Below are 117,035 nucleotides of genomic sequence, written 5' to 3'. Positions count from 1 at the left end.
TTCGTCATTTTATATAATCCCCAAAACACACATACTACCAAAATCCTACCCTTTTGAGTCCGTCGGACGAGATCATCTGATGCATCTGAAATGCATTATAAAAACCCTAAAATGTAATCGATGTTCCATTATCGTACAAGGAAACCTAGAAATGTTAAGTACCGACCAACATAGCGACGCATAAAACCTTGATCAGTTGGGATATTACTTCACTTCTGACTAATAATTGACGATTTTTTTATTCAGTTGTAAGCAACGGTTTCCGAACTGCAATAACGTAATCTCCAGAATAACACGTAGTGGGATGGGGATTTCCGAATCAACTAAATGCCGTCACATTGTCGGCTCCGTGTACCACAACTATACAAAACCGATCGCAAGTGGGCAAGTGCGCACAGCCCCTAGTTCTTGGTCGGTTCCCCAAAAAGCGATCCGCAATGTAGGCGAAACGGAATGGGGCCACCGTCGCTAGGACCACCGTCTCGCCTTGGGGCCATTACCTTCCGGGGCGGCATGCTTCCGTTCCAACCTTAACCACCGTCGGTCGGTCCTGACCATTTAATGGACTCATTATTCATTGTTCTTCAATCTAATGTATCGGCCATTGTGGAGCGCGGATTTTCGGCTTGGAGCAGCCACCAAGTTCAGGGGAATCGACATCTGGCAGAGAACACGGGCGCTCTGCATGGTGGAGAGTTTCATCCTCTCCAGGTGTCCGGCTGCTCCGATGGCCGGAGCGCACATTTGAACCTGACCGCCGAAAGACCGGTCGAAACGCTTACCCCGCTTACACATTTGGCATCGAGGGCGTGTACGATGGGAATTGTCCAGAGCTGAGGTAACTTGTAAACTGTCGCCTTCGGCAGTTCATGTACCACAACCACCAGCCCGCCCTCCGCCTGCAGCCGCCGCCTTCGGTTCACGGTTGGTGTGCATTATTCAAAACCTACTCCTTCCGCCGGAGCCCTGAGATCCAGCGACAACCTATGACCGGGTGGTAGTGTATCCGACTCCGATGACGTTTGTGTCGCCTAACGCGGATCTACGGCAGGCAGGCGAGCGTCGTTGGTGTGATCTTGCCGTTGTCCCGAATCCGTCGTGTTGGCCCCCGGGTCTCGGGTGGGCAGCAGTTTGGCGTGGGCAGATGAGAATCGACAGATTAGCGGTTGGCCCCGTACACGCGATCGCGCCAGCGACAGCCTTTGCCGTGGTCGCCACGCTTCACTTCACAGTACCTTCGCGATCGCGCTCGGTGGTAAGGTAATTCGGAACGCTAGAGACGGGCCAGTGACTTGAAAGCATGTTCATTTCTAATCGCCGACCGCCATCAGCGAATGTGGATCCGTTTCCTTCCGTCCGCTAGTGACAGCTAATGGCAAAAGAATTTTCGGCAGCCAGTCTGGAGTGATCTTTCACCAAACAAGTGCAGCCTGTGCGGAGCAGCTTCCGTGGGTTTCCATTAACAGGAGCAGAAGCTCCGAACCGAACGAAACTCGAATTTCGCAGAATTTGCACCGCACACTCAGTTCGTCGCAGAGTTGCCTTTTTATTCGCGTTTTGGGCGGTGGGCATCGTGACGGGTGGTGGGCAAAAGGCAGAAAGAAAGAGACACGGTTTGCCCGGAATAAGTAAGTTACCAAAAACGTGGAAAACCACATTCAGCCATGGCGAATCCAGGTCTGGTCCTGGACTCGCGCGGATGGGCTGACCAACGGTGAGTGAGTGTCCGAACGCGAAGTGCACCAGTTTTCGACCGACTGCTGAACAGTTACGACCCCAGCCCTCGTTTACGATTCCGTGCACCAAAAGTGGCTCGAAGCTGTGCGAAGTTTTGGTTTCTTTTGGCTCTCTGTTGGTGGTAAGCTTCCCTTTGCGTTCCCTCTCTTCCGGCTGCACCGGACCGAACTTTAAACGATCATGTGATCTCGAACGAACGCCAGAATCGTGCACGGCAGTTGAACGAGAAGAAACAGCAAAAAAAACTCCATCAAGACTCCGATGCTCGATATCATCCTCGATTTGATTCGATTAGTTCGGACTCGCTGTGTGGCCTCCCCGGTTGGTGGTCGAAAATTCGTTCCGTCGATCCGGATCTCGTTGATGAAACGCGCTATCGCGATTTAATGCCATTTTGCTACATCATTAGCATACCGTGTCGCGCAGCCTCATCGCGGTGGTCACCTCGGTGCGGCACTAAAGTGTAACAGGATTAAGGCGAAGGACCGGATCAAAAGCTCAAAACGAGAACAAAAACACGACGAGGCAAACGGCCAATCACACGACACCTGATAAAACTTGAAACAACCGTCATTCGGGGCGCCCGGCGTGGCGCTGGGTTGGCGCTTTTACGATCATCAGTTCGCACCGTTCGGAGGATTTAGGAGTCACGAGTCACGAGAGGATCAATCGACAGGTAAGCTAATGGCCGAGGCGAGAGAGATAGCCCAGAACACGTATTTGCGTACACCGAAGCCTGGGTTGCGGTTGCGATAGGTAACGATCTGAGGTGTCGTTCGGCTGACGGCCCCGCCAGAGCCCGGAGCGACCTAGAATCGAATCCCTTAGCGGGCTGCACCACACCAGCCCCCTTTTCTCTGCTGCAGGTGGCTGCGGTGAGGTGTGCGTTCCGTCCACCGTTCCGCCACCGATCGTTGGGCTGTGGCGTTGGTTGGCGTAAAAGTTGCATAAATTTTGACACCCACCCAATCGTGGTCGTGGCCGTGGCTTAGCGGCTGAACGATCGTGATCGTACCCTGCGTATGCAGTGGTTTCATCTGTGGCCACCCGGAGCCGTTTGGTGGTGGCTGATGGCGTTTATTGCTTCCCGCTGCACTCCCACAGCCTTCCGTCTTCCCCCGGAGGGGTTGGACGAATTAGCGCACGCCGCTGCACTTGCACGGCATATGGCGAACCTAGACGATCGCTCTGGGATGAACAACGATTCGCTATCGCGACCGCTAGATCTTCGCTTCACTGTGGCCGCGGGCCGGGCCGGGCCATATTTGGGCGAATGAGCTTGAATGTCTTTTCAATATTGCTTTTGGTTGTATTTCGTCCATTTCGGGGCCTGCGGCTGCGGCTACGTACTACGCACCTCGCTGCGCCAGGGACAAGCTGTCTCGAGGGACCCCACTGGTGGACATGTGCCCACCGGTAGACCTTCGGTCAAACCCACTCGCACTTTTTTTTCGGTCAGTAAGTTCTTTTGCTCCTTTTTGGCCGTACACTACACTTCTGGTGGTGAGATTGATTTTCTGTTTCGACGCGACGCGGACTTTTGGGAAGGGTGTGGTTGCCGCCACCTTACGGTGTCAGGGTTAGGAGCTGTTTTGAGTGTTGCGGTATTGCATACTTTTCGGAATTAGCGATGACGCGACCAGGCGAACGGTCATCCGTAGGCCCTTACCGGAGGTGTGTCGATTCGGAAGCTTGATCCGTCTCGTGTTGACCTGTAGAAAGTCTGCCGTAACCTTGAAAGGCGTTGCTTATGTCACGTTTCAACTTCTGAACGCACGAACAAGTTACTTCAGCAATATTCGTTGACCTTTTTATTTCCAACCAAAAGCGTTACTGCAAAGACGATTCGTATCATTGGATCAGACCATTAGGCTAATGTGTAAGACGTTTTCAAGATCATTTTTCAGAAGCAGATTCCATAACGTCTTCCACTCCAAAATTTCAACCACTTTCGACCGTATCGGCCAAGATAAACACCCTTGGCCGGGGCCACAAGAAGAGGTGTATAATCTTTATATTACGACAGATTAGCACCGTTCAGAAGTGGGATTTCATCAGCGGCACGGTGCCCGCGACTAATGATGTTGTCCATTTCTGGATCGGACGAGAAGCAAATCAGCATAAACCGCAAGCCAAGCAAAGGCACGGAAGATCGTTCAGTAGCCAACCGGACTGATCAGGTTCAATCGATCTCATAACTCACTGCCAAATCCGAGGGCGTCCCGTTCCCGGTGCAGCAGAAGGATTAGGTGTCATATATTGTACGAGTTTATGCTTCTCGAAGAGCTTACCGCGAACACACCTGCGCGATTAGATAGTTTTCCGGGTTGCTGCCCGAGGAACGAGCCTAGGAAAAGTGTGACCAAAACGGTCCAAAGTCTATTGTTTAGTGTGCGGTAATTTATTGAAATTGGCCAGATCGAAACAATGGCGGGTTATAAAACGAAGATTCCTTTCGCCGGCGATTCGATGTGACCTCCGCCGTACGAAAAGCAGACAGATCACGTCTATAGCTCTCCCGGGGGATGACGGCGGTACCCCGTGAAGGATCGCAGCGCAGCGCGCCAGACAGCGTCCAGAAGGTAGGCGTAATGATGTCGCCTCCAGTCTGTGACTCCAGTGGCCCCATTCGCCGGCGGCCCGGACGCCCAGACGCCCGGAGAAAGAGAGACACAGCCTTGCCGATGATTCGCCGTGAAGGGTTGCTTCGGCGGGTGGCTCGAAGGTACCGTTAAAGAAGGCTCCTCTCCTGCTCGCATCTGCTCGTGCATCGTGCCGGCCAGCCCGGCCCGGTGGTCGTGTTCCAATTTCGCGGAACTGTGCACTAAAAACTACTGCTGCCGCTCATTATCATGCCGTTTTGGAGCGCATCTCCGACGGAGCACGACACTCGAGTACCGGGGACGGAGGTACCTTGGCCGAGCTAACGGTGCCGGCGGTGGTTTCGGGTGAGCAACGGGAGAAACTGTCCCAAACTGTTCAAGGACAGCTGCCCGCGAGGTCCGGGAATCGAGAAATCATACATGAAATAAATAAATATGTTTTAACTCATGGCGTCATGTGGTGAAAACCGTGGCGGCGCTCGGAGCAACGTCTCGCTCCACTTTGCGAAATGTATTCATTTGTACGGTAAAGTTAATTTCCAAACTTCATACGGGACTTGATACGGGAAAGAGCACACGTGCAGTATGAAAACAGGATTAAAACATATCACGAACGAACCGTACAAGGTTGCCCGATTCGTATCGATCCAATTTGGGTCACATTCACTCTCGCTACGGAATGTGTTCTCCACACCTTGTTGCTACTGTAATGAGTGTAAAATTGAATCGAATTTTCAGCATTCAACATCGGATGAATCGGATCGGTGGGAATGTTGATTACCTTTCAGGTTCTGCCCGCGCTGCCCGATAACGATGATGGAGAGGTGAATAAATGCCATTGACGGGATGGTGACTACTGAACCGTCATCCGTCATTCAGTATTTCTTAAGGGACGGCATGCCGCCTTTGCTTTCAATAAAGCTGGGCCATACTTGGGGCATCTTTTCAGCGCATCGGCCACATCAGCAAATCGTTGAATGACGACCGGCACAACGACTCGAACTCGATGTGAATAGAAATAACTGCGTTAATTCTCGTAGACGCAGATCTCATCTTAATATTGTAGTTCTGTGCAAAGAATTGAGATGTGAGCCCCTCGCGGCTAATCTGAAAGCCATCTGGCCATAGCCGACCCGGTGTCCTGGGCACCGGGCAGGACACAAAGCAGAATTTATTGCACATCTTAGTCGCCGGCAATCACACGGCTTTTCAGCGTACCCATTTATTTAGTGGCTCTTTTGTGCTTTCGATGGTCACCGGGTATGCAAACGGTCGGCGATATAATACCCCCCGTTTTTCGTTTCGTCTGTCCCCGAAGTGCGCCACTCGAAAGGGGGGCGTCAGTCGAAAACTTCTATCGCACGGAACGGATCGCGGATTGAATGCTTGGTCAGTTCGCCCGGTTCGCCGGCAAGAAAGGGCCTTCGCAAGTACGCTTTGATAGCAGCAGCCGGTAAAATTTCGGAGGAAGAAGTAGAATGCCGCACGTGCAGCTTTGTCCATACGGGTCCTAACCCAGCATAAAGAGGCCGGTCCGTGAGGCCGCCCGCGGACCGTGGTTTGGCTGCATGTCGTTAGCATTGAATAGCAACGTTCCGCTTGGGTGTTTTGTCCTGCTGCCCGGTGCCTAGCCAGGCCGCCAGTGTCACACAGATTGGTTGTAAAAAATGATAAATATGCCCACAAAATGCAGCATCACGATAACGCCCGTCGGCTGTGGTGGCCTATCCCGTAGGGTGGGTCGACTGTCCGAGCAATAAAATTTATCGATTGCGCAACAATCGTAACGATCTCGGCGTGAGCCTGGTCTGGCCGGTGACTGATCGGGACAGAGAGACGGGCCCCAACTGGGTCACTTCTCGTCACACAGTATTTATCGCATTTTCATCGGCCATCGGATTCACCCGATCGGAATGAAAGTGACGACAAGCGAGCGGAGCTGATGCACCGGAACGGAGATCATAAATCGCGTGCGTGAAAACCTCAGAAGAAACCTCGGGCCCCAGTCTTCGGAGGGGCCGGTACGATGGGTTGAACCATAAAAACGGCTGCGCTTAACCGTGCCAAGTGCCAAAACGGTTATAGAATAATCGATTTTCAGTTTTCGAAACCCAACAAACACTCCGTTTATGGCGTTTGCAGTTCGCTGGCCCAGTGCCGATGCTGAATGGAGGGTGGAAAATCAGTGTTGAGTACCGTTGGAGGGCTCGTCGAGTGAAAGTCTACCATTAAGTGACGCTCCGGCGCTCTGAACTCTCCCCAACACACCCAACAGGTGAGTGGAAAATTGAATTTTACTGCAACACATTCAAGCGTCACTGGCACGGTTGGCGGGAAAACGCGAGGCACGTAACAAGCCCATCCAGCGATAGGGACCCATACAACCGACCTTAACGACAATCGGCTACGCTACACTTGCTCCGAGGCGATCGAGCCCGGCCACTCCGCCCGGGGGGAAGGGTTACAGAGATCCTAGCGGCACAGATAGGTGTAAATGAAAAGTGGTTTGTAATGGAGAAAAGGGGGAAAGACGGCAGCAAGAGTATGGCCACCGCAGCGGGAAAGAGAGCCGAAATGGAAAACAAATCAAGGAAAAGGTTGAAACGAGCCAAAACTAGATACGGTGCGGGAGGCAAACAATTGAACCGCAACCGCAACACAACGCCAAGCAGCAAACGGCACAAGGGCTCTACATAACTGCCCGGCGACGCCGAGCTCGGGCTGATTGTTTTGCCAGTGGCCGGTAAATGAAGGGAAAAAAGCGCTGATAAAAATCGCGCACCACCAGAGGTTATGAGCCACCGCCAGGAGGAAGGAAAGACCATGGGACAGACATGGAGAATGGAAAACCGGACAGTAAGCGAGCAAAACAGAAAACCAAACAAAAGAAAGCCAAACTCCGGAACTGGTGGTCCCCCCGAAAATAATGACGCGTATAAAAGAAGCACACGTAAACACAAAGTAAATGAATAAAAGATACAACTAAAGTGGGGCTCAGAAAAATGCAGTGGAAAAATAAATAAAGTAGACAAAAAACGGGTAAAGTGTTGCCATTAAAAGTTGGGCTTTGGACACAAATAAATTATGCAACTCGTTAGTGATAGCGCACCGAGCCCGGGAGCTCAGGTTGTTGCTTTTATATGCCGGCCCCGGCGGCCCATTGGCTCGAAGCCACGGCGCGGATACTATCAATCAGCCCGACCAGGCCCGGGGAAAAGGGCACTACAGGGCAGAGAAAGGTGCAACATTGTTAGGGCAAGAAAAACATGGTGTAACGATAAAAATCGTTTGCCTCGGTGCGTTCAGATTGATTGTTGGCCGAACGGTGGGTGGGTGGAAGCAATGGGCGCACATTCAAACGAAAGATTTGCCTTCGGTCAGCTTGACGTTGGGAGGAAATAGTTTTAAGACAGACAGTGAGCGAGAAAGAAAGAGGGCGAATGGACAAAAGGAAAAACGGGGAACCAAATTAAACGGCGGGCACTGGAATGCGCCTGTGCAACAACAACCAAAAAAAATGGAAAGGAAAAACCAATTCTCGTCCGGGGGCCACAAATAACTGGCCATCATTCATGCGCCCGCGTCGTCTGTGACAAGGGAAGCAAAAAAGGAAAACAGGAAATTTGCATGCAGCGGACGCCGAAGGGGGAAAGAACTGGCCGGACAGTAACATAGCGCGAGAGAGAGAGAGAAACATCATTTAAATATTTTACGCATATTATGTCGATGGCGGGTAGGAAAGAAAATGCTACAATCCGGACATGCCGCTTGTTGTTGGCCGGCAGCAAATACCAACTCCTTGCACCGGCCAACCACTGGCTGGCCGCTTGGGTTTCGCTTGGTTAGATGATCCACTTTCGATTGTTGCTATGAATATTCAAAACTCAACCACAAACCGCCGGCACCAGCACCAGCTCCATGTAGGGAAGTGGGAAACCGGGAAGTACCACCCGAAAGGAAGCAGATGCCGATGCCTGTAGACAATGCCTGTTTGGGGGTTTTTTTTTTTGTTTCGTTACCGAGCCGACCCTCAAGTGATCGCTCATATCGGGGGCTGATCTTGCGTCGAGAGTCGATGTTTGAAATGCGGTTTGATTGATTTCAGCTTCAAGATCATGCGTCACTTTTATGCGTCGAACAAAATAGCAAGCGGGACCAAGGGGTTCATCAGCCCCAACTTTGGGTAAACAAATCATTAGACGCAACGCGTGCGTCACCCCAGTGCGCGACCAATCAATCATCAACAGTTGGGACACCGGAATGCGTTTCCGGAACGCGTAGAATCCTTCGGTCCAAAAGTCACCCTCGGTGATCATCGTCACGGATGGGTTATCAACAGCACCGCCGCCCAGAGAGAGGTCATCGCTGGGGAATTCGGAATTTGCTTCCTTGCCCGGACGGCCGCGGTTCCGTTAAGATAATGATGAACCATAACTCATCTAATGATTGCGTCACGACCATCGAGCGTCGCAGCGCAGCGTGTGGTCGGCCGACGCCGGTGCGCCTCCTTCGGTCCGTTCACGAGATGGGTTGCAACAGTGGTGAGTGGTTTCCGGTGCGCAGAAACATTATGCCCATCTAGGGAATCCCGGGCGAGCACGATCGGCCGGCCGACCGGCCCGCAACCCGGAAGCAAAAGTTCTTCGGTCCCGGGCGCAGAGACAGAAGCAGGCGCAAAGGGCGAGGATTTCAAGTTCAAGTCCAATCACGATCGCCATGTACTCGGGGCCGTCGGTGCCGAGGTGATAAACATGTCGCACGAATGTCGAACGTCGGACGGAAATCGAACGGTTGTCGTTCGATTGCACGGCAGGACTCTGTTTTTGGCGTGGACTCTCGTCTGGCGTACACGAGATGTGCATTAGAGCGGAGGCGTGTTTTGCACCTTAGTTTCCCGATAATTAAAGCCCCCAGGTGCACCCCGGGTTCCTGTGGCCTTGAGCATTATCGTATTGTCATGTTCAACTCAGAAAAGGGATTTGGTCGTAATCGCTCACTTCGGAATCCGATCTAACGGCGGAACGGCTTATTTAGCCGGGATGATTGTGCGAAAAACCAGGCACCACGTGTGGTTCGCAAAACGGTGGCGCCACCACCACCACAACAATCCGGAAATGCGTTGTGAATGGTCACCAAACTCCAGCCATCCAATCACCATAAATTCCCGAGTAAAATGCCCGATATTAAGATCAAAAGCCAATCGAGCGCCGACCAAACTGTCGATCGCTGGACGTCACGGACCCGAAACTCCGGCAGCTGTGTCTGGGGAGGGAGTGAATAAAGAATCGGTCGAAAACGGTTCAGGACAAAAACGCGGCCCCGTGCGGCCACCGCTGGAACCGTCCGAAGTCTCGACCGACCGGTCGGCCAAGGCTCGGGCGAACGCACGGCCGAATGGTAATCAGTGATGGTGATCGTGCATAACGATCAATTTCGAGCTTTTTAATGACCTAACGTTTGCCTTTTTGGGCATACGCTTACGATTTGATTAATAAGTCGTTCCGTGCGTCGTTGTGCCGGCCCTCGGAGTGGTGGCAACACTTGGATATGATAGAACTTTTTCTAAGCCCCTCAGCCACGAAGAAGATAAACATGCAATTGGTGCCTGTAAATCACACCCGCCCGGTTCTCGCTCGATCGACCGACGGACGACGTGGATCTTGGACGTTCCCGTCCGTCCGGTACAGCACCGGCAGCGATCGGCTAGCCGTAACTCAGCTCAAGTAGTCCGCAGATTGTGCCCATTGTGTCGGTTGGCCCTTGTTTATCTTCCGGTCCGCCGTCCGGTCGGTGCGTTTTCAGGGTTAAACTACGGTTATGGTCAGGCCGGCGCGACAACAGCTGAACCGTTGTTCTCGATGTTACTAGTACGAGGTGTGTGGTTTTGGGAAGTCGGTGCGGTTAGCACATGCCGACGATACAGTGCGCAGCAAGTTGAACAATTGGCACGCACAGCCACGATCTGCTTCCTGGAACCCAGATGCCCATTTTCGGAACCCGCTCATTAGGGGTTTATTTATTTTTCTCCCCAAAAAGTGCTCCTCTCGAAACTTTACGCGCCGCCCCGATCGGGGTTCGGGCGTGTTCTTACGTCAGCGCGCGCGCCCCACGGTTCGATGTGAAAATCAAAAGACTTCGCAGCGCAAGTGACGAACCTCGCACCGCCAGCCCGTTGTTGTTGTTTTTTGTCTCGCTTTCGCACGCCAATCAGCCCGCCGGTGACCGTAAGAAATTCCTAATTGTGGCAAAGAGCAGCACTAGGAAGTGGGTCTAAGTAATTACCGGCGGTGCCATTTCGCACGAAGACGACGACGATGGCGGCGGCGCCAGCCAGCCAGCCCGCCAGTAGGAGGGCTTTCGCTGTTGGGCGAAAGGAAAGTTGCGCCAAGCTTGCGGAAGCGGTGAAAGAAAAGTTCGACACGGTGACTGGTGGACTAGTTGGAAAACCCTGCTCCGCTCCGCCCCGGTCCGCCTGGGGCCCGTATGAGGAAACGGAAACGAATTTTGGGAGACGTTCGACGCGACAGCGGGGCAGAACTTCGTTCCACGGGCAATCACTGGCGCACGGCGTTTCTACGCCGGCATCACAGTGATTGGCGAAGCCATCATTAATTCTGCACACTCGGGGCGGTGACGGCATTTCCCCGGGAGGCATTCACGATACGCCGATTGTCGGAAAATAGTTTGAAATCTCACCTCAGTTTTACGGATACCGGAGCGGAGCCGGTTCAGGTTTCGCGCCGGCAAAACGCCGGAAAGTAGCACGGAGTTGAGCGCGAGAAGAAAAACTCACACGTGAACGCTCTGCACGCGCTGGGGCAGTTTTGTCGATCGGCCGGCCCAGGGCTGAGTGATGGCGCGCCGGTTCGGTGGAGTTTATTTGAAAAATTTAGCCAAGATAGTGGGATAGAGAAAAGTGAAGGTACACTTACGCCGATCCAAGGTGCTGCTGGCGGCGTAACCGCTTCAAATAAATGGGAAACCAAACGGTGCACCATACGGCCGTACTTTATGGGGTGCATCCAGTGTGCGGTGGTTGTTATAGTAACATTCAAAATCAGGCCATCAGGCCACAGGGAAAGCGCTGTTTAGTGGTGGGAAGTCGAAAAAAAAGGACGGGAGAAATTAGAAAGGAGTCTCGAAAGTGTGACGAGTTCGCATTCAGTTATGAACGGTTCTAGGTTATGTGATTTTTTTAAAGCAAGCTTCCTGCTAGTAAACCATTTCAATCTGACAGCAAACACTCATCGCTTACTACGATGGCAGAATGACATCAACAAATGCGCACGTACTTTGTGCAAAGCTGCTTAAGCGCCTGACATTCTTTGTAAATGCAAAACACCAAACCCTGTGTCGAACCGGGGCTTGGGAAGTTATTTATCGAGCGATAAAGTAGAATCGCGGACTGGTGCAGGATACCCTCCTAGCTCAAGGTGCGCGCCGGAGAAATCGCAGCCGCAGCCATTCCTCGCGGTCGTCAACGGCAACGAGTAGCAATAATATTTTGAGTAATCGTTTCAGATTTCAATATTGAATGCATTGAAACGATGATGGCGTACTTCCCGGTTTCCTGTTTTGGTCCGCTGAAATCGTCCTTTCGAACCGGGGTGCCGAATCGAGCACCCCGTACCGATTGTCCTAAATGGCGTGCAAATAGTAAGACATCATTTTATTGGACCGTACCTTGCTAATAGATGACATCCCTTATTACCCGGCACGGCAACGGCGCTGCAAAAGGTCCACTCTCTGGCCCGTACGGCTGGCCCAGTTCTGTGACCGAGGGCGGCCCCGAGGCCATTAGCATTGAATTGATCGTTTGGTCGTTTGTGGTCGCTGCGGGAAGGCTTCACAACATACGAGACCTGCCTTGCGTACTTTCAGAAGCCATCATAGCCAGAAAGCTTCGTAGACCCTTGAGCAATCTCAACCCCCCCCCAAAGCAATCTGATCCATTATCTGATTTTAACAACAGTAAAGCTCCCGGTCCCGGTCAAGCTTTACGGCATAATCCACTCCCAAGATGGTGGTGTCCAGTCTGCTCCTTAGGTTCTACGCTCCGGCCAGCTCGTGTGTGCACCTTTCCGTTGCACTTTTGCCATCGGTTTCTCTACTCCAGAAGAGCCGGCCGGCCCACATCCTCCGCCATTTCTATTTTTACTTCCTCACCCCCTCCCACCCGGGGGGGTGCGGTCGGGGCGAGCGGGGCATTAACTAGCCTGCTTCGCGTTTCCCTGGGGCCGGCCCATATCGGTGCGTTAATATTTTTATAACGACAAACGGTCGTTTCCTGCTGCTGCTGCTGCTGCGCCACACGTCTTCACGGCTTCCAGTGGTGCGCTGGTGGTTATTGGGAGCGCAATGAATATGGATGCCGGTATCCCTGCCCCCCCCCTGGCTTCCAACCCTCGGACGGTCAGCAAATGGCCATATTTGTTAGGACGCGAGCGGCGAGTGATCGGGGTTTTTTTTCCTATAGCCACCGTTATTGGCCGCAGGCTGCTCGTCGACCGCCGTCTCTAAGCCGGAGATCATCATCAGCATCCGGTGGCGGTGGTGACGATGGCGGTGCGAAGACTAGGCTATAACAAGTTAATAAAACTGTAACGGATACCGTCGGTATAATGCGCTGAAATGAAGTCACCGCCGATCGTTCGGGCGATGCGGTGAATAATCGATCCGATTCGCTCGATCAGCTCGATCCCGAGCGAGTGGAACGGATCGTGGAACGGGTCGACCGCGGCTTAAGACACCACCTCGGTCGGGCTGATGGATGGGCCGAAAAAAGGGGGACCGTACCGTACCGCGTGTGGCTTCCGTACATACGCACGGGGCGGGCGCGATCGCGAAGAGATCGCGGGACGATCGCAGCACCGTGGATCGTGGAGTTCAATTTCATGGCCATCGCGCGGCCACCCCGACTCCTTCGGGGACGCCTTGATTTATGAAGCATTGTTCGGAACCCCGTCCGTTCGTTCGGGGCTGGCGGAACTGGCGGCCATTTAATGCTTCTCCGGGCCAGCGACAACCCGTCGGTGGCGATGCGTCAAGGCGGCCGTCTCGATTTTATTTTAATGGGTGCATCGCCGGATTACGGGACGGGACGTCGAGAGTGCGTCGTTTGTTCAGTTTGATTGCTTTCCACCGCAGGACGGCTGTGGCCACAGTCAGACAGCCGGACAGACGGACAGGCAGACAGGCCGGAGCTACTTTATTACCGTTGCGCATTCGATCGGCGCAAATCTGACAACAGTGTCCGGCCCAACCGGCTCACAATGTGCGCAAGGATAAATATTTAGACACCACGCTACGTGTGCGCTACGCGTCGCTCCGAAGGACCCCCGGGCTTCTGAGTTCGTTACTTCCTCCGGTAACGTTTCTTTTACTAGCTGTTTAGTGGCTTTTAAAACGAATAATCGTCGGCCGATCGGTTAATGCGTCTCGTCGTTGGATTAACGTTGGCCGCCCGACGGACGATAAACGATATGTCGGCGGTACCGATCGAAAGTGCGGCTTACCGAGGCGCACTCGATTCGATCACCATCTCGCGCCATGTTGGGCCGATCGTCGCCCACGCGCCTCCAGAACACCCTCAGAACCCGCCTGCGCTGCGCTTTTCCGCGGGGGCCTAAGGGGTGGGGGTCTGCATAAACTTCGAGGCGGGCGCGATCAGGCACGATCACCATCAAGGATCGTCTCGCGACCCCCGCGAAAAGCCCCTGAGAGGAAGAGATGATTTATGAGCTGGCGAATCGAAAGGACCGCACTGGGCCCCTTGGGTCAGGATGGAACGCTCGCCACAGGAAAACTGTCGGCGCTCGAGCCCCGGTCCCCGGGGGGTTTAATGGTCGGGTTCGCCGTGGTCTGGCCGTGGCCTCGGCCTCCAGAGGATCGCTCTGCCGAGCATCATGGGCGTCCACGTCAATCCGGCTCGGGCCGGAAGACGGCTAAAGGTGTTAACCCCGCCATCGAGCCATCGAGCATCGTCGTGCGCGAACGATAAACGCATTGTTGTGGACGGGCCCATTAAGCCGTCGCGGGCTGGCTGCGATCGGTGGGCGAACGCGCCCGTTTCCTGTTTCCGTGCCCGGCCAAGCTTAATTCGTCGTCCCTTCTTTTAAGCGACCGATCCCACCCTAATGGGGACGTCTTCTTCGGCGCAGATGTTTTCCGTGGCCGGGCACTTTATCATCTTCGCGCGGCTTAGGCTTTTGGTGGGCTCGCAAAAAAGGCCACGACGCTCCGGAGGCACCATAAGTGGCTCGCCGGAGCGTAGGATTTGCTTGCAATCTTGCCCGGTACGCTCGGTGTCTTTCGAAAAGGAGGGAGCCCACAGACAGCCCCCGGAGCCTGGCTAGGGTAGAACGGGTGTCCCCGTTCGCTGAGCGGATGGAGCGTTGCCTATGAGGGAACCTTGTTGCGCTCGAAGAACGAAACACTTCTCTCGGGGGGGACCGTCAAGCCGGGTCGGGTCCGTGCGGATGAAATGAGGTGTTATGGTATTTTAAGTGGGCTTTTCGGGAATTCGGGCTTCCCGACGACGGGCCGGCCAATTTATGTACCGCAGCGACCGTGGCGAAGAGTGCAACTTTAATTGAACCCGGTTTTGGAATGGCGCAAATCGGCGCGGCGAGACGGTCCGGTTCCTGTTTTCTGACGCGTACTCTGAATGGACCAATTATCGACCAGCGCGCGCTGCGGTGCGAAGGCTGACCGAATCCTGCCGCGCGAAACGAGCACAGGATAATAAAGAAAATAAAGCGCCACTTTATGGAGTTGCCCTTTCGGTGGCCTTAATGAGGAGCCAACCTTGGTGCTCGAGCTCTTCGAATGGGGATTTTCTAAAGTTCTAAAACTCTTCCAGCGACCGATAGGTTGTCGTCGATCTTCCGGTCGATCTTCCTTGCAGCTGCAGCCTTTCTAGACGCAACGTACTGCGTAAAGTACTGCGTCGCATCTGTCGTCTGCGTGGCCTTTCATCAACGATTTACAGCCCGGGGAGCGTCTCGTAGGCGCTGGTTCGCCGGCTGGGTTCATGGCTCTCGCCGTTGACCCTAGCGACGCGAAGAGATTACCCCGACTTTTGCTTTCCGTTCCGTGCTGATCCACGTTGGTTCAGGGTTCCGATGGTTGTTTTTATTTATTTTCGACTGGGCCGCGGGTATCGATTCCTTCTTTTTTTCTTTTCGATCTGTTCCCAGCCTTGCTCGTTGTTCGTTCTGTTCTGCCCAGCCGTTTCGGAGTTTGCACATCGACGGGCACAACGACGACGACGACGACGACGACGACGGTGCAACCGGTTCCGGGCCAAGAGCCAAGCCAAGAGAACGGTGTGTATGGAGCAAAAGAAAACCCAGAGTTTCGCGGAGCGCAATCGCGAAGAAAGCCATCGAGTCGAGCCGATTTCCCCCCCGTTTAGTCGAATTGATCCTTAACCAGAGTACCGCAGAGATTGCGAGCCGCGAGGGGAGAAAGATCGGGCACTCCCTAGAGGTGGTGCCTTCTGTTACTTTAAATGATCATTGTTACAATTATTTCTTTTTATGAACCGAACTTATCGGTGAGTCTTTCGACGTTCTGTTCGGGATGCAAACGCCAAGACTTATCCGGCAGCACCGTGGCCACGACAGTAAAGCGAACTCGGAGCGAGCCGGCCCACACGATGCCGTTGGGACGAAAATCACAATCGACACAAGCGGCTCGAAGGAGCGCGAAGAGTGGTCGGGCCATTGCCGCCGTCGGTCGTCGAACGCATACGCCGCTCTCTCGTTTGCCGGCCGCGCACCTGGGTGCGTTCCGTCCACCATCCCTTCCGCCCGCCAGCCCCACTCAACTCTGGCCGCGCTCGCGCGCGCAAAAAAAGCGAAACGCGCGAGTTCACGCAAAGCTCTGCCGCGCGTTGGCTCAGTATCGCGTTGGCGGGCAATCCGAACGGACGTGAAACCAGGTTTCAGGGTTTGACGTCAGGTTAGGTTGCGGCCGCCACTGGGCCATTCGTGTTTTGGTGCATCGTGCGTGTTAGCGAAGAGGCAAGATCGCAACGAATTATTGCTCCAACGCCGGCGTTGGATAGAAAATTCTGTTCCACTTCCGATCTTTCTGCACAGCCCTTTGGGCTCTTTGGCCCGTTGCCAGCTCGCGTTGCAAACACTTTTCCTTCGAATTGCACACCCGCTACTGCACGGACTTTCTCCGCCTTCGAAGTGCACCGAATAGCTAGAGTTTTTTGAACTGAGCTGTACTGGAGTCTGACCCGGCCCTCGCGTCCACTGAAGAAACGTATCGAGAGGTCCTTTTGAAGAATTAGTTCCGGGCACGAAAGATCATCCCGTTCATCCCGGCAAAGCAGAGCCATCGCCAGCTGGCCACCCAGTCGACCGATACTACAACTTAGACCGGGACTTTGGCGGCACCCTCAGGGTCTCGATTATCCCTAAGTATCTGCGTGCATGTGTTAGTGCCCCTGTGTATGTGTGTTGTGGCGTAGAAGCATTCCCCCTCGGTGTGGCCCGGCACAGAAGCCGGTGACCATCAAACGGATCCGAAAAGTTAAGGTTGAAGTAGGGGCCCCAGTTAAAATTGGCCGCAATTCGTAGGTCCGGTCAAAGAACGGTACCCCACCGTGTGTGCTTGTGTGCGTCGTGGTTGGCTAGCGTTCCGTGACAGTGTTCCATTGGCACTCTCTCGGGGGGCGAGAGGCCACGAGAAAACTCGACCGAAAACCGGAGCAAAGGAAAGAAAACTAACCTTCAAACCACCGCCAGGGGAAAGCCTCCACCGGCAGCCGTTCCGATCAGCGATCACGGGCTGGCCGCCGGTTCTGTGCGTCATCCGGCCCGCAAACAGTGGCCCCGAAAGGTAAATATACTTATCGATACTGGCGAGAACGGTCACGGCGAGAACGGAATCAAACCGAACCCAGCGGGTGCGTGGTAAATTCTTCGGCCTCTCGGCCGACCATTAGAACCGCCGATGCCGATGCCGATCCCAGCCCACCGACGGGATCCGGTTTGGGTGGGAGTCTCGGTGGCCAAATCGGGAAACTTGGCCAGAGCGTTACCACCGGCAAACGAAGCGACGAAGCGCCGATCGGGGCCCCGGGCTTCGTAATTAATGGTGCGGCCCCGGCAAAGTATGGAAATCGGGAGTGTTTGTGTTTCGTACCAATGGGGTAGTGGCCTTCCAATGTTTCAACATCTTGTTTCTGGCTGCCGTTCGACACACTTTGTGGCCAAAGTTATGATTTATCGTAGGGCGGACGCACCGAAAAACACGGCCCCCCTTTCTGGTACTTTGGATCCTTCTCTATTTATCTGCAACTCCACTCGGAGTTCCAATTTCGGTATGTGGGTTTTGGAGGGGAGGGGGGTATGGGACAAAACATTGCGGGCTTTGTTTATCTGGTTCGTTGCACTAAATTGTTGTCAAGAGCTTCATCACCCCCTCCCGGGGGTGTCGCTTGGCCGTGGACGGCAAGTTGGAGTAACAAAAACATACGGAAGGAAGCAAAACAAAACGCCATTCGCCAACCGCTCCCGTCACGTACCCTCGATGCCCGCTGGGGCCTGGACGTGCCAGTTGGCCCGAGCTGCGCCGGCGATAGCTCTCCAGGCCGTTCCGCAACATTGTCCGCAAAGCCCGCCCGAATCTGGCCCCAATAAGGGCAGCATCAATTATGACACCTGAAGAAGCGTTTGCTGAATTCAAATCGCCATGGCCGCGGGCTGTTTTGTTAGCGGCGCAACTATTGACACGGCTACTACCGGTGCGCCGCCGTGGCTTCTGTGGCTGGCAGCCAGCGAGTCCTTCACCGAACAACCAAGCCGTGCTGGCGCTCCGGGGATCCGGGTTCTGTTTTGCAAATTAGGCACACACAAAAAAAAACAAACCAACGCAGAACCGAGGACGGTTTGACATTAAATGTGACAAATGTTTATCGATTAATCAAATCGCTTTCTTTTGAGCCAGCCTTCGGGCAGCAGGCAGAATGGAACTCTTCCGTGGTTGGGCTTGGGCGCCCAATTCAACGTTTGCTTTTTGCTTGAACTTTGCATAGCATCAGCAAAAGAGCAGAGATCCGGGCGCCATTAGGTGCGCAAACCCACATCCCGTGCCGACATCCGGAACCGCAGCCCTGGGCCCGCCGTGACCTAGTTCGTTGGGCAAATAAATCACAGCCTAGCGGAGCGCTCTGCTTTCCCGCACTCGGGGTCCATTTTCTTAACAGCAGCTGCTACCGATCAGCGTGTATTGACAAATATTGAAACTCTTGGATCTCCCCATCTTGGATTAACCGACGAAGTACCGAAAGTGAAATCGTGCATACGCGGGACGCGATTAAACAATAACCGAGTGGGAAGAGTGCAGTGCAAATGGATTTTGCCGTCCTTTGGACCATCGTTCCAATCGTGCTGGGTTGGTGCACGAAATTACACGCTTGATGGGGCCAGGAAATGACTAATTCTTCGGCGGTGGAGTTTGTTTATTCGGTTCGAACGTTCGAACGTGTGCGTGCGGAGAGACCATATGGGGCGGTTTGCTTTTGTTTCGAAATGTTGGTGTGGCCCCAAATGTTTACCCTAACAAGCGTCTAATAGCGACCAAAACGCGGAATGCATCCTTTGCCCAATCTGAAAATGGGTTGAAATATGAGTCAAACGCATATTTTACCGAAATTATGGCACAGCCTTTCGCTACCATTATGCACAAGGCGATCATAACGACGCGTGGTGGCCGGTGTCGGATTACCCGGGGCGGGGTTGCGGTGCCGAACGGCCGAACGCTGATTTGCATGCCCTTGAACTCCGTTCAAATTCAAAACTTGGCGCCTGACATCGACGCGCGGCGAGGGATTCGGAGTCGGAGATTAGTCGTTTTCTCCCGTCCGTCGTTCGCGAGATTCGGTTGGTGAGTTTCTTTTACGAGTTGGCCACTTATCGGCCGGCCAAATGCGGAATGGTTTATCAACGTCAAACATCGTGGCAAAATATTGGCCGCCATCATGATTTATAGGTGTAGCCAGTGTGCCGATAAAAACCAAAAGCATGTCTTCATTAGTCAGCCCCGGTGAGTTGCCCCGGGTTGAAGAGCCGAGCCGTGTGAGTGGTTCGTTTCGCAGCCTGATCGTTCGTCCTTCTCCGATCCGATCGTGGCCAGCCATTGGCCCCGAGCGACAGTGACGAGAGGGCAAAAACAAAAGACTTTTAAGCGACGAACCTCGTCGCGGCTCGGCTTGCGGTGAGGTGAATTTTTTTGCGGCCAACTTTCTGCGTCAAGTTTCTGTACTTCAACCACAAATCCTTGACGTTTGATCCTCCTCGGGACTCCTTTCTTCTTCAGCTTGCCAGCAGTCAGTCTTTTGACATTCTTTCGAAGTGACTGTGAATGGCACGAAGCTCATGTCTGGGCCGTTAATGCATCGCGCCGTCATCGGAGTCTTTGGGCCGGCAGCTGAAACCAGAGTGTGACCGTCGTCCGCACACGGCCCCAAAATGTATTCACTTTCGATTATATTGCATTTCACTTCACGCCACGCTCGGTCGCCACCCACCTCGCTTCCGTTGGACGTTGCATGATGAGCCGCAACTGGTTTCTTTTCCTTTCGGTCAACAGAAAACGAACCAAATCGAAGACCCAGCAGCATTCGGGAACCATTAGCATACCGTGACGCTCGCGTTACGATCTGTGTGTCTTCCGTTCCGCTGAGCGGCCAGCGCCCGATGAGGCTTAATTGAGCTTGAAAATGATCGATGAGACGGCGATCTGTTTCACGAAGCGCGAAGCAGCAGCATCGCGCAGAAGAAAGACTTTAAATGAACCGGAAATTTGAGCTTTCACGACGCTGAGTCGCAAACGAGTTTCTGTCTTAGTTTTCGATGAGCCTTCAATCCCTGCTGCCCAGCCGTGCGGATTCGCGATGGCTCCACTTTAACGGGATGACTTCTGTGTGGTGCGTTTCGGAGTTGAAATATGATGGCGCCAACCGATGAACGTTTGCGGAGACTGCGCATATTGAGTTACGACTTCGATCAATGTCCCCGAATCCACAGCCTATCGAATGACAAATCTATACTCGATACGGAAACTATGTGTCACGCTTCTACCGCCGCTGGTTGTGGCTTTATAGTGCGGAAATATAATTTTAAAACATAAGCAAGATGCCATCGGGACGGGACAGCCATCGGGTTTGGAGCTGACGAAAAGATCGACCTTCATTACTGATGTTAAACAAGCTGCCAGAACAGCCTGGTGTTGATAGGCGTGCGCCTGCCGATGACGAATCGCCGATCACGATCTTGTCGGAAACGGCGACCCGAAACCGTCAAACTCCACCGAAATCCATCTCCAAAAGCGTCAGTCCCGCCAGCCTTTTGGAGCGTACAATTTCGGTTATGACAATCAATCAACAATTTCAAGCCCAGCGCTCGTTCGTGATTAGCCATATTTAGCTAGTTGTCTTGAGCGGTGCCCCACAGGCCGATAGCGGGGGTTTCAGGTGTTTATGCGGACAAGAACCATAAGAAGAAACATCGGGTGGTGCCAGAGTAGCACTTTACATTACTCACCCGAGCACTTGAGCCGCTGGAGGAGAAGCTGAGAGGACGGCTCATCGACTGATGCGCGGACGGACGACGCAACCAGCTTGTGGTGGTCACCGTCGGGTTCACGTACGATGATTCAATATAGGACGTTTTCGACCTCGTTATGACTTCGATCATTCAACGGAAATTCCACCAATCAGGAGTTGATGAGGGAAATTTCGGTACCAAACACCAACTGAACGTCGGTGCGATACGATCACAGGGTTAAGAAACTTGTCCCACGTCGACGGCGGAATGATGGCAACATGGTTTTAGCGCACCAGTTGTTTAAACAAGTTCAGCGTATCAACACGGTAGACTACTAGGCCAAGGTATTTGACCGAAGAAAATGGGGCAGCTACTCAGCGAGTTGCAGCGTCTTCTTAGCTGGGAAAACATTCTTTCAATGGTTGCTTGGATGGAACGATTGCAAATTGTTGCCACAGTATCGGGGTCATGGCCAACACAAATATACGTTTCTCGGGCACCATTCCAGCAACAAAAAAGCATTGCGTACATTAGCGAACCATATTTTTGAGGCTTACTTTTAGAGAGAACCATATTTTTGAGACTGTATGCTGACTCTGCAGTCAGAGAACACCATTCTACTCTAGTAATAGCCTCGCAACTCGCAATCGTATACCGTATCGGTCAGATCGTGAGCATCGGCTATCAGCTTAAACTTACTAAAGGCTACGCAGGACCTTAATCGCTGCAGGCTGGCACCAGCTTCGTAAGGGACGATTTGCAGGATCAAGTCGAACTTTTCATCCGCCAACCGTGATAAAGTTGCGTAGAATGTACCGAGCTATAACCCGAAGAAAGTAGTTAGTCCATCGACAAAAGGCCATTCCATGGGCTTCACTTACCGTGCTGATGCAACTATCACAGCTACCAGGGCATGGCGTAGATTCTAAGCACGTGGATAAATTGAGAAAGAGCTCGGCAACGTTGAAAAGGACCAGCTCGACGATATCGCCTATCAGTCGTTCGACGGCGTACAGTCGATTCAGTTCCTGCTCGTAGCAAAGGGTAACGTCGAAAACGTTGTCGACTGCCAAATCGATTACCTTCGAGGAGTACTTGGCGTAGCAATAGCGTGCGTGGGGACCACCGGAAACGAGCACAAGCACCACACTTTGCAGGGCTGGACAGATACGTTGACCGTACACCGTCTCCAGATCGTCGTCGAACGTGGCAGCCTGCAGGATGTAGTTGGCCAGCGTTTGCTCCAGGAGCAGTACCTTTTCGGCGATCGAAACCGCCGACAGGCTGGAGTTGAACGACGCCAGGGCCCTCTGGAGGTTTTTAGTAAACGTTGGGACTGCCTGTAACTGTGATAGTAAACCGTTCACATCCTGCTGCTGCGTGTAATACGCTGGTGCAACACTTTCAATGCGCTGCGTTGCTTCCGTTTTCAGTTCACGAAGACTGGCGTTAAAGTTAACAACTTCCTGATGAGCACCGAGCACAGTAGTTCCGATGTCGCTCTTGGCCGTTAGGATGTAAGTGTCCGCCTGATCGATGTTTGCTAGTGTGCTGTGCACCGAGTACAGGAACGGTGCAAGAGCGGCCGCCAGATTCACGATGCCGTGCAAAACGTCATTAACGAGCCGCGGGGAAATCAGGTGACGAGCCAGGGAAGGCGATATGGGAGTTCCGTCTTCGAGGCCATTTTTTTGCGCCAGATCAACTAGCGTGCTGTGCATTGTGGTGAGGCTTTCTTCGAGCGAGGATATCACTTCCAACATGTAGTTAAAATTATCACTGATCATACTGGTGATATACGACGCTCCGCTACTTTCAAACGTGCTAAATTCTTCCGCAAATCTCGTGCTGAGCAGAGTCTTCAGCTGGCCTAAGGCTTGAATCACGTTCACAAAGGGTGGTGTCACAATACCGGTACTATCGTCGGCCAGAGCGATGAGAAAGTCCGCCATTGCCACACCGGCACCGACGAAGTTTCGTGCAATGTAATACAGCGCGTCGCGCATCTCGTACAGCAGTTGGTAGCCTGAGCCGAGTGGGATTGTGTAATCGTCCAGGAGGTCCATAAGATCCGCGGCAAGCGACGACCTTTGCGCTGTCTCAACGCTGCCCGAAATGTTACCATTTAATCCAAAGTCAGGACTGGTGGATACACTCTAATGAAGACAAAAACCGCGATAACGGATAAAGCGATTTAAATTCGTCGCAAATGATTTGTCTCACCTGTAGAATGTAACAGACGATCAGCATCAGTGTGCCTGCTAAGCTAATGCTGTTCATCAGATTACTTTTGTACCTCATTAACGTCAAGAGAAGGTTTGGAATGAATTAAGCTTGGAACCGAGCTCAACTCCACAGACCGATCGTTGAATTGGAACTGTAATTGACAACCAAAAACCACGGTTAACCCCATCGTTTTAGCTAGCGCTATGCGAATTCATCTGGGTAAATATTGTTGCTCAATTTTCTGGGACACACGTGATAGAGAAAATAGAAAAGCAAACATTTAATCAACATATTTTCGACACCCACAATCACGCGAATCGCAAAAGGCAATGTTTTTTTTTTGTATATTTGCCATAGATACGCACGAGTTCGTCTCATCTTATCCGAGGGTAGTTTTAATCGTGTACATTACACTGGGCACCCCGGATCCGATACCATCCAGGGCCGCCAGCACATTGTACACCAGAGCAGCTGGGACGAATTTCCGGACAAGGCTCGATGTTACGGGGCCATTACCGGCTGCGAGCTGTGCTTGAGCGATGCCGTTCTGAAGATCACCAAGTGCCACGGACAACGCTTGCAAAGCCTTGCTGATACCCTTAAATCCGTCCACAAATTGGTTGCTCATCGAAGGGCCAAGTTTGCTGGTTAAAGTATTAAGCTCCATACCGAGCCCCCCGTTGAGTAGGATGTTCAGTGATATGATCGCTTGATTGACTTGTCCAAATGAGGCCTTCACCGGACCGGTATCATTGTTGGCGAGCGTTACAATCGAATCCATCAGTAACGTTCCGCTGGAGCTCAGCTGCGTAGCGATCGACAGGACAATGTCACGAATCAGGATGAGTAACGCATATCCCGATTTGATGGTGACGGAGAAATTGTCCAGCTCATCGAACGACCCACGCAGTGCCGTGGCACGATCGGCTACTTTGGCACTGTTTCCTACATCCTGTGGCAAGCCGAAGTCTGCTCGAGGCATGGAGAACACTGTCTGAAAATTAAAAATATCCATGCGCTAATTTATCACGTTGAATTATAGATCGTGGTTGTGGGAAATTAATTACCTGAAAAACTACAGCCACACACAATGCGGAAAGCGTTCTTAAACACATAATGGTGCGATGTGAACCGATCACCATATAAAACGAATAATCTTGCAGCAGCTCCAGTGACAGCGAATTTACGGGGCCAAAGACGGTACATCTGATCAAACAACAGTAAATTTGTCTTAATACTGGTATTCTATCTGAATGAAGTATACACGACGCTAACGGACAGATAACGGGAACTAAAACATTGACCGAGAAACCAGCAGCCGCATTATTGGTTTTCGGGTTCGATATTCGAATTTTCAAATTACGCCTAAAGTTATGTAAAATTTTTATTTTTATGCTGTCATTTTTAATAAATCTTTTTAGAGATTATCTGAATAGTTAATAACTGCTAAAACCAATCCAATTGTTGTGGCTTGTTCGGCAGTTTAACCAAACAATTGACACATCGAAGGAATGGTCCCCAACGAGTGGCATTCGGTGACATCAGAATGCGGTATGTTCTTCTGCGCTCCGAATCTGGTGTAGATGTTTGCTACATTCGCTCGCATCTAAATCGGGGTCACCGAAATGGTCTCCGGTCGTGTTCTGGCGGAAGGTTTCTGTTCCTCTGATCCGCCGACGTCCGGTTTTCACATTCGTTAGGCGTCCGACTCCGTCCGTCTCGGCTCTCTTTTTTGAGGGCTAGAACCTCGGTGAAAGTCGGTCGCCGACGGATTGCGAGCACGATCTGCGGTCAGATTTCCTGTTTTGATTCTTCGCATCTTCAGCACGCACCTCGAACGCCCGGGCATGGGCTGCTGTAAAAAGTACCGTTCGAATCGGCCACGTTTCCAGTCTTCAGCGAGCGAACGGGAGAGAAGTAAGAGATCGAGAGGCGAGAGAATATTTAAACAAGATTGGGGCTTTCGGGATGATTTCAACATCCGTGGCCAACCAGTTGGGTGTGTTTTACCGTGTGTGATAGACCGACGACGACCGAAGTGCGTTCCTTAAGATGGCCAGCGGCAGAGGTCTAGTGGCGGCTTTGGTGCTGCTGACGACCGCTATCATTCCCGACAGTTCCACCGGAGCGGGAGACTTTGGCTTGCCGTACACTGTGCCCGGATTCGATGCAACCTTCCGTAGCAGCATCGGATCGGGCGTTGTGAGCGTGGTGAAGGCCAACGCCACTCTCGTCAAGTATGACGCCTCGCTGGATCGCAGCGGTGCCACCGGGGTACTGTTCGGATTGGCCAACAATCTTACTACCCCACTGAACCGGGTGCTTGGCCATGTGGCTGCCGCTTTCGGTGGCAACAGCACCGATACCGTGCAAACGCTGCTGCAAGAGCTCCAGTCCTTGGAGGATCCGACATCCGCTGCGCTGGAGGCGGTATCGGAAGCTGTAGGCTCGCTGGATGGTGTCGTTGCTCCAAGGCGCGTGGAAAGTCTGACGGCCAACGTGTCGACGATCGCGACGCAAGTCAGCACGCTGGTACGCAACGTGGCCACTTTCAGTGGAGCATTGCGCAAGGTAGAAGATCCCGAGTCGAGCTACAATGCCTCCAGCATCGCGTCACTCATCGACTCGGATATGGTCCAGTCGCTGACCTCGCCGGTGCGTGCAATTAACGTCGCCCTCGGGGACATCTCGAAAGTGTTCGTTGCCATCGGGAAAGATCGCACCGATGCCATAGCGCACGAAGTGGCCACGAACACGAGCGTGCGCAACGCACAGCAAGATCTGTCCAACCATTTCGCCACCGTCGAACGCTCCGTTTCCGAAACGATTCGCCAAATGGAGCTGCAGACTAACGGTACCGTGCGACAGGTCGGCGAAGAGTACAACCGGACGAAGACTCGTCTGGCCGACGCAGCCGACGAGGAACTGGTGCAGACGTTCGCCGAAATGGTCGCTTCGCAAGGGCTTGAACATAACCGACTCGCGGGCGAACTGTTCCGCGAACTGTCCGCCAACTACTCCCGAACGCTCCAGGGCGCGGCGGACGAGGTGGCCGCGCAGCTTTCCGCTGCCACTGCCGCACTGATCGATGAGGCTACGGTGAGTGACGGGCCTACGGCGGATCGATGCCTGCAGCGCCACGTGACCGACTTCCGCCAGGGACCGTACTCGGTATCACGTCTCTCCGGCTGCTACCAGGCCGATGTTCGCACGTTGCCCTACCTGCAAGCGGCGAGCGGAAACTTCCTCGATCAGCTCCGAGGCGGGGCCGCCTATGCCGCCCAGACTCAGTCAATCTGCGGATCAGGAGCCTCGAACTGCACGACGAAGGTACGCTTCTTCAACCGTGTCGTTTAGTGCACCGAAGATTCAGTACTTCTCTCTCTTTTTCTAGTACATCGAAGCACTGCCGACACTTGGCCCACAGCTTCAGGATCGTTTGAAGAGTTTTGAATCCTTCTTGCGGACGGAAACGGCGGCACTGAGCGAGCGATACGCCATCTGCGCTGCGGCCATCCGTGTCGATATAGACTCCCACGTGAAGTCGACCGAGGAGAAGTTCAAAAAATGCCTCACCGGCGGGAACTAATTATGCGTGCACTTGGCTATTAATGGAAAATTATAAAATCAAAATAAAGTATTTTTACCTATCGCGCAAAATGTCTACCAACCATCTGTCAGTCTAAAGAAACGTTTCTTTCTTCGAAAAATCGCAGCAACCATTGGCCCGACTGACGGTGCGAATGCAATGTCAAGGCAGAAACGTTCTCCAGCCTAAGTAAGCCATTAACTGCCGCCATTTGGATCACCATTTCCTTAATGGTGCGCATTTTTCTACTTTAATAAACAACAAGTGCCCTCCGTAACCGGCGGCATTGAACTTGCACCGGTTGCGCTTCGTCGTTCTTTATGGACCCGTCGAAGCACCGTCGATCGAAAGACACCGTCGGATGCGATGAAGCGAGGAACCCGTTTACAGTGGCACCGATGCCAGTTCGCCGATACGCCGGCCCTTTTACGGGCGGCAGCAGACGAACCATTTCGAACGCTTTCGAACCGTATCGATCGAGTTCGTTGGCTTCTTCATCGTTCCTGGATCATCGTCGGTTAGGACTCGCTCTGGTGGCAGGGATCGGCGGGGATGTGTGCCTGAACATGGTTGACCCCATTTCGTCTTCGGGTTTGCGCGCCGCACATTTCCAATGGGCACATTTCAAATAAATCTTCTTTCTCGCCTGAAATGAATGTACTTAATCGCCATTTTCGACCTCTCCCGCTGCCTTTTACAGAGCGACGCCTGGTGTCGGCATTGTGGAAACCGGACAGAAACATCATTGGATTGGACGTACCGTAAATTGGAACACAAAAGCCCCGCCGGTCCGAGAATTCGTTGGGAAAATCTGACAACAATCGCCCGATATGGAGGTGGCCGCCCTGACAAGTGGTGGCGGCACGACGACGGTTGGTAACCCGCGCGGACCATTCCAGCGCGAGGTGCGCGAGTGGCAACATGTCGATCCAAATACGGGCGCGCTGCTGACGGGACGCCTCGAGGCGGACCGCTGGGTGAACGGACCGCTCAACAGCTACGGCAAGGTAAGGAACACGCCATTCCACGGAATGTCTCCTCTGGTGGCTCTTCTTTTCTCGCCACAATTAACGGGGTTTTCCCAACGGGGAATGGGTGCAGGGAAAACGGAGGCCCCGCGGCTAAAAGAGGCCTCGTCCACTGTCGCAAAACATCACTTCCACATGCCACGGTGACACCTATGTTTGGCCTGTTGCTTCCTCTCCGTTCTTGTCTGGATAATGAATTGTCGGCCAAAGAACTCCAAACCCTGTGTCGATGGCTGTGCCACAAATTTTAAGACCTCTAGAAAAGTCTGCTCCGGGAAATAACATAATCATAATCAAAAAGCAAGATTGCATATTAAAACATATTTTTAAACGTTTATAAAATCTTATATTATTCCACATTTAAGTGGACATCGACCTTAACAGGAAACCTGCGGCCAAACGAAGGTGCAAAAACGACACGTCGAGGAAGCGAAGAGGTCATTTACACCAATTGCGCCTTAAAGTAAACCTCAAAGTTTGGTGGCCGAAAGAGAAAGTCTGTGGCAGTGGAAGCAAGAAGTGTTCAGTCTTGCAGTAATCGCATGTTTTTCGCGCTCTACAACGTCCTTAAACCACTCTGACACGGGGGGCACTAAACCAAAGCGAACCCGTCCGGTCCGACTCCCCTGGGAAGTTGTCGTCGTCGCAACAATCGAGCCCGGCGCGTCTTCCATGGCCCGGCCGTTCGTTCGTGGTGAGAGAATTTGTAATGAACTTGCCCTTTTTGCACGAAACAATGGACCATCGGAGTTGACAGCTCCGCTCCACCCTGGGGCCGACCGATCCACTTCACCGTCTGATCTTGATACCGATATTGGCCGCTCCTGGTTTCGCGCTAGATGGCGTCCCCGCTGACCTCTACCCACTGGCAGCCCGTCCCCCGACCCCCGATCTATTGTGGCCCTGTGCACATGGGTCGCGCCGGGTGTTCAAAATGGCCTATCGGCTTCGAAATCGATCGTGGCGCTCATTTGCGTACAATTGAGCAGTCTGTCGAATGTCTGGCCGTGGCTCCGTTTTGCCACGAAGACGAACACAGAAATGTGGCGGAGTGGCAAAATTATTGATTGTAAGATTCCCATTTTTGGCGGGCGACACAATGGCAACAGTGAAGCTGCTGGGGCCCGTGGTTGGCACTTAATAATAACAATGATCGCGGTCCACCAGAAGCCCTGACCGGCTGATGAACCGGCCAGCCGGCCGGCAATCCGGGTTGCCCTCTCATCAGCCGACGACGACGGGTACGGCCTCGAACTGCAGCGATTGAACGTCAAGTACCTCGCGGTAGTCGCCCGGAAACGACCGCGGACGGGGTGTCTCGGTCGACGGTCGGGAATTTATGGATCAGCGCGCATCGGATCCTCCGCGCAGACCAAACGGCAAACGAACCATCGAGGTCACACCGTCTCGCTGTGCAGGTCATCGAGATGCAATAAAGTACAATCACAATGCACACTCCGCGAAGAAAGGACTGTTTTACGATGTCACCGATCGACCCACGGATCGGTGAGAACCTCAATGCAAAGGGAGTTATTTTCAATGCTTGAACTTTTGAATGCTTAACTCTTAACATTTTTTTATGGAAAACAATTATGGTCAAAGTACATTTTCGATTGTATGTGGACCTATCTCGTCAATAGCAATTTGAATTTCGGTCGTGAGGTCGTCAATAGTTGCCGGTTTGTTCGCTTACAATAAATATCGATTGTGACTGTCGCTGTATGGCACGTAGCGCTGTCCAAGTTCTTAGCTTCAATTTTGCCGAAAAACTAATCAGTTAAAATCCGCACCAGTCACTCGTGGATTTTCCGAACCACCATACTGCTTGTTAGCATAGCCACCGAGGGGGAAATAAGCTTCAATAAAATGTGCTTTTGACGAACGATTTGACGACCTACCACTTTGGAAATAAATTTTTCATATTTACCAATTTTCTGCATCCAAAATTATATTTTATACATAAATTTCACGAATGAACCTTTCAAACAAATGTTCAAGCATTGAAAAATATTCACCCTTTTTTATAACCAAATGAAAAAATGTGTCGATAATGAAGCGCCCTGTTTAAGATAAATGCGGTAGTCTAATATTTACATACATTAGTTAATCTGGTCTTTAATAAGTACCGAGAATTTGACAAAAACGGTGCACCGATCCGGTAACGGTGCACTCCGGAAGCAGCGAATGGCGTGAATGGGCGCATAATGAGTGGTTATGTTCACTTTCGCGAACCACATTTGCACTCATGTAAGCGCACGGATGGATGATGGATTTTTGCACCGTGTTCCGTGCGCCATCCTACCGTAGCTTAGCTGGGCGGTGATGTAAACTGCTGCTCATGAGGAAGTAATCATCACCACAAACCCCCTTCAGCTGGGTTCACTACGCTTTGCGCAAAAAGTGCTGCGCTGCACATGTAATTGGCAGAATTTCTGTTACAACTTACAACACTTCGAAGCCCTTCGAAGGGTCTATTGTTTGCCACATCTACCTCCAAAACATACCAAACATACCCTGGGGATTATTTGGCTGCATTGAAAGGCTGCTAAACCCGTTAAGGATAAGGCCGCGGCATTCGAAGGAGGGTTTTCGTTCCCAAAAGGAATAGATCGAACCGCTAACTAATATTTCCCACATCGCGGACATTGTTGTGTGGTACTTTAAGACCGTTTTGCAGTTGAAGGACGGGCCACGGGCCACGGCTATTAATAGCCTGCCACCTGCTACCGTGCCTGAGATTGGTTCGATCCTCCCCGCCGATCGGCGCGAGTGTCTGGTAATGAATATGTAATTGATCGTCGCCGAGAGAGGTGTCGTGGCTCCTAACAAGGGTCTGCACTGACCGCACGCACGCACGCACGGCCGATGGGTGGGCAATTAATTAAAACCAACGTGCGCAGCTACCAATTACGGTAAATCACCGGGATCGACGCGGACTGGCGCGAGATTGGCGAGCGATAAATTCGTCACGCCAACCTCACCGGACAGATTAGCAGGTCGCCCAGATTAGCGGTCACCGCGTGGTAGGGTGACACTTTGGCCGTACCCAAACGGCCGATGGTCACTTTTCTTTGCCCACGCCCTTGAAAGGCCCTCGGAAGGCGCCAGTGCCAACCGTGTAATGGCGTGGCGACATCGACATTGGTTCTGCGTAATTTGCACAGAAGCGTATCCCGTTGGCCCCATTCCGCTGGCTGGCTGGCTGGCAGCTTTCGTTTCGTTCTCTCTCGCCAACTCGCCAATTAGCTACGCTAACTATCGACCACCGTTTTAGCGACGGATTGGCGACGGTTAGCTCGCCCGCCCCGTGATAGAGCCGCTCTCTGTGTGTCTTGTGTCTTTTGGCACCTCCTTCGGAATGAGGCGAAATTCAATCAAAGCCAGGAACTCCGTCAATCAACGTTTGGCAACGCTGAAACGCGGGCCGAATCGAGGCAACAAAGTTCCATTGCAACATACGATGGCGCCGGTCTATGTGTCACTATGCTCCGGTGCGCGCAGCATAATGTAATCGTCCGGTCCAATTCCCGGGTGTCGGTTTACGGCGGGCCGTAGAAAAAACGAGTCGCCTCGCTGCCGTGGCGTTTCCCCTTTCCGAGGGCGATGACAGATCCGTTCGAAACTTGTCTGGGGCCGGGGGGCGGGGGGTGGCGCGCAGCCACGATGACCGGGTGACCTTGGAACGAGCGTTTAAGATGCGGGTTTCCACCCGTCCGGAGTTCGGTTGATCGATCGATTTGCCGGTTTACTTTTCCCCAGTGTGCATGTGTCCCACCACCCGGAGACCCTGGTCTCCTTCTCTCCATCTCTCTCTCACTCTCTCTCTCTCTGTCGTTCCCCGGCACAGATGGTCGCCCAAAACCTGTCGACACCGGACGGCACGCAGCACACGCAGCGGAAGCAGATGGAGATCCTTCAGGCCCGCACGTCCAGCGGCTCGCTGCAAGTGGTCCGGGCGCAAACCGTGCAAACCACCTCGTCCCGCTGGTCCACGTCGACCCTACACCAGCACCAGGAAATCTCGAGCAGCACTGGCGCCGGCCAGTCCGGCGTTCCTGTAGCGCACCTGGGCGGCGCATCCAGTGCACTGGTCAGCTCACTCACGGCTAATGGCTTCCCCAGTCACCACCAGCCCCGTCTGGCACACGGTTCCCCGTTCCACCGATCGCTGGCCGGTTCCAGTAGACTGCTGGTAAGTGAGAGAGAGAGAGAGGACGTAGGCGCTTGGTTGGTCCATTGTGCATGCGATCATGCGCGAGACTCTGAGTTTCGCATCGCCCCAAGGACTAGAGATCGAGTAAATATTTTCACTAATCAAGATGCCCGACGATATCGTTGCTGGTCGCTGTCACCCCGTGAGGTGTTGTTGTGCATTCCTGCGTCGAGTGGCGCGGAAAAGCTCAGGCGCTCGATCTCAAATACTGTCCTCCGATCACAGCATTAGTGCACCGCCGCATCGGCCCCTTTAAGTCTCACGTTGTTTAGATGAAGCAGTGCCGCTGTTTCTGCATGCCTTATTTATTTATTACCCTCAATGCCCACACCGAAACGCCCAAATCGAAACAAAATAAAATACCAACTCACGCGGCTCGCGGCATGGCTTTGACATTTGGCCCCTAGATGGGCAGACTGGCTGCCAAATTTAGACCGGGCGCTCCGCATGTGCCATCTGTAGGCCAAACATCGGCCTGGAACCTTCGAGGCTTGGCACGCGCGCGTGTAGGCGGTCGACCCGCGAGCGCAAATAATTTCACCCGCAGTCCAATTACTGCCGTTCGGTTTGCCCGAGTTGGTCCACTAGAAGCATCATCATCGGCGTGATGTGTCTTGAGGCTTTTGTGAGTTTTTTGAAGCAGATCGTAATGAATTTACATTGCCCCCTTTATCGCCGACAGGGCTCCAGCTTTACCCGATCGGGTCCCGCGGACGACATGCCGTCCGCTGCTGCCGTCACCCAGAACTCTCCATCAACGCTGTCACTCGCCAGCCCGGCCAAGTCGTTCTCGGCCCGGTTCACTGGCATCTCCACCGCCGCCAACCACGAATCACTGTTCTCGAACCCGCCGGCCACAGCAACCTCCAGCCTCATCACCGGTAGCCCGCTGCGGTATGGCAGGTTCAGCCAGGCCGGATCGGAAGCGAACGATCGATCTTACGCTCCAGCGCAAACCGTTGCAGTCGAATCAGAACGGTAAGTGTTTAGAAGTTAGACAAGTCGGTCTCGCCACCGACATTAGCATCCTCTCGGTGCCGCAGGTAGGTGGCGCATTATCCCTGAAACTGGTCACTGGAATGCTGATCCCACCTTGCACCGCCGGCCATTGCCTTCGGTCAAGTGGGCCAAGTGGTCCACACTCGAAAGACAAAGACCCTCGGTTAGCCAGGCGTGTAGCATCAGCTGTAGGAACAGTGGAAATATCTCTTACCTCATACCGGTACCGGTCGATCGGTCGGGCCTACGTTTGCGGGAAGGAATCCCGTCCCCGTCAGTTCGCTCCATAAATCAGATTAACCGGCTCCCGCTCCCGCGCCAGTAATCGACAGCAATTCTTCTGCAAACGAAAAGAACGTACCCTCCCTGTCCCGGGGGCACGAGGGGGGCGAAGTCGAAAGAATGTAGGCGATAGGATATGCGTCGACCATTTTGGTAAAAATGCCATCACCGGCAGTGCCGAAAGGGGGCGCGCGCGAGCACGCGTTGATACAGTTCGTTATGTCATCGGTACACCTACGGAATTTCTTCGTACAGCCAACGGGTTTTCATCGCCAATCGCGTGGCACGGTGTACCTCACGAACACACGCAGCACCCGCGGTCCTGTGAGTTCATTTACTGCAGTAATTGCTTCACAAACGCCTAGCGAAAAGAAACCGAAAAACGAAAAACTTCGAAAGCGACGAACCCGGTTCGGGTTCATTACGCGCTGGGGATCGAAGCATGGTGTTTCGGGAGCATCGCACAGTTCATCAAAATGCAATCAATGTTACACCACATCGAGCGGCACATCGGGTGACAGGTTCGTGGAGACACCTCACCGATTTGCCACCGATTCTACAGGGTGGCAACGTGAAAGTGATACACTTAAATTATGTCATAAAAATCAGAATACTTTTTTTCTCTCCTCTAGCTGTTTTAATAACATGTAACAGTAGTAAACTTACAATGTATTTAGTTCAATTCAAATTTTTCACCTTTGTGTTTGATTACGACCCGAAGTCGCTTTTCGGAAGCATCACAGATTTTGACTTAACGATTCTGAAAAGTGTCCAAACTCATATGCTTTAGGTCGCCTAACTTTCCTAGCATGTATCCCCAGATACTGAAGTCGAGTGGGTTCAAATCGGAAGACGATGAGGACCATTCAGACATGGCAAATTTTGCTTACACTATTTCTGAACAACCAATGCTTTATGTAAAAGTGCTGAATCTTGTTAAAAGCAAAAATCTTCATCTCACAAAAGTTCCTTGGCACAAAAAAGCAAATGGCTTCTGATAACGTTTTGCATGTTGTACTGCTTGTTGATTTTCACGACCCGATCGATGAATAACAGTGGTAGTTTGCCTTTTGCTGATATTGCTCCCCAAAACCATCACAGCTGATGCATTTTGGTACCGGTAGACCCCAATTTTATCATACCTCTACCTCTCTTTTATCGGCCGGTATATCACGAAGACTTCCACCATAGACACGATCTTTTTGCTTGTTGAAAGTTGCCTCCAAAGTGAACAGTTTTTGATTCGAAAAAATTATGTTGTGAGCTGCGTGCGTCTTCAGGAGCATCCGAGATTTGACAACCCTGTCGGCAATATTTTAGAGAGATAATCCATGAATCGCCTGCTTCTTAAAAGGACTATACCGAAGATCTTTTTCGACTAAGTTTTGCATGGAGGTGTGACTCATTTTCATATCACGTGCCATTTTTTTCCCGAGCGGACCGTCAAATTTCGTCGAATACCGCTTCACCGCTTTGATTACCGCTGAAGTCCGTACAGTCCGTTTTTTCCCCGGTTTCTTTCTGCGGACAACTGTACCAGTTTCCTTGAAACGTTTGATGGTCCTGTACACGAATGATCTGATCAAGTTCAGATTTGACAGCTTGCTCTTCATCTGAATGTTTATGAGGTTTTGAAGATGCAAGATCTGGATTTGTTATTTATAAGAAACCATTACAATTTTCTGGTGAACGAAACGCAAGCACTAACTTTATCACGTATAAATAAACGATAAACATAGTACTTCTTCAAACAGTAAACAAAGATCGGACCTATAGGTCTAAAAATTAAAACTTTCTCGTTGCCACCCTGTAGAGCTTCTACCCGTATGGCGTTTCGGCCTTCTCGGCCGCCGAGTTCGGTTCCAAATTTGGGCGTCAAGTCAAGTTTATGAGACCACCTACAAGAGTGCGGGAGCGGCGCAGATCGGTCTGTCGCCCGCCCCAGACAGTGTGGCGTGCCCAATTGTGCGAGAATTGTTCGAGCCGCGCCAACGGCAGTCAATACTTTAGCACCATGTTCAATCATGTTGCCGGTACATATGGCGAAAGAAATAATGACATCCGGCCACCCCGGTTGGCAATTGTTTGAGGTATCATAAGCCCCCGGTGCGTCCAATCGGTTGTTTGGGCATGTTTCCTCCTTTGTTTGGGCAAAGTATGAAGAAAAGAAACAGCTCCGCACACGCCATGATTCACCACGCGCCACCACCGTCATCGCAGCCTGTGAGAGAGTGACGCTCCGGTGCCGGTTTCTGGTACGTGGGATTTCGGCACCGAGTGTGACATCGCCACAAACACATACACACGGGGGAGGCATACTCCTGGGGGTCCGCCCGTCGGTGGAGTAGTCTGGTGCCCGCGACTGCTTCATTCTTCGCGCAACGATCGGTCGATCAACAACCGGTGTCGGAGATCGAACGGGTTTTCGGTGCGGAACAGTGTGTTTGGTGGTTCGTCTCATTAGCCAATTGGATAATTAGATTAAGTGCAGCCCGTGTAGCCCGTCGGTGGCTTTCGGTGAGTCTTGCAATCGGTACGCAATAAGATAATGAGCAGAAAGCTTGAATTATCGCGCTGTGGATCGCTGGCGGGTGTGGCAAAATATTGCACGGGTCTTGCGTAGGGGTCTCGAGCTCCCTGCCGCCCACAAACCGGAGACAGCCCGCTCTGAGAGGCCCGAGTGAGACTGTGGCGTGATCCGACGCTGAGTCCCAGCGATTGATTCGTCAGCGAAGACCGCAGACAGCCTTGCAGACACAGATCTAATCCGTTTCTCTCCCATTTCGTTTCGTTACACGCGCGTTCCGGGATTTCCGGTCGGTCGGCCCGCAGTCCAAGCGGCGGCAACATTCCGCTGGCCCGCGGTAAGAGCATTTCGATCGAGGACCTTTCGACCGAGCGCGACGAAGCCAACTTCGATGACGACGTCGAGCCCACGCAGTGGAAGCGAGTGAGCAAAATACGGCGATCATTACAGTTTCCAAGGAAAACCACCCCGAGGTAAGTAGGCAGTGGGACCCGTCACGTGATTTACTCCCCTTTCGTGGTGGCATTCGATTTTTCGCTCCGACCGCAGCCATTCTGGAGCCCCTGCCGGGGCGTGTAATTATGTTGTGCCATTTGTTAAATTTCTTTTTTCGCGCGTGTTGCTGCGATTCGATTGTTTTGCCTACCCGTGCGCCTGTTGCCAGCAACAAAATGCTGCATCGCGTGATCGCGACGGGGCGATGATGAATAATCCACTTGAAATTCAAATCAGTCAGAACGGAACTGAACTGAAGGCCCCGGGGGGTGCAGCCGCGATGCATGATCCAATCGGGGGCCGCTCGTGTGCGTGGTCCGGGCCCGCAAACATTCACACATCGTTAACCGAACTGCGTAGGAAGTTCGTGCGCCATGTTGAAATCTCTGAGGGGGGCCAGACTTGTCGAGTGGTTTAACATTTTCGCTACAGACACCACCATTGGGTAGTCGCGTCATAAATAGCGACTGCTCGCCTAGCAGTTAAAGCTGCTGTCCACTACTGATCGCCCTTCCCTTTCTTCGCCCCAGGACCAGCAGCCGGCCGATCGATCTGCCCGAGAACTCCGTCAGTGTGTCCCGCATCTGCCAGGAGTTGGAAAACGGGCGCCGCCTCAACACGGCCATGAGGAACAATCACATCGACTTTGTGGCCCTCGACAACATTCTCAAGAGCGTAACGGAGCCAACGGGCAGTGCCAAGCCGTCGGAAGTGTCACCACCCCCGAAGTCACCCCCGAAGACGTCCTTCCTGACGGCGGAATCCCTGCGCGAGATCCGGGGACGTTTGCGGCGGCTCAGCAACGAGTGTCTGTACCGGGACGACATGAGCCCGGGCGAGGAGCCATCGAACCGCAGGCCGAGTGATTCCGGTGATGATACGGGAGTCACGATCACCGAGGTCGAGACTCGATTCGGGCAGCTCGAGACGAGCAGCTCGTCCGATTCGAACTACAAAAGCAACAGTCTGCAGTCGGCCACCAAGAAGCCACCGGACGCGTCCGCCGTGCTGGCGCCCGACGATTGGCATTCGCGCCGCAAATCGTACGGCTTCGAGCGCATGACCCAGCAACCGCTCGGTGGAAGCTTTGGGAAGATGGACTCGTCCACCGATAGTGGAATCGGCCGCTCATCCGAGCTCAGCTCGAGCTGGTCCAGCGGAGGAGCTCCTACGGAGAGCGCCTACCAGCGGGCCACCATCGTGACGCTGGGTGAACAGAGGCCAACGGCCACCCCGAAGCCTAACCCGGCGATGGTGATCAAGATCAAGGCCGAAGCCGGAGGATCGGCCGACGCGGATGGACAGGACGAAGAACCGAAGCGACACTCGATCGCCGTCGACGAGACGAGCTACGTGCGGGACAGTCTGCGGAGCATGTTCGAACGCAAATCGTCCGTCAACGTGAACGGGTTCAGCCACACGTTCATCGACGAGATGAGCCGCAACAAGAAGCGGGTCGAGTTTTGTAAAACCGAGGTCCACTTCACGGCCGACTCGGGCCGGGTGAACATCGTCGAAACGGACGAGAAGCCACCACCGACCAACAACTTCCGGCGCCGCCGACGGCCATCGGGTTCGTCGCCTGCCGGCGGATACATGCTGATCGAGGATGGTGTGGCGGGTGAAAGCAGTGCCCTGGAAGCACCCCAACAGGAAGCGGAAGTGCCGGTGGTAGTCACCACAACGATCGGCGTTAGTCGACCGGTGCCGGAACCGACACCGCGAAAGTTTGTACCACCCAGTGCACCGTCCAGCGCTCCGGGAACGTCAGTTTCGGATGACAGTGATGGCCACTCGGCGGACGAGATATCGCTCCGGGGAATTCTGAAAAACAAACCGGTCAAACCGAAACCGTACGTGCTGGGTGAACACCTGGAGAGCAGCGAGAGCCTGTGGGGCGTGAAGCTGAGGCCGGTCAGTGGGACAGTGGCGGGCGAGACGGCCACCAACCGGCTGAGCGTCGATCTTGGAGGTGAACCGAAGAGCGTATCGCCACTGGCCGGGAGCTACTCGACGAAGATCAACCTCACGCCGACTGCGGCCAGCTCCTGGAACACCACCACAGGTAAGCACTTCTCGGGGCGTCGTGTGATCGCGTGTGGCTTTCTCGGCTTACCATTAACACCTGTGCAAGGAGACACGCACCCACACACCCACATAGGCTTCAAGCGACATAACCTCCATCTTCGGCAGTCTGTTCAAACGAACGTACGAGGGGCGTTCAAAAATGTTTGCGATATTTGAATTTTTTCGGGCTACGTACATCCGATTTTCGGTTTTTTTTGTTTCGTTAGATTGCTACACATGTCAGTGGCTTGTGGTGAAAAGTTTGGCCAGTTTAAATAATCAGTCAATTTTTGCCAGCTGTTTTGCTTGGGCGTGTTTTGGGCCATCGTCGAGGTTTGTGTACTCTAAAACTAATTGACCACGAAGAGGTAATTTAAGTTTTGAAAACAGGAAAATTCAAAAACAAACAGCAAACAGGAATTTTGGTTTTCCCACAACTCCGGGCATTTGTGACAGATTTTTTCGGGCGAACTGCGCATAACTTGCAGGTAATATTCATTATTGATCGTTCTCTCTACCGGTAACAACTCATGAAGCACCACAACCCTGCAATCGAAGAAAATTGTAAGCAAAACTGTTCACATTCCACCAAACATGGCTTTTCGACGTTCACGGCTTCTAGGGCCTCTGAAAAAAATTTGAACCACCGATAAGCGCTAGTTATGGTCATAATAGCATAATAGCTATGGTCATAATAGCCACAGCCAACATTCCGATAGCGTCCGAGCTCTTAATTTCGTTTTTCACACAAAATTTGACGAAGATTCTTTCCCATCCTTTTTCGGAGTGGAGAAAAGTCGACGATGACCCAAGACGATGACCAAGACAGCTGTAAAACATTGACCGATTACTCGAAATGGCCAAATTTTTCATCGTAACCTACTGAGATGTGTAGCAACCTAACGCCTAAATCTAAAATTGGATGTACGCAGCCCGAGAAAATTCAAATGTCGCAAAAATTTTTGAACGCCCCTCGTATTGTGCTCTGGCTGGAGGCCGATCCCAATGAACTTAGAACTATCTCCCGTTTTTCTCTCTTTTTTCCCTTTCTCGCTCTCTCGCTCTCCGGTGGAAACTCCCCCCCTACCTCCGTGTAACGCCCTTTCCCCACACCTGTACATTCACCTAACACGGCTTGCGCCACGCCATCGCACCCAATGCCATTGCCTTGCACATCACTCAACATTGCGGTACGGATTGTTCGAAACCCACCGAAAAACGCTCCAGCGGACGCGAAGTCGACCACGAAGATCCTGATCGATATGACGTCGGTGGCGGCAGCGGCGGCTGCGACAACGACAACCGGGCCGGTGGACGCCCTCAAGTCCACTTCGCTGATCATGCGCACGATGCGCTCGGCAACGCAGTTCGATGAAGCGCTGAAAAGCCTACAGGCCGTCCGGCGTGACTCCCTGGAGGACCCAGTGAGTGGGATGCCCCTGTACCACCAGCAGCTCAGTCTGTCCGCGGACATTACGAAACCACGGCGCCATTCGGCGTTTCAGCTGATCGGGACCGGCAGCCAATCGATCGCCAAGTCAAGCAGCGCCAGCAGCATCTACGTCGAGTACCCGAAGCTAAAGGTGGGCAAGTATGCGTCCTCGCTCGATGGAGATCCACTGGACCGGGTGGCCGACTCCGCTGGCCACTCCTCACGGTATGGTGGGATGCCGACGAGCATGATCAGCACCCGGCGCTCGCTGACCAACGAGTCACGCCTGTCGGACCTGGAGGCGTACGTGAGCAAAAACATGGCCGTACGCCGATCGAGCACGGCCGACGATATCGTGCAGGCGGATCGGTTGGCCAGCAAACCGATCGCGGCGCCACGCCTCAAGAAGCTCGGCTCGAGTGTGCTGAGTCAGCAGCTGTCCCAGTTGAGACGACTGTACGATGCGGCCGAGCAGTACGACAGCGACAGCGACAGTGCCAAGGCGGACGAGGAAGTCAACCGGTATCTGGGTAGCTTGGCCGATGGATCACTGGCGGCTGCTGCCGGGACCGAGGAGAAGCTGACCACCGAGGTGTCGGGTAGCTGGAGCCGGATCAAGGCGAAGCGCAACATTCAGAAGAACTACACGGCCCGGGATGCGTCGGTGAACTCGTCCGCAGGTGAGTCCGCACTGTTCCGACGTCTGTAGCGCAGCTTGCCGCATTCCACCCCCATCTGCACCGAGTGAACTAACAGAACGGGAGCCTTGGTCTTGCAAATCCTCTGACTCGTTTCCTTTTCGTTACTGTCCCATTCGCAGAATTCGAGATCGTGAAGCCCTCGGCCGCCCGGATCAGTCGCCAGGCAGTCAAGCCGTCGAACGTGATGTCGATCGAGTTGAAAAGTCCGACTCCCGCCAAGAAACTGCCCTCGCCCCGTAGCTCTAGTCCAGGTGCGGTTCCCAACACACTTTTCTCGCCACTCGGAGACCATAATCGGAACTTCTTGTTCTTCTTCGTTCAAATCCTTCTTCCAGATCCGCTCACGCTGCCCACAAAGTCCCAATCGAACGACGAATCGACGGCTCCGCAGCAGTCAACGAACTTTCGAAGACACATTCCGACCAAGACGACAACGACGACGGCGGCGGCGGCCACGGCGGGCGGGTCTCGCCCACCGTCCGGCGCCGCCAACGAGGAGCGGGCCTCGCTCCGGCTTTCGTCCGGGGCGCGGCAACTGCGCGATCATGAACTGTCATTCTTCGGCGTAAACCCGAACAAGCAGCAGTCGTCCGGATCGGTCCGAACCGGTAAACCACAAACGACCCCATCGATCGCCACGGCTTCGGCGTTCCAACGCTCGGCCACCCTAACCTCGTCCTTTATGCGGCGGTCCGGTGTACCGACTGGCCCGGCGACGGCCACCAGCTGGCAGCTAACGAACGACAAACCGGATCTACTACGCCACGAGGTGGACGATGTCAAGCTGCCGGCTGCCGCCAGCAAGGGTCCGACCAGCACCACCGGTGGACACAACTCGAGCGTAAGCGTGAACAGCAGCAGCAGCAGCGTGACCACGTCCACGCTTTCGTCCGCCGCCGAAGGACCGCACTACGAAAATCTGGCCCATTTTGCTCAGCCCAAACCGAAAGCAGCCCAACGAACGGCAGCGACGGCGGCCAGTGGGCTGAGTGACTATGCATCGCCACCGGCCACCACCAGCAAGGATGCGGCCCCGTACGATCGCAAGAAGGATCTCGAGCGCGATGAGCGCATCCTGGAGGAGCTCACCCGGGCTGCGGATGAAATTTTGAATGTAAGACACACGGGCGCGCCCGTTCCTTGTGTACCCTTAACTTACCGTTCACCCCACCGTTTGCAGGTTGTCAACAACATGTCCAACGGGGAGAGCGTCGAGAGTATCCTGAGCGAGCTGAACGATGGCGGTGACCACCATCGGCGGCTGTCAAACGGAGGCTGTACGCTCGGCACGATCCGTGAGTGCTCCACCACGAACAAGATCATGAAGTCGCGGGGTGTGCAGGTGTCCAAGAATCTGGACGATAGTCTTAAGCGCCACCACTACCGTCAGTGTGGAAGAGGTGGGTACCGCCGTACCGGGCGCCAGTGATCCGGGGATCCTAATTCACCACCTAATCCTGTCCGTTTCCGTCCACAGTGTCATCGGCATCGTCGAACGAAAGTATTGGGCACCGGGCGGAGGGTGTCTTCACGAGAAGCCACTCGATGCGCGGATCGTCCTCGGTACAGTCGGCAGGTTCCACGGCCGACGGGTTGTCGTCCCGCTCCGGCTCTAGCCGACGGAGCCGCCTACAGTTGTCCACGTCCGGCGGTGAATCGAGCCGGCGCTTGGTGCGCATGTGCAGCAAGGAGAAGCTACAATCGAACCCCAGCTCCTCGGAGGACCTCCCGAACGGTGGGGTCGTGGAGCCGCCACGTAGACCGCGCCGCACACGCTACGTCTCGAAGGACCAGCCGGTGGTGGCACGATCGGCGGAGCGCGTGTCCGGATCCTCGTCGCATCGATCGCATCGCAGTGAGCGATCGAATGGCTCGATCCGTAGTTCCAGCTCCAGAAACGGTAACTTCCGGTGGGGTTAAAGAGTGCTGCTGGACGCCTTAACACCTGAACTCCTTGCAGGACACGGTGCGGCTAACGGGCACAGCCCCAGCATCGGATCGCGTTCCGTGAAGACGGTGGCCGGCATCGGACAAGCGGGGCAGCCCGGACAGGCCGGAAGCGGGCTGTCGAGCACAACGACGTACGTATTGCAATCGTTTCTCGTACCGCCACCGCGGCGCAAGCGGCGCCAGCCGGTCCAGCAGCACCCAACGAAGGTGGCCAAGGTCGTACGGCGCCACTCGTCCCGGCGCAAGCTGCACCCGCCCAAGCGGCACCGCCGACGTGCACTGGAGCGGTGCATCTGCTCCTAGCCCACCTCCCCCCTTCGCTTCTGAGCGCTGACCGCTTTTGCCTGCCGCGCTAGGGCTGGGGGTGCCAGTGGGGGTGCGCAGAGCTACGCCCAACGCCCCACCACACCTCTCGTCGGGCTTCGGCTCCGCTACGCTAATCCCACTTCCTCCCAACCCCCCGCCCTCCCGGGTGGCCATGGCTGTGGATGCTGCTGTGCGTCGCTTTTATGTTTTGCCTGTGGCCTGCTTCCTTGTTGTCTGTCTGTGTGGCTGGGTGTGTGTGGGTGTGTGTTTGTGCGTTGGTGCAATAACATCGGGGAGCTCCTATACACTCCCTCCCCAATAGGTGAATTTTGTCATATATTATGTTCTCCCATCTACTACGCCATCATAACACACGATGCTAAAAACCTGATAACCGGAGCTCGCGCGGGGGGATAGAGCCAAGAGTGGTCATTTCCATTGCCAATCGTAGTCCAAAGTCGGCTACGTTCGTTAAAAAGCAATTAAAGACAACAAAGTTGACCATCAGCAACCATGGCGATAGCCTTCACTAGTCGAATCGGGCACAAGGCAGCAAGTAAGAGATTTGTTTTAGATTGATCATACGAAAATGATTATCACTTAATACTAATTTGTACAAAAAGTTCCCGAAATTCGATGAATTGTACGATATCTGTTTATGGTTAAAAATCGATATTGTCTCCATCAAAGTAGTCGCTATCGATTGCAACGAACTTATGGCAACGCTTGATCCAGACCTCAAAACACTTCTTAAAATCAATGTTGGTATCTCCATTAGGACCAAGTGCGATATTTCCTTTGTTTTTAGACCAGATGGATCAGATCCATCCTTAAAAATCATGTCTTTGGTGATGTCATCTTCGTTCACCAAAATGTTACTTACAGATCCAATAGCAAAGTTTAAGGCCTCTGCTATCTTTCTGATGGTTGGCTTGCGGTTGTTCGCCAATTTTCGTTCATTTTGCCAACGTTTTCTCCGGTTTTCGGTGCCGACGGCCTGCTGTTTTCCTTGAAGCATCTCTGCTGAAAAACTTACCCAACATTTTCAAGCTTTGCACACCATTGAAATCGTTTTTAGCACACAATTTAAGTCACGTTGTTGCTGGCCATTCAAATCCATTCTTCAATTTCTCAAAAATCACTAGCATGCTCAGAAACACATGTAACTTTCCCAGCTGATGATAAAACGCCGCCAAATTTGAATATCGTGACAATTGACAGCTGATTGCTCCGAGCGCCACACGGCGGTCATTCCGGGAACTTTTTGCACAAAGTGGATATCAACATTGAATTTCTTCCATCAGATCCTTGAACTGAAACAATATTTAAAAATCTCTTCTTAATATAACCGGATCGCGTCCGATCGGTGAGTTGTCGTTGTGCCTGATAGTTGTCCTTAATCGCTAAACGAAGGTAGATTTCGAACGACATCGGAAAAATGAAAAGTGCCAAACAAAGTAACTTCCAAAGACCACTCTTATTTCTATCTTCTTCAAGCCGAGCGGCTCTCCAATGGGTGCTACGATCGAACCGAAGTAATCCATCATTGCAGCCACTGACTAAACACCTCATAAAATGTGCCGAATAACTTCCGGGTGTGTACTCTTAACCTCGCAACCGTTCTAACGTGGGGACATTGCCTAATCGTCCATGCCATCTGACGGCCAGGGGTCCGATTGTTTGGTTTCCCTTTGCCCGCCGTGCAGCCATCTGCCGATCAAGATCTTCCCGATGGGCCCCCCAGATAGCCGTTCACTTTCTTGCATCAAGTGGGGCACGCGAAGTCGATCGTGTCCGGGGCTTATCTGGCCCGCTTGGCAGGGCGCCTGACCCAGTGTTCTCGGAAAGCCTCCCGTGCAAAGTGCACTGGCTACGCCGCGGGAGCCATCCGTTCCGGACTTAGCGGTGTCGCCCTATCGCCCTGTGGTGCGGCACAATGTTACAATGTTATTACAGCTGCCTGCCCGCCGGCTGTCCGATCGACACTTGTGGCTGTGCCGCGCGGGATTAACTCCGGGCGATTGCGGCGGCCTCGTCCGGTTCTCCCATATCTCGTCTCGGCAGAGAAGGTCAATTGTGCGGAACGGAACGCATCGCTGAGCACGCGTTTTCCAAGTGATCTCGTGATCCGCATCCCGGCGGGATCGTTATCTACACGCAACTTTTGCGGTCACCGAACGGATCGGGCCACCGAGGGTGGTGCATTTCTAACGGCGGCTTCCATGCTATCAGCATAACCTCTCGGCGGTGCATTGACATGCACCTAAGCACGTCCGGAGCCGGCGTTTTATTTGCAGCGAGTGTTCCTTAGGCCCGGTACGTAGCAATGGCCCTGGAACACCAGGAGATGGGGCTTCGGTGCTCAGTTGGCCGCGGGTTGAAACCAGCCGTGCAGACACTTGGGTACCGGGCCCGGTGTCGTGAACTCACTGCGGCCCAGCTCGGTAAAGGTTTTGGCGTCCAGCACCAGCAACCCAACGCGGTTTTCTTCCTCACGACCCCAAACCATGGCCGCCAGCACGACGCCATCGTCCTCGGTCTGTGGGTCGGCGGCCGGCACAAAGATCGGTTCGCTCGGATACACGTTCGGTTCGCACCACGTGAGCCGGCTCTTGCCCACCACATCCACCTTGATCAGCGTGCCCGGGTTGCTGGCGTCCACGTCGGAGCTGATGGCGTAAAAGTACCGATACGGGCGGCCAAGGTGCCGTTCGTAGTGGATGCGCGGTGTCTCGCAGCCCAGATCGCACAGCAGTTCGGGTTTGCAGAAGATCGTACGGTTCGGCATGATGTAGGCCGTCGCTTTGGCACCGGCGAGTCGCACCAGGTTCTGTAGCACCAGTTCCTGGGCCGCGCAGGACTCGCGGCACTGTTGACCTGGGTCCGCGCCCCCTATGGTCTGCCACATATCGGCCCACGAAGCGTCATCCACGCTGGCCGTCTTGGTGAGGTGGCTGTTGCGCTTCTTCAGCTTCCCGGCGCAGTGCAGTGGCAACACGAAACGCAGTGGCCGCCCGCGGAACATTCGGGCATAGTCCGGATTGCTCTGCATGTTGCGCATCGTATCAACGTACATACAATTTAGCATGGCCGGGTCCTTGTAGCAGCAGACGTCCAGCACCAGATGATCATCCTGCTCGTACTGGTTGATGATGTGAAGGTAGAAGAACGGATCGCTGTGGAACGTGTGCCTCAGTTCACCCGTGTCGCGATCGAGCAGGTAAATGTGGGTCTGCTGGTTGGCGAACCACTTGAGCGAGGCCGCCATCGGTTTGTTCCGCAGCTGGCTGACCACCATCGACGGGACCGACACGCTCAGTGGCTGCTCGACAATCACGAAGTAATTATCCGTGATGCCGAACGTGTGCATGTACCCCGGATGAAACCTCCAGCGGGCCGGAACCGAGGCGACAATCCGCGCGTTCTCGAACATTCTCTCCCCGTGCGGGAAGCAGATGATGGTGTAAGCCGGCCCGGTTCGCGTCACCGAGCACCCCAGATTGTAGACCGTCCCGTCGGACATGACGTGCGGATGCGACGTGTGGTTCACAATACCCACGTAGTCAGACACATTCAGTTTCGCCTCCGTGTCGAGCGTTTCCGGATCGATCCGGTGAATGATGGGACTCTCGGTGAACGCAAAGAACTCATCACCAAACGGGTAGATCGAGATCATCGCATTGTCCGAGTTGTTCTCACCCGGCTTGTTGAAGATCGCCGCAATCCTGTCGAAAGTGAACGGAACTTTGAGGAACGGCTCGCTCCGAGCACTGGCTGGGCACTTACTTGTGGAATATGGTGTGGCACGGATCGGGAACGGCGCTGGTACCGAACTCGCTTACCACGATTCGCCGTGCGGCGTTGTTCTTCTTGTAGGCGTCCGACTTAAGAAACCGACACTGGTACGTGATCTTCCCGTTGGCGATGTTGAACCTACAGAAACGCCGGTCAGGAAGCGGTCAGGATCAATCAGCAACATCCGATTACACAACTCACCGGTGCAGCAGAGCCGAACTGTCGAACAGGTGATTGAACATCATGTCGCCAACCTTCAGACTGCCCGGACCGTTGCGAAGCAGACTTCCATTCAGCCACGCAGGCACACTGCCCTTGACGGTCCCCTCGATGGGTTCGATAATCTCCTGTTCACAGGAGCGCAACCACACGCTCACGTCACAGTTGGGATAGATGCCCTTGGCAGGCATTCCTCCGTCGGACTGCTCTACGTCCGCCGGTCCGTGTCCCGGCCGGTCCTCCGATTCCTCACCCTCCGAGGCCGAGGCGGACAGGTCTGAAACGCTCGTCTCCGTTTCCACCTCCTGCTCGAGCTAGCGATCGTGGGACACAAAAAAAGAAAAACCGTCAACACGGGCCACCCCAACAACACTGGGGACAAGTGATGCAGACTCCCCGCGGAGGATGCACCTGCGAAAACACAATCTGTTGGTTTTGCTCGGTTCGCGCATAGACCACGTTCCGACACGTCGGCATCGGGTTCCAGGTGAAGACGGGCGTTGCACGGCCACCGCTCTCGAACTGGTGCGCCGCCGGCAGGGAGCATCGACGGGGCGGCCTTGGGCTGTCCGGGACGACCTCGCCATCCGAGTGAACCTCATCCGGTGGGACCGGAGTCGCTGCCAAACTACAACTTCTGGTCGAGCAGGACGACGGCGGATGGGCCGCCGTAAAGTGTCCGTTGATCTGAAGAAAGTCCATGTTCAGCAGACTGATCGTCTCGAACGGTTCACTGAAGCTGGTTTCTTCACAAAAGTCCTTCGCCCTGTAGTCCATGTTCGGTACCGGGTGGAAAATGGCACGCCACTCACAAACGCAGCCGTTTTATCTATATCCTATCCACAGGCCCGGTTTCTTCGAGACTGAGCGATTGGAACAGACGACGTGGTCACCGGACATGCGCCCTCGGTCGGCAAAGAAGCCCCCGTCGGGCTGACCTAATATTGGCGAGCTTTTGTGGCTTCCGCTTTGTGGTTCAGTGTCACCTGCACTCACCTGTACTGGCTCCCGAATTGCAATTAGCTTAATCGAATGAATCAATCCATCGATCGGATTGCATCACTCCAACGGGCCAAATCTCTGCGGAGTACCTATGCCGTGGCAAACACGATATGCGTCTCTGACCTTTGGGGCACAGCGAGCGAATGGAAGTGACTCCATATTACCGTTATCCATCGCGGTCCATCGCTCCCTGCGAGGGGTTACTTCACGCCAGCCGAGGATTCGTTTGCACTTGACCTTCCGTGTGACAGTTGCGGCGATTTAAATTAAGCCTAAAGTGGTGCCGCGCCATTAGCTGGCGTCAGCTGTGTGCGCCGTTCCTTGTTTCGCCACATTGCGCAACATCAAAGGCGATCCACACTCGTATTGATTTAGTTGTTCCAAATTACCGGAATGGGACGGAACACGTGATAAGCCGTCACAGGGTGGCTCACGTTGCCCGTACTGCGTTTAAATCTAGGAAGCGTTGCGGGGTTTGTCGGGTTGCTTTGATTCACCGCTTAATATATTTGCTTCTTATCAAACCTAACCTACAGTTCGCAATGCTTGGCTCTCGCAGTCGTAACGCATAATGTGTTACTTAACAATCCAAAACTGTATGCCGTCCAAAAAATCCGTCGCACATTCATCAAATCTCAATCTTCGGTTTCATTGCGCCACAATAGCGCTTTCGGCATCCGCCGGCTGGCCGCTCCGTTATCAGTGTGACTTTCACTCGTTAATCAAACCGTCGCTGGGCTCACTGCGCAGTAGCGATCTTGGAGCGATTAGAAGCGATTGTCCTGCGCAGATTAGGCGCCGGAACCGGTCTTAGCTGGTTGAATCGAGAGTCGCGCATCGCGCATTTACGCAAATCGGTGCGTCACTCGAGTAGGATCACCTTTTCCGTGGTCCGGTCGGTCGATCGGACAACCGGCAAACCGGCGTGAATGAAAGGTCCCGGTCCCGAAGATGATGCGCCAGATTACGATTACAATTACTGTACGCGCCGATAGCAGCGCTAACCGGTACCGGGCGGTTCATTTCATCGGATCCATCTAACCGTGTCCCGTAGACAATCATAACAATCGCCTGCATGCTACGCTATATGGCCTCACATCCGCTGATCCGGTTCTTCGCTTGTGTCTCTTTGCAGGTCGTCCAGAAAACACTACCGATGAACGATCGCAACACATTTGTAGCGCCTCCCGAGAAACCGCCCGGGGGCGAGATGTTGCGTCAGATGATAAGAGGACATGCGGCCGCTACATGCCACTCGCGGTGAATCTAGAACAAGTGGTCCCCTCAGGGGGCAGCAACGATAATCCTGGGCGGAGAAGCTGCGGCCTGGCCGGCGAACTGGGCCTGGGATGGAGTTTTCTAGAAGCCACTCCGGGCCCGGGACCCGAAATCGAAACGAATTCACGAACCGTGCCCACGGGGCCGACATTCGGATGTGGAAAAAAATACTAGAATGTGTTATTATTATTATTATCATTATTATTACTACTATTTTGTGTGAACCGAATTTCTCGTAAGCCGACGGACAGGTGACGACCGGCTGGTAGCCGCTAACCTTGTGATCACTTTATAGCCTTTTCTCACCTCTCTCCCTCCCTCTCTCTCTCTCCCTCTCTCTCTCTCGGTACTTACGGATACGTTTCGCTTCACTACCGATAATATTACAGTTCTACGGCTAAGCTCTAAGCGCTAAGTTAGTTAGACTCTAAGGAACAGCACGGACGCACGGGACATCGTGATGTCCACCAGCGCAACACACACTCATTGTAACAGTAACACATTGGAAAGGCACCGTCGAGCAGACGCGAATGAACGTATGTAATAAATTGTTCTAAAACTAGCAAACCCACACGTGTTCCGCGTGGGGGTCTTGTTGGGCCGTACGCACACCTTCTTCAGCGGCTGAACCGTGCGTCAACAAACGTTCGCAGAACGCGTATCTGCTCCTGTACCGACAGTCGCGAGGTACCCCCGACGACGGTGTACTGCTCGACGCTGTTCTCGTAGTTCCAGATGCGGCTGATCGTTTCGTCAAAGTACGGGCTGATCTCCTGGAGGTCCTCGAGCGACAGCTTGTTGATCGGGATCTTGACCTTCTCCGAGTGGGCGACCACCTCGCCCGAGATGTGGTGAGCTTCCCGGAACGGGATCCCACGGCGCACCAGGTAGTAGGCCTGCGGAGCAAAAGTCGATTCGTGGTGAGCTATGGACCGACGGAACGAAAGACCGACAACCGGGAACTTACCATATCGGTGGCGAGCATTTCGTAGCCAAGCGCACTCAGGCAGCGGTCCTCGTCGACGCGCATCGTCCGGATGATGCCGGCCATCAGCGACAGGCAGAGTTGCATCTGATCGTACACCCCGAACATGCCGCTCTTGTCGCACTGCAGGTCCTTGTTGTACGTGGACGGTAGGCCCTTGAGCGTCATCAGAATGGCACAGTGCTGGCCAAACACGGGCCCCGTGATACCGCGGATCAGCTCCAGACTGTCCGGGTTGCGCTTCTGCGGCATCAGGCTACTACCCGTTGTGTATTCTTCCGACAGCTCGACAAAGTTGTACTCCTTCGTGGCGTACAGGATCACGTCCTCGGCCAACCGGCTCATGTGCACGGCCACGAGCGTGGCGAGGAAGTTAAACTCCACCACGAAGTCGCGATCGCTGACCACGTTCATGCTGTTGTGCGAAACACCGTCGAACCCGAGATCGACCGCCAGCTGGTGGCGGTTGATGTTGAACGGGTTGCCGGCCAGTGCCCCGCTCCCCAGTGGCAGCACGTTCATCCGCTTGCCGAACTCGGTGAAGCGATCGTAGTCCTCCTTGAAGTAGAACGCATAGCTCAGCAGCCAGTGGCTGAAGCGCACCGGCTGGGCCCGCTGCATATGCGTGTAGCCCGGCATCACCACTTCGATGTAGCGCTCCGCCACGTCGTTGATGCTCTGCACCAGATCGAGCAGCAGCTGCTGCAGGTCGGCGATCGCATCCCGCATCCACAGCTTCATGTCCACCACGACCTGCTCGTTGCGGCTCCGGCCGGTGTGCAGCTTGCCGGCGATCTGCGGCCCGATGATCTCGAACAGTCGCCTCTCGTTCACCGTGTGCACGTCCTCGTCCCGGGGCAACAGCTTGATCGTACCCTTGCTCCACTCGCTCCGGCACGTCTCGAGCCCGTACACGATCACCTTGTACTCGCTCTGCGTCAGCAGGCCCGCCTCGGCCAGGCTCTTGGCGTACGCGATACTCCCGTCGATGTCCTGCGAGTACAGCCGCTTGTCCACCGCCAGCGAGTTGTTCACCTTCGCCAGGACATGGTCCGTCGTCTTCGAGTACCGGCCACCCCACAACTTGAACGGTGCCGCCTGCGTTTGGTCGGCCCCGGTCGCCTGCGCTTTTGGTTTGTTGCTCATCCTGCTCGCTGACTCCGCACTAAACTGACCAGACACTCAGAACACTTGGCACTTTCGATTGGTACGATCGTACGTTCTTCTCGCGGAACTGTGGCTCGATCACACTACACTCGGTAGAACTGGGCTGCGCACCATGCGCGATTCGAAAACTGTGATGACCATCGGCACGCCCTTAAATAGTCCTGCGCGCATCGTCCGCCCAGTGGTTTGTGCTCTTTCACGCTTGTGCCAGATTATCGGGCAGCGATCGTAAGCACTTTTCCCGCTGCAGCAAACGGAGGATGCCGGTTGGGTCACGCCGGAGGTTATCAGTCCGGCGTCTGACGTGATCGCGGGAGAGATCGTCTCGGACGTAACCCCGGCGATGGCCGGCGTAATCGGTTGGCCAGGTTTGACCCATCCACCGAACAGCTGGTCACGGTGTGGTCACCGAACAGCCGCCCGTCGGCTTTGAACTTGAACCAGCGGATCGGGCCAGAATTTGAACTGCAGGCCACTAACGCACCCGGCCACCCGGACAGTCCGACCCCTGGAAATTACGGTGTTGTTGCTGCTGCCGATGTGAAACTGACCTCCCTGTGTGGGTAGGTGTGTCAAATTCAGTTCGTACTTCAAAAATAACCACTCTCTTACGTGTACCGTCGGCTAGAATCATGCGCCATTCGCCAGCGCGATTCGCTTATCGCGCCGTGTTAAGGTCGTGTAAATACCCGAAAATAAATTCGCTTCCTCTTTGCGCAGTTTCAGACTTTGTTCTAGAAGAAACGTTACTCGAGACGGTGGCGATAAGGCCATTTGGATGGGCTGATGGTTTGGTTTTTGGGGGCTGGTGGCCCACTGCAATTGCGTTGAAACTGTGCAATCGGCTTGCGTGTGGAAGGAAAGCCATTTCTGAGCCGAATGTGCAGGTCGTCAACGGGGATCTTTGATATTGCTTGGTTTTGTAATACGGTAGCCATGGCGACACAACTGAAAGAGGTTCGTTTTCAAAGCAGCATACCCAAACCACATTCAAACGCTACCAGAAGTTGTTGGGCGCGGAAAATTCTTCGCGTCCTTGGCCTGTACACGACAGGCCTTTATCGCTTTATTCGCACAGTGCTGTGTACGATTTGTCATTTAGTGTCATTCGTATCAGCCTGTCTGTAGGAAAATGTGGAAAACAGCTGTGTCACGTTCCTGTCGGTTTCTAGTCACCTCACCAATAATCCATTCAAGCAATAAGCTTTTTCAGCTGGCATGTCTCCTAGGTTGACTATGATGCCACGTCAGCGCTGATTGCTGCGGTGATGATCTGTTCTCGGCCAACAACCATTTGTCGGTGAAACGGTTCCATTTTTTGGTCCAAGACGCAGGTACGCATGAAAATCTGAACCAGCTGTGTCCGTGATTAGGGGAGCCCATTTGTCTCGCAGCCAGTGGCCATAGCAAATATTACGATCCACGATGACAACTTTCCAGCATCACGGGAAGTAACGGTGTAACGCTTCCGACGTAACGTGCGCTTCTTCGTGCAGTCAAGCGATGGAATACTCCGTGAGCAGATATCCCAGTGAATAACAATGATAAATTGCCATCGCACAGTTCGGCAGCAAGGTTTATTTGCGCAACTGATCAACCATGGACGCCGCTGTGGACGTGAAATGGAACACCGTGGCGTGTCAAGTGATCGATTGGCTGCCACAATATGAGCGAAAGTTCGGAAGAACTTCATACCATGAAGGTGCCTCCGAGAGCTAGAATAATACAGTGATTTTCGTTAAAGTATAATCGGTTCACATATCTAAAATTCGATGATCTTGAGTGTTCTGTGCTGCCTCGAAGATTCGAAGAGGCGAACTTTTCCAAACAAAACGACAAACGCAGAGACGGTGGGACGTAAGAAAACCAGCTATTTATACACAGATACACAGGAACACGAGTGTTTGCACAATTGCAGCCCGTTTTATGCGAATCCCCAAAAATGGCTCAACCAACACCCCACAACTTGATACAGACGACAACGAAAACATTTCGCAGGCATCACGGGACTATAAAGCGGACCAGCAAAAGCCGAAGCCGACCATCCATCTGCAGCGGCCATCTACAATATGAAGGCATTCTGCTTCACTCTCGCCATTTTGAGTGCCGTGCTGGTAGGTGGTTTGTGATACCTTTTCCCCTTTAGACCTCTCTGCTGCACTTTCTTCCTCCGTTTGCTATACTTCATTTCGGTTTCGGACCCTTTCCAGCCGGCATGGGCCATCCCGCGTCCCGACTTCGGCATTAATGGAGTAGTGACTGGGTACGACCTAGTGGACCAGGCCGCCCTTGCGCTGAAGGCCGCAATCGACACGGTGAACGCAGAGACTATTACCCTCTCATCGGGTTATTCGGTGCTTGAGAATTTAAGTGCAATAATAGGTGATGTCGCAGGGAAAATCGTCACTGCTGGTGACGCCTTGGCAACCCAGGTCTCACTCCTCGCCAACGATGATACTGGACCGATCGACACTGCGTTCAATGCAGTGTACACTAAGATCACCAACTTGCGAACTTTGCTGACCACCGGTCTGAGTAACGATTACTCATCGATCAACAGTTACACGAGTCCCGATACTTCCATCGTTAATCAGTTCAAAGATGCCCTCGGCTACGTGAACAGCTCCCTGAACGGCCTCACGCCCGTGCTCCAGACGCTTCAAACGAAAATCACACAAGCCAGGCTAGCAGCAGGAAGCTCTTCTTCCGTGTCGGCCGCCATCATAAAGAAGTATGTTTCTGCCAAGGCGGTCACCGACGTGCAGGTGCAACTTCGCAATCTTCGTAGCACCATTCCCGTGGTGGCGTACGTCGTCACCAGCACGCTAGACAACCTGCAGGCTGCGGATGAGTTCATCGCCGACCTCCAAGGGGAAGCCGTTAGTGGCACCGCAGACTACGGGTCATCTATGACGGCCTTCCAGACGAACTTGGGCGATTTACAATCCTCGTATGTCGTCAGTTTCATTGAAGGATTCGGTGATTTACCGTCGACGCTGATTGCGAACATAGTGTCTACACTGGAAGGAATTCCTGCATTCACATCACTTCTGCAATCGTCACTGAGTTCTATCGAAGCCTTAATCGGCAACTTGACCACTAATAATCCGCTAGTGTCCGGTATTAGCGGCTATGTGTCCAACGTGCCCAGTTTCATCCCAGATATGGATGTGTACCTCGGAGAGGCACTCTGCAGTTCGTTGTTGCAGGTGATCTATGTCTATATCATCAACGGAGCATATTCCAACTTTTGCTTCAGCAAGTACTCCCCGCGAACCTACGCCCTGGTAGAGGACGTCACCGATATGCTGGATGTGTGCTTTGAGCAGGAACTGGAGCGTCTGATGGTGGTCGAAGATATCGCTACTGCTGTCGGTACACAGATCTCCTACGACCTGGTGGACTTATTTGATGACTTATCCGATTGTCTAGGTATTCCCAACGCGACAGGCGTAAGCTCCTGTTTATCCATGGTATGTAACGTGGGTATGAGCACCCATTGCCGAGGTTGTGAGTTCTGTGCCTAATACTAATATGTGTCTGTTTCGGTCCCCGCAGCTTGCAGGATACTACACAACGCTGGTTGCTCAGATGACTACACACGTGGTAACACTGTTCGCTTTAGTGGGTGCCGAACTGATTGCTAGCTATAACCGACTGGGAGCATGCATTAGCGTCACGTTACACACTACCACCGACATCTCGATTGGTATCGGTAACGACGCCCTGACGTGCATTGCCAACGGTCCTAACGCTGGTGGGTCTTAAATCGATCGATTACCTACAAATATTTCGTTTGTCAAAATGGGCACAGGCTGTCCGTTAGTTCCAAAGCGTGAAAATATAGTTGAAAGATATCGTGCCAAAGATCGTTTGAATTGTTTGTCCTAACGCCGGTGAGAAGGAGCAACCTACATAAAATCACGTATTCACATACACGAGCACGTGTGTTTGCACAGTTGGGACCCGTTTGCACAATTTGAACCCTTGTTGTGCGAAATCCCAAAATTTGCTCAACCCACACCTAACACCTTGATACAGACCACAACGAAAACGCTTCGCAGGCACCAAGGGACTATAAAACGGACCAGCAAAAGCAAATGCCGGCCACAAGTAACAGTGATCTGCAACATGAAGGTATTCTGCTTCACTTTCGCCATTTTGTGTGCCGTCCTGGTAGGTGGTTTGTGATACTCTTTAGACCTCTTTCCTGCACTTTCTTCCTCCGTTTGCTATACTTCATTTCGGTTTCGGACCCTTTCCAGCCGGCATGGGCCATCCCGCGTCCCGACTTCGGCATTAATGGAGTAGTGACTGGGTACGACCTAGTGGATCAGGCCGCCGTTTCGTTGAAGGCCGCAATCGACTCAGTGAACGCAACCACTATTACCCTCTCTTCCGGTTTTACGGTGCTTGGTGCATTACAATCAGCGATAGCTGATATCGGTGGGAAATTTGTCGCTGCTGGCGACGACTTGACGACGCAGATCTCACTCCTGGCCAACGATGATGTTGGACCAATCGATACAGTGTTCAATGCAGTGTACACTAAGATCAACAACTTGCGTACTTTGCTAACCACCGGTCTAGCTACCGATTTGAATGGCATCAACTACCTAACGAATCCTGATACTTCCATCACGAAACAGTTCAAAGACGCCTTCGGCTACGTAGTAAGTTCCCTGAACGGCCTCACGCCCGTGCTCCAGACGCTGCAAACGAAAATCACACAAGCCAAAAAGGCAGCAGGAAACGCCGCATCTGTGTCGGCCGCCATTATAAAGAAGTATGTTTCTGCCAAGGCGGTCACCGACGTGCAGGTGCAAGTTGGCAGTCTTCGTAGCACCATTCCGGTGGTGGCTTATGTCGTCACCAGCACGCTGGGCAACCTGCAGGCTGCGGATGAGTTCATCGTCGACCTCCAAGCGGAAGCCGTTAGTGGAACCGCAGATTATGGATCATCTGTGACGGCCTTCCAGACGAACTTGGGAGGTTTTCTGTCCGACTATCTCTCCAGTTTCGCTGAGGGATTCGGTGATTTACCATCGACGCTAATTGCGAATATATTGCCTGCTCTGGAAGAAAATCTAGCATTCACAGCTTTGCAACCGGCAATTGATGGAATCGACTCCTTAATCAGCAATTTACTCGCTAATAATCCGCTAACGACAGGTTTTAACGGCTATCTGTCCAACGTGCCCAATTTGATCCCAAATATGGATGCGTACCTCGGGCAGGCACTCTGCAGTTCGTTGTTGCAGGTGATCTATGTCTATATCGTCAACGGAGCATATTCCAACTTTTGCTTCAGCAAGTACTCCCCGCGAACCTACGCCCTGGTAGAGGACGTCACCGATATGCTGAATGTGTGCTTTGAGCAAGAACTGGAGCGTCTGATGGTGGCCGAAGAGATCGCTTTTGCTGTCGGTACACAGATTTCCTACAACGTGGAAGACTTATTTGATAATTTATCCATTTGCCTCAGTATGCCCAACTTGGCAGACGTAGGCTCGTGTTTCACCATGGTAAGCAGCACCGCGAGGAGCATCTGTTGCCGAGGTTGTGAGTTCTTTGCCTACTTTCTGGTACTAATATGTGTCTGTTTTGGTCCCCGCAGATTGCAGGATACTACGGAGCGCTGGTTGGTCAGTCGAGTGCTCACGTGGAAACACTAGTAGATTTAGTGGGTGCCGAACTGATTGCTAGCTATAACCGACTGGGAGCTTGTGTTACCGTGACGTTACACACTACCACCGACATCTCCATCGGTTTCGGTAACGAAGCCATGACGTGTCTTGCAAACGGTCCTAACGCTGGTGGATCTTAAATCGATCGATTAGTAAGAAATATTTCTCTTTCCGAAATGGTTCGTCGGTTCTGTGGAAATATAGTTGAAAAGTATTGTACCAAAAAGCGTTTGAATTTTCTTTTCCTAACGCCGGTGAGGGGAGAGAACCTAGAAACCATTACGTATTTACGTGTTTGCACAATTGGAACCCGTGTGGTGCGAATTCCCTAAACAGGACCAACTCACACCTAACACCTTGATACAGACCACAAGGAAAACATTTCGCAGGCATCGCAGTATTCTAAATTGGACCAGAAAAAGCAGGCAGAAAACGCACATCAGGCGCCATTGATTGAATGGATCGAAAACTCGTTGATTACCAACGGCATGTTTAGAAGTATTGTCCACTAACGAACCAGAGCCAGAGAAGTCGTTTTGGCGATCAGTATACAGGAACCATGGAAGATGTACTGGAATATCTCTCTGAGGTGGAACAGTCACTGGTTTCAATCTGGTAAGTAACAGGTCCAAAACCATACATATAACTGAAAACTATTCGTTATACAACTAAAGCAAATATAGCGTACTGGGCACCTGCTAGTTCAAAATACTTAAAATTCTGGGGACCATAGCTGCGAATAGCCACAGATGCCTGTCCTGCAACAATGGCAGTGTCTTGGGCGACTGGCGATATCAAACCTTGCTATGCTATGATTGATTGAAAATGATGAAAGTCTGTCACTCATGGAAATCCCATGTAAAACGCGCAGACAGACGTATCACAATTTCCTCAATAACTTTTATTTCGGATTTTTATCCAAAAATGGTTAAACTTACTTCAACCGACTACGAATGCCGCGGCCTTCTCGATGGGTCGGTAAGAATGGAACCATTCTCACCACTCAACTGATGAATGATAACTGCCGTCAAGTAGTTTGCTCTACTCGAGAGTTTCCACATCCAGTATCCATATTTGGTTTCGATGGCGATCGCCCTATTGCTCAACGTTATTTACGAAACCGTTCGCCCCGATTCATCCCATCAACCGTGATTGCGCCACACCTATTTGTTAGTGTTCCAACCGTATTGTGCATTCCTATTGTTTATATAGTTGGGAGAGCCCACAGTACGCAACCATCACTAGTGAATGCAACCTGCTGCAACTGGCGGGTTTTATGCTTAAAAACGCCTGCTGCGTTTCGTTCACCGCTGACAAGTAGTTTTTGGGCTTGGTCTTAGGTCCGCACGGTTATGAGGAACTTCTGCGGTAGCATCGTTTTTGTGTGGCCCCTTGTCTTCTGCTTGCTGCAGGTAACTACCACACGGAGTGTCCGCTTTCGCGTAAGGACCTAAACGAATTTAACCCGAATATAAATTTAGGGCAGTTTCGCGAAGCCAAACCCAGACTTTGGTATCGATGGAAGCATCACCAGTACACGGAACGATGTAACGAGCGCGGCGAGCACAATAACGTCTTATCTAGATACACTGGACGACCTGTTCGATCTGAATCTGGACTCGGGCTACGCACTGCTGAGCAATGTAAAGGACGCCATTGTGACGATTGGATCTGGCGTTCAAACGGCCGGCAACAGTCTGATGGACAGTTTGCGTGCTCTGGCGGCGGATTCGGGCCCGGTGGTGGGATCCGCTTTCACCCCGGTCTACGACGCTATCGATGCGTTTCGGCAGTTGACGAAGACCGGCCTCCGGCAGCAGCTACGCCAACTGTTCCGTCTGACGGGCGCCGTGTACATATCGCGCCAATTCCGGGACACGTTTCGGCTACTGCGCGATACGTTGGACAAGTTGCAAGTCGATCTGCAGGATCTGCAGCACCAGGTGGAGCTAGCGAGAGCGGTCTACACCGGCACCGGTGCCATCCCTGCGTCTGTCGTGCGCATTAACGTGCTGAGTAAAACGCAGAACAACATCCGTATCGGGCTAACCACCATGCGGGTGTCTGTGCAGACCGTGCTGTACGTCGTCCAGAACACCCTGAACGGGCTCTCGGAGGCCAACGATTTCTTGAACGCAGTCGCTGCGGAAGCACAGAGCAACGCCGCCGACTATCGGGCGGGGGAGCTGCACGAGTTTCAGCAACGCGTCCGAAGACGCTTCCGACGGACGGTCCGCTCGGTCAAAGGCACTTTCGTTTCCGTCGTCGAGAGTGAGCTCTCGGCATTGACGCCCATCTTGGAGCAACTTACGCAGCTCGACATACTCCCGGCCGTGCTCGAGGGAGCGCTGACCGCCCTGTTGGAGGTGTTCAGCTCTAGCTATGCGGAAAATCGGGTGCTGGCCTACGAAACACATTTCTCGCAATACGTTGCAGCAGCCCTCGCACTAGAGGAGGACGAGGAGACGTTCCTTCAGACGACCAGTTGCCAGGCAGTGCAAGGCAGCATCCAGGGACGGGTCGCATCCGGGCCGTACAACGAGTACTGCTTCATCAAGTACAGCTCCTGGGTGTTCACCGTTTACGGCCAGTACCGCGTCACAGCGTCCCAGTGCTACGATACCGAGGCCGGCCGTTTGCGTTCTCTGTTCGAGGTGTTTGTCACTCTCGTCGATATGCTGCTGTTCAACGTCGAAGATTTGGTGCCTACTCTGGGCGCTTGCGTTGCCATGAGCAACGGTGCCAGTGATTGCATAACAACGGTAAGACCATCGACTACGCAGCAGATCTGTGTGCTGTGACTGCACTAGAATGGGGTTCACTCTCATCCTTCGCTTTCGTTGCAGGTCGGCGAATTCTACGCGCAGCTCTCATTGAATGTGCTGGGGCAGATCGAAAATATGCAACAGTTGGTCACAGTTGAGCTGCAAAGCAGCGTTAATCGGCTAGGAGCTTGCGTTACGTCTACACGGCAGCTCACCGTCAGCGAACTCGAGTCGCTCGTGAGCCAGCAGCAAAGATGCTTCGAGCTGGGTCTGAACAGAAACGACCCGAAGGAATCGTCCGGGAACGATTCGTCGGTATGATTTGCTGGCTCGAGTATGCGGTTTCAAATAAACCTGCCTTTGGCTACAATCGGTTCGGTGTGATATTTAATGCGATCGATCGATCAATTCGGTTCGCCACACCGAAGTTCGTTCGTCCGACTAGACTACGACTATATTTCATCGGTCCCTGAGCAAAATGTGAACGACGGGAAGTGTTTCCTAAAAGTGGTCCAAAGTGTTGATTTTGACAGAGGAAGCGAATGGATTCGCTGGTATTTGCCCACAGATGATATTTCCGCAGGTGGTGGCCCCACATTCGCCCAATGCAATGCAAGAAAACTGCAGGCCGATCTCTGAGCAAAGCGCCCGGTTTGAAATCCAAATTTGGCTACGAAGGAGTTCTGCGGAACTTTTGTGCCCCGCGATTATTGCGACGCATTCGGGCTCTCCATGGCGGGGAATAACTGTGCTGCGGGGTCACTGATGTCTGGCAGCCCGAGGACGCTCGGAACGTATTTGGACAGCTGGGGGTTTCGTGGTACGTCTGACATAGCGTTTCGGTTGTGCTAGAAAATAGCTCATTTCATTACCACCGCTACCAGTACGGCGGTGCACCAAGGAATACACGATGAAAGCATCTTTCGGCTGGCTAATCTTGGGTCTCTGGTGCCAGGTGAGTAGCCAGTTGGAGCAGCACTAGGTTCGCTTTTTCGCACAACATTCGCTTTTTCTCTTTGCAGCATGCGTTCGGTTCACCGAGACCAGACTTCGGCCTGCATGGGTCCGTAGCCGGCAGCGCTAGCGTGGTGACGGTTGCCGGTGAAGCGGCCACCTTGTTCGATTTGATCGACCGCAAAACAATAACACTGAACTCACAATACAACACACTGTACACACTAAAAGATGCGCTGACCGAGATCGGCTCCGAAATTGCGATCGCCGGCCAGACGTTGACGAGCCAGCTGGAGACGCTCGCCAACAGCACTGGGCCGTTACTGGATGCGTTCAACAATGTCACTTCCGCGCTAGGGAATCTCTCCACAGTGCTCACCGGGAACCTGACGTCACAGCAATCCGCCATCGAGCAAGCGGTCGGTCCCGCCATCGGCCTTATGCTCAGCGATGCACTCAATCGGCTGACTGCCACACTGCATCGCCTAGAAGAGTCACTGAACAAGGCCAAGCTCGGGGCAATCGATGCTCAGCACGCTTACGGCTCGGCACCGATCCCGGCCACCGATATCCGACGCTACATCACACCGAAGATAATCGACACCCTGCAGCGTGCCGAGCAGGACATGAAGTCGGACCTGCCGCTCGTGACCTACATCATAGAGCTCACCCTCGGCCACCTTGAGGCTGCCGACATCTACCTGTCCGGGTTCATGTCCGGTGCGGACGACGCTGTGCAGGATGCGGTCAGCTACTTCTCACCGTTCTATGTTGAAGCATCCGAGGACGCAGTGGCTACGGGGGAGATGGTATTCACGGACATTCAGACCGCCTACAAGAATCAAACCACCCAACTCAACTTCATCATGGCCGACCTGGCCGCGATGGACTCTTACGCGACCGCCATGCAGCTGGTGTTCGCCAAGTACGCCAACGCGATAGACGACGCCCGGCTGCAGCTTCTGTACGACTCGATCGGCACCATGTTTACCACCTACTTCGGGCTGGCGGCGCAGCTCGATGACTTTCTCGACCAGTTCCTCGACGTGATGCTGTGCGAGCCGGTGCGTGCGGTTCTAGACGTTCTGATCGCTTCCGGCCCGTGGGCCGACTACTGTTTCAGCAAGTACTCGCCGCGCCTCAGCGCACTGGCCATCGTGCTCTCGTACGACTTCCAGGAGTGCTACCAGATCGAGGCGACACGCTTGCAGCGACTGTTCACGCTGACCGAACGAATGGTCACACAAATGCTCTTCGACGTCGCGGACCTGGCCGACAACGTGCTCGATTGCTTCTACCAGATCGCCGGAGCCTCGGACTGCTACGCACAGGTGTGGCCTCAAAACACAATCCTCCGCTGAATCCATCCTTGCCCTTTTGCTTATTCTTTGCCGTTTTGTAGATTGGACCATACTATATCGAGCTCGCTGATACACTGGCACTGAAGAAGGGCGATCTGGAGCAGCTGATTGATTTCGAAACCAACGCCAACGCCGCCCGAATGGGCTCGTGCGTGTCCACGGCCAAATACAACATGGTGCTGTCTGCCGAAGCGATCGTTTCCGCTATAGGCCAGTGTGAAACATCTGGCCCTTCGCATTAGTCTCGTGAAAGGACCTTGAACGAGAGCTGTGTTTTACGATACAAAAAATTAAATATAATCAACAGAGCGGTGACGAAATTAATTGTATATTCTTTCAATAAAACACGGTTTGCAGAAAATTAAGTCTTTTTCTCTGCACATTATTGCCATTACTGCCGCCGCCAGCAGACATCGTACAGCTATTCCTCCCAAAGAACTTGTCACTGACGCCGCAAGACTTTGCTGGCAAAGAATTGATGGCCGAAAGCGTAGATCGAAAAAATGGCGAATCTCTGTTTTCTGTCGACAAAGCTGTTAGCAAAGTCTGGCGGTTGACACAGCTGCAGCCTTAATCCAACAGTGGAGCCTAGGAACGGAACGGGGCGGGAACGGGCCACGGTGCCCCGTCCGTTTGCCAAAGTGGTGAAAACACTCGACCCAAACGCCACGGATTACTTGTCAGTCGATTCTGTTGAGTGAAAAAGGATCCATCTCTCGGCTCTTGAAATCAAGCAACGATGAGACCAACCGTTGGCCTAGGGGCAGTGCTGCTCCTTTGCGTTTCGCTCCAGGTAAACCAGTACCAGTGGAGACCGTACTTCTAGGGGTCTAATTGTCCGTTCCGTTTAGAGTGTGGCTGCCGAACCAAAGCCGGACCTGGGCATCAAGGCCACGATCAGTGGTGCCTCGCGAATAACCACTCTGGCGACGCAAATGTCAGCCAACTTTGATAAGATTGACAATACGAATGTGCCACTGTCGAGCGGATACTCGCTGCTGGTAAACATGAAAGCCGCCCTGCTCAACATTGGATCCCGAATGGCCAGCGCGGGAATGACTCTGGCATCCGCCATCAATACGCTGGTGGCGAACAAGACAAACGACGTGAACGGAGCATTTGCCCCGGTCTACGCGGCCATCAGCGCGCTGCAGACGCTGATGTCGAGTGGCTACAGTGCACAGTTGACCGCCCTACAGGCCCAGGGACAGTTCATAACGAAGCAGTTTAACGATGCATTCCGCTCGGTCGCCCAGGGCCTGACGTCGCTCTCCGGAGCACTGGACCGGCTGAAGGCAGGCTTGATAGCGGCTCGCGATGCTCCGGGCAACACGGCTTCGGCCGTTTCGACCGTGAACGTGAACAAGTACGTGAAATCGGTCATGGTCTCGGACGTACAGGACGCACTGTCGTCCATCAGTGCGAGTCTGCCGCTGGTACAGTACATCATCGATTCGGAGCAGGGCCGCCTCGGCACGTCGGATGCCTTCGTCATCGAGGTGACAAACGAGGCAGACACGATGCTCGGCGAGGTGGACGACGATCAGCAGACGTTTGCGGATGAAACAGCAACCATCGCAACCGATATTGGCACGGCGTTCAATGAAACCATAACTCCGGTGTACGCGGCGCAGCTGGCAGCCATTGCCGACGTACAGGGGGCACTGAGCAACATCACCACGTACCAGCAAGATCTGGCGCCGGCCATTGGCCAGCTGGCTACGCTGCTTGACGCCGACGGCATTAGTGCCCTGCAGAGCGACATCGCGGATGCGTTAGCAAACTTCGTCACCCAGGTGGACGAATCGATAGCCGGCACGGACGCCATCACAACGCTCTTCCAGACTGAAGGGTGCGGTGCGATTAAGGCCAACATCGACGCCCTGGTCGCAGCCGGGCCGTACGCTAGCTTTTGCTTCAGCAAGTTCTCTCCCCGATCCTTCAACCAGTTCGCGCTAACCTTCTACGACGTGTCGGAGTGCAAGGTCATCGAGGTGATCCGCTTGGGCTCACTGCAGGCGCTAATGCAGGTGATCGTCGACATGATCGTGTACGATGTGGAGGATCTCGGGGAAGCGATCACCTCGTGCACACCCCTGTCCAACGGTGCCGCCTGCGTGACTTTGGTACACCTTTTCAGTGCAACTACTCTCTCTCTCTCCAACGCACAATCTAACGATCTCCCTGTTTGACTCCCCATGATTACAGATCGGATCGTACTACGAAAATCTGGCCACCACGATCGATGAAAAACAGCAATATATGGTGGATCTTGTGGTGCAGGAGGCCAACTTTAGTTTGCAGCGCTTGAACGCATGCGTTACGGTGGCCAAATATTCGATGGTCATCTCTCTCGCGGCCCTCATCACAGACCTCACGGAGTGCACCGTCAGCGGTCCCAATGCGGCGCCTTAGAAAACCGTAAGAATAATTGCCAATAAAACAGTACGTGGCGTGCGTTAACTTTTTTTATCGACGAATTTTTGAACAAGAACGGAACGAACCGGCAAACCACCTGTGTCAACAGTAGTTGAGCGAAACACACACTTTGTTCGGTCTTGTCTGGCCATAAGGGCCTCGGTTGGATGTAGCTCTAGTGTAAAGTCTTCACTATTTATCAATGCACCATTGGCATTCATTAGTCGATTAAGTTAACTAGAAGAACTAAAAATGGTGGCCACTACCATGCGCCTCCATCACCGAGCACCATGCGTCTCCACGATGAGTCGATTCAAAAGGGAAAGAAATTCACTAATTTAGACACATTTGGTTGGGCCGCTTGTTATTGCATTATTCGGATTACAAAGACAACAGAAAACCGACTACATTTCCATTATTTATTCATAAACCTCGTGTTTGTTTCATTTGTCCTATTAGTTCACATTTTCACCCCGATCCCGGTTTAGAATGTCCAGCTTTCCATCTGTTCGTTTTCTTCCTAAACAAAACATTGTAACCACTCCCGAAAAGGAAAGCGTCGGCCGCTTTGGAAAAGTATAAGTGCCCCATGGCGGTGCGAAGCGATCAACCTTGCCGCAATTTTTAACAACCGTAATGTTCCGATTCACGATGGGGGCAAAGCAAATGTAATACAAGTTTGGTTTTTAATGCGAATGTAGCGGCACAGCTCGGAAAAAAACAACCTCGAGCCGGGTACACAACAAGTGCAGGGAACCGGCTATTGCCACACGTGGCCGGTGGAGGGCGGCTTCCGCAGCCCACAGTAAAATCATTTTCCTACAAAAACCATTCCTTCGTTATCTAGCAATCTGCAATAAATTCTAGCTACACATCGTTTCCATCGGCGGCGGACCATTTTTTACACTACACGACTGCACGGCTCGGTTCAACTTCCTTCAAGAGCTGTGTCCTCGTCTCGCTTGAGTTTTTGCCATAAGACCTAGTTAGCGGGGTTTGCTATAAGGACGATAATCACAATAATAATTACTAAACCTAACGATAAAAATATGAGACGTACTAGCGGCGCACTCCTAGCAACAACCGCTCGTTACCATGGTAACGGCAGCGTAGAGAATACAGCTAACGAAGGGATAGAATACTCAAAACATACCCGCGCCCAATGGAATCGAAGATAAAACGCAGACTCTTTCGGTGCTTTAACCCATAGCTAATCCCATCGCACACGTTTCTATCAATAAAGTCGCAACGAATAATGGATCCGAGGGCTCTCACACATTACTTGCTGCATTAACGCATTTCTATCTATCGACGGGTGGGCTGAAAACCTGGCCGCGCTAGAGAATACTTTTAGTTAGTTTTCAATGGAATCACAAGAAGCTACCGGACCTTAACCGAATGCTGCGTGCGAGTGCAACTGTTGAGCAGCATCGTGCAACTGTTAAATTCGAAACGAAAACGAACAACACCAGCGTGTCTCCGATTGGAGTGGCGCCCTTTTTATGCAATTCTTTCCTCCGTGGCGAACGTTTCTTAACTATAGCTCCGTACCGTGGTGTAGGAAGTGCTGCTTCAGCATGCAAGGCACCGCAAAAGTACTTCACTTTCGGGCTAGGAAAGATAGTAACACCAGCGTGTTTGGAGCGCTCGTAGGGAGTGAACGCATCAAACAACAGTTTGCATGGATGGGGATGATGTCGATGAGCGAAACGATGACCTAAACGTATTTAAACGGGACAAAAAGACCTACAAAAGTCCTCCCGAGCACTGCCATCACTTATCACGCCTCGCTACATTTGGTATGAAGTGTTTTTTGTTTGTTTTTGCAAATCGAGAATTGCAACATCCGTTTCACCTGTACTCCACCCGGTCGGTCGCTGTTTGATACAAAACTTCCTTTACTTCCTTTACTTCTATACATTGCACTCCGTTTGTTCTGCTTCCACGTTGCATCGCTTCCTGCTTACGATTTACGATGGTGTAGAAATATTGTTAGCCGTATATTTATTTGTACCGAAAGTACGCACACGCAATCTATGTTTCTCGTTTGGTTTTGCTCGTTCCTTGTCAGTTACTCGCGCACAAGATCCGATCGTTCCGCCGTTTTTGTCCCCGCGAAGAAGCTCGCCCCTCTACTAGCGTATAGTGTCAAAATCAACAACCAACAACTTCAGCAACCACTCAACGATCTGTAATACATTTCCTACATAATATCGGCCCTGTATCTGTCTGTCGTTTCTTCATTGTCTAGAGAACTTTTGATTTCGTTGACTTCAGCGGTTCTTCTATCGCTCACTCTGCGGCCTTCGGTAGCTAAAACAAACAACACAACAATACTTGCGATTGGTTGGAGCCATCTCGCGTTGCTATCCCTTAATTTCTATTCACCTTTCCTTACGATCATCATTTGTCTCCTAAGTTTACCCTTTTCTATTTTGCTTTACTTCAACACTTTCCATCATTACAGTGGCCACAGTTCACGAACGGCGATATTATGTACGATTATTAGGAATATTCATCTGGACACATATGTATACATTCATGCACACAATAAACCCGCGCGCGCAGTTCTACTGGACCACGCCATACCTTCTCGGACAATAGTTGTACTCATCTCATCGCCGTTCCGAAGCCTTTGCCGAGTATAGGAATTTGGCTTCCGCGAGAGAACCCTCTCCCGTGTATGTGATCTTGTTGAACAGAAAGTCTTAAATGTATTTTTACAATGTCAACCTGCTGCCGTCCCCAGAGGCACACACAACAGGTTGGGAGCGATTGCGGCTTCTTGATCGCATCCATCTGTTCTCCGGTCCTTACTTTCAGTCGACTGACGATCTTTCCTGCAACTATCGATTATGGGGCCCCATTCCCGAAGCTCATAGAGTGGGACAGGCAAAAACAGATTTTCGAAAAATAGTTTCATTTTCCTCTCGAATGGCAACAGTGTACGTGCCGAGTGGAAAGCGCGCGCGTCCGTGTGTATAATTTAACGCTCGTTACGTGACACTCACGAGCCACAGAACTAGTATATAGGCCTCACCATAGATTGGAGCACAGCACTTGCCGCTCCAGCATCCCCTTTTCATCCCTCTCCCTCAGCCACTGATTTGTCATCACATCACAAACACATCACACGCTGTGCGCACAGTACGCCTTTCGCGTGGCGCTTTCCCCTACCGCCGACGATTGACGATCGTCGATCGGGAGGACGAAGAGTGCAGAGTACGTTGGTCCTCCGTTTCGCCACCACGGCTCGGCCACCCTTCCGCGGCATCATCGGCAGTGGTAGATTCGTGTGACGGTATATGGCTACCGCTGTGACTTCTTCTTTGTTGCTTCACCTTCACCTCACGCTCATCTTGACCACCTTCGTCAACATCGTCATCGTCATCGTCGTCGAGATCTTCGGAATCTTCCGCCACCACCAGCGGTGCCTTCGGATGTTCTATCTCCGTTTGGGCATCTTTCGAGCGGCTCTTGCGTAGCCGGTGCCGATTGGAAGTTTTGGACGCTTTAGAGGCCTTCGATGACAACGACGAGGACGATATGGATGAGGTAGGCGATAGTTTCAATGGTCCACCAGTTGGTGTTGGCGTCGGCTTCGTTTCTTGCTGTGCCGGCGGTGGTGATGGCTTCGCCGTGGTGCGATCGACGTTTGCTTGGTGCGGTGGTGAGCCATTCGATGGCCGCCTTAGAGATCCGCCCGTGGGGCACTGCTTGCTGGTGGATGCTTGCTGCAAAAGAGGCTCGGTAAGTTCCTCTCTATCCTCGCCCGGAGGAACGTGCCGGACGTGGACGTCGAGAATGGTTCGGTGCGGCTGCTGCTGTTGGCTTTGGGGGGAACGTGTTCCGGAGTAGTTTGCTCCGTTAGCCGCTGCTGGCGGCCAGTGGTCTCGTTCGTGCTCCTGCTGAATCGAAGAATAACGCGATTGATGCTGCTGCGGTTGCTGTTGGTCCTGCTGTTGTCGGTAGGCGGTATGGTTTCTGTAGTCGTGGTCGTCGTCGTCGTCATCATCATCTTCGGCGGATTGTCGGTTATGGTACGGTGTTTTTTGCTCCGGATTCTGCTCCTCATCGATCGCATCAACACTGGTGTGGTGTGACGGGTTGGTGACACCGTTACTGAAACGTCTTCGGCGATGCATCACGCCTGTTTGCATGAATCGCGAGCATGCGATAAAAGTGATTGGAAAATGACAAAAAAAAATACACATGAATAATCGGGACAGACAACAGAACCAAGCAAGAGTAGGACAAGGAAAGAGAGCACACAATTATAGTACAAGCAGCTCGACAAGCTGTACACAACAGGAAAAGATACGAAAGCATACTACGAAGATAGCGGTCTACAGAAGTAATTGTGTTAAATATGCCCCGAATCCTTAGGTGTTCAACAACGCAAAACATGGTTTTCGGCCAGCACCACCCCCAAGCATATTCAAAAGGAGCGCAAGGAGAAAAAACAATGACTGACTAGAAGCCGTATTTAGTTGTACTTGCGGCAAGGTGAAAGATGTAAAAATTATAAACGCTTTCGGAGCGCTGCTGCTTCTCTAAGCGCAACCGTGCGTGGCGCATTGCGCGCTGTGTTTGCCAGGGCGGCGGGGCTCTCGGCTCTTGGTCGATTCTAAGGGTACCCCACAGAAGCATTGAAAGCTACAGAAGCAACCCAAACAATGCTCTAATAGTCACTAGTTTGTACTGCTAAACCAAAACACAAGGTGGGTACCAACCTTCGGCATCCAACAATGGGCCACCGTCAACGGAAAGGCACAAATTGGCTTCGAAATGTAAACCCCTACGCACGGTGACGATTCTCTAGTGCACTAGCAGTAGCCGATTGTTGTTTAAACAAAAAAGTGTCAAAAGATCAACATTTTTATTGGAATTCCCACATGCTAACGTTGAGCTCATTGTTACCAAAAAAGAAAATAAATGATAAATAAACGAAAATTAAAAACAAAATAGTAATCTGTGGCCGTGCGGCAATGAAAAATATGTGTACCTAGGTACACAGTTAAAACAGCCGGTGCCGATTCCAGCTGAGACGATACAAACAACTGGTCAAACGGGGTAACGATGCCACATACACTTACGGTGGATGCGAATGGTGCAGATTTACATGACCAACACAAGCTATTAGCAAACACACTGACGAGAAACGTGGAAACAAAACGTTTGAGAGACACAGATAGCTTAACGAAAGTAGCCAATTCTCAAACACTCAATGGTCATTGTAAATATCTCCGGACAAGGCCTCACAGGAGCCAGGGGCAAACAAAAGAGCCGCGGGGGGTCCACTAGTCTCTAACTGTTCACAACGTTAGAAGCAACCAGTCAAACAAACCAACAAACAAACACAGAAATGTACAAACGAACAAACAGAAGCATCACAACGATCGTCGAACGTCGGAAAAAGAAATACTTAATAACCGTGTATATCGGCCTCTATTCGTTCAAACATAAATATTCTTTCATCCCGGTGCAGCTGCAACGATACAGGAAGGCGGAAGGAACACGGAAAAGAAACGAGAGAACATAGAGAGATAGATGAAAGAAAAAACGAAACGAAACAATGGTAGAGATTAGTTTTCTTCTCGTTCGCCGGCACAACAATGAACAACACTGGCTACTCGTGCACTGGCTGGGGGGAGGTGTTTAGTGCTTTACTGCTTGCTCTCAAGCGTTGACCGGAAGGTCACCGGCGGGAGCCACAAGCTGACTACTATTTGCGTATCCGGTTAATGAACTAGAGAGTGGAGCCACCTTTCATTACGCTCAATCAAGATTAGAGAGAAAAGGCATTCAAATCGGTAAGCGCGATCGTTCGCTTCATGGCGCTCGTGATAACGAAGTGCAACAGCCGGTAAAACAAAACATGCTACTAAACAAGAAAATCCAATGTTAATCATTGCAAATCATAAAACAAAACAAACAAAACGGTGCAAATGAAGCATTGATTCCCATGAAACCATCACCAAAAGTACGACATGCGCAAATCATTAAAATAAACCGAACATACTTAAGAAAGCGCACCCCCGAAATGAAAACCGGAACCGGAAAGCGATGAGGCGATTAAAATGGGCTACTGTTTATGCAATCTACGGCACCGTCAGCGGCGCTGGCAGCCACCATGCAGCCGGCACCGGTTCGTGCCGTGTCGCCCATTGGCAAGGTCACATTGTAACAGTATTCCCGGTCGGAATAATAGGTACTTTCACCCGACAAATGGTATGCGCTCCTGGTGCCACCGTACCACCACCGCGGACGTGCGAGGCAACCACAGAGCTCATTGCCATCGCCATCGCCAGCAGCACCTCCTTCGAGTGCCGTAGACGGGTGGTCGCCTGGGATCGTGCCCGATCGTTCAAACGAACCACGATCTCCTTCGGTCGACCGCGGCCGGGATGTGGTTGGAAAAGTGGTAATCTTAAAGCTACTGGAGCGCAAGCAATGCATTGTGTGTGGTGCTGATGAAGATGACGGTACGTGGTGCAATGGTTGTGCATAAGATGATGATAATGATGGTGATGGTGGCGTCGTGTTAGATGATGGTGCCACTACACAACAACAACAGCAGCTACAATGGCCACCAGCAACGTAGCAATAGTCGTCGGCAGTAGTATAGCTATGTTCGGTTCGAGGGTTCGGTTTGCTTACGGTTGTCGAAAGGGACGTTTCCTGGGTTTCCTGCATCGCTTGCCGACGGTGGTTGGCCAGTTTGACCTTGTTGATAGGGGCGCCTGTGGATGTGGATGTATGTGGGGTTCGGTTGCGTTTTCGATGCGGTTCGATAGTGAGAATTGAGCGGTTTGACGAATTTTGAGGCCCACCATACGCGGGTATCGCGGTCGACACGCGGTCATGTTATTTCGAGTGGCACCGGATTTCGGTGGGAAGAGAAGAAAATACGATTCGAGGATTAATAATAATTTTTACGCCCAGTTCGTATTTACAGACTACGCACGGGTAGGCATGAACGATCCCCGGGGCGCATGGCATGCACTACGGGACAGGATCAACTACGCGATACGCTACACGGGACTGTGACACTGTTATTACGAGTGTTAGCGCAAACTAATTATTCCGAACGGTACTAGATTCGTGCGTGTGATTAACACGGAAAAATGGAACGATCATCAAAAACATGAATGAAGGTGGAGCGCTCCAATCTGCAGACTGATCTTGCCTGATCGATTATTAAGATGATTCTTCCAACTCCAAAGCTAATGAGGGAGTGAGAGAGGATGGCTTGATAACACACTTCTTCAGCTCCGTCGTGATGGCATGATCACACATGGCATGACAGCGGCAAAGGCGCAAAGGAAACATACAAAACTGCAGCTCAAAAATAGAGGCGGCGGAGATAGAGTTGATCAAATGCGAACTGGGTTTTTTGTCATTGAAAAAGTATGACGCAAATGGAAGCTGAACTAAAACTTTGTTTATCATGACTGACGAACAAAAACAGGAACCAGAAAAAAGAGGAAAAAGTGAATCAGACACAAAATGGTTAGCACTCAGTGTCTCCGAGCATTTGACATTAGCTGCACAACAGTCCTTTGAAGTAAGCATTCCGCCGTCCGGTGAATGAACAGATTAAAAAGAAAGCTTCAACACTATCGCAAGAGAGACCTAGCGCTGCGATCGAGCGTCGGTGCTGAACAATTACTCACCGATATAGCTAAGCAGGACGGGCAGGAACACGAGCCCGTGGGCGGCTCCGTACAGTACGATTCCAAGATACATGCGGAAGTAGAACACCTGGAAGATTTGGCTGTGCGCGAACCCTAGCACAAGGATCCCGCCAAACTTCGTGAGCGTGATGCCGGAGAATACCGAGCTGCCCATCTTGGTGAGCGCATCGGCTGCCCGCTGCTCGCGCGTCTCTTCCACCGACATCGAGAAACTGTGTACCAGATGGGAACAAAACTCGACACTGATACCGACCGCCATCACCAGGTTCACCAGCGAGACCGCGTTCAGCGAGATGCTCCAGTGGTACATCAGTCCACCGATGTTGATCACAATCATCGTGATCGTAATGACGACCACCAGCGACGAGTGAATGTCGAAGCCCATCAGCAAAAAGGTAACGATAAAGATGGCCAACACCGAGATGCCCATGCTCCGCAGCGTGTCCGGCCACATCGTTAGGTACTGCTCGTAGAACACGTAAAACACCGAGTACGGAAACACTTCGATCTGTTGGATCTCGGGTTCGCTGCGGCCCTGCAGGCGCAGATTGGCGTGGATCGTACTGGTAATGTTTGCCGATATCTTGCGAGCCGATCGCAGTGCCTCGTAGTAATCCGACGACGATTTTAGGATCGTGTGGTAAGCCATAAAGTACGAGTCGCCAACGTCGCTGTAGATCGGTGAGCCGGCATCGGGTCGGTACTTCACACCACTACCGTACGCTGCGTGTCCAGCCTTGGCACACGCCTCATCGGGGTTATCCTCGAGGAAAAAGGAAACGTACCGACGGAAACTAGCCTCGGCTGGCCGTTTCTGCGGAGTCAGTGATATAGCACAAGATGAACAGGCGCTCTCTGTGGACAGAGGGAGATAATTAGACATGCAACACGTGATAGCACCGATGACACCGAGTTACTCACTCTGATGAGGACAGAAGCTTCCGTTCGCATACTGTTTACAGCAGGTAGGAGCGGCCGACCAGTCGATGTAGTCATCCAACCAAGACGATGGTGGACGGGCCAAATACGTGGACTGCGGTTGCTTGCTGGCAATGTAGAGTTGTGTCGACATGCTGTCCAGATTACAGTACTGTCCACCGCATATTAGGTTCTGGTCGTGCGGTGTGGAGTAGTTCAGTCCATGCTTCACCACAAAGTACACCGGCGGACCGATGCTCAGGTACTGTTGCAGATAGCGGAAGTACTTTAGCACGAAACTGTCGCCCGGCATCGACAGTTCCTGATCGAGCCCGATGTCAATGTGCGGTGCGACCGCAATGCTCGAACAGAGCCAGCCGAAGAAAATGATCATTACCGCCACGCGGACCGATTTGCGCATCACGAACGGCACGTAGATGCTCTTGAAAAACTTGTACAACAGCCCTTCACTGATGTTTCCGGGTGCGTCCTTCTTGGATCCCCGCATAAAGCACAGCACATCGAGCCGATTGTCTGCCTGACGGATCGTGTCGAGTGCAAGCAGACTGACGAAGCACGTGATCTGCAGGAAGAAGTCGATCAACAGTGCCATACCGGCATACAAAGCAAACGCCCGTACGGCCGGCATATCGGAGAGGCCACCGAGGAAGAAGCAGCAACTTTCGCTCACCGACGTCAGCAGAATCGAAGGGCCGACACGGCCCAGAATGCGTCCAATGTGCTCGGCGTGCGTTTCAGTCGGTTTCTTCGTGTCCCGCTGGTGCGTTTGCACCAAAATGAAAATGTTATCGACACCGACGGCCAGCACCAGGAACGGGATCACCTCCACGATGATGAGCGTGGCCGGCACGCCTATGTAGCCGAAAAATCCAACCGAGCAGACGACGGACGCCAAAACGATAGCCACACCGCCGAGGCCGAGCGTGACCTTCGAGTCGATCATCGCCCGGCTCCACTGATTGACGTGGCCCAACGAGATGGCAATGTAAGCGAACATGATGATGTACGACACCAGGATGGTCGACACGTCCGATTGCGACTCGCGCGCCAGCTCATCCTCGATCGATCGCTCCGAAGTGAACGCGATGCTCATGTTCGGCCGCGTCCAGTTTTTCATGAACGCTACGTACTCCATTTCCCAGGCAAGGGCCGACTGTAGCTTTCCCTTGTCATGATAGTTGCGCACCAGGAACGTAAGAATAACGGCCCCAGCTTGGGCGTACTTGGGCTTCTCGTCCGGCGAGCTCGGCTGCGGTATGCCACCGAGTGCGATGGCGGGATCAATCGGACCCCCGTACGGCGCAAGGCAGGCAGGGTTGTAGTAGTTTCCGAAGCATTGCACCAACTTGTCCAAATAGTTCACCACGAAGCCCTGGGCATCCTCTTCCTCTTCTTCAAAGTTGTCCATATCATCCGAGAAGTAACCCCACAGCGACTGCACCACGCAGTCCTCCGTCTTGACCGGACCCGAAAAGGCCGAGTTAAGCGGCGCGAAGCAGATGTCCTTCAGGCCAATCGTGGTAGCGTTATCGGTGAGTCCCGGAGCCTGTATCTTCTTGATCTGCTCCTGCAGCTCGAAGACATCGAGCAGGAACTGACGGTTGAACACGGGCCCGAATTCGATCACACCGTTCGAGGTGTTGTGCATGACGTTGCTGATGTTTTCCGCCTTGATGATGATTTGCTCGATGCGGTAGAACGGTTCGAAGGCGGAGTCAAAGTATTCCCGCTCGACACGCGATCGCGAGTACGGTGATGCCCACAGTTCCACCGGATTGGTTGTGACGCGCAGAAAGTGTATACCCATGCCCATGGTCACGATGAAAACCAGTCCTACGGAAAAGACAAACGACGGACGTTAGGGATGAAAAGAGGATGAGACAAAATATGTACACTTACCTCCTAGTAGCACTAGCCACGGGTGCTTGGCGCAGGTCGTACCCCACGCGGTAAAGAACTGCTCCAGTGCCGTTTCGGTTTTCGCTCCAAGCCGCTCGAAGTAACCAGACTCGTCCTCATCATCGTCGGCTCCCGGGCCGGAAGGATGGGGTCGAAGCTCTTGTTCACCGTCCCACGTGGCACCTATTGCGCGCGTTCAGATTGCGGCGTGATGGAATGGAGCGAAACAAAAGCAATTCAGTATCTGGATCCTGGACGAAACACGCTCACAGATCCACAGGTGATGGGGGGTATACACAGTGTACATGCTTCTTTTACACAGACGGTGAGGGAAAGTTAGGCGCGAGAGCGTGCCAGAGACAGCTGATAGGAGCAATAGGTGCCAAACGACAAGTGTGTGTTTCTTTTGATAGGTCGCGTTCCAAAGGGTGAATTGTATAGAATAAATTCGGCGCATCTGGTGAACATCACACAAAACGGTAAGCTTTACACTATAAAATGATGAAGATGCTCCAAGAGGACAGGTTAGGATAATATGATGAAGGACTCTTAGTGTTCTTTCGTGTGGGTGCTGTACCGGCTTAGAAGCTGGCTTCTTGCCGATGGTGATTATTATGTAGTTGAACACAGGTACACGAACACATACACCAATATTGTTAGAATAAATGTGGTTTGCGCGATGAAATCGGGTGACGAATGAGAGAAAGCGGTGCAAACATAAAAGTGGTATCCGAACAAACCCGAAGGGAACCTACTCGATCGCTTGGACTGTAGGGGTGAGTCTTCCCGATCCGTGCCCAGATCGCCACTGTTAGAGGAGATGCCACCGGCCAACCTGCGGCCCACGTGGGCCCGCAGGTCCGACGGCAGAGTGTCACCACCATCAACCAATAGTTCTACGCGGTGGCCCGCATGTTGGAATTGGATGGACGTGTTTGGTTTTGTAGACAGGTTTTGCAGGTTGTTGGATGAGGAGTTGTGTTGGGATGATATTTGGTTGTTGTTGTAGATTTGGTTGTTGTTTGCGGATTGAGAAATGCATGATGGGTTGTCGCGATTGTTTACATAATAGCCAGTCAGTGTCCGCGAGAGGTTTTTTTTGTTTGTTTAGCAAAACCGAAGAGAAAAAGAGAAAAAGAAAAAATGGAAACATGGTGCGATCAGTCAAAGTGTTATCTAGTTCAGCCGGAACTTGTGTCGTTGTATCAGCACCAAAACCACCAGGCTTTTGTCCGAGCTGCCCAATAATTTGTCCATTGGCGGTGGGTATTAGTTACACTTGCATTAGCGTTAGGGTAATGGCATATTTAATCGACGCTGTTTGGTAATTCTTACAACGAAGAACGTCCAAATATATTTTAAGCTCATTGAATCCACGAAATTTTCGAATCCATTCACGAAAATGAACAGACAGCGGAAGCAATCCGGATGGCACAGCAACACTGGCCACGAGTGCCTAGATATAAACGACAACCTGATCCATTCGTTCTTTAACGCTCAGTTAATGCAATAAAAATCGCTCCATTTCTTAATGGTACCAAGTAAATGAACCGTTCAAATAATCATTATCTACCTTCGCACGTTGAACATTTTGGCCACCGCTGACGCACAGCAAACACCTCGTCGTACACCATCGAAGAAGTTTTCATTTTGTCCCTATCAAAGCGGTGACACGCAACGGTAACATCCTTTTGCCGCAATACGGCAGACCGGTATCGACGGATGGTTGGCACGCAACCCGGAGAGCCGGCTGCGTCCATCGGAAAATATTTTTCACCCCATTCAACGCAACCGTTCGTGAATCGATATTTTATCTACTTGAACATTCATTACTGTATTTAATTCAATCGCGTATGGCGACTGAAAATTATTCTGACCGACAAACATGAAGATGATGTTAGCAAAATGTAAAATAAATTTTCTCGACTCTGTCCGTGGTCTCGGTCAGTGTGGTGTGCAGTCAAAAATGCTAATGCATCCATACTGATCGCCAATAATATCATCTGCACCGTTACACAGCGGGGCCCGTTCGACGACGGATCGAGGACAACCAATGTCACCTTTCTGTGAAATGATGCTCAAACGGAACGATCGCTGTATGTTTTATTTACGATCACTTCCGTTACGCTCTTGAATTCGATTGAGAGACCATTACTCATACATTTATTCATCGCCGAATGTTGAAAGTAACGATCGGCACTTTCGACAGAGAAGTGGGGTGCTAAATGTGTGCCCCCCCCCGGTCGAGGGCCCACGAACGTTCCGAGAGCAATTATCATATCCCCCAGGATCACCCAAGGATACGTAGTAATGCCCACTGAGACAACGTCGTAAAGCTGATAAACAATCTGAATATGCAAAGCGGTGCTGAAAACCGAAAAAAAATTATATTTGCACTTCGCCAATCCCGAATATATGTGTTATTAATTGTTCTTTTTTGCCCCATTAACCAAAATCACGCCATTAGTAACTCGAATTGGATTGGTTAAGAAAACGGATGATGAAAATTATCTTGATAATCTGCCCCGGGAATATAGGGTGACCATGGAACACCGAACACTTACTTGCTCCAGCGCTGCCAGTGGCACTCGAGTGGCAGAAACAGGCACCGATTAGGAAGAGCCCACTGCAGACGACAAACACCACAAACATGACCACTGCGTAGCCGTCCAGGTTGTAGATCACGAACGGCTGTGGTGGGGCTGGTGGTGCCGGTGGCTTCGGACAGGACGCTTCGCAGTCCACACACGAACAGGCCGGAGTATCATCCTACGAGAGAGTGAAAAGAGGTTGATCAGACAAAAAAATCCTCAAACACCCCAGACCCAGTTGAGTTACACACATTTAATTTCTCACGGCAAGGAACGACACGTGGGTTCCACGGGAGGTAACCGTCGATGGTTTCGTTGGTCGAGCTGTGCGCCACGTAGTCAATCTGGAAAGGGACGTACAGATTGTTTTGGGCGTCCCCCATGTAATGGAACCACTTCGTGGGGCTGCAGCGCGATGCTCCCCAGTCACCGCACATCAGATCGAGCGCCAGCTGACCGGTCGACGGTACCGACACCTGGCTGCAGGAACTGAAGGTTCCGTTTAGGTACTGCTGCGTGATGTGAATATCGATCTTCGTGATGTACTCCTTGGGCGCCGGGGCGCTAGTGGTAGTGCTGGTGGACCCGTCGCTTTCCTCGTCGCCACCGGCCGGTTCATCCTTCGGTTCGACCTCCTCGGTCGAGACCACCTTCATGAAGCTCGCCTGCTGTGGACTGCAGGTAAAGTCGCACATGTGCCGCACCAGATTGGCCATGCACGAAGGACACCGGGCGAGGAAGTTTGCGGCAAGACCAACATTTTTGTTCAACACGGCAACCTGTGGAAGAAACGGGTGACAAAACAAAGCAAAACACAACGTGAAAATCTAACATTGACGTCTGTCGGTTTCGGAAACCTCAAATTGCGCCGCAGACGAACCAACGATGTATCCATCGATTTACCTACGAAACTAATAATGGCCTGGAACCGATTGGACATCATGCCGTATACGTGAGACTCAAGGGGCGCTTGAAACTTCCGTAACAGTGTCGAAAGCATTCGATAGCCGTTCCCTAAGGGACCACTTGTAAAATAACGCAGATCCACTTCCAGGATGTCCGCTGTGTTTATAAGAAGCGTTGCATGAATGGGCAAAAGAAGGAAACTCGCCAAAGCATTACGAAGCGAAATGCGTCCATCCATCCGTCAAGTGAGGGCGTAGTAGTGTTGTAAAAATAGTTTATTGCCAAAACCTCTCCTCGGACAGATGGAAAGAAAAGCAAACGCCGCATTAACGGGTTGAGCTGCCGGAAGGATAGAGTGACTGTGTTTACTGGCGCACGTTCTTAGAGCAACGCGGAACCGTCGGGCATCGTGGCTGGATTCGAAGCGTGAATAAATAAACCCACCCCGAACGGAGTTCATTCGCATCCTCTCTGGGTCAGTATCAGGTTACGCAAGGCGTGAGTCCTTGATTCGTCGCTATGATTCCCCGTGGTTCAGCCTTCGCCCGTGTCAGTGCTCTCTCATCGCGAACTCGTGGTTTAGTAGTTTTCCTCCAACTTGGTGGCCATCTTACTATCGTGATACTACCGCACGGGTAGACCCGATTGCGGGTTCATCTATGAAGACGCATAGTGTGCGCAAAACTGCGCAGAAACGTAGAACATTGCGCAGAATTGTGTCTCAGGGCGGACACGCGGTGCTGCTACGCATCAAGAATTCGACACGGTCGGTTGCCTGAGATCGGACGACAGTAAGACAAGGAAGCCGACACGCGCGGGGTACCTATTTCGTCATTGTCAAGGCCAAATGACCTCTGCCGGGGCGCGTTATTACAGGCCACCCGTCGGACGAGTTTTACCAGCATGAGATCACTGAAATGTGGTTGTGATCCGTGGAAGCCATAGGGCCAAACGACATGAGAGTGTTGGTAAAAACTAAAATGTTTCACCAAGTTACTTAATCGGCGGTAGCTCTTCTTCTTCGCCAACGCGCGCCGTAGTGCTGCGAAGACCTGTTCGTGGTGAAACTAACCTGTTTCGAGTCACAGCACGTGTTTACGTTGCCCGAAGCATCCTCGGTCAGCAGATGGGAGCACCAGACCTTCAGCAGGTCCTTCGCCTGGTTGTCCGCGGGTTTCGCCGTCCCATTGTACGGACAGTACTGGGATCGTCCCAGGTAGTCCACGTTACAGATGCCGTACCACACGCACTGACCGCCTCCTCCCTCAGCAGTAGTTTGACCCAGTGTCTGTAATGAAGGTTAAAGAAAATGGAAAAAATGAGTAAATAAATCGGTAATCGGCCATATCAATCAACGACGGCCAAATGGGAACATAATTGTCCACAGAGATTAATTTCCCCTTGCAGTGGTTTAACAACAAACACATCACCCATTTGTTTCGCTCATTTGTGTGGGCCTCACTAAGCACAGCGCAATTTAGCCGAATGTCGCTACGCTAAGCTGCTGTTGCATGGTTAATGGCATTTGCCCACATCGTACGCGGACCCGTGGGGCGGGATGCTGGTAGGTACATTGCACTTTTCAATGTCAGCACGAAAATTGCCAAAAATAATTTCCCGACGGCGCGACGACCGCGTACTTCACGTTGACATTTGTGTAATCGCCAGCAGCCAAGAGGAACGCAGGAAGTAAATTGGCCTCTCTAGAAGGGCACAGGGATGCCAGGAAAACAAATCTAATGCGCATGGACATGCAGTGATAAGATGAAATTTTAGCTAAAACAGCCACCGACTAAGATAAAAAGGAAACTTTGGGGTCAAAGTGCACCAAGTTCAACACTAATTAGAAGAATTTCATTATTATTGGTATCGCATCATTGTATTTCTGATTGGATGGAAGTGATAATTAAATGTCCGCGCAATGACTGCGAGTTCCAGGCGGTCGATTAAATGTAGGTGTGTTCAAGGTTAGCTCGTCGTTTCCCATCCAAAGCGAGCACCGTCGGAATCACGGAAACTTCCCGCCGTATTGCATTTTCTATTCCAAGACTGCGCCTTGTGGAATATTTTCTCATAACTCCAGTCTGACCCTACGCTACGGCCAGTTTCGTGTTTTCGCACGTCCATGATTATCATCGTACTCAATTAACCTCTGCTGTCTGGAGTGATAAAATCAGTTTCCGACCGGTCCGGACGGGTCACTTGCTGATGTGTATGAGAAATGGAGTAAGTTCTGATTAGTTGTGTGCCCCATTGTGCTCACTAATATCGACAAGTATTTTCTCAGTTTTTTTTTGTAATATAGAAGAATAAACTATTGCTTGACGTAGAGCTGCACTTTATTTACACTCTGCCTGAATGCTTAATTCAATCAAACAAGTTCTTCGTTCGACCAAATCAATAAGTACCGGCGGTGACGAACGGCACAGCAAGTTGAACCCGGACCCGGATCATTGCCACGCTCCCTTCGATCCGAGCGCGACCATTCACAACGAGACACAGGAACCAACCCGAAAGAGGGACGCATTCATCAAACAAGTCATCCACCAGAAATGGGGGCACCACGGCATATCTGCCATGAACATCACCCGGCATTCGTTGGCCGAGGAATCGCCGACAGAGAAAATTATTTGTCTAATTGAATCAACGTCAGGGGGACCAATTGGCCCAACACACTTGACTCAAGTTTAGTGCTGGTTCGTCGCGACTCCGCCGGGGACTCTCCAACGGGTTATCAACGCTATCAGATGAGAAGGGACAAGGTTCAGATTACAAGTTGATGTTTCTGATTTACAAGACAACGAGGCCGAGGCTACTTTTGAAAGATAATTTCCCTCCGATTCGCTAAACATTAACTCTTTCTTAGACACGATCGAAGTAGCCATGCCATTGCCAAACGTCAAATATTATGTAATTGGAGTAATAAAAGTCAACAAACATCTGACGTTTACCATGAGTCATATTGTTTCCCATTTTTCGGAGTCTAAATAATGTACCGAACCCAAGCTCTTCATTCAACCCCAGCGCGTTGTAGAAACTATTTTAAAAACCACCCAAAACGGTAACATCGCCAATTGTTTGGATGACAAGTAAAAATATCGAAACGCGTGTGCCTTTGCTGTGGCGGTTTAATTGCTTTCTTCAAAGTTCGGTGTTATTTTTACTCCGTCTGCCTTCGCCAACCAGATTGCTGCTGAATGGTGGTTGCGTTGCGATGGTTACACATATGGTGGCCGTAGCCGTTCTCGGAACAGCCGAACATGGCCGGGCAGGACAGGCAAGCGAAAAGTTACACGAGAAGTAAATAGAGCTGGGGATCAAAGGGCCAACGAACAAGTGGGAAACATCGGAAGCTGAGCGCAGATGCATTCGATTAACGACTGCAGGGACCACACGGTGCAGTTAAATTTCACTCGATAGGAAAATGGGTACACCGGAACCTTTACTCATCACTCCCATAACTAGAGTTACTTTATACTCTTCACGTGTTCTACACAAGGTGTGCCACGTGCCTGGTTGGGGCCATATTTGTGCGTCTCTGCCGTTGCACGCTCAGCTTCTCCCCGACTGTATTCTCCATGAAGGGTTGTTATTAAGGATGCTGTTACACGGCTCGTGTTTCTCGTAAAATTAGGTAGCAATCATGATGATGGTTTAATACTCCATGCAAATTGAGAAGCTTGCAAATTTGTTCGAAAAATTTTGCTCACGTACACGTCAATTTCCACTCGTTTATGACAAAAAGCTAGATATTATTAGTTGAAAAACGCTTCGTTTCGATCGACTGTAGCAAAAGTGTTGAAACACAAAGCATAACCGGTTCGTGAGAAACCCACACGCGCAACACAGGTTGCTATGATTGCACAGCAAAGGCCTAGAGAGGTTAAGTCACCGGCGCGCTCCTTGATCAGTTCGTCGGAAAAGCGCCTAACCTGTTAAGGCTTCATATTACACTTGTTCAACCCTCGATTTGCCCCACTCGTTTATACCGTACCCGGTTGCAGCGCTGACTAATCCCATAGCTGCGGCTGTACATAACAAGTATTGACGTGGATTACTCATGCCTCGTACGATGTATCTGTCACACCTGTAAGCATTAGTCGGAGCCTTATCTTTGGGTTTTAAAACAGTATCAACCTCGGCACAAAGCAACCCTTGCATACGTCATCACCAAAAGTTTTCCTTCGCAGTAGATATTATATTAAGCCGTGACCTTATCCGATATTCTTTAAGCCATTGGATCCTCAAGTACATACACTTTTGGTTCGTCCACATATTTATACCATTTTATAGGTATTACTCAATCGATGTGTTCTCGATTGTTCCGGGTGTTGTAGCGATGTAATCTTTAGCGGCTTTACATCGAGCGACACATTCCATTCCGCTAACGCCTTGACCGGACGACCTTGGCCGCAACGATCGATCGCTTCCATCTCAATATTAACCTGAGGTTCCTTTCGTCGGTCGAAGGAACTAGTTTTCTTTAGATGGAAGTAATATATTAAAATATCTCTACTCCTGCACTTATTGATGGTCAAATTTCGCACACATCTACAGGAACCAAACTGACCAATTAGTGTGTGCCAAAAACTCTTTTCTTCCCCAAGCGTATGCGCCCACAATCAATTACGGGAAGAAAGCGGAATTGGAGCGTTACAATGGAGAAGTGATTCCGAAGTAGCGCATTCGTTCCGGATCGTTCCAAACGTTTCAACTCATGAGCATATCCGTCCGCGCTCTTCTCGCACTAACAGTCGAACATTGACCGAAAAAAGGGTCCAGTAACCTCCATCCCGTAAAATATTAATCTATATTTTCAACAAAACCAAAAACTGCGCAACAGAAAGGAAACAAATCAAATTGTTTATCGATGTCCTTGTTGTACTCTGGAAAACGTGGAACACGTGATCTGGCACACGTGTTTTGATTGGAAATTAACTTTTGTTTCCACCATACTTTATTCGACCTGCACAGACATTAAATCCGGTACAAATAGATGCAGAAAAATCTTCATCTGCATTGTTAAATAAGTGCCACTTTACATGGGAATAAGTGTCATCCTTTTCGAGGTCGAGTAGCAATTGCGGAAGCAGCGCACCGATTGCAAAGCAATGCAAATGGAGATGCAGGAGTTTAGCAACGATGATCGGTTGTCCGCTGTTGCTGACCATCGATGTACATGCATTGGAGAACCAATGTAAAATAAGGACATCTACAAACTACGGAACACGGTGACTTAACGAGTAATTTGTGAGAGTTCCCGCCGGCAATGGTGTTGGGGGTCGTATATAAAATTGCTTCCCAACAATCTCGTTCTCTCCTTGAACTCTTGTCCCCGATTTTCTCCCGATTGGCAAAGGTCCAAAGCTCCAGTAGTGTAGTGGCGGCGTACACACTGTGGCCATGACCGGATCCTGGCCAGTCCACGTCATTGAGGTCGGAGCAGGGAAATTTAGAACACGCATATTCGTGATTCCACGAGGATAGTAATTTTTCTCCCGCAAAATCTGTTCCCCGGAGAATTTAGGTCGAGGACAGCGCGTCCCGTTAAAACGGGCCAAGTGTGTCATAACAATGTTTGTAAAAACCATCCATTTATCGCGAAATGGAGCAATTTCCAACCCACAACAATACAAAAGGTAATGAAGCAAAGTGTTACTAGAGCACCGATGGCGACATAATGTGATGTAAAACATTCATATTAACATTTTGTTCTAACGACAAGCAGAACACGTAGAGCCTTTAGAACAGGATCGGCACCGTTGACGGTCAGAAATAATTGGTCTCCTCACACACGAGAGGTCATAAACAGGGGTACCTACCTCTACGCGTGTCTTTTTTGCATGCACAACTCAAGAAACGGGGCATAGTTAGCCATCAAAATCTTAGTCACGACAGTGCCACCGCTCAGAGCGACCTTCAAAAAGGCTATGCAAATGTATGTGACGGTGTCTCGTTATTGTTTCTACACAAATTTGTTTTGCTGTGGTCAACAAAAGCCCCCTCGCCGGGAGGCTCTCTTTTGCAAAACGTTACCATTTAGTTCCGACAGGTCGCTTGAAGAAAATGACATTGAACTTAGTTTGAGGGGCACATCGCACACATTTTGGTATTCTACAAGCCTAGTCGCCCGCGTTGTTGAAGAAAGTTTGGTCCTGGTACGCTACACTCTGCGACCTTCGCTATCAATCAAGACCCCGTTGAAGGCTGCACAGTGAACATGCAAACCGGAGCCGTGTAAGCATCACGTGCTGTGAACGTATTAAAACTGTAGGACCCTCTACAAGCACGAGAGCATGCACTTTTTCAATCTCTTGAGCACACTTACGGCGCGAATAAATTTGCTGGTCTCAAGGTCCGATTTACATAATACAAGCGGCAATGTTTGGTGGTAAAATTTATCAAAATCACGATCAGTAAAACTTGGTAAAACGAAGGAACAGCAAGGAAAGTGCATCGGGAGCGTTTAACACATACGGGCTCGTCGATGGCGGCATTATCATTGAGGAGTTTTTTCTACGTCGAACCAGTAAGAAAAGGCAAGTAAGTGGAATCACATACACCAGCCGCTCGGTTATCACGCACCGCCACCATCATAAAACCCCGGAGTTCTCCGTCGAACTGCCTGACTGAAGCTGAGTCATCAGCGAAGTTATGGGCGTTCTGCGAGGCCGCCTTCGAGACAAAGACGATACTTCGACGGAACGAATGACATTTTAAAACTCCCGTCGCACGTAAACGCAGTTGCTGGCCGTTTGAATGCTGAACGGAAATACCGACGAAACGGCTGTTCAACCACAGCTAATGCTAATGCAGGGATGCATCGCATTCCACTGCGAAGAATTATGATAGTATTATACATCACTATATTTATAGACCGTACCACTAACGGAGCTAAAAGGAACAGCGTTGATGGACGAAGAACGCTCCCTTCTACAGAAAAGAGAGTAAAAACGGAACACAAAATTGAACATTCCTCTTATCGATACGATGATTTCGAGATGTTGTGTTGCTTCGAACCGGTTTGACCACTTTTAATTTCGACTATCTCCAGGGCTAATATTCTGGTGCGTATCAGGCAGCTACGATGTAACATTACTTCCCTTTACTACTACAACAAGTTCAGAGAGAAAACGAGGAAGATCTTTCCAAATCGGAAGACACGATCACGCCACGTAGAGAAGGGCTCTGAACAGAAGCAACGTTGTTTGCTTGCCGGCTCACGGTGACAACGTCGTGTTCTTATCGTGAGACACTTCACGTGTGAACGAGCATTCTTTCGCTCATTTACTAGACCAGGCCGATCGTATACGGAGTGTGTCTTTCTTTGTCTTTCGCGATCTCAAGTAGATCGTCAACAACACCGGAACGTCGCCGCGACTTTTGGGCGCGTGACGTCATTCCACAATCCAGTCCCCGTGGCCGTGCGTGGCAGCAGTAAAGCCGTACATGGTGCGGTATAATAATACGGCTGTTGACCAAGATGACTGTCGAAGAAACGGGTTGCATTCGGCCAAACCAGACTTCAAACGACAGAGAGTGTCACGCCAGATACGGCATAGAACTGTGGCTATTGCGGAAATGCCATCGCATTTATGATTAGGTTGTACAATTGAAACCATTCCATACGACTGCAGTGATGAGGCTATTTTACGGTCATCATGAAACCCCGGCCACAACTGATAAAAAATGTCCCTGAATCGCTAAATTTGGTTTCAATTAGTAAATGTTTTGGTCAATTAAATCTTCGCTGATTGCACAACGTGTCCTGCGCCATCGCTAAGCTAGCTGTTCCTTCACGTATCGATTTCTCGTCAGTCGATCATGAAGAAAGAAAACACCAGTGTCTCCTTTCCGGTACGGCCGTGGCTTCTCTCCGTCTCTCTCTGTGTTTGACAAAACTTATGGCTCAATTATGGACGTCAAGCAAATGTCGTAAGCAAACATGTACGACACATCATCACCGTTCGCTTGTTCGGGGACACTTTCATTCGCGAACTGCCGCGGCACGCGGCACCTCATATGGCGCATCGAGGAAAACACAGCATACTAATGAAAATTAAACATTAACCGTTACCGGTGAAAACGTGGAAACAAAACGCAAATGGTTGTAAAACGGGGAAAATTTGGCGCGACCACCAGCTCACACGATCTTGGCAAATCGACAACAAGGTCTAAATAAAGTTGGCTGTTAAGGCCAATGTCAAGGAAAACAAGCGTTTGGCGTGGGAATAAAATATATCAAAACCATCAACCACAAACACAAACTAACCCGTCCATGTTTTGATGCTTGCTAACTGTTGGCCATTTCTAACGTGACACTTTGTTTTGGTTTATTTTATTCCTAGTGAGCTTTCATGACCCATTTAATGTGCGAATTCAATTAATTCACACTTTTCTTTGAATCAGTCATCGTCCAGAGGTGTCACCCTCCGCCAGTCGCAAAACTTTCATGAGAACGCAGGAATCCTTCAGAAAAATCAACCGTCCATCAGCTTGACGGACCTCCTTTGTTGCTGGACGCTACTGCGTTAGTTTTGTTCTGGCCGGCGATGAACGCAAGTAGGACAAACGGTTCAGTTATGAATTGTTTTTTCGCCGAAGTTACGAACCACGATGGCGGCTAAAGAAGACTGGCAGATGTCATGTTTGAGCTGGCATGTTGTGTGTTACTTGGATGAGTCACAGCATCTTTCTCCTAATCGGGATCGTTCCCGTTTGTTTTCAAAATACACGGCACAAGTACGTTTCAATGCAGCAGGCTACTTTGCTCCCTCGGCCGAGGCAAACGGGTCAATCACCAGTCTACGGTCCCACCGGGGGTCACGTCGGCTCAGGAGGAAGCTCCTCCAACGATGACGTCATCACGATGGCCACCAGATGGCCTTCCATTCCAGGAAACAGTGCGCGGCTTTACCGAGATTTGCACGGAGCGACCAAAATGTGTCAAAAATACAAAGACGGAGAACGAAAAAGAACAGTGGTTCTTGAGCCTGACGGACTTATTGTATGTGAGGAAATAAACATTTTCTAAAATCTTTGAACGAAAAACGAAGAAATGACGAGCTGCGCTGCTACGCGCAGCCGTCGTGAAAAAGCCGTGGAAAACCCGTTGCAATCTGTGTGTTAGTCTGGATTGGGGATTGGTTTGCCTCATACGCGCGTTATGTATTGGTGTAGCGTAATGTATCCTTGTTATGCGCTTCAACTAACACTGTCAACGAAGATGTAACAGCTGACAGCAAAATGAGTGGTCTGTGGCCTCTTACTCCCGAAGCCCTGTGGTAGGCGTTTCACGAGGAGAGTTCGTGCCACCAAACGTGATGCCTGCGCAACAGGGACAACGGAGACATGAGGCTTCATAAGACTAGACCAAAGGTTGTTTGCTTAGGTTCCTATGCCACGTGATCGTGGGCTTAACTAGATGTATCGACCTTTTTCAATTTTTCTGTTACAGAAAACCACAAAATCCTAGGTATGATCCATGAGCGAATCAAAGGCCAATGAAAAGTTCACCAAGTCCATTCGAAAGCCGCACGAGATGAAACTGAAATCGTAATCATAAAGCAGCAGAGTGTTGATTTCTCCAAACTGCTGATTATACTTTGGGATCGTACAATGCACCGCTTAGTATGCAACACTGCTTTGTAAATATCACTCTCGCTCGCTTCATTTTGTTTACAAACAACAACCGACGCTTTGATACTCAATCGAATTTCATTTTTGCGCAGAAGAAGGAAAATGAAACGAAAGTAACATTGTCCGCCGCTTGCAGCCGAGAGAGGCAGAGTAGCCTACTTGACGGCAACCACCTACCGTTTTGATAATTTCGGCAAAACTTTTCGTTTCTATCGTTGGCCTACTCGATGCAAATTTGTTTACCTACGGCAGTGGTACGCACTAATGAGCAACAGCGCCTAATGCAATACCAAGAGCTACCCATTTCGGTGTGCTGCTGCTCGACCACAACCACGAACCGCAAGGAAAATGTCTGCTCCGCAATCGTGCGATTTTCGTGAACAATTTCGAACACGAGCAGCGCGGCGCTTAGTGCCATACTTTCCTTTGTCGGCCGCAGCCCGCAAGAAGAGAGTGAAATTGCCACCATCCAAGCATGCAAGACTACTTGGCGGGTTTCAATTATCGAACGGTGGCCACCGTGTGTTCCAGAGTGTTCCATTCGAGTGTGCGGTTCACCGCACCACCAACCGCACTCGAGGCCGTGCCTTTGTTGATCGATGGCTACTTGATGCTCACATTCCGAAGCCGCACAGCCAAGGGCAACATGTCCGCGGACACGTAAACATACACAGCGAACTCCGCAAGGAGCAGCACGATCGCTGTACACGTTCAAATCTTCGTCCGTTTGGTGGTAACCTTCGAAATCGACCACACCAAATGTGGCCGAAATGTTGGCAGTAAAAACAGTGGCCGTAGAGTCCTCGTCACCACGTCCTGCAGCCGTGCAGATTGGGTGGCAGATTGATTGACTATTTCGACGATGTTCCCCACCACAAGCAAAAGCAACGAAATTGCTGTGCCGTCGTCCGTCACTTCCATGTTACGGACTGCGGCGATGTCCTCCTGCCAGGGGGACACGGTTGACATAATTAATTTGAACGAAACGCCAACTGGTTCGAAGTTACATGGTCCGACCTTTCGGGGTGCCGTTTTTAGTTTAACCTAGTTCGAGGGTGGCTTTCTAATTGCATTTACGACGGCGACTAATCCCATGCGGTATTCAGAAATCGTGCAATGAAAATCCAATTACCAATCGCTTCCTGGCCGAACCCCTGGACGGTGTCCGCCAACTCTCGCCGATGATGGAGATCCTTCTGTTTTGTCATCAACACGACAACTGCAACACTACGCGGTGCCTCGATAATTTGGCCCCGTTCTGCACTCCATCATTGCTTTTTCCTCCGTGGCGGTGGGGACAGCGTGAGTGAGGCCTCCTTCTCGAAGCACGTGCGACAAGCGGACATGTGACCACCACCGTCGCATACCAATGATTGCAGCCATTTTGAAGGCGCAATACCGTCGGCACTTGCTTCTCGAACTGTCTCGAGCTAGCACCGTAGTTGCATAAAAGTTCCACCGGCAACGGCAGTGGGTCTTGCGTACGGTTTCCAGATCATCGATCACTGGTGGCCGTCACGGTTTTGGCGGAGGTGAAGCAACGTGAATGGTTCACCAACGTCTGGTCCTAGTTACGCCAGTCGCCAAATCTGGTCGTCCCAAATGGATAGATTAGTTAGTTGTTGCGGAACACACCTTGCCATTGGTGTTTGCCATCTTACCAGTTGAGAGCAATATGAGACATTATGAACGATAGCAAAAAAATGGCAATGAAACGAAGGTAAAGTGGATCGATTCATAATCAAACCGGATCTCTGTGGTCCGGATATGGCGAAACACCTCAAACCATCTACAACCACCGGAGTCGTTGGACCATCCAACAAAAACGATTATGACATTGATGGCTAACCTTGAACGTAGCCATCTGGCGTATCAAATATTCACAACATAAGTACGGAGCGCTTCCGGGTGTGATAACCAAATCTAAAAATAATACTCGAAACGCCATCGACACCGTTTTCCCTAAAATATACCTGGAACCTGACCTGTTTCTTATCACATAGATAGCGGCATGAATTAATTAAAGCACATCGCTGCATACACTAAGAAGACATCGATAGCGTCCAAAGCAAACGGATACCTATAGCGGGTCATTTTGAGAGATAAAGAAAATTGATGGTGACCATTCTATAGGTAGTTCCGTCGTTTGCTCTGACAAACAAACCAATTATCGGGTCACTTGCGAGTTGCAACTTTCCGTGGCCAGTGAAATCTTGATAATGGACATCATATGTACCTTCTAATTGACCACTGGATAGCTCTGAGGTACATGAGAAATGCCAATCCTGCGCTAGTTGCGTAAATCATTCACACCGTGATGTCGGACGATATCGTTTTGCACCTTTAACAGTGTTGCAACATCATGTGGTGAAGCTTTATATTGTGTAATTTGATCGATGATTTATAGTTGATCATAGTTTCACAAGTGGAACGGATGTTACTATCAATTTCTAACGTTTGTCTGATAAAAAATCGGCAAGTTGTAGCGCAGTTCGTTTCGAAACTAATCGAATTAGTCCGCATAGGTTTCTTTGGCATTAGCATCTGGTTCCAAGAACCTCGTCCTCCTCCAGACGCTCTGGCATTTTCTTTCTTCTAGGGCCGTGGCGACACAGTAAAAGTCTGGCCACTTTATTGACCACCATCACGCGATCACGCGACTAGACCAGAGGGTGTGCCGGACCTTATCACGTTCCACGGCCCACAGTAACGCTAGGGTGGTCCAAGGATGTTTCATCGATTTTGGATCCCGTCGCACGTTGGTCCTCCGTAGTGACTGGCGCATAATGTTACGGTTGGTCAATGGATTGCACACCGTCAGAGCCGTAATCGGTTCTGAAACCGTGAAAAATGCATATCAACGTACGTGAAATTCTATTCGTCACTCGTCGTCTATTCGTCGTGGCAGGAAAAGTAAATGGCAACCACCGGCTCACAGCACATGGTTCACCCTGAGCTTAATGATGGAACGGCTGGATGACATTTGCAGTGAATCCATAAGTCATCACTTATCGCCTCACCGACTGCAGGAAGGGAAGGTTAATCGATGCCATACAATATCAGGAAGTGAGGACACTTGAAAACCGATATGCACACGCAGAGCTGTGACGCTCGCAAATGGTGTGCCCTACCTATCGATGGCCAAGGGAACGCGAGGAATGATCTTCCGGATATATTTCCCTGACCCAGTTAGTTTCCCGGACGATATATCACCATAAACCTGTCCTAATGGCCCGGGATGGGCATAGTCCACCGTGCAACCCACCGAGTGTACTCGAGACCTTGCCCTGGAAAATTGCCAGCATAGCGGGCACAAAATTGGTACCCAGCTGAACTATTCTCCCTTTTTACGGGAAGAGGATCAACAATAATGCTGTTACATTCTTAAGATTTTCCACTTCCATTCCAACTTCTATCGTATTTTGGCGTTTCGCGAACACAACTTTGGCCAGTTGCAACAACGAATCACAACCTTTGGCCAGTGAACTGTGTCAGCAGAAACAATAAAACAGAACTGGGACACCTGCATACCAACCGCAAGCTCATCGTCGTATACGGCTTCAGCGTAAGGTGTGATTAATCACGTATGAGTAGGAAGTTGATAGCGGCCATCGGCTGATAAAACACCAATCGTGCCGACCATAGTCCGTTGAAGGCGATGAAGGTTTTTCTTGGTAGGGCGACAAATAGCATAGAATGCAGAACGTATCACCAACAGGTGTACGAAGCAAGGTTTACCTCAGACCTGATTCAGCCCCTGCTACGCGGAAAACCGACACTGGCGAAGTGACAATGCTGGGGCAATTTTTTGATAAGCGCGATACGGAATCGGTAAATTGAACAAATCAACTACTAACAATGGTAATGACGAAAGAAGGGCCCAATCGAAACCAAGATGAACACGCAAGTAACCCTGATCTTGTTAAAAGTATGGTTCACGTGCGGCGTCGTGATCATGCCAATAAATTTTACTACACGAATCGTGGATCAGGAATAAATGCAATACCTGAGCCACGTTACTTTGCGTGACTCGCACACCCTTTTGGGGTGACCTTTAGATTTTTCGATCAATCGATTCGTCCACAATTTTATCAGTTAATCGGCCTTTTACTACAAAGTGGTTTCTTATCATAAAAATCAATTCAATGCGTTTCTACCCCACCTGCGATCGGGGATAATCTTGAAAGTAGCTCTATCGCTTGATACTTTGGGCCACATTTCGTTGACGATCGAACGTCGTCGAAAGAGCCAACATGACTCACCCCGTTAACGATCGGCGAATATTGACTAATGATGATGATAATCTTCCGAAATGCATATTTTGTTTACCGACGATTTTGGAAGTAGAAACCTTGTTCCGCGTTTCGTTGCTGCCTCTCGCCTCTCGCCTTCAAACGCTGGTGTTTGATTTACTACTTGGCATTTTTAGTGCCTTTCAACGCTTTTCGCGCCCTCTCCTCGAACCCCCGCCGGTTTCTATCGTGTGAAAATTGTGGGCAAAACCATGGAGGCCGCCACCGTTCGCGGAACATTTTTCCAGCCATGACTATAGAAGTCAGCGAATTGTGAAACGCACACCCTTCGATGAGCTAAAAAGGGAGAGCGCCATTAGACTGTATTGTTGCTTTGGCCTCACGTAACACGCACACCCAGCCAGAGGCCATAGAGAGGTGCACGCACACCAACCACCAAGAGATGCATCCGCGAGTCATGAAATATTTGCGCTACTTGAAACGTGCGGAAGGCTGGACGAAGGTAAGCATCACCGAACCGCTAATTATCGCTGACTCGCGACACCTCCCGCGGCCGCGGCGAGAACGTCGGATCGCTTCGTGCGGGGCGAAAAGAGATGGCACGGTATCAGTTCGCGGTGTAGCAACAAATCTAATGTTCCTTGGACTGTGACGTCAAACGGCTCGCTGTCGTTGTATTGCGACACTTTACGCATACTGGCAGAGAACAGTTGTTTACAAACAACCCACACAAGCGCAAGCGGTGCTGTGTTAGAATTCCATCCCCCCCAGCTGGTCGATGATGAGAATGCTATTCCTGAACACAAAAGCGACCGAAATTTTGACCTCCATTAAGAGCTGGGCAGATACTACGATGCGTCTAAGCAAGCACCTGAAAATTCGTTTTTAATCGGTAGGACATGCTTACCTGATCGATCAAACAGCTGCCGATAAGCAGCGGCACCAGGAACCATGCCAGCTGTCCGAGGGCGGTGAACCTAGAGGACCAAGCTCCTGCTGCGACGGACGGGCGGCAGGTTTGACTACTGCCACGAATCATTTTCATGTTTTGCACACGATTGCATCGACCACGGCCAATCTGATGCTGCTTGCCGATAGTACTCTTGTTGCTCTTTGCCTGCCTTTCACCCGCGGCTTTTGCTTTCAGTGCCAGCACTGAATATTTTCACCAAAAACCCCGTTAACTACGATGTGGTCGCGAATTGCCTCGGCTCACTTTTTGGACACGGCGTTGCGTGCGCACTAACAATAAACACAAATGCACCAGCAGATACACGGCGGTAGCGGCGTTTCGAAAACGCTCTCTGCACTAAAACCGACGACGAAAGTGGCCGGACGCTGGCATTGATTTCTCAATCGATAATGACACCCGACGGAGCGCCAACGGGAAAGCCAACACAGCACGGACGGGCGGACGGGCGAAGCCGGGGCCGCAGGAAATTATCTTTCGCCTCTTGCACCGACTTCCGAAAAGGGTCACGCACCGAAGGCGACACACGGGCGCGCGGTATTTCTATTGTTGTTGGCCAGCGAATCACCACCGCTCCGCCATTTGCCGTGAACCGAACGGAGCGTACCTATGGCGCCACACCTTCGCAAGGCCGGAGTAACTTTTCTGCTTTCACGTTCGGACACAGTAACTTTCGCAGGCACTGGGGAAGGCTACCACCGGATAGAGGAACTGAACAATGTTAAACGTGATTTAACTAGGCATATTGACAGTAAATCGACTTGCGCGGAAATCAAAAACACAAAACCGCACTTCGACGGGAAATTCCCTTTACACGAGCGCAAACGTTGGAAATGCTAAAGCACTCTAATTTTCAGCTTGAACGTTATTATTGTTTTTTATTGTAGCGAGCGACGAGAAGTTTCAAAAATATTCCTTCTTGCTCGAATCTTAATTTTTTACTCTGCACTTTCTGACCAACTAAAGATTTGGAAATTCTCTAGCGTTCCCGGTCCCTGGTTTTCGCTTGCAGGTTTGCAAACTGACATTTTGCGTTCCCGGCCTCTAGACCTGACTTTTATTTGACAGATGTGAAATTACGATTGCTTTAAACCAAGGTGCAATGGACGGTTTTAACGGTCTCTTTTAAAAATGGTGGTCATAATACTTTTTTAAAAGTGAGGATTTTAGTTACATTTTCCCAAAATATATAAGTTATCTATGTCCAATCCGAATGTTTGCCCTTCCACGGCTCACGCATACCAACGAATCCAATAACTGCCCTAATTTTGTTTCCCTCAAGGATTTTGGTTTTAGATACACATTACTCGTCCCTCGCTTGCTTCGTCCTTCTTTCATCTTTCATCTGCAGGGTAATGATTAAAACGTTCGATGATTAATGATTAATTAACGTTTCGTTCTTCCAAGATTAAATAAAAACTGTAGGGTACCGCATAACGCGCCCGGCGCTGGGCTCTGGCGCTGCACACACTGGTTCAACAAAATGCAATGATTGCAGCAAAATCCTTTAATAACCGAAAAATGTGGACAGATTACTTTAAATGAGTAAATGCAGCACGCGTTGGGTTCCTTACGTTTTATTGGCATTTAGTGACACACGTAAACATTACAGTAAATTCCATTACATCAATTTCTAATCCAGCATTCGTTTAAAAGGTGACCACCCTCGCGAGAGGCGGTTTAATGTTTCTTTTTCTTCTTCTTACTCTTGGACTTCTTTTTACGTGCTTTTCCGTCGTCGGACGAAACCGAACCCTTGCGCTTGCGGGACTTGCTTTTCGACTTCTTTTTGGAGCCCTTTTTCTTCCGCTTGGCCGTCCGCTCGTCCGACTGGTCCGACGACGCGGACGAACTGCCCGAGGAGGACGACGAGGTCGAGGACGAAGAGTCGGTGCTGTGCGAGCGGCGCTTCGCGACAGCAGATCGCGAGTTTTTTTCCCACTGGGCGGATGGTTTTGGTGCTGGCTCTGGTTCCGACTTCTGGGCAGCCCTGGCAATACTCCGGTGCTGAGTAGAGCGCGATGGACTGGGTCCACCATCCGAGTGCTGACGGTTGCGGCCATTTCTGTCCCTCGAGCTCGAACGAGGTCTGCGGTCACGCGAGGAGCTTCTGCGTCCGTGTGGCGAGCGTGAACGACTGCGGGAGCGCCGCGTGCGCCGATCGCGGGATCGCGACCGCGAACGGCGCCGTGGTGGTGGATCCGGCCATTTGCCGCCAGGGCCTCCACCCGCCCTGGAACCACGGGCCGCCTTATCCTTCGGGGTGTTGCGTTGAATGAAACTGCTTGGATAGGGGCGATTTTTGTAGTCCACTTTCCCTTGGTTAATGCGAATGTCCCGCCCATTCCGTTGCTCCAAGTAGGCAGAGTTCCGGTTCGTCAAATTAGCCTTCCGGCTCCGACTGTTCGACGCAAGCCGTCGGGGCGACTCGTTACGCTTTCGCTCCCGGTTGCGATCCCAATCACGGCTGCGTACCGGTGACCGGTCCCTGGTGCGCAACGGAGTCCGGCTACGCTGCTTCCGCTGAGAACGCTTCGCGGATCGTGATCGCGAGCGAGTACGCGACCGTGAACGTGAACGTGACCGCGATTGTGATCTGGAATCGGACTGTGATTTCGATCGAGTATGGCGCGAACGTCTTGGAGATTCAGTTCGCTGCGGCTTCGGAGAAACATGGCGCTTGCCACCGTTGTTGCTGTGTGACTGCTTGGAACGGTCGTGGTCTTTGAATGACCGCCTGTCGGCTCCGTCGGAAAACTCGATGCCACGGCCCTTGCCACGCCACTTGACTTTGGAAACTGACTGCGAAAAGTCCACGTGTATACGCCGATCGTCGATGAGCACGTTGTCCATCTTGAAGTACGCAATCTCGCAAGACTTTTGATCCTCGAACTCGATGAACGCGTACTGCAACGAATCGCCCGTCGTCTTGTCGCGAATCACTTCGCATCCAACGATCTTTCCGAAGCGGCCGAAAATAATCTGCAAATCGTCATCCGTCGTCACTGGGTTCAGCTTGCACACGAAGAGCACATTTTCGGGCGGGGCAATGTCAGCGTCCGGAATGTCACCCACGATCTCCAGGATCGTTGCCCGTGCCTTCGCCTCTCGATCGGCGATCAGCTCCGCAATCTCTTGCTCCGTTTTGCCGTCCAGGTCGTCAATCTCTTCGTCGGCCGCAATCCGACCGCCCTGCAACCGCTCCGCGGAAGGCGACGGCGAGCGGCTCGGTTCCCGGAAACCACTCGGATCATCGAACGGATCATCCAGCACGACCGTGTGCGTTATGCGCACATCCTTGTACGGCCGATGCCGGTCGTCGCAAATGGCTTCGTTCAGCTTACGCAGTACTTCGTGCCCTTCCATCACCTCGCCGATAACGATGTGCTGTCCGTCTAGGGACGTGAGGTCGCCACCGAGCGTGAAGAAAAATTGCGATCCGATCAAATGCTCACCGGCGCTCACCATCGACAATAGTCCCGGTTCGGAATGTTTGATCTTGGGCACGCTCTCGCCGGTGAAGTAGCGCTTGTGGGCGCCATCGGTAAGCCCCCACACGGAAGTGCCCCCGTCCCCGCTGCCGGTGGGGTCACCGGTTTGGGCGATGAAATTGGGCTGGATCGTGTGGAACAGGCTGTAATTGTAGTACTTCATTTTGCACAACTTCAGGAAGTTCAGCGACGCCTGCGGACGCTCCTTCAGGAACAGATCCACGGTGATATCACCGATAGTGGTCTCGATGACGACCGACATCTTTCTCGGCCACCCGGAACTCTCCACCGAAACGATGAGCAGGAAAACCACTTCAGCCCGAAGAACTGCAAACTGGCAACACCACCAGCGCCAGTCGCCAATTGATCTTTGGCGCGCTGATTTGTGCCCCTTTTTCTCACCAATTAACAATTTGTTTACCGTGCGAAAATTGTGGGAAAACGCGGCTGTAAAAATTGGTCGGTTTTCCTAGTTTTGACAGCTCATGACGCGTCCATTACCAACTGCATTGGTGTTTGTGCAAGCATAAAAGTGAACTTTGTCGCTAAAAGATGCGAACTCGAAGTCGACATAGCCAAAAGTCGCTATAACAGTGAAACATTTGACAGTTGTTTGTTTTCCCTGCGAGTTCATCATCACAATTGCAATTTTCACGTTTTTGTGGTACTTTTCTTGGCACATTTTCAGGATCTCCGCTAGCAGCGTTAAACAGATGAGTTCGGCCAGACTGCCGCCACCCGCGTACTACTATCTCCAAGCATCGAAAAATGAGGACGGCGAAGATGATGAGGATTTATACGATTCCAACGGCACTCTTATTACTTCCGACTACCTAAACGATGTGGTTGCCCAATCCATGTCCAACTTGTACAGAGTTCTCTACGATTCTAAAGACAATCCGCTGTACAAGTGCAATGAGTGCGACACGATCCTTCGCAACACCGGGCACTTGGTAGGCCACATTGCCGTGCACACGGGCGAGAACCCTTACGTTTGTCACCTGTGCCAGCGTCCGTTCTCCAATTCCACGCGTCTGAAACTCCATCTTAAGGTCCACTGCATCATGAAACCGCAACCCGGATTGACGGTGACACGCGTATCCAGGTTATCTCCGCACGGCCCACCGACTGCGACGACAAGTATCCCGAATCTCGAGATATCGGTTAAGAACGACGATTCTACGGCCAAATGGCGGTGCATTGAGTGTGGCGATAACTTCCCGAAAATCAAACTCTACCAACACATGAAGCAGCACCTGATGGAGAAAAACATTTTCGTAGAGAAAACGCACAGTTGCGTGCGCTGTGGAGTAACTTTTGATAAAACCCAGGCACTTCAGCGGCATTCGGATGAGTGCACCGGTGAAGTATCGGAAATTACCAAGGGAAGACACTATATCAACTCGGAGGTGGAGTTGGTGCCTCTCCGAAAACCCGACTCGGATTCGGATGTGAATCCCATCGAAGCTAATCCAATTCTATCCGGATTGTTGATGAGAGAGCGTTCCGAACTACCGGCTGCTGGAATGATGGCATCATCGGACCACGAGGAGCAGCGACCTATGTCCGAGTCATGGCGATCACCGGAAGGTTTGCCCGGGGACGCCACTCCCGACGCAGGTTTCGTGATCAGCTCCGTGGCTACCGTAGATGAAAAGTTTCTTGAAAGTCTCGCACAAATGGAGCTTCAAGCGCGCACACCGGAGCCCGACGAGGTACCAGAAACAGAAACAGAGCCCGAGAAATTGCTCAGTTCGTCAGACGATAACATTCCCACCTGCGGTATCTGCGGCAAGGCATTCAACGAGCCGTTCGGTTTGCGACAGCACATGCGCATTAAGCACGCCAATACGAAGCCGTACAAGTGTCCGGAGTGTAAGAAAAGTTTCTCCCAGGAACGCTACATGCTGATCCATTTGCGCATTCACATCAGCGCTCGACCCTTCATCTGCATCGTCTGCTACAAAACGTTCACACGCGCCGCGGGCCTTCACGGGCACATGGCCTCGCATGCGCACGATACGATCCAGTGCATCGAGTGCTCGCAGGTTACATTTAGCGTACAAAACTACGCCCGCCACATCGATAGTTGCCATCCAAACTTTTGCCACCGTCTCGACCAGATCAAGCTGGACAAGCCGGAGCACGAGCGGTTCAGGTTTTTGCGCCAGCTGCTGGCCCAAAGCCTTGTGGCCATTGCCGACTCACAGGCACCACCGGATACCGGAGCTTCCGGTCAGACGTAGGGAAACGATGCTCTCAAGAAAACGCTACATCGGCTGAATGCGTTGTAAACAAATTTCATTTCCCATTTATGTTCGATAAGAAATATAGATTAATATAATGGCGTAACAAACAGTACGCTTCCCTTTCGGTACACTAAATCGTTTTCAAACGCTCGATGAAAACGCTTTGACGAACAGAAAGAACCAAACGATTGTCTTAAATAAAAACAAACTCTCCAATAAACGCCATCCTTTCACGCCTTTCCAATTCTGCAAATCGGCAATGTTATCATCATCGAATAAGGTTCAAAACTATTACTAAATTCTCGCGTCTATATACGTATGTATGATAAAAGAAAATCCTTTGTTGACCGTCCGAAGTGTTGTCCACTAACGCCACTGCAGCGTATCAACAGCGTGTCGCATTCTAAAACCACATTAAAGCTCCTTTGACGAAGGGGCGATACGTTTCCCTAGAACCGGGTTCTATTCGTTACCGATTTTCTAAAATGTTCATTATGTATCATGTGATCGATGCTCTAGCTACTGGAAAGTTCTCGCTGGCCCGAGTCACGTTCTACTACGTGTGATATTGTTGCTGGTGCAATTGTTGCGTACTGTGCAGCTGCTGCTGGAACTGCTGTTGCTGCTGTTGCTGTTGCTGCTGTTGCTGTTGCTGTTGCTGTTGGTGCTGTTGCTGTTGGTGCTGCTGGTGCTGCTGTACCGTGACTGCATCGACTTGCTTCAGATAGCTGGGATCGATCGATGCGATCGAGTTGATAACGTAGCTTCCGCCTCCGCCGGCCGTCTGTAAATGCTGCGGTGCAATGCAAACCGCGCTCACTGGGGTCCCCGCCTGTGTCACCGGAGCTGGGCCGTGTAGGGGAATTATCTCGATCTGATTATGAACCGGCGGCAAAACCTGTTGGGCCTGTGGGTGATGGTTCGACGTGATCGGCGTGGCGGTGATAGGCCAGGCGATCTGGTTCTGGCCAATCTGCGTTATGCTTGTCTGCGGAAACGAATTAACTGCCGCCAGCTGGGAGCTGTCGATCGTCTGCACGGGGATTAGCATACCGTTTTGCATTACCAGCATCGTGGTGATTGCGCCAGGGTTTTGATTCGGTATGAACTGGGCCGTCGGAGCGATATGGTGCACCTGCTGCTGCGGGTGTTGCTGGTGTTGAAGCTGCAGCTGGTGGTGGTGCTGGTGCTGTTGCATTTGGTGCGGCTGAGACTGAACTTGCAGCTGAGATGACGGATGTGTGCTCGTGATGACGAATTGTGTGGCGCTACCCACCATTTGATGTTTGCTCTGATAGTGCTCGCGAATCTCTTCCAGCTCCAGAAACTCCGTCTCGCAGAAGCTGCACTCGAACGGTGACGTGTGAGTGCTTTCGTGCAGTGCCAGCTGCTGTTCGTTGCCAAATATTGCGCCACAGACGCAACACTGCATCTGGTCGCTGACCGTGCACTCATCCGCAATTATTTCGCCATCACTACTCGCCGGCATGCAGTCTTCTGGCTCAGCGGGCTCTGGTCGCTGCTCCGGCTCTGCCTGTTCGACAGCGACCTCTTCCAGTGATTCCTGCGACTCTTCGTCGTTTATTTTGAGCTGGCCCCTTCGACTGCGCTTGCGTTTCGGCTGGCTATTGACCAGCTCCGTCATCACCGTTCCACCGCTGCGTATTGCTTCGTCCATCTTACGCATCTCTCGCATGCGTATCTTCACGAAATGGTAGCGCTCGTAGTGCAGTTGTAAACATTTAAACGTGGTCGTTGTGAACTTGGTGCACCCGAGTTGGCATTTTACCATGCTAACGGTATGCTTGGCTCTGAAATGAATGAAAAAGAGCTGGATATTGGCCTGGAATGTGTAATCGCCCGGAGCACTGTGCTCTTACTTGATGTGCGTCGACAGCTTGTTCGGATCGAAAAAGTATTTACCGCACTCGCGGCACGTATGTTCGTCCTCAAAGTGCATCCGTATGTGACCGAGCAGTTGCATCGTCTTGTTAAACGTATGCCCGCACGTTTTACACTTAAACCCGAGCCGCAAACGCTGATCCGAGCCGTCAGTGATGACGCGGAAGTGTTTGACCATCTTTACGATTTGGAAGCTGCGGAAGTTTGGAAAATCTTCCTCCATCGACGGTCGTGTGTGGTCCGATTCAGTGTACTCTTCCTCTTCGGTTGGCTCTTCCAGCGGCCCATTTAGCTCCATACTCCAACCTGCGTGTATGTCGTGTTTTCTGTGATGTCGGAACGCCTAGCCGTGGGTGGTGTGCTCGTGTTGAATTCTGCGGTGTTGAGACTGGCCAACAGGTTTAAACTCCGCACAGCATCTTAATGCAAACGATGCTTAATGCAAATGAAAAGCGTTTCAAGCCACCAGATGAAAATCTGTTTTCTTAATCAGATTCTCAGAATTTATCTTTTTATTGCTGACGTCTGGTGATGTAAACAAAGGATGCTTCGATTGCCAAACAAAGTTTTTTTGGGACAATCTGGCGCCCCGGTGAAAACGGTACTGCTTATAGGGAGGGATGCCACATTTGGAACGTTTGGGCCACAACGTATTTAAAATATTAAAGCCATTTGGCCCGTTACAGTGGAATTAGCAAAAAAACTGCACTATCTGCTCGGCTGAGATCATATTTCCTCAACAGTAAACACTTAAAATAGAACAAAAATGAGCGCAAATAATTCTATGAAACTGCTGCGGCAGTCGAATTTCCGTTGTGTTCCAATTGCTAAAAACTGTGCTGCAATCAAAATGCGTTAAATTGCAGATGTTTTTCGTTCTACTTTAAGCAACTGACACGCCTAAAACAAAGCCAATAAACAATGTTTTAGCGAAATGTTGCAAACACCCTTTTGCGTCTCTAACAATACCTATTAAGGCAATGAATCGCGTGCTAGACGTGCTCTTGGCAATTCGAGCCGCCTCAAGGATGAAATTTATTAATCTGCGTATGCAAAAAAGGTTTGCTTCTGTGTTCACCGATCTTTGCGTTTGCATGCTGGGCGAAGAAACTACTGGCCGTTACTTTCCGTCCCTCTAAAGCAGCAGATGCGAACAGGTTCGTGCTTGTCGCCCGTTCACAATCTCCAATCCCGACCCAATCATGGTCAGCGCCATCGGGTCGTGATGAGTAACAAACTGGTTCGATCGTAATTTGGTGCATTTGGCTTGCAGCAAGCAACTTACAACTGAAACTCAATATTATTTTCTGTGATGTCCAGTGACGGCCACACCAGTAGTATTTGTTACCCAAAAAGGCAAAGGCGCTAGGTTAAGATGAAGGCCACTAAAAAAACCTGGTGGACCAGGTGTGTCAATCTTTCATTACTTCGTCGCTATGAGGAATTTGGAATTTCCTCTCTTCTACATTTTATTTTAATATTACTTTAAACTCGCGAAACATAAGGTGAACCCTAAAGGTCTTTGTCCTGCAGGGGTGAAGTTCAGTTTTTGCCCGTACCCGAGACCTGAAGTTGTTGAAACCTATAATTATTCTTTGTTTATATCCATCATCGGAGTAAATGCGACGTCGTCGATCACGCTTATTTTGCCATTTGCTGACCAAGGCTGGCCATTCGGGCTGGCCATTCGAATACGGCGGCCAACTCTCCTTCTCTCCTTTGATGTGCGGTCCAATCAGAAAGAATCAGCGCCGGGAATACGAGCGAGCATGATGAACGTACCGAAGCTCCGAAGCTCTTATTAAGTGATCGCAGACAAACATTTCCCCTTTTCGCTTCGATCAACCGCCGCTAAATCGAACACCATCCGAAAAGGATCCAGAGGGCCACCTGAGGAGCGGGCCCATGTGGACAATATTTTCATGCTATAAATTACAGTAACCCCAGCAGGATACGGGCGATTGATTATTATGCACGAACTGAACGAACTGATCCGCGCTGATCGATGGACGGCCTTTTTTTTGTATTGGTGCACCAAGTGAGCAAAGAGGACGAAGGCAAAAGCAAACCTAATTACGTACACGGAACTTCAGATCGGCCTTTTAACGACGTGCTCCACTGTCTCCTCCGTAACTTCTGCGAGTAAGAGGAGATCCCTGAAGTATGGAATTTATAAACTAAGAGCAGTCGATACTTTGTTGCAAACTATCATCATGCGACGCCATGTGAGGCCACGACGAGCTTAATGAGTTAATTTTTTTCACAATAACAAGTGGCAAGTGAACCACAGTCTTGAATGCAAATTTTTGTGCATAAAATTATGGTTTTCGCGTTGCTTTTTACGTTCTCTGTTCCATTTCAATCCTTCATTTTTAGTTTGGTCCGTAGTTTAAAATCATACACAGCATTCAGACGGAGCGGAAGAAAGGATTGTTCCAAGAGCGTTTAATAACCCCAAGTCTGCTCTTTCGTGTCAGTAGTCTTTCCGTCCATATACCATAAAGTTCCTGAGTTCGTTCCGACCTAGTGATTCGATGATGGGGGATAGAAAAAAAAGACTTACAGGAACCGGCTCCCCTATACTCACTGCTGGACTTGGCCGCGGGGTCGCGACGGTCATTATAAACGCGCTCACGTAGTCAGTTTGTGTCTACGGGGCACACGCCCCGTTGCATAGGTTTTGTATCTTTTTGCCCACGGCCTTCTTCCCGCCTTCTTCCCGCGTGTACCGTATCGCACCGGATCGCGCGTTCCGACCGGGACCGGAAGCTGTTTGGACCGTCTCGTTACCGGTTTCGGAAGTTATTATTCATTTCTTTTGGAAGTTGCTCGCCGAGGTGGCGGAACAATACGATCGCGCTACCGCGGCGAAAGAGAGGGGGAGGAGAACGGGAATGGCTAATGACCAAATGGTGGCCATAGTCTGCAAGGGTTGCAGGAATGAAGCAGAACGCAATAACTGGCAAGACTTGCCGCCGGAGTATCCAAGCTCGAAGCGCGTCCAGAGTTGGGTGCGCTACCGTAACGCTCCGGTGAGTTTCTGGCCAGCTGTCCGGGTTGTGCGGTTGGCCAAGCATCGGCGCAGAGCAAACGCGAGCGTTCCGTTACGCGGGCGTTATGGGCCAGTTCATCTGCGTCTCAGGAACATCTGGCTTACCTTCTGCCGGGTTTATTGGGAGTGCTACTAAAAGTGAAATCATTCTCGAAATTTTGCAGCTATCTAGAAACCTCAACAGTGGCCACCGTTAAATATTCTGGTGACGGAAACGATTTACCGTGCCACGCCACGCATGCAGATGGGGTTTCACGCCAAGACCGGACACGGCAGAAGAGTCGCCGCGTTGCGTGTTGTTGACCCTGTTGTGATGAGGTGCTGCTGGCCGTGAACCCCCACAGGCGATGCCTCTAGAACCGGCTTGATTAGGCGATTAGAACTCTGCGCCTCAGGCTCTGGATAGACCGGTGTTTGCGTTGGACGGCTCAACAAACGGAAACACAATACCCTGCCATATGTGGCGCTTCCGGTTTATGCTCGCGGAATACTTAATAAGCATTAATTTGTCGATGTGCTTCTGTGCGTCTGTTCTACATTAAATCACATTAAAAAAGGAAAGGATTTAAAAAGTTTCGAACAAGTAAAATTTTTGATGAATTTTGCTTAAATCTTCTCCATTACCGGAATGTGTGCACCATGACTGCTCTCTGCTCCGTTGGCAACATTCCCCGTTTGGACTCGATCGCGGTAATAAAGCCATGGCCAACGGCTTCGGACAGCAACGGGCCCTGATGTGACGCTGTGTGACGTTTGTTGTCCGGCGTTAATTAGCATCAATTAGCATGTTTTTTTTCTTACCTTTTTTCTCCGTCAAGTGCACGAAGCGCAGGAATTCAGTTCCATCCGCAGGCTCCGTTGCAAAGGAAATGAAGCGAGTGACGCGAGTGGAACACACAAAAAACAATTTCCGCCCCGAAGCGGTTCTGACGATGGATTCTTTTGAGGCCCGGTGGATGTGTCCCCTGGTGGATCATATGTTTTCCGTGGATGCAGTGATTGAAAGGAGGCATTTGAATCCTATGACGGCGGATACCGCATTTCAGTAAGGGTCACCAAAATGTGTGCTCAATGTAATGAGCGAAAAAATCAAATGGCCTACGACAATGAGGCGATGGGGAGAAGCTCCTTCCTATACGCTGCGATCGTGACGTTAGTGGGGCCGGCAATGTTCTCCTTATGTTCGTTGCGCAAGTAAAGACGTCATAAGGTACAGTTTATGAAAACACAAAAACGACGAACCACGTAACGACTTCAATCGCGCGAAGAGCGCCTCTCTTGACCGAACCCTTCCGCTAGTGTTACGTGGGTCTCGAGGTGAGGTGAGGCATTTTTATGTTTGCTTACCATCAACGAAGGGCTTTCTTTCGCTTTGTTTCAGCCCACTGTAAACTTCGCTGGTTCCTCTCTCGTTGTGCGCCACTTCCTTCTTCGGATGGCTTTTAAAGTGAAGCTCAGCACCGAGCTCCCCCCTTAGAGGCCGTGCTTTTTGGACGCTTTGCAAAAGCGACAGATGGTGGTAGCCTTAAATCGCGCATCGAGTTCAATGTGGCAAAAACTAAAATGCTGCAAAACAGCGAACGATCAGCGCGCCGGCCGCAGGGTGATCGTTGCGAAAGGCGAATGCGACGCCCGGGCTCAATGGCAGCGAAGAGCACCGCGAAACGAACAGGAAAAAAGGGAAAACTCTTGCGAGGTGGAAAACAGGTCAGCACGGTACTTTCGGGCCCAGGCGCATGATGATGATCGTCCGCTTCCTTGCCGAGTCCAGTCCAGTCGCGTTCTCAGATGGGCGGCGCGTAGGTTGATTGGCCGTGGCCCGTCCTTCAAGGATACTCGCGAAAAGAAAAGATCGCAGAAACAAAAAATGGCTACACAAGAGTTATGACCAGCGAAGCCGAGCGGTGGGAAAGTGGAGAAGAAAGAAGCCACGATGAAGTGAAAGGCCACGGTTCTGGAACCGGATATCGGTCCGACTGCACATGGCGTGCACGGTTGCGATCTGGAGCGCCCGTTAATGGGCCACACGATCGCACGATCCCCATTGAACCGTCGGGTTGATTGAGCCGGCCGGAGAAGGTGAGAAAACACATTGCTTGAGCCACGGCAACCTTGTCCCCCCCGGCCCGGCCCGGCTTGAATTAAGAATCGGAACTAACTCAGGGTTCGTCGCTTCCCATCGGTCGCGGTCTTTCGTGTTTCGCCATTGTTAACGGGCGACCATCGGAGTGATCACTAGAAAAGCCCTTCACGCTCGCGAAGCCCGTGTTCCGAAATGAGCTTTCCATTTAGAAGAAGGTTTTCCGCGCTGCGAAAGAATTTCCCACCGATCGGAGAGGGAAAACAAACCATAAACCACAGCATCGTTTGCCGAAAAACGTTTAGCACGCTGGCCTCGCTGGCTGCTACGGACGGCCAACATCCTCCGACCGTTCGCCGTACCGTTTGTGTGTAATTTAATTGAATTTTCATTTCGCAACCCTCTGACGCACGAACCGCACCGTTCCGGGCTCTGACCCGCGAGCCGGACGCGTGGAGAAAACACATTAAAAATGGCAATATTTTGCTTTCGTTGGCTTGTTTTCAGGAGCGATGCAGCGACGTTCCGGCCGATAAACGGGTGAGCTGATGAGTCAGCCAGCCGAAGCCAACCGAGTGTCTCCGTCTTGGCAGCGTCCCCGATCTGGGGTGCATCGGTGAATTATTGCACCGCCGTTGCAACGAAATGTCCATAAAGAGAGGGCTTTCGTGAAGTACCTCTCGCGGGAACACCTACGGGAACCGAGCTGACGGTTCTGATTGCACCGAAACATGAATCGATGAATCACCGGGGGCGACCTACACCCGGTTCGTGGGGTAGCCTGCGAAAACCAGAAGACGTTCGGATTACCGTTAGCTGATGAATAAAACACGAAACTTCCCTGTTTCTGGTGTGGTATTTGTATTGGCGCACAGTTTGTTACGTAGAGCTGCATTTATTTTTAAGTACGAAATATTTTACAAATGCAATCCGAAAGAGGGGTCCCTCTGCTTTTTCACTTCGATTTCGACGCCCAGCTGCAAACCATTCAAGTGTTTTAATTTATACAACCCACTTTTTTTCGCTGGGAAATTCCACAAAATCCGCAAATGGAAAATGGCCAAAAAGGAACCACCTTCCGGTAGGCCGAGTCCGGTTGCTACCCTTTTGCTTTGGCAGAACCGAATGTCTCGAAGGGAGGGACCTACTCCTATAATATCATCACTACATTTAGTAACCATATCTAAACGCTAGCCGTCTTATCAGTACGCTGGGAAATCTACTACTTTTCGCGCGCGCGCGCGAATCCTCTTGATCCCGCTTAAGGCAACTCTCTCATTCCTCATGCCAAGGCTTTAGTTATCAAGTCTGATCGTGTTAACGTTTTCGTTCCGTTGCAACCTGCCGCCGATGCGATGCTCGCGCGGTTCTCCGGGGAGCACTAAAATAGTACTTCGACGCTGCAAAGCTTCACCAGTCGCCTCTTGTGCGTTAATAAATCGTCATGCAAGCGTGTTATCATCATGGTACCGCAAGTTTAGCAGAGATGCAGCATTACTTTCTATACCGTTTCGAGCCGTTTTTTTTCTTTCCTATTTCCATGTATCGGATCAGTCTTGGTCTGGAAAAGGAGGCAACTAAAAGCAGATCAGCAGTGTGAATGGTGGTGATTCGATGTTCGTCTTTATGAATTAGATTCTATCTGTGGCCGTTGATGAATTATGTATTTCATGTTCCGTTTATGTTGCCCCATAAGGATGGCTTCGTGGGTCGCGATAGTAATAAATCAACGTTCTACAGAGACACAGACAAACATTGGCCAGAGTTACTCTTCCGGAACGCCTTTGTTTCGAACTCAAAGAAGCGGATAAACATCGTCGGAACGTCTGGCGCGTAATTTCTGCTCGTTCATTATACCGATTGATTTTAGAAACGCGTCGCCGAACAAACACCGTCTCCGGGGGTTCCGTCCGTGGGTTTCCTGCAACCGATCGGCCTACGCACTACAAAGTAGTAAATTGAGGCTCCCACCAACGGAATCTTTTATGCACTCCGTTCTCGGGGCGTTGTGCAAAAAAAAGTGTCACATCGACCCTCCTCCGAGCGGGTCCTGGCCACCGTTGAGGCGACCCGTTTGCCTGGAGCGTCCGTAATGGCAATAATTATCGTTGCCTGCGGTGCAATTAAATGCAAAATCGTGCACGGGTGCGTCACGGGTAAGTTTATGTAGGTGCGCGAGCCAAGAGGAGCCATTTCGCGGGGCCGGGCCAAATGGACCCGCCACTGAATGTGGCGACAAAGAAGATTAAAGCTGTAGCTCTTATATTTCTCTCAACCGGCACTGTGCGTCTCTCTGCGGGACCCGGGTGCACCGGAAGGCTTAGCGAAACCCTGCGTAAACACCGGCGGCCATAGGGACGATAAATCAGGGACACATTGGCGTCACCGGCGTCGTCGTCGCCATCGCTGGCTGCAGGGAGGAAATTAATTTCCACAACCTTCGCACGCCGCGAGGGGGACCGTTTGCTGTTTGCGTTTTTTTTCGTTCCACCTTTTTAACTCGTCCGACAGGATTCGGAGACAAGCGACGATCGATTACGGCGAGCCGGAGGGTCGCCGGTAAAAAGGTAACGCGGATGGTTCCGTTAGTGTGCGCACACACTGCGAATGGCGCCACCTGACGCAGGGAAAATACATGCACCGCACGCAAATCGGTGCGGCGAGCGACGGGACATGAACCCGGTGAGGCCCGCGGGGCAAACATTAAAATATGTATGAACACCGAACACCGAGCGCAAGGAGGGCGGCCTCACGCGGCTCGAAAGTAATCGAAGAAGCCGAGGGCGTGCACCAGGAAGGAATTAATATTTTACTCCGACTTCATTAGTGGTACATTAAATGGTTATCAAGTTCACTCTCTGATTAGACACAGTCTGAGAGGAGGGACTTGCCACTGCTAAACGGATGTCAGCGCTCGAGGGACATTCCTTCTGGTTTCTCACAACCCCGATCGCTGCGACTCGGTTTACCCACTAAACGTGTTCCCTTGTGTCCGCGAAGACGGCAGGCAAAACTATGCGCCCCTCGGTGCCTTTCTCCCCAAAAAGGGGTGTACCCCCGGTACACCAAATATGGCCCACAACGTGCCCTGATGCATTACTGACCGCAATGGCGCGTCTGTCAGCGAGGCGTGCGTGCGGCCACTACTAAAAGAAACCTAACCGGAACACATTCGCACCGACGCTGTTCCAAATATTTCGCATCCCGGGGAAGGACACCAGCCACTCCCCGGCTTCTGCATAAAAGGATGTTTGGACTCTTCGTATCCCCGCCAGCGTTCCGTAGAAGGCAAACTGGACCGGGCATGGCGTTGCCAGATCCGGCCGTTGTTTAACCTTGATCGTCGATTTGCCTCGCTGGAGAATCAAGACAACAGCAACTCGGAACTGACAACGTGGCCGTGACAAACAAAACCTGCGGTGTACGCCCGAAAACGCAAGTAAACACGCGTTGGACATGCAAAATCACGTGGGTCCTAAATTTGGACGTTGCCCGATGGTCGATTCCACTGTCACGCTTGCGTGACTCCGCGGTTTCATCGCTTCCTTCCAGCGACAAACAAAGCAGGCCGTGCTTTACTTCTTATTCGCTGCGCACGAAGCGAGTAAACAAAATCACAGTTGGCTTCGCCGGCAAAATGTGTTAATGGGATGTGTTTGTGTGGGGGATATGAATTTTCCTGCTTTAGTTCCCGACTTTTCCAGACCAACGTTCTGTCGTGCCTCCCTCGTCACGGCTTGTGCTTCCGAACGCGATCGCTACCACCAGGAGTGCTGCTGTACCTGATATGAGATCATCATCGCGCAGCGGTGGCCCCCGCTGGCCACGGAAACGATCCAGTCTTTTGGTGGCGGGGCCCCGCCCCTACCGTGTGCAACCGTCTTGCGTGGCCACCAGCGTCACAAGTCGCACCCGCCGGCCCCGGCCGTCACGCCGAGCAGCGTGTTCGTCGCCGGATCGTTGGCCTTCGCCGTGAGCACTCCGATCTTGACGGCCGCCGCCTTGGTGGCCGCTTTCAGGAACTCGGTGCCGTGAGACGATGACAGCGAGGCAGGTGGCGATGGCGTAGGCGAGCGGCTCGACGAATGGTCGGTGCCCTTCCGGTGCTCCCCCGGGACGAACTGTGCCGGCGATTTGGTGTAGATTTGCGTTTGACTCAAACAGTACGACGGGGCCGGCTTGGTGACGGTTTGGCTCGACTCGAGCAGCTCGTGGTACCAGTTGAGCGGATTGAACGTGGGACCTTCGCCTCCGAGCTCGGTCGGAAGGATGTCCCGGGCGACACAATCGTGCAGCGTGGACAGGTTGCTACCGTGCAGTTTTATTCGGTCGCGAGTTTTCTCCTTCAGGAACGGCCGAATGACGGCGAGCGCTGCCTCCACGTACCACGGCTGACCGATGAAGTGGATCGCCTTGAACCGGACCGGGAAGCAATCCTGGTGAAGGAGGTTAGCAAAAGACGATGGTTTACAACGCATTTACAGCAACTTAATGTCGGTGGAAGGGTGGAAACGTGTTGGTTCCTGCTTGCAAGCTCACCTGCAATCCTTCGATCATCAGCTTCAGCACTTTCGGGTTGAGGTTGGACGACTGGCGGAAGGTGAAGTTGGTCCAGTCGACGATGGCCACGAACCCGTTGGCCTGGTTCTGTTTGTCCTCCAGCAGCTTCTCGATCGTCAGCAGCATCGCCCGGTACACGGTGACTAGTGAGTAGGACGAGTAGTCCCAGTTGGCCGTGAAGAACACCAGAACTTTCCGGCCGCGTCGGTCCCGGTTCGGCAGCACACCCGGAAACCCATCCCGCAGCGCGATCTGTATCGTTTCGTCCAGAACCGACAGCCGTTGCAGCAGCACCGCATTGCGCTGCCGATACGCATGATAGTTGATGATCAGCTGGAACGCTTCGTTCACGTTAAACTTCCGTGCGTACAGGAACCGAAACAGAAACTCATCGTCCTGGAAGCAGGACTTGTCTTTCAGTGCATAATCCCGACTCGCACCGATCAGCTCCTTCAGCGCGATCAGTGCCCGGCTACGATCGGTCGGTTCGTTGCGATTGAAGCCGAGCTTTAGCTCCGAGATGGTCAGATTGTGTCGGTACCGATTGTTGGACCACTCGAAGTCACAGATGTCGGACATTGTGTTTATGTTGACGCAGTGGTCGTGTCTTGACTCAGAACAAACTTATATTAACACCAGCCACTCGGCTCGCCACCCAAATCGGTTCGTCCAATGTCCGACCAATGGTTAGTACTGGGGCAAATCCATCGTGAGCCACCGTTTACGACGAACGTCTGAAATGTGCAGATAAAAAAGCAAGATTAGCACAGGCATATCCAGCGTGGGGGGACCCCGAATTCGATCTGTTTTGCCAACTTTGAATTGTATCCACGCTTTATCACACGGCCCAAAAAGCTTAACGTCGTCGCGACGCCATGTTACTAAATTCCCCAAAAAGAGACAGAAAGAATGGCGTTCTTCATCGTAAGCAGCGACCGTGTTGGGTTTATCTACACGCTACTACGAGTTTCTCCGGAACTGAGCGATAACACCAACGACGTGAGGTGAAATGACAAATATTGAAAAGGAAAAACTTGAGACCGTCTTTCCTAGGAAAAGGAGCGCGAACAGAAAGCTTAGGAAATGCTGCAGACAGCGCATCCGGCACACGCAATCTCCGCCAGAGATTGGCATTGTTTCGAGTGGACCAAGTTCGTAGCAGGTGCCCCCCGGTGGCCAGCAAGCGAAAGAAACGATCTCGTTCCGTTGCACCATCGCACCGTTATTGTCACATTCCTCGGGGCGCATAAAATTGCGTGTACTGCACACCACGATGATATAATTCGAATGAAGTAAGGGCACGATCAGCACGATCGAAGGAGAAACTATGCTGGGCCGGTTGCAATGGGTTGCGCAGTTTTGCGACCGAACCCACATCAGGCTGCCGTAACGCCAAGGCTTTCCCTACACTGGGAAGAAAAAACTGTGCGATGCCTGACACTGGCATTATGTTGTGGCGCTAAGTAGAAAAACAAAACAAATTACTGGTAACAAAAATGGATTGTATGTTGAAAGAGTAAAGCCAATTCCATGTCGCGCATCGAGCAACATCGCGGCGAGCTGACTGGGCCCCCTCCTAAACACTAATGGACACAGTTGTAATTGTTGCCGCGCTGGGGACACGGATGTCCATTAGGCCCCTTGCGACGGTGAACGGTGTTCCCTTTTCTGCAGTCTACACAAACCACAATCTGATTTTAAATTATGATGGGCAACGAGCGAACGGACGGCGTACGAGAAGATACCGGCGGTACCTAGAGTTGTTCCATCGTCACTCGGCACGGCAAGGTGGCAATGTTTGATCGATAATGAGCATAATTTGTGCTTCTGGAAAGTGGTATTTTAAAATTGCAATCCACAAGCACGTGCCTCGGGGTTTGTGGTCAGACCATTCCAGCAGACCGACTTCCATTTGCCTGCTTTTGGATTTTAAATCCGTACCTCAAGATAATCGATAATGTAAGAGACACCGGATTTCGATCGTAGTAGCGGACGGATCAGGGACCATCCATCTACTTTACGGCGAACGCAGCACGGTCCGGTGATCGTTGGAAGGATAGCAAAAACTGGAAGACGCATAAATCGCAACACAAGTGTAGGCGAGAAAGGTCGGCCGTATCTCCTTCTACACGCGATGGATGCAGTGCAGTGGAGCAGCAAATGAGATCATCACTGTTTTGTAGGAACCACCGCGCGAAGAGCCTGCTTAAGATGTGTCACCAGATTAGGAGATAATACAGAATCTACCCCAAGCAACCATGGATGAGCCCCTCGCACTGGACTGGCTCGCTTAACCGTGAACAAAATTTGCATTTCGATAGCTTTTTAATTATGCGTCCGTAAATCCACACTCGAGTCCGGATCGTTGCGCTTGCATGACGCTTCCGGGCCCGGGCCAGTTACGGCTTTATGTCTCGCGTTAGAAAGTCGAAGCCGGCGAACGCCCGCGAACCGGTTAGATGGGTGACGGTGAAGAGACAGAGAGAGAGATGAGTCAGCGCACCCCAACAACCTTCCAACGAAACGGTGCACGGGTGAATCACGGTTGGCCACCGGCACGTCGGAAGCGGGGCTTTCGGAACGGCGAAATTAACCGCTCAAATATGGTGACCGACTGCACAGTGAAACTTTACTAGCTATGCAGCTATGCCGCGGACAAGGTCCGTGTCGGCCATTTTTATCCTCCACCATTCGCCGTTGGCGCGGCCACACGCTCGGAAGGACCACACAAATGGGCAGGAGACCGCCGATTCCAGACGGTACGCGGGTCGTTACGAATATGGGCCCGCCGCTACGTGATCGACGAGCAGTCTGTTTAAGAGCTTTACTAAAAAACAGGATCATTATTAACACTTGGCACCGAGCGGCCATTTAAATCACACATTTATGTGCCCCAAAAAACCCCCCGACAGCGAGCGTTTGAAATGCTGCGGCACCGAGGCAACCCTATTTTGGGTGAATTACGATCACAAACGAGCGGACAGCAGCTGTTCGGATGTTCGATGTCACCAAAGACTCCAAAGAAACACATCATCGCTCGGAATTAGCTGCAACTGGCGGGGGGCAAAATGGGTCGCCGAAAACCAATTTTCATGCTAAATGGCCGCCGTCTGTCTGTGAGTCCGAGTGTTGGTGGACAAAATTTATCGCGCTCGTTGCCCTACTCGAGCGCATAATTCCCGTAGCCGTTACAAGTTAGGCGACCGAAAAACCTAAATATCCGCTCGAATTTTGTGTGCCTTCCCATTCTGCCTTTCTCGGTCGGCCCAAAAATTGGTACCATTTTCTACTTTTCCTCTCAACGCCGGTGCCAGTTAGCTTCACGCAATTAGGCTGCCCATTTGTTGATGCTGTCCGAACAACATAAAACCGTGCCGGGGCCTCCGGGAATCCGTTAATCCCGTTGGTGTCGTTGTCATCGGAGCACCGGGCGCGGGAACTTAAACGATTCGTAATGCGCGGTGGCTACCGGTTTAGAGACACCGGCTCTGGCCACGTGCAGCCCGGAACGGAAGTGGCGAGACACAGTAGCAGCAACCGCCCCGTTCTTTGATTTAATTTTCTCCGGAACGGGAAACGAAGAAAAACGTGGAATCGGAATTGGAATTTGATTGCATCTAATCACCGCGTGGCTCTAACGTTTGCTCGTTTGAGCGGTCATCGGTCAACAACGAACCCATCACCGAACACTGGGCCACACTGGGGTGAGTTATGCAATCTGGCCGCCCATTAGCGTCTTGATCGATCGATCGCCAGCAATTGCCAGAAACGTGTGCCGAAAGCGTATGATCAATGCACTTTGCTTGACCCGCGCCGCTTGGCCTGAAAATTGAATTATTAGCTCCGCCATTTTTTTTTACGCAACACATGTTATTTTTACACCTTTAAGAAGGGATTGCGAAACCGATTTGCTAATCGAGACACTTGTCTAGCCCAACCAAGCCCCTCCGGTTCGCAAAAGATGCGATCCATTCCGTCACTTTCTCTCGCTTCCTGTGGGAAATACCAACAATTCTTTTTTTTTTTATTTAGGCCAAACAAACTGATAAGATTAGTTTTGTACACGCCACGGCGAGTGTGGCGCAATGTATCGAAGCGGTCTGTTTCTTTTTTCTAGTGACGCAGATTTATCGTAACTACACGCCTCGCGATAAAGCCTCGCCACGTTATGCGACGCGTTCGATGGGCGCAGTTTTCCCCCCCAGGTCCAGAAGTCCAGAGTTCCGGAGTCGCTTGCCAGACCCTTCCATCATTCACGGGCGCACTTCTGGACGTTTGGCAGGGTTTGGCATTTCAAGAACGCGAACCGATCGAGCGACCTGGGCGCAACGGACCCGCCTTTAAAACGCGACCGTACGGGGAAATTATCGTAAAACTGCCATTCGAAAACCGGTGGCGTAACAGCAGACGTGCTGACTGATTGGCCACCAGCCACCTGCTGCTGGGTCTAATCAAGACCGGCGACACCTTGGCTTGCCTTGGGTCGCGATGGGCCTCGGCGCCAGAACCGGTCTCGAAACGAGTTCTACAACCCGCGGACGACCCGGCGACTGGGTGGTGATCGTGTGGCATTTGTTCTAGTTGCACGATGGGTTCTCGCTTCTCTGGTTGGTTGGTGGTTGTGCCAAACCAAGAATGTCACTTGCGGCGTACACCGATACCCTGACAAGACCACCCCCCTTTCATCAGCCCGCATGAATCGATGGGGAAGATCGATTGAACGCGGCCTGCAACGTGTTTGCGGCTGGCGACCCGTCAAGTATCAGGTGTCCACATTCCGGTAGGGTGTCCTACGCACACTCGCTGCTGCTGGGTGCCGCTGCAGCTGCATGCATTAATGAAGAACCACTTTTAATAACCCCTTCATAACCCTGGCCTGCGGTGCGTAGGATGGAGTGGTCGTCGGGAGATAAATTTCGAAAGGATTTCGAAACTCACCCTAGAGAGCGGGAGCCCTCCCACATGGCGTTGGCCACGCTCACGTTGTCTACACGATCGTAGGAAGTTCGGTAACATAGTGTTACGGATTCACTGAACATTCGACCGACACACCGACGAAGTGACTTCAAGCTCATGGAACGGAGACCCGCAAACAATGCTCGAAGAATGCCGCCACCGTGGGAGCTTTTCTAATGCCTGTTTATGAGCAGCCCGCCGTAAATGGAGCTGCACAATTATTACGTCCCAATCAGGACACTCTACTGGCCACCGCTAATGGGACCTAGAGTCGGAGCCAAGGCGGGGAGTGTGATTGAAATTGTTGTACCACACCGCTCAATCAGTTCATCCGGTGCGAACTGTCGTTGACCATTGCCCACCAATTAGAGGCTCACGAGCTCGCCGCAGACAGGTTAATAGATCTCGGCGAAGGCTGTCCGACAATCATGAGAACGTACCGATGATTCATTTCAGCACGTTGTCTCAGTAGCGCCCAGCGCCAAGGTCAATCCCCATCTCATGAAGCTGAACGAGAAGCTTTGGTTGCGCACAAAGAGCACTACAGACTGAGTCGAGGCGGGCACAACGACGACGATCTGTGCCGCTACTCTGTCACATTTTCTGTCAAGGTGACACCTGAAACCATTAAGTCACTTACTGGCCACGGCAATAAGTTAAGGCGTCCTGTGTCTGGTTGCGTAGGTCGCTCGAGATGTGGCCGTTTTTGGCTCGAGCATCACGCAGACCTGACAGCGTCAGCGTCTCAAGGCCGTTATTGTGGAGTATCAAAAACGCTGATTAACACTCTCCCCTGATCTCCTGCGATGATAATTATAGTACCACATATCAAATGACGGGCACAACTTGCGATCATTGGTGATCGTGCAGTAGAATACAGGGGAACAGCACATTGTTGCTCCACTGCCCGGATGAATTCGCAGCTCTTTGCAAATGTGGGGTTTGAAATGTAATTCGATCGCGAATCGAAGCTGAGGAGGTGTTCAGATCGGGAAACGCACGGTTACGTACACCGATAGAATGTTTCGTTGTGTTTGAGGGTTCGCGATCGGGTGCCTGATTTTATCAGCCAGCCGTGTTCCGGTGTACACGTTAAGTGCAATTCGCCGTGCTCGCTCGCCGGTACGGATCTCGGCATTCGGAATGCTCAACTAAGCATAACGGTTGCTGGATACGCTCGCTGGAACGGGTGGCTCACACGAGTATCGAATAGTGTTTGCACGCTCTCCGAGACTTCGTCCAAGGAACCAGCTTCAGCCGTTCCCGTCTGGAAGTTCTTTGGCTTCAGGTTCTAGATTCGTTACGCGATCGGCGAGCACTGTTTTTTTTTTCTCTCTACGCCGAGAACAATTTAGCACCCTGCTCCCCGGAATGGGAATCCCCTTCGAGCTCTAGGGGAGCAGAAATAATTGTTTTCCACACAAATAATCACCACCCGGTAACTTCTTTTCGATCGCATCCGACCAGTGGCAGCAGCGACCTGTGAAGCAGTAGCAAACG

General features: G+C 51.6%; 11 protein-coding genes across 11 annotated transcripts; 4 read left to right on the top strand and 7 right to left on the bottom strand.

Annotated features, from left to right (window-relative positions):
- Positions 1 to 23,510: 23,510 nt before the first annotated feature.
- LOC131207966 (uncharacterized) lies at positions 23,511 to 24,146 on the bottom strand. Its single transcript, XM_058200603.1, has one exon. It carries the CDS (start codon positions 24,144 to 24,146, stop codon positions 23,511 to 23,513), a length of 636 nt encoding a protein of 211 aa, XP_058056586.1.
- Positions 24,147 to 25,183: 1,037 nt separating this feature from the next.
- On the top strand, positions 25,184 to 26,720 carry LOC131207965 (uncharacterized). The gene is made up of 2 exons (XM_058200601.1): positions 25,184 to 26,461; positions 26,526 to 26,720. Exons 1-2 carry the CDS (start codon positions 25,184 to 25,186, stop codon positions 26,718 to 26,720), a joined length of 1,473 nt encoding a protein of 490 aa, XP_058056584.1.
- Positions 26,721 to 27,550: 830 nt separating this feature from the next.
- LOC131207964 (mucin-19) lies at positions 27,551 to 42,717 on the top strand. The gene is made up of 11 exons (XM_058200600.1): positions 27,551 to 27,727; positions 31,596 to 31,940; positions 32,644 to 32,939; positions 36,075 to 36,242; positions 36,795 to 38,374; positions 39,559 to 40,443; positions 40,584 to 40,715; positions 40,800 to 41,578; positions 41,645 to 41,864; positions 41,942 to 42,364; positions 42,425 to 42,717. The coding sequence occupies exons 1-11, from the start codon at positions 27,551 to 27,553 to the stop codon at positions 42,715 to 42,717; spliced, it is 5,298 nt and encodes a 1,765-aa protein (XP_058056583.1).
- Positions 42,718 to 44,281: 1,564 nt separating this feature from the next.
- Positions 44,282 to 47,510, bottom strand: LOC131211669 (carotenoid isomerooxygenase). Its single transcript, XM_058205244.1, has 4 exons — positions 47,146 to 47,510; positions 46,717 to 47,048; positions 46,516 to 46,653; positions 44,282 to 46,454 (listed from the first exon to the last, which is right to left on the bottom strand). The coding sequence occupies exons 1-4, from the start codon at positions 47,434 to 47,436 to the stop codon at positions 45,083 to 45,085; spliced, it is 2,133 nt and encodes a 710-aa protein (XP_058061227.1). The 5' UTR covers positions 47,437 to 47,510; the 3' UTR covers positions 44,282 to 45,082.
- A 1,690-nt stretch (positions 47,511 to 49,200) lies between these two features.
- Positions 49,201 to 51,278, bottom strand: LOC131211670 (argininosuccinate lyase). The gene is made up of 2 exons (XM_058205245.1): positions 49,982 to 51,278; positions 49,201 to 49,910 (listed from the first exon to the last, which is right to left on the bottom strand). The coding sequence occupies exons 1-2, from the start codon at positions 51,143 to 51,145 to the stop codon at positions 49,632 to 49,634; spliced, it is 1,443 nt and encodes a 480-aa protein (XP_058061228.1). The 5' UTR covers positions 51,146 to 51,278; the 3' UTR covers positions 49,201 to 49,631.
- A 9,250-nt stretch (positions 51,279 to 60,528) lies between these two features.
- Positions 60,529 to 62,175, top strand: LOC131207963 (uncharacterized). Its single transcript, XM_058200599.1, has 3 exons — positions 60,529 to 60,573; positions 60,641 to 61,903; positions 61,975 to 62,175. The coding sequence occupies exons 1-3, from the start codon at positions 60,529 to 60,531 to the stop codon at positions 62,173 to 62,175; spliced, it is 1,509 nt and encodes a 502-aa protein (XP_058056582.1).
- A 2,612-nt stretch (positions 62,176 to 64,787) lies between these two features.
- On the bottom strand, positions 64,788 to 93,320 carry LOC131207961 (NPC intracellular cholesterol transporter 1). Its single transcript, XM_058200597.1, has 11 exons — positions 93,183 to 93,320; positions 79,456 to 79,671; positions 77,729 to 78,256; positions 77,451 to 77,655; positions 75,642 to 75,782; positions 74,887 to 75,069; positions 72,970 to 74,820; positions 72,028 to 72,903; positions 71,012 to 71,094; positions 69,785 to 69,839; positions 64,788 to 68,501 (listed from the first exon to the last, which is right to left on the bottom strand). Exons 1-11 carry the CDS (start codon positions 93,318 to 93,320, stop codon positions 67,525 to 67,527), a joined length of 5,253 nt encoding a protein of 1,750 aa, XP_058056580.1. The 3' UTR covers positions 64,788 to 67,524.
- Positions 93,321 to 94,879: 1,559 nt separating this feature from the next.
- On the bottom strand, positions 94,880 to 97,179 carry LOC131208546 (peptidyl-prolyl cis-trans isomerase sig-7). The gene has a single exon (XM_058201333.1). The coding sequence runs from the start codon at positions 96,996 to 96,998 to the stop codon at positions 94,926 to 94,928; it is 2,073 nt and encodes a 690-aa protein (XP_058057316.1). The 5' UTR covers positions 96,999 to 97,179; the 3' UTR covers positions 94,880 to 94,925.
- Positions 97,180 to 97,449: 270 nt separating this feature from the next.
- LOC131207960 (zinc finger protein 48-like) lies at positions 97,450 to 98,982 on the top strand. Its single transcript, XM_058200596.1, has one exon. The coding sequence runs from the start codon at positions 97,450 to 97,452 to the stop codon at positions 98,980 to 98,982; it is 1,533 nt and encodes a 510-aa protein (XP_058056579.1).
- Positions 98,983 to 99,026: 44 nt separating this feature from the next.
- Positions 99,027 to 101,185, bottom strand: LOC131207959 (putative uncharacterized protein DDB_G0268364). The gene is made up of 2 exons (XM_058200595.1): positions 100,866 to 101,185; positions 99,027 to 100,796 (listed from the first exon to the last, which is right to left on the bottom strand). Exons 1-2 carry the CDS (start codon positions 101,183 to 101,185, stop codon positions 99,542 to 99,544), a joined length of 1,575 nt encoding a protein of 524 aa, XP_058056578.1. The 3' UTR covers positions 99,027 to 99,541.
- Positions 101,186 to 109,918: 8,733 nt separating this feature from the next.
- Positions 109,919 to 111,158, bottom strand: LOC131206956 (clavesin-2-like). The gene is made up of 2 exons (XM_058199561.1): positions 110,559 to 111,158; positions 109,919 to 110,455 (listed from the first exon to the last, which is right to left on the bottom strand). The coding sequence occupies exons 1-2, from the start codon at positions 111,156 to 111,158 to the stop codon at positions 109,919 to 109,921; spliced, it is 1,137 nt and encodes a 378-aa protein (XP_058055544.1).
- Between the last annotated feature and the right edge of the window lie 5,877 nt (positions 111,159 to 117,035).

This window comes from Anopheles bellator, chromosome 2, assembly GCF_943735745.2.
Source record: "Anopheles bellator chromosome 2, idAnoBellAS_SP24_06.2, whole genome shotgun sequence".
Taxonomy (NCBI): domain Eukaryota; kingdom Metazoa; phylum Arthropoda; class Insecta; order Diptera; family Culicidae; genus Anopheles; species Anopheles bellator.
The sequence above is the reverse complement of the archived record's forward strand: the minus strand, read 5'-3'. Positions and strand labels throughout refer to the sequence as shown.

Coding starts and splice junctions, on each gene's coding strand:
- LOC131207966 (XM_058200603.1), bottom strand. CDS start 24,146: ATGGATATTTTTAATTTTCAGACAGTGTTCTCCATGCCTCGAGCAGAC.
- LOC131207965 (XM_058200601.1), top strand. CDS start 25,184: ATGGCCAGCGGCAGAGGTCTAGTGGCGGCTTTGGTGCTGCTGACGACC. Junction 26,462..26,525: donor CCTCGAACTGCACGACGAAG/GTACGCTTCTTC, acceptor CTCTTTTTCTAG/TACATCGAAGCACTGCCGAC.
- LOC131207964 (XM_058200600.1), top strand. CDS start 27,551: ATGGAGGTGGCCGCCCTGACAAGTGGTGGCGGCACGACGACGGTTGGT. Junction 36,243..36,794: donor CCAAGGAAAACCACCCCGAG/GTAAGTAGGCAG, acceptor TCTTCGCCCCAG/GACCAGCAGCCGGCCGATCG. Junction 40,716..40,799: donor GCCCCGTAGCTCTAGTCCAG/GTGCGGTTCCCA, acceptor TCCTTCTTCCAG/ATCCGCTCACGCTGCCCACA.
- LOC131211669 (XM_058205244.1), bottom strand. CDS start 47,436: ATGGACTTTCTTCAGATCAACGGACACTTTACGGCGGCCCATCCGCCG. Junction 47,049..47,145: donor AACAGATTGTGTTTTCGCAG/GTGCATCCTCCG, acceptor CACGATCGCTAG/CTCGAGCAGGAGGTGGAAAC. Junction 46,654..46,716: donor AGTTCGGCTCTGCTGCACCG/GTGAGTTGTGTA, acceptor GCGTTTCTGTAG/GTTCAACATCGCCAACGGGA.
- LOC131211670 (XM_058205245.1), bottom strand. CDS start 51,145: ATGAGCAACAAACCAAAAGCGCAGGCGACCGGGGCCGACCAAACGCAG. Junction 49,911..49,981: donor AAATGCTCGCCACCGATATG/GTAAGTTCCCGG, acceptor TTTGCTCCGCAG/GCCTACTACCTGGTGCGCCG.
- LOC131207963 (XM_058200599.1), top strand. CDS start 60,529: ATGAAAGCATCTTTCGGCTGGCTAATCTTGGGTCTCTGGTGCCAG. Junction 60,574..60,640: donor TCTTGGGTCTCTGGTGCCAG/GTGAGTAGCCAG, acceptor TTCTCTTTGCAG/CATGCGTTCGGTTCACCGAG. Junction 61,904..61,974: donor CCTCGGACTGCTACGCACAG/GTGTGGCCTCAA, acceptor GCCGTTTTGTAG/ATTGGACCATACTATATCGA.
- LOC131207961 (XM_058200597.1), bottom strand. CDS start 93,320: ATGAAAATGATTCGTGGCAGTAGTCAAACCTGCCGCCCGTCCGTCGCA. Junction 79,672..93,182: donor GCAGCTGTTTGATCGATCAG/GTAAGCATGTCC, acceptor CCTTCATTACAG/ACACTGGGTCAAACTACTGC. Junction 74,821..74,886: donor GTGGCTAGTGCTACTAGGAG/GTAAGTGTACAT, acceptor TCTTTTCCGTAG/GACTGGTTTTCATCGTGACC.
- LOC131208546 (XM_058201333.1), bottom strand. CDS start 96,998: ATGTCGGTCGTCATCGAGACCACTATCGGTGATATCACCGTGGATCTG.
- LOC131207960 (XM_058200596.1), top strand. CDS start 97,450: ATGAGTTCGGCCAGACTGCCGCCACCCGCGTACTACTATCTCCAAGCA.
- LOC131207959 (XM_058200595.1), bottom strand. CDS start 101,185: ATGGAGCTAAATGGGCCGCTGGAAGAGCCAACCGAAGAGGAAGAGTAC. Junction 100,797..100,865: donor AAGCTGTCGACGCACATCAA/GTAAGAGCACAG, acceptor CATTCATTTCAG/AGCCAAGCATACCGTTAGCA.
- LOC131206956 (XM_058199561.1), bottom strand. CDS start 111,158: ATGTCCGACATCTGTGACTTCGAGTGGTCCAACAATCGGTACCGACAC. Junction 110,456..110,558: donor TGATGATCGAAGGATTGCAG/GTGAGCTTGCAA, acceptor CTCCTTCACCAG/GATTGCTTCCCGGTCCGGTT.